Below are 121,896 nucleotides of genomic sequence, written 5' to 3' on the forward strand. Positions count from 1 at the left end.
CCAGAAGTTAGGAGTTATCTTGGCAACTAATTATGTTAAAATGAAATTTTCTAAATCCAATTTATAAACCACATGCTTTTTATTTAGATACAAAATAATTTATTGCAACTAAGCCTATGAAATTTTAGCTATTTTAGTATCAATGTCCCTTATTATTGATTCACCAAAGCCAGCGTTCTTCATGTCTTTAGATGTCCTTGCTTTCAACTTCACTGTCCATGATGCTTCAGAAAAATGTTTGATAAGTTATTTACAAATTATTATGTAAAAAAGGAGATTAATGAGGCCAAGTGGTGGCACAGTAATAGGGTGTTTTCCTTGCACACCGCTGACCTAGGAAAGACTGCAGTTCAATCCAGTGGCGTCTCATATGGTCCCCAAAGCCAGAAGTGATTTCTGAGTATAGTCAGGAATAACCCCTGAGCATCACCGGGTGTGGTCCTAAAACCAAATAAAAAAAGAGATTAATAAAAAATAAAAATAAGTAAATAATTACCTCATTAATTTGTTGGCAAATTCATTTTCCAGTTTGTATTTTCAAATACTAAGACTAGTTTGAATTGGCATCTTATATATATATATATATATCGGGCTCTTCATCCTCAGAAAGCTGGATGCACATTCTTCTCCAGTGCACATGGGTCTTTCTCCAAGAGAGACCTCATGCTGGTCCATAAATTGTATCTTTATGAAATAGAGGCTAGAAATTATACAAACTACCTTCTCAGATCATAATGCACTGAAATTAGAAGTGAATTACAAATAGACACAGAGGAAATACCACTTGGAATTAAACATCTCACTAATGAACAACCAGTGGATCGGAGACTAAATAAAAGAGGAAATTAAGGGGCCGGTGTGGTGGCGCTAGAGGTAAGGTGTCTGCTTTGCCAGCGCTAGCTTTGGACAGACCGCGGTTCAATCCACCGGCATCCATATGGTCCCCCAAGCCAGGAGCGACTTCTGAGCACTTAGCCAGGAGTAACCCCCGAGTGTCACCTGGTGTGGCCCAAAAACCAAAAAAAAAAAAAAAAAAAAAAAGAAATTAAGAGATTCTTGGAAACAAATGAGAATGAAGTCACAAATAATCAGAATTTGTAGGGCACAGAAAAGTGCTACTAAGTGGAAAATTTATAGCTTTGCAAGCAATTATGTAGAAAAAGAAGGGTCCTATATAATAATTTTATGGCACAGCTTATAAAATTGAAAAGTGATCAACAAAATAAATTAAATAATATGGGGCCAGAGAGATAGCATGGAGGTAAGGCGTTTGCCTTTCATGCAGAAGGTCATTGGTTCGAATTTTAGCATCCCATATGGTCCCCTGAGCCTGCCAGGAGCGATTTCTGAGCCTGGAGCTAGGAGTAACCTCTGAGCGCTGCTCCAAAATAGGCAGGTGGAAAGAAATAATAAAACTTAAAAAGGGAGGAGGAGCAGAGGGATGGACTGAGCAGATAGCTGGCTTCCAGTGCCTTGATCCTGGAGGCCAGCTCTTCCCAGGTATTGGGTTAGGGGACACCCCATGCCAGAGGAATTTTCCTAGCTTGGGGGTTGCTGGGAGGCTTGGCAGGCCTCCAGCCATTCCCCTATTTCCTCCCCTATTCCCAGTCTTCCCTGGTTGCCGGCCCAAGTGGACTCTATCGTGGGCTCAGGCTTTCCCCCTTTCTCTCCTGACACTATGGGGGGGACTCAAGGGGTGGATGGAGGGCCGATGCAGTACTGGTGTATGTTGGGACATTAAATCCTGACATTCACTGGTATTTTTTTTCTCATTGGTCTCCATTTCAAGAATCGTGCGGGGGCGTACCATATGTATTTAAAATAAAAATGGGAGGATGGAATCTCAGGTTGGGAAGAGACCAGTTCTGGTGGGGGTACCATATATTTTCAAAGTAAAAATGAGAGGATGGACTCTCAGGTTGGGAAGAGGCCAGTACTCTTTACCTACTTGTTTACTCTCAGTGGCCTCTTGGCCTCTTCCTTCTTTCATTCTGCAACTGTGGTTGCAACCATACTAGGTTTCTGATTAGTTCCTATAAACGGTGACAATTGAGTCCACTGTCTTAAGTTAGATTGTTTATTTTCCCTACTTTGTGAACTGTTCAATAAGGTATTTTGGTGAAAGAGTCCCTCTCTATCTTTCCTTCCCTTTGTTATTTGTTAAATAAGGAAATTTGTAGAAGTGTCCCTCCATTTAATGTTTATATAAGAACCAAGTCAATTGGATTGTTGGACTTGTTCTTGCATCCCCATAGGCACCAATCTCACCATGTGATACTGTTCTTCCTTTGCATAGGCACATTAAAATGGGAAATTATGTACAAACACGTTCTTATCATATAGAGATGGGAACACACAAATTTTCTTAAATGGTGACAATTTTGTCCACTGTCTAAGTTAGGTTGTTTATTTTCCCCACTGTAAACTGTTCAAAGAGGAATTTTGGTGAAAGAGTCCCTCAGTTTAATGCTTATGTTTGAACCAGGTCACGGGGATTGTTGGACTTGTTCTTGTGGTCCCCTTATGTGCTGATAATGCCAGGTGGCATTATTCCTTGTTTACATGGGCACATTAAAATGGAAAATACTATACATACAAATAAGTTCTTATCTAATAGAGATGGGAACACACAAATCTTGTGGTGCAATGGAACCTTACACCCTGAACATTGACATGATGACCTGGCACAGGCCTCAGAGGTTTGGGCATTATCCAGTCACCCCTGAACCAGGGAAGCCATCTATGAAACATCCAAAGTTGTCTATGTGACATCACCTAGAAGCAATTCTCTACCAGGGAAGACCCTACTACTGCTCTGATATCGATTTACTCAAAAGAGTTTTCCCTTAACACTGAGAAGATTTAAACAACAACAACAACGACCTGCATACTGAACAGGGCTTTCTGCATTGCCCTTTAATAGTGAGTTGAAATTAGACGCCGCTCCACACCATTCTGACTTCAATGTAGGATATACAGATTCCAGGACCTTCAATAAAGAAACATGATATCAACAACAGAGACTATGAAAAATATAACTGTATGGGTACTACAGACAATGACTGGGATTGGACAAACTAGTTTGCCTGGGGCCTAGAAATGGTCTTATGTCAGGAAACTTCAGGGGTAGGATCTCCTTGTACTTAGGCCAAAGTTTTTCCTTTCCATGACCCCCATACTTTGGTGGGCCCATGCAAATGATAAGTGCCACTCTAACATTGTTTTTACAGTGCTCCTTTGACTTTAAACCTTTAAAAAACCACTAGTAAAAATATCTGCAACTGCAAAAAAAATGGTTCACATTAGTGTTAATATATGCTTTTAGTTACACTAGCATTCTGGGAGATAAAGGAGGGAGATAAGGGATAGATGCTTGGGAACAGGGATAAAGGGAGGACAACACTGGTGGTGGAAAGGCCCCCATTTATTGTCACTGTGTACCTTAAATATCACTGTGTAAGATTTATAATTCACTTTGGCCACAATAAAAATAAAAAAGAACAGAAATTATTGAATTAGAAATCCATAATACAATCTAAAATCTGAAAGCAAGAGTTGGTTCTCTGAAAAAATTAAAAATTGATAAAACACTAGAATGACTCACAAATAAAGGGATTGAGAGAAATTTATTAAACCAAATTAGAAATGAAAATTGGAAGATTAATATAGATACTATAGAAATTGAAAAAATAATCAGAGATTACTTTGAGAAATACTCTGCCTCAAAACAAGAGAACCTGGAAGAAATGGAGAAATTTTTGTTCTCCTATAATCTCCCAACGTTAAGATGATCTAGTGTATCTGAATAGACCCCTTTCTGTTGAAGAAATTAAAGTGTTAATCAAAAGTATTCCCCAAAACAAAAGCCTAGGCCCATATGTATTCACTAATGAATTCTTTCAAATCTTTCAAGAGGACCTCCTGCCAATCTTTTTGAGGATGGGCCTGAGGGAATAAATGATGTTTTACACTTAAAAAAAAAATGATGAAATAGAAACACCCCCTCACTAGTTTTTACAAAGCTCACACCATCCAGATTCTAAAATCAGACAAAGATTTCACAAAACAAGAGAACTATGAACCAAAATCCTAGATGAACCAGAACCATGGATTCTAAGCAAAATCTTAGCAAACAGGATCCAACTTCTCATCAAGGTCATACACCATGACCAAGTAGGTTTAATTACAGGAATGCAAGGATGGTTTAACAAATGTAAATCAATCAATATAATACACAATATCAACAAAAAATAAACATTTTATGATCATATAAATAGATGCAGAGAAAGTATCTGATAAGGCCCAACACCCATTCATGATGAAAACTCTCAGAAAGATGGGAACCGAAGGAACTTTTCTCAATATAGCCATGGCAATTTCACCCAATTCAAATCCATGGAAAATATTATACACAGTGTAGAAAAACTGAAACCAATTTCTTTAAAATTTGGCACAAGTCATGGCTGCCCCCTTTTACCACTTGTATTCAACTTAGTACTTGAAATTCTGGCTTTAGCAATTAGGCAAGTAAAAGATATCAAGGGCATCCAGATAGGAAAGGAAGAAGTCAGGCTCTCACTGTTTGCAAATGACATACTATATTTTAAAAATCCCAAAACTCTACCAAAAAGTATAGCAAAGTTGCAGGCTACAAATTTAACACACAAAATTCAATGACCTTCTTATATACAAATAATGATAGATAAGAAATAGTTTAAAACCTAAAGATAACTAAATATGTGAAGTGTCTATATACAAAGAAATGAAAAAGGACACAAGGAAATGGAAACATATACACTGCTCTTGGGTTGAGCAGATTAACATCACTAAAATGACAATTCTACCCAAGCACTGTACAGATTAAATGCAGAACCTCTAAGGATATCCATAACATTCTTCAAAGAAATGGATCAAGCACTCCTGAAATTCATTTGGATAACCTCCCACAAATAGCTGAGGAAAAAGAAGATAGGAGACCTGTCTTTCCCCAACTTTAACTTGTTCTACAAATCAATAGTCATTAAAACAGCATGGAATTGGATTAAAGACAGGCCCTCTATAAAAAAAAGACAAAATAATGGAATAGACTTGAGTATTCAGTGAATGACCTCTAGACAGACAAACATTTAATCTGATAAAGGGGCATGAAATGCAAAATGGGGTAAGGAAAGCCTCTTCAACAAGGGGTGTTGGGACAGCTGGTCAGTCACATGAAAAATAGCAAACTCAGACCTCTATCTTTTTTTGGGTCCAGACCCAGCAGCACTCAGCGGTTACTCCTGGCTCTATGCTCAGAAATCGCTCTTGGCAGGTTCAGGGGACCATTTGGGATGTTGGGATTCGAACCACCGTCCTTCTGCATGCAAGGCAAATGTCTTGCCTCCATGCTCCTACCCCAGACCTCTATCTTAACCCCATGCACAAAGATCAAATCAAAATGGATTAAAGACCTTGATATTAGACTTGAAGCTATAAAGTATATTGAACATAAGCAAAACACTCCATGACAGTGAGACTAAAGGCAACTTTAAGGAGGAAACAGCACTGCCCAAACAAGTGGAAGTGAAGATAAACAAATGGGACTATATTAAGCTGAGAAGCTTCTGTACCTCAAAAGAAATAATGATGAGGATACAAAGGCCACTCACAGAATGGGAGAAAATAGTCACCCAATACCTATCAGATAAGTGGCTGGTATCTATGATATACAAGGTACTGACAGAACTGAATAAGAACAAAACATCTAACCCCATCAAAATGGAGAGAAGAAATGAACAGGCATTTCCTAAAAGAAGAAATATAGAGGGATAAAAGGCACATAAAAATGCTACCCATCACTAATCATTGAAAGATGAAAATTAAAACAACTATGATGTATCATCTCACAACACAGAGACTGGCACACATTACAACAAAACAATCAGTGCTGGTGTGGATGTGAGTAGAAAGGAACTCTCATTGTCTGCTGGTTAAATGCCAGCCTTTCCAGACAACAATATGGATATTCCTCAAAATACTGAAAATTGAGGGACCAGAGAGATAGCATGGAGGTCAGGCATTTGCTTTTCATGCGGAAGGACGGTGGTTTTAATCTCGGCAGTTTTAATCCCAGCATCCCATATGGCCCCCCCACCCCCGAGCCTGCCAGGACCGATTTCTGAGCACAGAGCTAGGAGAAACCCCTGAGCGCTGTCGGGTTGTTGCAAGTCAGCCCCTGAAGAAGTTGACTGATGGAGGGATGGAGGATGAGGTCTTTCCCCTCCAGCTCAGAGCAGGAGTCTGCCACCCTGTCCAGCCGACGGTTCTGAGGTGAAATGGCGGGTAAACAGCTCGCAGACAGTCAGGCTTGTGGAAATATTAGCTTTATTCGGTGGACAAGACTGAAGTCCAAAGACTCAGCATAAGTTCCAGCCAAAAGCCTCTCGCCTTCCACAGACCCTTGTTTTTATCCCCCAGAATCAGGTACCACCCAATGGTGGGATCAGATACCACCCAATGGTGGAAGCAGAATCAGGTACCACCCTAGGGTGGGGGCAGAATGCCAGGTCAGATCCTAGGGTAGGGCACAATCACCGATCAGGGTAGGGTCAGTAACATAATAATATTTACATACACAACATCGGGTGTGACCCAAAAACAAAAACAAAAACAAAAAAACCAAAACCCAACACAAAAACAAAAACTGGAAATTGAGCTCCCATATGATTTGGCAACATCACTCCTCAAGATATAGGAAAACAAAAAAAATTTAATACCCTCTTCACTCTTATATTCATTGCATCACTATTTATAGTAGGCTAAATATGGAGAAAAAAAACCCAGGTGCCTAAAAACAGATAAATGGCTAAAGAAACAGTGTACGCTTGCACAATGGAATACTTATGCAGCTGTTAAGAAAAATGAAGTAATAAAAGTTGCCTATATGTGGGTGGACATGGAAACTCATGATAGTGAAATGAGTTAGAGGGAGAGCGATAGACACAGAATAGTCTCACTCATCTGTGGTATTTAAGAAAAATAAAGTATGGAAAATAAAACAAAGTATATTTAACACAGTATATTTATTTAAGAAAAATAAAACACAGTATAACTCATCAGATAACAGCCTAATATCTAAGATAAAAAGGTACTGACAGAACTCAACAGTAAAAATTCATCTAGGCCGAAGTGGATGAGGTATTTGTCTTTCACATGGCCAACCTGGGCTCAATCCTCAGCATCCCATATGGTCCTCCCTATCCTGCTGTAACTTCTGAGTGCAGAGCCAGGAGTAATCCTTGAGCACTTCCTGGTGTGTCCCTCCCTCCCCCCCCCCAAAAAAATAGAAAAATTTATTTAGCATCATCAAAATTTGAGAGAAGAAATGAACAGATATTTTTACCCTCCTCAACAAAATGGACAAGGCTTAGAAATTAATCTTGTAGATAGATTCTTTACAGTTGGTGTACTCCACTTTAGGTTGGAGATGGAGACTATGTCTGGTGTACTTACTTTGGGTTTACATTCTTTTTGGGGGGCACACCCTGTGACACTCAGGGATTTCTCCTGGCTATGTGTTCAGAAATCGCTCCTAGCTTGGGGGACCATATGAGATGCCAGGGAATCGAACCATGGTCCATCCTAGGTTAGTGTGAGCAAGGCAGATGCCCTACCGTTTGCACCACTGCTCTGGCTCCCTGGATTTGCATTCTTTAGTTATGAGCTTGTTGAAGTTATAACATTGTATTTATTGAGAAGCACATCAGACATAAGTTTAGAGTCTGACTGGATGGTGCAAAACAGAGAACCTGTCAGAAACTAACTAGCTGGGACCCAGCTGGGCTTTCCTAACCTCCAGAATGACTGCCCCAGTTCTGATCATATGTGGTCACATCTCCCTTTGTTGAGTTTATTAAGTGCCAAGACTCTGTGATTCTTAAATTTCAGTATAAAATGAGTTCTTGGAATGAAAAACTTTATATGTTCAGCATGAAACTGGTGGATGACTGGTGATTGATTTTTAGCGTTGTTTCTCCCCACTCGCCAGGAGTGGAGGTTCACTGCTTTCCAGGACCCAAGTCTGTTTTCAGCTTAGCAAGTACTGACAGTTAAATTGGTGTTCTGTGAGTCCTTCGTATTTAGCTCTTTTACAACTGCGGTTGGAATTTTCTGCCCTGTTTTGGCTTTGGGGGCTTTCTGTTAATATATTTCTTTCAATCTCTGCTTTTCCCTTGCCCTGATACAAGGCATGTACTTCTTTGCTTGAGAATTATCTGTGGTTCTACCTTCTGTTGAGTTGAGTTCCCTTCAGAGAATGACTCCTTATTGAATTTTCTTTGTGAGAGCCCTCAAAAGGAGTTTTATTCTGTTAAATTTTATTGATTTTTTTGTGTCGATGTCGTAGGAGTTCTCACAGAACTGTTCTTTTACAGCTGTCTTGACCCCAACCCTTCCTGTATATTTTTAATGTGTATGAAAATCTATAAACATGCCCTAAACAAGAAAAAATAATTTAATGTAACTTTATTTATACATCACCTAATTTTAGCAAATGTTTTACTATGTTTTTGGAAGTTTATTAGCTAATACCAAATATTATTTCACTCTTAAATACTTTACTATTTATATGCATCATACTTTAACAAAATTATAATTTTTCTCTTACAAGTTTTATTATATATTGTATTGTAAATTTTTGGGGGGGGGTCACACCCGGTGGTGCTCAGGGGTTACTCCTGGCTGTCTGCTCAGAAATAGCTCCTGGCAGGCACGGGGACCATATGGGACACCGGGATTCGAACCAACCACCTTTGGTCCATGCTTGCAAGGCAAACGCCGCTGTGCTATCTCTCCGGGCCCATATTGTAAAATTTTTAAAAATAAAAATTTTGGGTATGGTGCAAGCAGTAGGGCATCTGCCTTTTACACGCTAACCTAAGACAGACTGCGGTTCTATCCCCGGTGTCCCATATAGTCCCCAAGCCAGGAGTGATTTTCTGAGCGCATAGCTAGAAGTATCACCGAGTATGGCCCAAAAACACCCCCTAAAATTTATTTTTGGATATGGGCTGGAGATTTACTTTTGTGTGTACGGTGCTTGCCTTGCCGGTGACCAGGTAGTACCGGGTTCAATTCCTGGCACCTTATATGTTCACCTAAGCCCCTCTAGGAGTGATTCCTGAGTGATCCAGAAGTGAATCCTGTTCAGTTTGGCCCTACCGCTCTCCCTATCAATAAAGTTAAGAGGATTTACTCATCAATATTGTCCTCAAGTTATATAATTTACTATAAAGCCTAGTCCAAAAGAAGAAATAGTGAGAAAAATGGAGATGAGCAAAAGTTCGATCATATCATTTAGGTACTGAATGTATTATTACTTTAATTCCATATAAAATGATAACAGTCACTAGAATTATTTTTAATAATTTTTGTGGTAGCTGCATGTCAGGTTGATCACATGAATAAATGTACAAAAGGAGTACAAACTGAAGATTTCAAGGTGGAAGAAGTGTTTGTACTATCACAGTTATATATATATATTGAAAATAAATCCAAAGATCCTGAACATCATAAATGGGTGAGTTTAGCAATATAATTGAATATAAAACTCTAGGATAGTGGCCAGCATGGTGACGCTAGAGGTAAGGTGCCTGTCTTGCCAGCTCTAGCTTAGGACCAACCGCAGTTTGATCCCCCAGCATCCCATATGGTCCCCCAAGCCAGGAGAGATTTCTGAGTGCATAGCCAAGAGTAACTCCTGAGCGTCACTGGGTGTGGCCCAAAAACAAAAAAAAAAAAAAAAAAAAAAAAAACCCAAAAGAACAAAAATCAAAAAACAAAAACAAAAAAAACAACCTCTAGGATAAAAGTTATTCTGTAAACATGGTATCAAACACTTTTAAGGTTCAGTAATGAAACTTGTACTCTATCTTGTCTCAGAAAGAACTAGCTTTTATTTTGATGAAATAACAGCTGCATGTTAGGTTGATTTTATGAATAAATGTACAAAAGGAGTAAAAACAACTGAAGACTTCAAGGTGGAAGTGTTTGTACTACCACAGACAGCTACATATATTGAAAATGAATCAAAAGATCCTGAACATTTTATTTTTTTCTTTTCTTTCTTTCTTTTTTTTTTTTTTTTGGTTTTTGGGCCACACCCATTTGATGCTCAGGGGTTACTCCTGACTATGCGCTCAGAAATCGCTCCTGGCTTGGGGGGAACATATGGGACGCCATGGGATCGAACCGCGGTCCATCCTTTACTAGCGCTTCCAAGGCAGACACCTTACCTCTAGCACCACCTCTCCGGCTCCAAGATATATGTCAGAAGTGGGATTCGAACCCATGCCTCCATACGGAGACCAGAATCCCCAGCGCTGGGGAAGCACTACTTGAGTCTGACGCCTTAGACCACTCAGCCATCCTGAAACCCAGAGTATTTGCTGGCAGTGGTGGGATTTGAACCCACGCCCCCAAAGAAAATGGAGCCTTAATCTAGCGCCTTAGACCGCTCTGAACATCTTAAATGGGTGAGTTTAGCAATAATATAATTGAAAATAAAACTCTAGGTTAAAAGTTATTCTGAAAACATGGTTTCAAACATTTTTAAGGTTCTGTAATGAAACTTGTACTCCATCTTGTCTCAGAACTAGCTTTTATTTTGAAGAAATAACATTTTTAGACTTCTTAAGTTCACATGACATCTTTCAGATGCTTCAAAGAAGTTGGTTATATCTATAAATATGAGGCAGAAGAGAGGAAAATTTATCCTGTTTATTATCTTTTATGTTTCTAGGTAGCTTTAAAATGTTTTGCTGTGTGTTTACTAACAAATTAAAGTAACTTAAATTTGAGTTTTAGAATTGAACTGTATTTTACATTTTTTTATTATTTACTTTTGGATCAGACCTGGCAGTGTTCCTGGCTCTATACTCATAACTTAATCATGGCAAGCTCAGGGGACCATATGAGATGCTGGGGAACAAACCCGGGGCTGGCAGCATGAAAGCAAATAAATGCCTTACCTTTGTGCTATCACTCCAGTCCCAGGACTCTACTTAACTTTTAAGATCTTAAATATGGGAGAATGTTATACTTTAACTAAATAAGTCCTAACCAAAATCATTTAGTGCTGTTTGGCTTATAGCAATCAACTTAGATTATAATTCTGATATGTTTGTGATCAATTTGTTTTTGTTTGTTTGTTTTTGTTTTTGTTTTTTTTTTTGTTTTTGTTTTTGGGCCACACCCGGCAGTGCTCAGGGGTCACTCCTGGCTGTCTGCTCAGAAATAGCTCCTGGCAGGCACGGGGGAACATATGGGACACCGGGATTCGAACCAACCACCTTTGGTCCTGGATCGGCTGCTTGCAAGGCAAACGCTGCTGTGCTATCTCTCCGGGCCCGTGATCAACTTGTTTTTAAGCGAACTTCCAATACTGGAAGACCTTTTCTCTGTGGAGTTTGCAACTTAAACTGTAAAATCTTTAGTATTTACAGTCAAACTGTAAATAAACAATGCACCAACAAAAAGACAAAAACATATATCCCACATAACATACCAGTGACCAATCCTATATAATATAATGCTAATCTTTATGTCTTTTCAATTTCCAAGAAACCCTGAGACTGTGATATAAGGAAAAAATATACTGGGGCCAGAGCGATAGCACAATGACAGGGCATTTACCTGGCACGAAGCCAACTTAGGACAGACCCAGGTTTGATTCCCGGCATCTCATATGTTCCCCTGAGCCCAGCAGGAGCAGTTCTGAGCACAGAGACAGAAGTAAGCCCTGAGTGCTGCCAGGTGTGTGTCCCCACCCCCACCCCAAAAAAAAAAGAGAAGCAAAGTAAAAAGATGTAAGGCTTTGTTTCCTGTCTGTGTTTTTTTTTTTTTTTCTTTCCCCATTGAGACAAGTTAGCCGTATCCAGCAGGTCTAATTAAGACTAGTAAATGCAGTGTGTAGTTGAGCCATTCTGTGTCCTGTAAAAGCTCAGGATACCATAGCATAAAGGAAGAAAAGGGGAATAACTGAGAGTAGTGTGAACAGCTCTCTATACCACTGGTCTACTACTGGTATGTATTTGACTTTTAGTAAGAAAATTATGCATTTTTAAAGGAATCCTAAATAAAAGGAATACTGGCTTTACTTCTATATTGATATGTTCTGTTTATTCTTTCAAACTTTAACATGAAAATTCCTGTGTGTTTTGAAGCATCATTCAAAGTATAGTGACTTGTAACTTTATTAGCTGAAAATTGTTAGTTTTCCTGAATGGGATAGATACTTAATGATATATAAACAGCTTCCCTCCTTTTTTCATGTGAACTTGCATTTGAAAAATAAAGAATCTTGTATGTGAAGAGAATCATTAACATGATGAAAAATATTTAAGCACAATGATGGAGTGAAAAGAAAATTTCATTAGAGATCTTGGACCTATAAAGCAGAACTTCTTGATGCAAGAAGATGGTAAGAAAGTTTGTTTAAACAAATAATGTATTAATAACCCCATATGTCATCTAGCTGAAGCATGAATTGGTTATGCAGAAAAAGGAAATTTGGGGGGCTGGAGAAATAGCACCTTGGTAGGGAATTGTCTTGCACACAGATGACCCAGGACATACCCAGGTTCAATTCCTCCTATCCCATATGGTCCCCTGAGCCTACCAGGAGCGATTTCTGAGCACAGAGCCAGGAGTATCTCCTGAATGCCACCAGGTTTAACCAAAGAGAAAAAAAAGAAAGAAAAGAATAGAAAAGACAATTTTGATTATGTTTAGTAACAATGAACTCTCAAGAGTCCCAAATATTTGAATTAAGTTAGTAAAGGAAAAAAATGAAGATTATTAATTGCTTTTCAGTGTTAGAGAAAATTCAGATAAAGTAAAATAAAAGAGATCCACATGTATGTTTCAAACCCATGGAAAATATTAAACACTGTGTAGAGAAACTGAAAACATTTCCTCTAAAATCTGGCACAAGTCATGGCTGCCCCCCTTTTACCACTTGTATTCAACTTAGTACTTGAAATTCTGGCCTTAGCAATTAGGCAAGTAAAAGATATCAAGGGCATCCAGATAGGAAAGGAAGAAATCAGACTCTCACTGTTAGCAAATGACATACTATATTTTAAAAGTCCTAAAACTCTACCAAAATGTATAGCAAAATTGCGGCTACAATTTTAACACACAAAATTCAATGACCTTCTTATATACAAATAATGATAGAGAAGAAATAGTTTAGAAATTAAAGATTACTAAATATGTGAAGGGTCTATAAAAAGAAATGAAAAAGGACACAAGGAAATGAAAACATATACACTGCTCTTGGATTGGGAGGATTAACATCACTAAAATGGCAATTATCCCCAAGCATTGTACAGATTAAATGCAGTACACCTCTAAGGATATACATGATATCTAAGGATATCCATGACATTCATCAAAGAAATGGATCAAGCACTCCTAAAATTCATTTGGATAAACTCCCACAAATAGCTTAGGAATAAGATGGGAGAATGTCTTTCCCCAACTTTAATTTGTTCTACAAATCAATAGTCATTAAAACAGCATGGAAGTTGATTAAAGGCAGACCATCTATAAATAAAGACAAAATAATAGAATAGACTTGAGTATTCAGTGAATGACCCCTAGACATTCAAATATTTAATCTGATAAAGAGGCATGAAATGCAAAATGGGGCAAAAAAGCCTCTTCAACAAGTGGTGTTGGGACAGCTGGTTGGTCACATGAAAAATACAAATTCAGACCTAGAAATCGCTCCTGGCAGGCTCAGGGGACCATATGGGATGTCAGGAATTGAAGGACCATCCTGCATGCAAGACAAAAGCCTTGCCTCCATGCTATCTCTCCGGCCCCCAGACCTCTATCTTAACCCATGCATAAAGATCAAATCAAAATGGATTAAAGACCTTGATATTAGACTTGAAGCTATAAAGTATATTGAAGAAAACATAGGCAAACACTCCATGACATGAGACTAAAGGCAACTTTAAGAAGGAAACAGCACTGCCCAAACAAGTGGAAGTGAAGATAAACAAATGGGACTATATTAAGCTGAGAAGCTTCTGTACCTCAAAGGAAATAGCAATGAGGATACAAAGGCCACTCACAGAATGGGAGAAACTAGTCACTCAATACCCATTAGATAAGTGGCTGATATCTAAGATATACAAGGTATTGACAGAACTGAATAAGAACAAAACATCTAACCCCATCAAAATGGGGAGAAGAAATGAACAGGCATTTCCTAAAAGAAGAAATATAGATGGATAAAAGGCACATACAAATGCTACACATCATTAATCACTGAAAGATGCGAATTAAAACAACTATGATGTATCATCTCACACCACAGAGACTGGCACATATTACAACAAAACAATCAGTGCTGGGCCGGAGAGATAGCATGGAGGTAAAGCGTTTGCCTTTCATGCAGGAGGTCATCGGTTCGAATCCCGGCGTCCCATATGGTCCCCCGTGCCTGCCAGGAGCAATTTCTGAGCCTGGAGCCAGGAATCACCCCTGAGCACTGCCGGGTGTGACCCAAAAACCAAAAAAAAAAAAAAAAAAAAAAAAAAAAAAAAAAAAAAAAAAAAAAACAATCAGTGCTGGTGTGGATGTGAGTAGAAAGGAACTCTCATTGTCTGCTGGTTAGAATGCCATCTAGTCCAGCCTTTCTAGACAACTATGGATATTCCTCACAAAACTGGAAATTGAGCTCCCATATGATTTGGCAATACCACTCCTCAAGATATAGGAAAACAAAAAAAATTTTAATACCCTCTTCCATCTTATATTCATTGTATCACTATTTACAGTAGCCTAAATATGGAATAAAAACAGGTGCCTGAAAGCAGATAAATGGCTAAAGAAACAGCATACAGGGCCGGAGAGATAGGATGGAGGTAAGGCGTTTGCCTTTCATGTAGGAGGTCATCGGTTCGAATCCCGGCGCCCCATATGGTCCCCCGTGCCTGCCAGGAGCAATTTCTGAGCCTGGAGCCAGGAATAACCCCTGAGGACTGCCAGGTGTGACCCAAAAATAACAAAAAAAAAAAAAAAAAAAAAAGAAAAAGAAACAGCATACACTTGCACAGTGGAATACTTATGCAGCTGTTAAGAAAAATGAAGTAATAAAAGTTGCCTATATATGGGTGGATATGGAAATTCATGATAGTGAAATGAGTCAGAGAGAGAGTGATAGACACAGAATCGTTTGACTCATCTGTGGTATTTAAGAAAAATAAAGTATGGAAAATAAAACTCAGTATATTTATTTAACACAATATATTTAAGAAAAATAAAACACAGTATAGCTCATCAGATAACGGGCTAATATCTAAAATATAAAGGTTCTGACAGAACTCAGCAGTAAACATTCATCTAGGCTGGAGTGATAACCCAATGGATGAGTTATTTGTCTTTCACATGGCCAACCTGGGCTAGATCCCCAGCATCCCATTGGTCCTCCCCTATCCTGCTGTAACTTCTGAGTGCAGAGCCAGGAGTAACTCTTGAGCACTTCCTGGCATTCCCTTCCCCCAAAAAATAAAAAGAAAAAAATTATCTAACCCCATCAAAAACCGAGAGAAGAAATTAACAGATATATTTACCCTCCTCAACAAAATGGACAAGGCATAGAAATTAATCTTGTAGATTCTTTACAGTTGGTGTTCTCCACTTTAGATTGGAGATGGAGATTATGTCTGGTGTACTTACTTTGGACTTACATTCTTTTTGGGTGGGGCACACCCGGTGACACTCAGGGGTTACTCCCGGCTATGCATTCAGAAATTGCTCCTGGCTTGGGGAACCATATGAGGTGCTGGGAAATCCAACCAAGGTCCATCCTAGGCTAGTGTGAGCAAGGCAGATGCCCTACTGTTTGCACCACTGCTCCCGCTCCTGGATTTGCATACTTTACTTACGATCTTGCTGAAGCTATAGGATTGTATTTATTGTGAAGCACGTCAGACATAAGTGTAGCGTCTGACTGGATGGTGCAAAACAGAGAACCTGTCAAAAACTAGCTAGGACCCAGCTGGACTTTCCTAACCTCCAGAATGACTGGGCTAGTTCTGATCAGATATGGCCAAATCTCTCTTTGTTGAGTTTACTAAGTGCCAAGACTCTATGATTCTTAAAAGTATAAAAGTATAAAAAGAGTTCTTGGAGTGAAAAAAATGTTTATATGTTCAGCATGAAAATGGAGGATGATTGGTAATTAATTTTTAGGGTTGATTCTCCCCACTTGCCAGGAGTGGAGGTTCACTGCTTTCCAGGACCCAAGTCTGTTTTCAGCTTGGGAAGTACTGACATTAAAATTGGTGTTCTGTGAGTCCTTTGTATTTAGCTCTTTTACAACTGTGGTTAGAATTTTCTGTCCTGTTTTGGCTTTGGGGGCTTTCTGTTAATATATTTCTTTCAATCTCTGCTTGTCCCTTGCCCTGATACAAGGCATGTACTTCTTTGCTTGAGAATTATTTGTGGTTCTACCTTCTGTTGAGTTGAGTTTCCCTCAGAGAATGACTATTGAATTTCACAGTGAGAGCCCTCAGAAGGAGTTTTCTTCTGTTAAATTTCATTCATTCTTTGTGTTAATGGCATAGGAGTTCTCACAGAACTGTTCTTTTACAGCTGTCTTGACCCCAACCCTTCCTGTATATTTTTAATGTTTAAGAAAATATATAAATATGCCCTAAATAAAAAAGAATAATTTAATGTAACTTTATTTATATATCACCTAATTTTAGCAGTCATATATTTTACTATGTTTTTATTTTTTGTTTTTTTTCTGAAGTTTATTAGCAAATCCCAGATTTTATTTCACTCTTAAATACTTTGCTATTTTATGCATCATAATTTAAAATTATGATTTTTCTCTTACAAATTTTATTATATATTATAATATAAAAATTTTAAACATAAAAATTTTGGGTATGGGGATGTTGGAGCGGTGGTGCAAGCAGTAGGGCTTCTACCCTGCACACGCTAACCTAGGATATACCGAGGTTCCATCCCCGGTGTCCCAAAAAGTCCCCAAGTCAGGAGTGATTTTCTGAGTGCATAGATATGTGTAACCCCTGAGTAGCACTGAGTGTGGCCCAAAAACCAAAAAAAAAAAAAATTTTTTTTTTGGATATGGCTCGAGATTTACTATTGTGTGTAGGATGCTTGCCTTGCAGGTGACCAGTAGTACCTGGGTTCAGTTCCTGGCACCTTATATGTTCACGTAAGCCCCTCCAGGAGTGATCCCTGAGTGATCCAAAAGTGAATCCTGTTCAGTTTGGTCCCACTGCTCTCCCTATCAATAAAGCTAAGAGGATTTACTCATCAATATTGTCCTCAAGTTATATAATTTACTATAAAGCCTAGGCCAGAACTAGAAATAGTGAGAAATATGGAGATGAGCAATTTTTTATCATATCATTTAGGTACTGAAAGGGAAACGAAATAAAATAATTTTTTCTCTGCACCTTCCTGAGGACTCCCCCTTAATGCCCTAGATCCCACCCTTCCTAAATCCTAAAAACCTTGTCCTTTAACAAAAGATACATTTTAACTGTTGAGCTGAGGACCCCACCCCTTCCTAAATTCCAAGGATCTGCCCTTGACATTTTAACAGTTGTAAACCTTATGACTTGTGGTTATCTAAATCTTGCAAAAATGTAACTGAGTAAATATCAAGCGTCAGAACTCCCTGAAATGAACCACCCTACTGTAAGCTATAGGGGAAGCCCCTGCATGCTTGTAAATAAATAAAACCCCTTGTTTTTGCATGGTCTCTGCCTCTGGAGTCATTAGAGGGGTGTATGTGGAATTCCTGACCTTATCATTTGGAGGTCCTCCCGAGATGTTTACTGCTCCGTTGGGAACCACGCTCCCTCGAACGCCAAAGGGCCAGATTTGGGGTGAGTAGAGGTGCCAAAATTTGGAATTTGGAACGGCCAGAGGGTACAGTGATTGTCTGAGCGGCCTTTGGGGTGTGTGAGCCTCCAAAGAAAGGGCCCTGGACAGCGGCTGATGGACTGTGGGAGAGTCGCAGGTCACAGCCCTGAGGGACGCCTCAGGTGGATTTTCGGGCCCTAAGGACTCCTGGAGATTGCCCATTTGTAGTCGAGGTGAGCGGCCCTGGGGAGCGTGAGCCTCCAGGGACAAGGTTGTTGCATTTGGTTATTTTGGTAGTGTCCTCTAGTACCCGGGAGGAAACACTGTCTGATTTGTCTGATATCTGTAGCTGTGTCTGTAGCATTGTTGGACTAGTCCATGCTGCCTTCTTTGGCTTTTGGCTCTGGGTGTGTGTGTCACCCCTAAGTGTTGATGCAATCTGGCTTGAATTCAATAGAAATTGCAAGGCAGGCGGAGGGTACAGATCGCAAAACTCGACTCTCCTTACTGGCCAGAAGGATGATTTCATCCTGGGGAGTTCAAATTTTGTAATCTATCGCCCCAGCCGAAAGGCAGAATCAAAACAAGTACCCAGCGAGCCAGTGTTCATGAGAAATTTATAAGACCTATTGATAAGAGGTCTCAGGAAATTGTGAAGCTTGTGATGTGAGGAATGCAGATCTCTCTGTGTGTGTTCTGTGTTGTTTATGTGTTTGTTTAAATTGTGTTCATATTGTGCTGTGCAAAAATTTGCTTTTTACTCGTTTTGCTTGTCAGTTTGTATTTTGTGTTAATTTGTAATCTTCAAATTGTGTGTTAGAATTGTATTATGCCTTTACTAAACTATGGTTGAGTATTGCCGCATTTTTTGAGTGTTTAATATTGCTAAAACTGCTAAGGTTAGATAGCTAAATTTCATAACAGCGGCCAGGTATCTAATGCAAATCTTAAGATCTAAAAGGTGAAAATGCTTTACATGTCCTTAGTAAACACAATAGGGGACAACTTAGTCCTGTCAGATGTAAGTAGTTTTAGCAATTTGTTTTCTAATTGGGAAAATAAAGGGAATAAATGTTTTAGGTACCTGAATAATCTGCAAACCTTTTAAAACTGGAGTAAAAATCAGTCCTATTCAATATCTCTAAAGTTTATATAACTTAAGTTGCTATAGTGGTTGAATTTTAAAAAGCAATAGTATCCTTAATTATACAATGCCTGTTTCTCGTTTGCTAAGGTTGCATCATTAATCTTATAAAGTCTAAGTACCTTGATAATTGGTATTTAAAAATGTAATATATTATGGGTACTGTCATAAAATTTGGTATTTGAATTTTTAACAATAAAAAGAAATCAACAGGGTTGTTTTGCAGTAAACTCTTGGATTTATGATTAGTAGTAAAGCAGAAAGAGTTTATGAGATATTTTAGAAACTGCTAAATGATATGCCTAAAATAGTTACAAAAAGGAAACAGAGTAATTAAAATTGTGTGGACAGATCATACTTTGGAAATTATTATTTCTCTTAATTGCAAATTAAAAAAAAGAGAGAGAAAACCCTTAAGAGAATTTGTATTGTTTTTTACTGGTTTAAGAATTCTGTTAATTTGGTATATAGGAATTTTAACATAAAACATTTATGAGCATAGGAAAGGATCAGAGCTTTTAAGAAGGATATGTGTTTATGCAAGAAAATAAAATATGGATTTAATGCTAAGAAAAAAGGAAATTTCTGGGAAAGAGTAGGCAGTTGGTTGCAAATGAAACTGAAAGAAATTTGTAGAGTGAGTTTGAATAATGTAAAGAAGGTGAAAATTGGACTAAGAAAAGGCAAGGTTAGAAACAAAAAAAAAAGGAAAGAAAAGTAGGTAAAATGCAGAAGGTTTAAGAATGTGTAAAAAGGATTGGGGTGTATACTAGGAAAGAAACTGCAATAATTAAATTGGATAATTATCATTATACAGTATATTTACATGCTATGGTGTATAGTGACTTGTAACTTTATTAACTGAAAAGTGTTAGTTTTGCTTAATGGGATAGATATTTATGATATAAAACAGCTTCCCTCCTTTTTTTCATGTGAACTTGCATATAAAAACTAAAGAATCTTGTATGTCAAGAGAATGATGACAAAGATATAAGCACGGTGATGGAGAGAAAAGACCATTTCATTAAAGATCTCAGACTTCTTGATGGTAAGAAAGTTTGTTTAAACAAATAATGAATTAGTAACCCCATATATCATGTAGCTGAAGTATAAATTGGTTATACAGAAAAAGAAAATTTGGAGGGCTGGAGCAATAGCACAGTGGAAGGGAATTGCCTTGCACGCGATGAACCAAGGACGGACCCGGGTTCAATCCTCATATTCCATATGTCCCCTGAGCCAATAGGAGTGATTTCTGAGCACAGAGCCAGGAGTATCTCCTGAATGCCACCAGGTTGTGGCCCCAAACCAAAAAGAAAAGAAAATAGAAAGAAAATTTTGATTATGTTTAGTAATAATGATCTCTCAAGAGTCCCCAATATTTGAATTAAGTTAGTAAAGAAGAAAAAATGAAGATTATTAATTGCTTTTACAGTGTTAGAGAAATTTTAGATAAAGTAAAATAAAAAGGGTCCACACGTATGTTCTATAGTGTTAGGAAGATATAAGTAAAAAATAACATTGCTTGGCTTGACTTTGAAACTAGTTTTCAGCCAACTCAACCTTTAAAAAAAAAAAACCTGTGGAATTGTGAGGTTTGGGGATATTTTTTTTTGATTTCTCATGTAGAATGAATGAATTATAAATATGTATAATAAATTATATTAATTTTGAAGATTAGAAGTTTAGAAATAAATTCATTCCCATCTAGATATAGGTAAAATGTGTCCTCTGACTCTGATATTCGAGGCCATTTTATTAGTTATTATGTTAGCTATCTAAAGGGAAATCAATTTTCCTTTTAAGGTAATGGAACATAAAACAATGACCTCACTATTATTTAAGTAATGTCTGTGTATTTTGTGTCTGTGTGTTGAAAAACAAACAAAATATTGATAGAAGATATATTTATATTACCATTAGTGAATGCTCAGTAGATAGGTGTTTTCACAATGTAATACTATAGAATATCAGACATTGCAAGTTAGTTGTGGCCTAGGTACAAAAATCAACTCATGGAAGATTGTCATATCATTTCATTTTTTTTGCTTATTTTTTCCTGTTAAAGTCTATGAGGAACCGTTGCTCGCTTTGCAGCACAGATACGAGAAATTGGAACTATACAGAGAGATTAGCAGCCCCTGTGCAAGGATGACATGAAAATTCGTAAAGTGTTTCATATAAAAAAAAAGTCTGTGAGAACATAGAAGTTTATATAAGTTATAGGTAAGATATCAGTGAGAGGGGCCGGAGAGATAGCATGGAGGTAAGGCGTTTGCCTTTCATGCAGAAGGTCATCAGTTCGAATCCCGGCATCCCATATGGTCCCCCGTGCCTGCCAGGAGCAATTTCTGAGCATGGAGCCAGGAGTAATCCCTGAGCACTGCCGGGTGTGACCCAAAAGCCACAAAAAAAAAAAAAAAGATATCAGTGAGAATATGTACAATTTGCTGAATTTATCAGACTTTTATTGTTATTACTTATTTTTGAATTTTAACAATATATAGTATTAATTTTATCATATAGATATTATTAAACCAAAGGTTTAATAAAAACTAAACAACTAATTGACTATGTTGTAAACATCATTCTCATATCTTAAATTATTTTTATATGCATTATTCCAAACCGAGGTTATTTTCTTGTAACATTCTAATATATTTTTCTGCTTAGGAAAGTTGACTATGAAACAACATATTTTTTTCATGTCTAACATGTCAGTATTACTTTTGGCAGTTAACATAGGACAAATGATAAATGCTAATGGTTTTTTTTTTGTTTGTTTGTTTTTGGTTTTTGGGTCACACCTGGCTGCGCTCACGGGTTTCTCCTGTCTCCATGCTCAGAAATTGTTCCTGGCAGACTCAGGGGACCATATGGGATGACAGGATTTGAACCAATGACCTTCTGCATGAAAGGCAAATGCCTTACCTTCATAATTTCTCTCTGGCCCCGCCACTTCTTTTATAACATTTTCTTTCCTCTAGATACTTCTTCAGTCTCATTTAATCAGGAAAGTTTTTTTAAGCTTTTAAAAAATATTTTGCCAGTTAACTTTTTTAAATAAAGAGCCATTTTAAAATAGAATTTTTTCGTAAGGAGTTTTGTGATATTTTCTCAGTTATATTCAGGTTAATGCATATGTAGTCAGTACTACATATGTGGGACCCAGGAGATAGCTCAGGGAATTAAACTGGAAATTTAATTTCCAGCACTAAATGGCTTCTTGGGTCCTAATCATAAGAAATACATTGCTGGGTTCCATTATTGAACTGTCCAATCCTCTGGGCCTCTGGTAATTACTTGAAAGGCCTGATTTTACACAGAAATTCATATGTGATGATATCCAATAGCTTAATTTGTTTTTAAGTCATGTCTTTGATACATCCATTAACTATTCTCTAAGCAGTGTGCAGCAGTACTTTTTTAAGATATAAAATAGTGAGCCTTTCTACCCCTATTTTACTTTATTTTATTTTATTTAAAGCATGTGGATTTTAAACATACCACATTTCAGCACCAATCCCACTACCAATGTCACCCTACTTTCACCAATGTTCCCAGAGTCCTTCCTATTCCACCATTCCCATTTTTTAAATGAACTTCAGTGTCCTATGTGTGGGCATATTCTTGAATCTTCTCTGATGTATACAAATGAAATATAAAAATATAATTATTGTATCATTGATTTCAAAATCAGATAAGATCTTTTGTGAGTTTTTCTAGTTAGAAATATTAAATGATGTTAACAATTTGATTTTATACAGAGTGTGAAAGAGAAAAGTCTGCTAAAAACCAAAAAGAAAAGAACTCTTTATTGGAAAGACAAGAAAAGGTAGTTTTGGAAACTGGAAGATGCCACATAGATATGACCTGCATTCAAAATACTGAAGAAGGGGGAAAAAAAAAGAAAAAGTGAAATGCTAATTCCTAAGCTAGATGAAATTGACCGAGAATGCCAAGATGCCCAGAATTTCAAATGTGCTCCTCTGTCAATGCTACCTGATAGGAAATCAAAATGCACACCCCAGAAAGCAGCCCCTCAAAATACATGTTTTCTGAATCTGAGAGAGTACTTAATAGGAGTCATATACAGAACAACAATCTTTTCACTGCAAAAGATGATAACACTGAAGGAAATATCAGAAGACTAATCTCTCCAAAAGAATTTTCGTTTGGTAGTTATGTGCCTTCATTTGCAAAAACATCAAGAAAGTCAAGTCCACTTAGCCAAATGAATATCGAAAACAACAATACAGGGGCTGGCGAGGTGGCACTAGAGGTAAGGTGTCTGCCTTGCAAGCGCTAGCCAAGGATCAGGACCTCGGTTTGATTTCCCAGCGTCCCATATGGTCCCCCCAAACCAGGGGCAATTTCTGAGTTCTTAGCCCGGAGTAAACCCTGAGCATCAAACGGGTGTGGTTCGAAAAACCAAAAAAAAAAAAAAAAAACAACAATACAAAGAAATTTAGTAAAGATGATATAGATCCAACTACAAGAAGAGAAAAGCTAACCTGATGAAACAACTATTTGGCACCAACAGTAACATCATTTCATCTCAAAATGGTAACCCACATACATCATCAAAGCAAAGGAAATGCTGACCAAGGGCATAAAAACAGCAAGGATAGAGATGATGACTTTTCACCAATGATGAAATAAAATTTAGTCCAACTAGGCGTAGACTAAAACATGCTAATTATACATCTTTACTCAAAGTAGCTAATTATATAGAAGATGAAAATGAAGTATTACTTAAATTATTCAAATATATTTTTCTAATTTTATATATTAAAATATTTAATACTGTATTATAAACATTTATATTTATAAACTTTGTTTCATTACTAAAATTCCTATAAATTGATTTAATAAATATTTTAAAAATATAAAAGATATCATATTTATTGTTTGCCAAGAGCAAAGGATGCTCTTTTGAATAAAAAAATAATAGGAATATATCTTATCACATTTATGCTTATTTAATATTCTTACTGATCTATAACAGCTATTGTGCTGATTGTTGAATGTAATTAAGGATGAGGGCTTTGTATAGGAAAGTGTAAGAGAGAACCATGCTGTTTAGGTACTCACTTCTGGTGGAGGTGATTTCTTACATGGTACAGTTCTTTTACAGTAATGATAACACTGGAATTTCTCCTGCTTTGGGGAGTAGCAAAAGTTAAATAAGAACATTCATTCACTCTTTCTTTCTTTCCTCTCTTTCTTTTTCTTTCTTTCTTCTTTCTTTCTTTCTTTCTTTTCTTTCTTTCTTTCTTTTTTCTTTCTTTCTTTTTCTTCTTTCTTTCTTTCTTTCTTCTCTTCTTCTTTTTTTCTTTCTTTCTTTCTCTTTCTTTCTTTCTTTCTTTCTTTCTTTATCTTCTTCTTTTCTTTCTTTCTTTCTTTCTTTCTTTCTTCTTTCTCTTTCTTTCTTCTTCTTTCTTTCTTCTTTCTCTTCTTTCTTTCTTCTTCTTCTCTCTCTTTCTTTCTCTCTCTCTTTTCTTTTTCTTTCTTTTTTTCGGCATCTCTGTATAGTTTTAATATCAAGGTGATGTTTGCTTCATAAAAACTATTTGCGAGTGTTCCTGATTCTTCTCTTTCATGAAAGAGCCTGAAAAGGATTGATAGTAGTTTCTCTTGAAAAGTTTGAAACAGCCTTTCTCTCCCTCTCTCCCTCTTCCTCCCTCTCCACCTCTCTTTCCTCCTTTCTCTCCCCTCTCATCTCTCTCTCCTCTTCCTCTCTCCCTCTCCTTTTCTCTCTCCCTCCTTCTCTTCTTCATCTCTCTCCCTCTCTTCATCTCTCACTCCTCTCCCTCTCCCTGTCTTCCTTTCTCCTTCCCTCCCTTTCTTTCTTACCTTCATCTCTCCCTCCCTTGTCCCTCCTTCTCTCTCCCCATCCTCTCTTTTTTCCTCCTCCTCCTCCTATTCATTTCCTCTTGCCCTTAAAAAAAAAAGTTTGAGGGCCCGGAGAGATAGCACAGCGGTGTTTGCCTTGCAAGCAGCCGATCCAGGACCAAAGGTGGTTGGTTCGAATCCCGGTGTCCCATATGGTCCCCCGTGCCTGCCAGGAGCTATTTCTGAGCAGACAGCCAGGAGTAACCCCTGAGCACCGCCAGGTGTGACCCAAAAACCAAAAAAAAAAAAAAAAAAGTTTGAAACAATTCATTTCAAAACTTTCAATTCCATCTGGGCCTGAGCTTTTGTTTTTGGGAAGACTTTTGATTACCATTTTAATTTCTTCAATAGTGATGGGTCTATCTATATATGTTAGATCATCCTGGTTTAACCTGGAACATTATTTATTTTGGGGCCACATGCAGTGGTGCTCAGGGGTTACTCCTGACTGTTCAGAAATAGCTCCTGGCAGGCACAGGGGACCATATGGGATGCCAGGATTCGAACCAACCACCTTAGGTCCTGGATTGGCTACTTGCAAGGCAAAAGCCGCTGTGCTATCTCTCCGGCCCCTTAACTTTCTTATATTTTGATAATAATAAATTATTAATTTTCAATTTGGGAACACCCTATGATGCTCTGAGATTTCTCTGGGTTCTGTATTTTGGGTTCTGTCTTTGGGCTGCTTCAGGCAGTTTCCAGGGGACCATTTGCTGCTGGGAACTAACTTCAGGCACCCTTTATGCAAAGTATGTGCACTGTCTCTCCAACCTCAGAGACAATATCTAATGTTTTAAATTGAGGTAACAGTTGACAATAGTATTGACATCATTATATGTATAGTGCTGTGACACAAATCCCTCCACCCATAGGCCAAGATCTCTTCACCTTGTCCACAGTTACTTCTCTCCCCTTAGCTTCCTCAGTTCCCACTTGTATGAATCATATCTCAGGATTGCTTTCTATTGGAGATTGCCTAATACTTTTCTTTATTTTACCATTCTGTATGTGAGCAAGGTAATTTTATATGTCTTTTACTTTCTGACTCACTTTGCTTAACATAACAATTCTATCCAAGTTGCAGCAAACTGCAAAATTTTCTTCTTTTTCATAGTTGAGTAGTATTCTATATTGTGTACATATGACTTACGATTTATAAAGAATATCAAGTCTCAGAAAATACAGATTAATTTCTCTAAAGACTAATGACTTAATTATCTCAGTTCTGTTTTCGTTTCAGGTGACTGCTTCATTTGAAGAGTTAATCTTGCCAGATTTCTAGGTAGTAGTCTCTGCCATATCACTTAATGTGATTACACTTTACAATGTTTGTAGCACAACAAAATCCATAATGACATGTTTCTCAGAACATGACATTGTGAAGGGAGTAAACCCCATCTTTAATACTAACTTCTGCCTCAGACTCATTTATCTTTCCTACTTTATAGATTTCAACATGCTAACTTGACATGTAATTTTTCCTTTGGTAAGCGACCTGCATTGATTTTGGGTCTCTAAGCTTATTGCACAGATATTTCTTTCCTAGTACTCTTCCATTTTATTTACTAATTATTGATTCTCAATTCCCTTTTTTCTATAATGGATTGTTCATGGATTACTAGACAATTTGTCCTAACTATAGGCTTTAATAATGAATTTTCATGTTGATCAGAAAGAAGAGGACCATAGGCAAGTCACCTTTAATGATATACCAGTCAATAATAAGCACATATGCACTGTCAGTAACTACTAAATAGGCTGTATTATAGAGCCTTACTGTACTATTAGCTTCTGAGGTGCAATTCTAACGCCACTCTTCTTTTCTCCAGGGTACTTATAAAGCACACATTTCTCAGCCAGGGCATTTTTTTTTTGTTGTTGTTGTTGCACAACACAGACATCTAGTTGAAGTAGCTTAAGAGATAAATACAGGATATGACATAGTCCTCAAGAACAGAAATGTTGAACAGGGATTTTGAAACACTTTTTAAAGAATCAGAGAGTCAATCTGTTAAGTTTTGTAGAACGTATTCTGTTTTGGTACTCTGTTATAGGTTGAAAAGTAATGTTACAATAAAGTTTCTTTAGAAAAGAGACTAGACCAAATTGGACATAACTTTTCAAGTTTAAAGACCCTTAAATTCAAGTATTGTCTGGAGTCATTAAAACTCATCTGGTAACAATCAGTATCAATGCTCTCTTCCTATTGTATGAAACTCTTCAGCTTCTCCAGGTTTCATATTAGAATGTGGCTTTGTAAAACAAAGAGTTTTTGAGCTTTCTTTTGTTGACAGCATTTGAAGTTCAAGCTCTCTGTTTCCAAACCCCAATTCAAATAATTTGAGTAAGATGTAGTCCAGCCTTGCTTGAGTCCCCACTAACCAACAGATGGCTAAGCAGGCTTTGGGGCACCACATCTACAACCTCCTGAATCAAAGAAATAGATTCCAGGGAAAAGTCAGGAGCTGGGACCTAAAGATTCTTGCAGCAATCCTTCAAACCTGTCTTTCCCAGCGTTGTTTCCTCTTATTGCCTTCAGATCCCTTCTGAAGCAAAAATGGCGTTCACTGTTCTCAAATTGCTTATTTTTTATCCTGTAGCCACTATCTGTTATCGCTGAAATCCTACTAATCTTTATTTTATTTAAAACAAATTTGAGGGGAGGTAACATGTTTACTGCTCAAGGGCTACTTGTTTACTACTCAGAGCTTGGGGGTCACTTTAGGTGGTAGTTTAGATGACCCATTGATGCTGGGCTTCAAACCTGATTCTCCTGCATGTAAAACATGTGTTCAGCCTTTTGAATTCAGTACAGTGATTCTTGTGTTGCTTTCTCTATGCTTTGTCTTTCCATTCTTTTCCTTCTTTCTTTGTTTCTTTCATTCTTTCTTTTTTCTTCTTCCTTTCTCTTCCCTTTTGGCAGACAATAGATGCTTTGCTGGAAGCAGAAATGATTCAACCTTACATCCACCCTGGCACTTCTCACAAAATGGCAAAATGGTCTCTAAACTCTGTTTATTGAGTTCAGAAATGATTTTACAGTTTTATTATCTCAAAATGAAGAAAATTTGAACTTTTATAAAGACTAGTGTGTATTCAGAAAATATGGTATCTTTTAAGAAAACCATTCTAAATTTTTGTTTGTTTGTTTTTTGTTTTGGGGCCACACTCGGCGTTGCTCAGAACTCCTGGCTGTCTGCTCAGAAATAGCTCCTGGCAGGCACAGGGGTCCATATGGGACACCGGGATTCGAACCAACTACCTTTGGTCTTGGATCAGCTGCTTGCAAGGCAAACGCTACTGTGCTATCTCTCCGGGCCCAAAAACCATTCTAAATTTTTACATTTACTTTCAATCAAATGAAAGTACTTTTGCAGAGATACCTTTTTTTTTTATTTTGGGGTCACACTTGGGCAGCCAGGGGCTACTCCTGGCTCTACGCTCTGAAGTCGCCCCCTTCAGGCCCGGGGGACCATATGGGATGCCAGGGGGATTCGAACCACCATCTTTCTGCATGCAAGACAAATGCCTTACCTCCATGCTAGAGATACATTTTTAAAAACGCTGAATAGTTAAGAAATATAAGGTCCACTTAGTGTTGTATTTCTTTACATCATGAATTAAAAAGAACTAGTCACTACAACAATAATAGAAAAGATTATAAAATCAAAATATTCAAGATGCTCCCAAAATGATGGAGTTTGTGGAAGAAATCTGCTAGAATCTTGAGACATTATCTAGTTCATTTTCCCCTATTTACTAACATTAGTAGAAGAGGACCAAACTTCCCTATTGTGAGTAAATACAATAGAGTGGGGAACTGGTTCATTTGCAAGAAGCCAAAAAAAAAAAAAACAAAAAACAAACAAAAAAACAAAAAAAAAAAAAAAAACTTGTGCTTTTGTCAACCAGAGCAGAAAACACTTGTTAAAGAACTATTCCTAAATTATGAGCAACCACATAAAACCTCTTTTTATTTCATAGGGCCCTCCTGGGATAAATTTGCTGGAGTATTCAGCAGGTCTGGAAAAGGCAGAATCCACTCAAATGTAAATATTAGGTGCACTAGGCTAAGTCATTGTGTAGTGCAAGAGGTGCAAGAGGTAGGGGTCCACATTCTTTTCTGTTGTTTGTTTTGGGGGTCACATCCCGGAGGCACTCAGGGGTTACTCCTGGCTCTGTATTCAGAAATCATTCCTGGAAGGCATGGGCGACCATATGGGATACTGGGATTCGAAACAGCTTCCATCCTGGAAGGGCTGCATGCAAAGCAAACGCCCTACGCTGTGCTCTCTCAAGCTAAGGGGTCCACATTTTTAAAATTGATAGCTTACTCCTTGAGCCAGGAATCGATCTTTTTCCTACTTAAGTCACAATCTCTGTTAAGAAAAAAAAAAATCGGTTGCGCTCTAAACTGGGTTTCAGATTTTCAGCATCTCAGGAAGTACAATACCCTCATCTCTAGAAAAACTGCTTTCTGTAGAGTCCAGAATATTGGCCCAGCAGTCCAAACCCAAGGCCCACCACCGCCTCTCCAAAGCCAGGTGGTCCCGCTTGCAGAACAGAGCGGTTCCTGTTACTGGGCAGTGATGACGGGTGTGCAAGGGGGTGAAACAGCAAACCGGTAAAGGGCAACACCTGGCATTTGGAAGCAGCATTTTGCCCTCTCCCTCCTCCTTCCCCGTCTACTTTCTGGCCCTCTCCCCTCTCCTTCCATCTCCTTCCTCTGGGCTCTTCACCCTTTACCTCTTTCTTCTCTCCAGCCCCATCTTCCCCCCACTCTCCTCTTCCGACCTCAACGCTTCTACCTATCCTGTCCCCTTCACCTCCGGCGCCTTCTTGGGTCTTTCCTCTCCTCCACCTCTGCTTCCTTCTTTCTGCCTCCCTGGGCCCCACCAGACCCAGACTGCGCCTCACGTAGACTCCACACCCCGCAGCCGCTGCCGCCGCCAGTCCCCGCCTGCCTCCCGCGGCTCTCCGAGGGCGGGATCCATCGAGCGGGATCCGGCGGGATCGGGTGGGATCCATCGGGCGGGCACTGCTCCCGGAGGAGAGCAAGCCGCTCGGTCCCCGCGTCTTCCCTCCCGCTGCCGCGGAGCGCGGTGCGCAGCGGGGCAGCTAGCGCAGTCTCCTGGAGCCTCCGCGATCGCGCCCGTCGGGAGTGGGCGTGGAGCCGCCCTGTGTCCGGCGGAGACCGCGATGGCCATCCGTGTGTTCCCCGCGTCCTCCTCGGGCTCCGTGGCGGTGAGCTCGGGGACTCCGAAGAGCGGAGGGCGGGGAGTTGCGGCACCGCACGCCGAGGACACCGGTGTGGGCGGTAGTGGGGACGCACCTAGGCCCGCACCGGCCTCTCGACTGCTTAGCCAGGGAAGTGGGGGACGTGGTGATGGCTGGCTGGAGCTACTTATTTCTCGGGGTGCGGTCGATGCCGTCTGGAGGCTCTTGGCCGAGGGCACTTGTTCCAGATCCACTTGGCAGCTTGCTCTGTACCTTATTGAAGGGAGATTCTTGGATTCTGGCGCGCACCCACCCTTGTCAGCCCCCAGAACCTAGAGTTACATTAAGGTGTGCCCTGTCTTGCCAGGATGTGTTTTTATTGTCTTTTTTTGTTGTTGTTGTTTCCGCTGTTTGGGCCCACCCGGGGACTCTCAGAGGTTACTCCTGGCTATACACTCAGAAATCGCTCCTACCTTGAGGGACCATCTGGGATGCTGGGGGATGGAACCTCGATCCCCAGTCAGGGTTTTCGCCTGCAAGACAAATGACTACGGCTTGTGCCACTGCTCCAACCCCTGTCATTATTTTTTAAGCTTAGGTTGCCTTACATATCTTACATATCTTACGTGTTTTCTATGAGCATATTTGGTTTCTCCCAGCCTTCAATAGTGGTCAATGTCATCTTGGGATGCTGTTTCATTTGGCCAAAGTTATTGACTTTTTTTTTTAAGGAAGCAGTTTTGTTTCCTTTTTAATAAAAGTAAAGTATACAAGGATGTCAGAATTCAAATAAATAAATAAATAAATAAGTACTCTATTTGCCAGACCACCAAGACATGTAGCAACAGTATGTTTTACACGATGATGAAAACTTGATTTCCTAGCTAAAGTGTTGAACTAGCAAAGCCTGTAATCAATCCACCAGAAAGTGCACTATAGATGACATCACATTTTATCCTGAAAGTTGCTTACCCATCAACTCATCCAAGTTAAATTGAGATGAAATATAGGTTGCGAATAAACCATTGATTTTTTTTATTTAAAAGAAATAAAAGTAGGACTTTGCAGAAATGACCCTTTTTTGCATTAGTATGGATGGGCACAAGGGGAGGAGCGGAACTGACTTATCAGTGTCTACAAGCATTCCTTTGTTCCCCAACTGCTGAAATTTGGTTTTTCTAGTTATTTCTGGTTGCTTAGTCATACTGCCTTTTATAGCTTTCTCCATGGAAGCTATACTTTGTGTTTGAAAACCCATAGTCTTTTATGAATAGATTTTCTTCACACACAGTCCTTTGTAAGGAGGTTACAAAGTGTTTTGGTAAGGAGGTTACAAAGTGTTTTGGTTTCAGCATCAGCTTACTTTCTCCAGTAAAAGCTCCCACAGCATTTTATTGATGCAGAAGGGCTGCTTCATAGTATTAAGAAGCCTTGGCTATGCCGGATAGGTCACAGCCAAACAATATACTACATGACACAATTTTGTCAATAGGTTATCTATAGGAAGACACTATTCATCCCTCTCTCATTTCCCCAATGCCCCAGAACTCTGCATCTCTATTTCCTTCATACCATTGCCAAATGTGTATTGCATGTGTGTCCTTTGTAATTTTCAAATTTAATGTTCTGTTCATGAAGCTAGAGTTTTCAGGGCTAAGTTTTACTGTGGGCTCTGACTAGTAGAATAAACTATGCTAAAGTCTGTCTCAATTTCTCTTGTGTAGAGAGTTAAGTCTTATGCTGAAAAACCCAAATCTTAAGTTGGGAAAATATAGCTAAGTCCATGTAACATTGCTTGTACTTTAAGATACATATTAGACTTGCAATGAATTTGTTCTTTTCCTTTGATCTGAGGTTCTCTTAAAGAATCCCTAAGATTCTTTAATATGAAGTCTTTGTTCTCACATTGGTTGTCTGAGCTGGGAAATATACTTAATTGAACTGTATGTGCAGCCCATAAACATTCATTGAAGGTTGGGAGATAGTGCAGCAGGCTGGAGGACAGGCTTTGCTTGTAGGAGGCACACAGTCCTTTAAGAGCTGCTGAGAACAGTCACTGAGTCTAAGCCAGGAGTCACTCAAGAATGGGTAGGTTTGACCCACCATTACTTTAATGTCTATTTAAAGACGTAGTATCATCAAGTCTCAGACAATTCTCAACCAGTGAATCAGCTGTAATATCAGTAAGCATGTTTTTTCTGTAATAAAGTGGTATAGATACTGTTGGCCAAGCTAAGTTTATGCTTATAGGTAAGAATCATAAAATTATTTAGGTGAATTGGTAGAATGAGCAGGCTAAAAGAGCCTAGAACATTAGAGCTGAGGAACTCCTAGTGTGCTTCCTGGAAAACCACCATTCTAAAAACCAACCAACAACAACAACAAATAAAAAAACCCAACTTTTTAGTTAAGTAAAACTATGCCTATCCTGAAGTAAAATTGTATCTCTTACTTAAGGACACTGTTGTTTTTCAAATTGGAGCTTTGCCTAAGGCCTTTGTCATTCCCAACTATAGGATGTTGCAAGATAATAACCCTTCATCCCTAATTTTATAGATTGCAACAGATTCCAAGAAGTCACATAATTAAAATGATAGAAACTGTCACCATATAATTAAATACTAATGCTAACTTCAGTTAGCATTAATAGTCTTTTCACTGTTAGTTTGCTATTTCTCCCGCTTATGGCATAGCAAAGACCTTTTCTTTACTTTCTTAATGATACTGTTTTCTATATTTTAGTTTTTTTCTTTTTTGGGCCACAGCTGGTGATGCTCAGGGGTACAGTCTCAATGACAGTACAAATATACTGTCAGTATAAAATAAGTAGATACCGCTTGTCTCAATGGGAAAAAAAAAACAGACAGGAAACAAAGCAGTACTTTTTTTTCTCTTTTCTTTTTTTGGGGGTGGGGGTGAGGGCACACCTGGTGGACTCAGGGGTTACTCCTGGCTCTATGCTCAGAAACTGCTCCTGGCAGGCTCAGGGGAACATATGAGATGATGCCAGGAACTGAATCTGGGTCTGTCCTAAGTTGGCTTTGTGCCAGGTAAATGCCCTGTCATTGTGCTATCGCTCTGCCCCCAGTACATTTTTTTCCCTTATATCACAGTCTCAGGGTTTCTTGGAAATTGAAAAGACATAAAGATTAGCATTATATTATATAGGCTTGGTCACTGGAATATTATGTGGAATATAATTTTTTGTCTCTTTGTTGCTGCATTGTTTTTTTTTATACAGTTTAACTGTAAACACTAAAGATTTTACAGGTTATAAGATTTTACAGGTTATAGAGAAAAGGTCTTCCAGTATTGGAAATTCACTTAAAAACAAGTTGATCACAGGGCCCGAAGAGATAGCACAGCGGCCTTTGCCTTGCAAGCAGCCGATCCAGGACCAAAGGTGGTTGGTTCGAATCCCGGTGTCCCATATGTTCCCCCGTGCCTTCCAGGAGCTATTTCTGAGCAGACAGCCAGGAGTAACCCCTGAGCACCACCGGGTGAGACCCCCCCCCAAAAAAAAACCAAAAAAAATACAAGTTGATCACAAACATATCAGAATTATAATCTAAGTTGATTGCTATAAGCTAAACAGCACTAAAATGATTTTGGTTGGAATTTATTTAGTTAAAGTATAACATTCTCCCATATTTATGATCTTAAAAGTTAAGTAGTGACTGAACTTCGCTGGATCTCAGATGCCTGCACCCTTCTGCCTCTCTACTCTGCTGTCCTGCATTTTCGGCCTGATTTCACCCTTGGTGCGGCTCATCAGCCAGCCTGCCTTCCTGTGAGCTTTCCGGGGAGTCTGCCTTCCCGTGAGCCTTCCGTGGAGGTGAGTCGACACGCCCAGAAAGGGAGGAGCCACTGAACTTCGCTGGATCTCAGATGCCAGCACACTTCTGCCTCTCTACTCTGCTGTCCTGCATTTTTGGCCTGATTTCATCCTGGGTGCGGCCCATCTACCAGCCTGCCTTCCTGTGAGCCTTCCGTGGAGGTGAGTCGACACGCCCAGAAAGGGAGAAGCCAGAGGAGCACGGTTGCTCCGCTCCCCTTCGTGACGGTGCACAGCATTTAGCCGATGAATACAATCACAACACGTAGAAAAACACGCAGTACTAGTGTGACAATGGGGAAACAACATGGGCCAGTGCCAGACATAGAGAATGAAGATGGCAACTCTGATGACTTGAACATGACCAACCACCTAGTCAGTCTCTCAGATAAGGAGTTTAGAGTTGCAATATGGAACATGTTCAAAGAACTCAAACAAAGTATAGAAGAGAAAACTAAAAAGAATCAGGAGAATATGAAGATAGAAATGAGAAAACTCCAAACAGAAATTTCAGATCAAATAACAGGTCTGAGAAACTCAGTAGATGAATTGAAGAAAAACATGTTTGAGATTTCCTACAGGTTAACAGCAGCTGAGGATAGAATCAGTACACTGGAAGATGAGATACATAACAATTACATACAGCAGAAGAAATTGGAAAAAAGCCTCAAAGCAAATGATCAAACAATGGAAAAATTACTCAAAGAATGGGAACAGATGAAAATAGAAGTCTATGATAAGCTCAACAGAAACAACTTAAGAATCATTGGAGTCCCAGAGACTCAGGAAGAAAATCTCCAGGAAGAATCAACAGTCAAGAACATCATTAAAGAGAAACTACCAGAGATAATGAATACATGTGATCAAATCCTGCATGCCCGAAGAGTGCCAACTAAAAGAGACCCCAGAAAAAACACCCCAAGACACATCCTAGTCACAATGACGAATCCCATAGATAGAGACAGAATTCTGAAAGCAGCAAGATCGAAAAGAGAAATTACATTCAAGGGAACATCCTTGAGATTTACTGCAGACCTGTCACCAGAAACACTCAAGGCCAGAAGGCAGTGGTGGGACATAGTGACAAAACTCAATGAAATAAATGCTTCGCCTAGAATATTGCACCCAGCAAAACTCACTTTCAGGTTTGAAGGAACAATACATAGTTTCACAGACAAACAACAGCTCAAAAACTTCACAGACTCAAAACCATTCTTAAAAGAAAAACTGAACGGCATACTTTAAGACAAGGCTTACCAACAGACACACCAAACTTTAATATAAAGATGGCACTAACTCCCAGGACAATTCTTTCTCTCAATGTCAATGGACTAAATGCACCAGTTAAGAGACACAGAGTGGCTAAATGGATCAAAAAAACTCAATCCAACCTTCTGCTGCCTACAAGAAACGCACCTGAATAGTCAGAACTAACATAGACTCAAAATAAAAGGCTGGAGGAAAATCATCCAAGCAAACAACACCCCAAAAAAAGCAGGAGTGGCCATATTAATATCAGATGACGCAAACTTTATACTTAGGAAAGTTGTAAGGGACAAAGATTGACAATTTTGTATTAATCAAGGGATATGTACAGCAGAGAAAGAATCACCCTCCCCTAAACATATATGCACAAATGAGGGGCCAGCAAAATATTTAATACAACTGTTGACAAATCTGAAAAATAATATCAATAACAACCACAATAATTGTGGGGAGACCTCAACCACGGCATTGTCCAACACTAGACAGGTCAACCAGACTGAAACCCAACAAGAATATACCTAGACCTGAGGAGAGAAATGGAAGTAAGAGGCCTAGTAGATATATACAGGACACTCCACCCCCAGAAGCCTGGATACACATTTTTCTCTAATGTACATGGGACATTCTCTAGGATAGACTACATGTTAGCACACAAAACATACCTCCATAATATCAAGAGGATAGAAATTTTGCAGGCTGCCTTTGCTGACCACAAAGCCCTGAAATTATATATAAACTACAAAGGGACACAGAAGAAAAATTTTAACACCTGGAAGTTAAATAGCCTCATACTGAATAATCAGTGGGTCCGAGATGAAATCAAAGGGGAAATCAAAACCTTCCTGAAAACAAATGACAATGGAGACACAAATTATCAGAACCTATGGGACACAGCAAAAGCAGTACTGAGAGGAAAATTTATAGCTTTGCAAGCACACATCAGGAAAGAAGAAGGGGCATACCTGAATAGCTTAATGACGCAGCTCATAGAATTAGAAAGTGCTCAACAAAAGGATCCAAAAATAGGGAGGCAGAAGGAAATAACAAAGCTGAGAGCAGAAATCAATGAAGTGGAAACCAGAAAAACCATCCAAAAGATCAACGAAAGCAGAAGTTGGTTCTTTGAAAAAATAAACAAGATTGATAGACCACTGGCAAAACTAACAAAGAAAGAAAGAGAGAGAAACTTGATAACTCGTATTAGGAATGAAAAAGGAGAGATCACTACTGATATGGTAGAGATTCAAAAGGTAATCAGAAACTACTTTGAGAAACTCTATGCCACTAAAAATGAAAACCTGGAAGAAATGGATAAATTTTTGGAATCTTATAATCTTCCACGATTGAATGAAGAGGATGTAGCATATCTAAACACACCCATTACTATTGAGGAAATTAAGAAAGTAATCAAATGTCTGCCCAAAAACAAAAGCCCAGGCCCAGGTGGATTTACTAATGAATTCTTTCAAACCTTTCAAGAGGAACTACTACCAATCCTGGCAAGACTCTTTCATGAAATTGAAAATACAGGAAAACTTCCAAATAGCTTTTATGAAGCCAACATTAATTACCTTGATACCTAAACCAGACAGAGATGCTACGAAAAAAGAAAATTACAGACCAATATCGCTGATGAATGCAGATGCAAAGATCTTCAACAAAATCCTGGCAAATAGGATTCAATGCCTCATTAAGAAGATCATCCACTACGATCAAGTAGGTTTCATTCCAGGAATGCAAGGTTGGTTTAACATCCGTAAATCTATCAACATAATACACAACATCAACAGCAAGAAAAATAAAAATCACATGATCATATCAATCGACGCAGAGAAAGCATTTGACAAGGTCCAACACCCATTCTTGATCAAAACTCTCAGCAAGATGGGAATGGAAGGAACCTTTCTCAATATAGTTAAGGCCATCTACCACAAGCCAGAGGCAAATATTGTCCTCAATGGAGAAAAACTGAAAGCCTTTCCTCTAAATTCTGGCACAAGACAAGGCTGTCCTCTCTCACCACTCCTATTCAACATAGCACTGGAAGTACTCGCTATAGCGATTAGGCAAGAAAAGGATATCAAGGGAGTCCAGATAGGAAAGGAAGAAGTCAAGCTCTCACTGTTTGCAGATGACATGATACTCTACTTAGAAAACCCCAAAGACTCTACCAAAAAGCTTCTAGAAACAATAGACTCATATAGCAAGGTGGCAGGCTACAAAATTAACACACAAAAATCAATGGCCTTTCTATACACCAATACTAATAAGGAAGAAATGGACATTAAGAAAACAACTCCATTCACTATAGTGTTACACAAACTCAAATATCTTGGAATCAACTGGACTAAAAATGTGAAGGACCTATAAAAGGAAAACTATAAAACTCTGCTCCAAGAAATAAGAGAGGACACGCGGAAATGGAAGCACATACCCTGCTCATGGATTGGCAGGATTAACATCATTAAAATGGCAATACTCCCCAAAGCACTGTACAGATTTAATGCGATCCCCCTAAAGATACCCATGACATTCTTCAAAGAAGTGGACCAGGCACTTTTGAAATTTATTTGGAACAATAAACACCCTCGAATAGCTAAAGCAATCATTGGGAAAAAGAATATGGGAGGAATTACTTTCCCCAACTTTAAACTTTACTACAAAGCAATAGTTATCAAAACAGCATGGTATTGGAATAAGGACAGGCCCTCAGATCAGTGGAATAAGCCTGAATACTCAGAGAATGTTCCCCAGACATACAATCACCTAATTTTTGATAAAGGAGCAAAAAATCCTAAATGGAACAAAGAAAGCCTCTTCAACAAGTGGTGTTGGCACAACTGGGTAGCCACTTGCAAAAAATTGAACTTAGACCCCCAGCTAACATCATGTACGAAGGTAAAATCCAAATGGATTAAAGACCTCGATATCAGCCCCAAAACCATAAGATATATAGAACAATACGTAGGTAAAACACTCCAGGACATTGAGGCTAAAGGCATCTTCAAGGAAGAAACTGCACTCTCCAAGCAAGTGAAAGCAGAAATTAACAGATGGGAATATATTAACCTGAGAAGCTTCTGCACCTCAAAGGAAATAGTGCCCAAGATACAAGAGCCACCCACTGAGTGGGAGAAACTATTCACCCAATACCCATCAGATAAGGGGCTAATCTCCAAAATATACAAGGCACTGACAGAACTTTACAAGAAAAAAACATCTAATCCCATCAAAAAATGGGGAGAAGAAATGAACAGACACTTTGACAAAGAAGAAATACAGATGGCCAAAAGACACATGAAAAAGTGCTCCACATCACTAATCATCAGGGAGATGCAAATCAAAACAACGATGAGATACCACCTCACACCACAGAGAATGGCACACATCACAAAGAATGAGAATAAACAGTGTTGGCGGGGATGTGGGGAGAAAGGAACTCTTATCCACTGCTGGTGGGAATGCCATCTAGTTCAACCTTTATGGAAAGCAATATGGAGATTCCTCCAAAAACTGGAAATCGAGCTCCCATACGATCCAGCTATACCACTCCTAGGAATATACCCTAGGAACACAAAAATACAATACAAAAACCCCTTCCTTACACCTATATTCATTGCAGCTCTATTTACCATAGCAAGACTCTGGAAACAACCAAGATGCCCTTCAACAGACGAATGGCTAAAGAAACTGTGGTACATATACACAATGGAATATTATGCAGCTGTCAGGAGAGATGAAGTCATGAAATTTTCCTATACATGGATGTACACGGAATCTATTATGCTGAGTGAAATAAGTCAGAGAGAGAGAGAGAAAAACGCAGAATGGTCTCACACATTTATGGGTTTTAAGAAAAATGAAAGACATTCTTGCAATAATAACTTTCAGACACAAAAGAGAAAAGAGCTGGAAGTTCCAGCTCACCTCAGGAAGCTCATCACAAAGAGTGATGTGTTTAGTTGGATAAATAACTACATTTTGAACTGTCCTAATAATGAGAATGTATGAGGGAAATTGAGAACCTGTTTAGAGTACAGGCGGGGGTCGGGTGGGGAGGAGGGAGACTTGGGACATTGGTGATGGGAATGTTGCACTGGTGATGGGTGGTGTTAAGAAAAAAAATATTGTTATTCAATAATGGAATACAATGTATATACAATATATTATTATATACAATACATTGCATTATAAAAAAAAAAACAAAAAAAAAAAAACAACACCACCTTCCACTCCCCATTATTTTTTTTTAATAAAAAAAAAAAAAAGTTAAGTAGTGTCCTAGGCCTGGAGTGATAGCACAAAGGTAAAGCATTTGCCTTACATGCTGCCAACCTCGGGTTTGTTCCCCAGCATCACATATGGTCCCCTGAGCTTGCCATGATTAAGTTATGACTACAGAGCCAGGAGCACTGCCAGGTATGATCCAAAAGTAAATAATAAAAAAATGTAAAATACAGTTCAATTCTAAAACTCAAATTTAAGTTACTTTAATTTGTTAGTAAACACACAGCAAAAAATTTTAAAACTACCTAGAAACATAAAAGATAATAAACAGGACAAATTTTTCCTCGCTTCTGCCTCATATTTATAGATATAACCAACTTCTTTGAAGCATCTGAAAGATGTCATGTGAACTTAAGAAGTCTAAAAGTCTTATTTCCTCAAAATAAAAGCTAGTTCTTTCTGAGATAAGATAGAGTACAAGTTTCATTACTGAACCTTAAAAATGTTTGATACCATGTTTTCAGAATAATGTCTTTGTTTGTTGTTTTTGTTTTTGGGCCACATTCGGCGGTGTTCAGGGGTTATAGAAATAGCTCCTGGCAGGCACGGAGGACCATATGGAACACCGGCATTCGAACCAATCACCTTAGGTCTGGGTCGGCTGCTTGCAAGGCAAACACCGCTTTGCTATCTCTCCGGCCCCCAGAATAACTTGTGTGTGTGTGTGGGGGGGGGGGGTTGGGCCACAGGGGTTACTCCTGGCTATCTGGAACCATATGAAACGCCGGGATTTAAACCAACCACCTTAGGTCCTGGGTCAGCTGCTTGCAAGGCAAACGCCACTGCTCTATCTCTCTGACCCCCAGAATAACTTTTAACCTAGAGTTTTATATTCAATTATATTGCTAAACTCACCTGTTTAAGATTCTGTGGTAGTTCTTCGTCCCTGAACTCTTCAGTTTGGATTCCTTTTGTATATACTTTCAGGTATTCAACTTGACATACAGCTATCATGAAAATGATTAAAAATTATTCTAATTATACTGACTGTTACCATTATATGGAATTAAAGTAATAATACATTCAGTACCTAAATGATATGGTAAAAGTTTTGCTCATCTCCATATTTCTCACTATTTCTAGTTCTGGCCTAGGCTTTATAGTAAATTATATAACTTGAGGACAATATTGATGAGTAAATCCTCTTAGCTTTATTGATAGGGAGAGCAGTGGGGCCAAACTGAACAGGATTCACTTTTGGATCACTCAGGGATCACTCCTGGAGGGGCTTAAGTGAACAAATAAGGTGCCAGGAATTGAACCCAGGTACTACCTGGTCACCCGCAAGGCAATCATCCTACACACAATAGTAAATTTCCAGCCCATATCCAAAAGAAATTGCTTTTTGGTTTTTGGGCCACACTCGGTGATACTCAGGGGCTACTCCTAGCTATGCGCTCAGAAAATCATTCTGGCTTGGGGACTATGTGGGACACCAGGGATCGAACCGAGGTTAGCATGTGCAAGGCAGATTCCCTACTGCTTGCAGTACTGCTCCAGCGCCCCTATACCCAAAACTTTTATGTTTAAAATTTTTTAAATACAATATATAATAAAACTTGTAAGAAAAAAAATAAATTTTGTTAAATTATGATGTATAAAATAGCAAAGAATTTATGAGTAAATAACATCTGGGTTTTGCTAATAAACTTCAGAAAAAAAAACCAAAGAATTAAAAAAACATAGTAAAACATATGACTACTAAAATTAGGTGATGTATAAATAAAGTTACATTAAATTATTCTTTCTTAACTAGGGCATGTTTATATATTTTCATAAACATTAAAAATATACAGGAAGGATTGGGGTCAAGACAGCTGTAAAAGAACAGTTCTGTGAGAAAACCTATGGCATCAACACAAAGAATAAAATTTAGCAGAAGAAAACTCCTTTTGAGGGCTCTCACAAAGAAAATTCAATAAGGAGTCATTCTCTGAAGGAAACTCAACTCAACAGAAGGTAGAACCACAGATAATTCTCGAGCAAAGAAGTGCATGCCTTGTATTGGGGAGGGACAAGGAGAGATTGCAAAGAAGTACATGCCTTGTATCAGGGGAAGGGACAAGCAGAGATTGAAAGAAATATATTAACAGCAAGCCCCCAAAGCCAAAACAGGGCAGAAAATTCCATCCGCCATTGAAAAAGAGCTAAATACAAAGAACTCACAGAACACCAATTTAAATGTCAGTACTTGCTAAGCTGAAAACAGACTTGGGTCCTGGAAAGCACAGCACAGTGAACCTCCACCCCTGGTGAGTGGGGAGAACCGACCCTAAAAATCAATCACCAGCCATCCACCAGTTTCATGCTGAACATATAAACAGTTTGTCATTCCAAGAACTCATTTTATACGGAAATGTAAGAATCACAGAGTCTAGACACTTAGTAAACTCAACAAAGGGAGATGTGGCCACATCTGATCAGAACTAGGGCAGTCATTCTGGAGGTTAGGAAAGCCCAGCTATGTCCCAGCTAGTTAGTTTCTGACAGGTTCTCTGTTTTGCACCATCCAGTCAGATGCTAAGCTTATGTCTGACTGCTTCACAATAAATACAATGTTATAGCTTCAACAAGCTCATAACTAAAGAATGCAAATCCAGGGAGCCAGAGCAGTGGCGCAAATGGTAGGGCATCTGCTTGGCTCACACTAACCTAAGATGGATCATGGTTGGATTCCCCGACAATCCATATGGTTCCCAAGCCAGGAACTATTTCTGAATGCATAGCCAAGAGTAACCCCTGAGTGTCACCGGGTGTGCCCCCCAAAAAAGAATGTAAGCCCATCTCCAACCTAAAGTGGAGTACACAAACTGTAAAGAATCTACAAAATTATTTTCAATACCTTGTCCATTTTTTGAAGAGGGTAGAAATATCTTAATTTTTTCTCCCAATTTTTGATGAGGTTAGATAAATTTTTCTTTTTCTTTTCTTTTTTTTGGGGGGGGGGGGAAGGGGCACACCAGGAAGTGCTCAAGGGTTACTCCTGCCTCTGCACTCAGAATCAGGGAGGACCATATGGGATGCTGGGATCGAACCCAGGTTGGACATGTGAAAGGCAAATACCTCATCCATTGTGTTATCACTCCAGCCTAGATGAATTTTTACTGTTGAGTTCTGTCAGTACCTTTTTATCTTAGATATTAGCCTGTTATCTGATGAGTTATACTGTGTTTTATTTTTCTTAAATATATGGTGTTAAATAAATATACTTTGTTTTATTTCCCATACTTTATTTTATTTTTCTTAAATACCACAGATGAGTGAGACTATTCTGTATCTATCGCTCTCCCTCTAACTCGTTTCACTATCATGAGTTTCCATGTCCACTCATTATAGGCAACTTTTATATCTTCATTTTTCTTAACAGCTGCATAAGTATGCCATTGTGCAAGTGTACACTGTTTCTTTAGCCATTTATCTGTTTTCAGGCACCTGTTTTTTTTTCATATTTAGGCTACTGAGAATAGTGATACAATGAATATAAGAGGGAAGAGGGTATTAAATTTTTTTTGTTTTCTTATATCTTGAGGAGTGGTATTAGGAAATCATATGGGAGCTCAATTTCCAGTTTTCTGAGGAATATCCATATTGTTGTCTAGAAAGGCTGGACTAGATGGCATTCTAACCAGCAGACAGTGAGAGTTCCTTTCTACTCACATCCACACCAGCACTGATTGTTTTGTTGTAATGTGTGCCAGTCTCTGTGGTGTGAGACGATACATCATAGTTGTTTAATTTGCATCTTTCAATGATTAATGATCTGTAGCATTTGTATGTGTCTTTTATCCCTCTATATTTCTTCTTTTAGGAAATGCCTGTTCATTTCTTCTCCCCATTTTGATGGGGTTAGATGTTTTGTTCTTATTAAGTTCTGTCAGTACCTTGTATATATTAGATACCAGCCACTTATCTGATGGGTATTGAGTGACTAGTTTCTCCCATTCTGTGAGTGGCCTTTGTATCCTCATCACTATTTCCTATGAGGTACAGAAGCTTCTCAGCATAATATAGTCCCATTTGTTTATCTCCAGTTCCACTTGTTTGGGCAGTGCTGTTTCGTCCTTAAAGTTGCCTTTAGTCTCACTGTCATGGAGTGTTTTGCCTATGTTTTCTTCAATATACATTATAGCTTCAAGTCTAATATCAAGGTCTTTAATCCATTTTGATTTGATCTTTGTGCATGGGATTAAGATAGAGGTCTGGGGATGGAGAGAGAGCATGGAGGCAAGGCATTTGCCTTGCATGCAGAAGGACGGTGGTTGAATCCTGTCTTCCTATATGGTCCCCTGAGCCTGCCAGGAGCGATTTCTGAGCGCAGAGCCAGGAGTAACCCCTGAGCACTGCCATATGTGACCCAAGAAAAAGATAGAGGTCTGAGTTTGATATTTTTCATATGACCGACCAGCTGTCCCAAAATCACTTGTTAAAGAGGCTTTCCTTGCCCCATTTTGCATTTCGTGCCCCTTTATCAGATTAAATGTTTGTCTGTCTAGAGGTCATTCACTGAATACACAGTCTATTCTTTTATCTTGTCTTTATTTATAGAGGGCCTTTATTTAATCCAATTCCATGCTGTTTTAATGACTATTGATTTGTAGCACAAGTTAATGTTGGGGAAAGACATGTCTCCCATCTTCTTTTTTCTAAGCTATTTGTGGGAGTTTATCCAAATGAATTTCAGGAGTGCTTGATTCATTTCTTTGAAGAATGTCATGGATATCCTTAGAGGTACTGCATTCAATCTGTACAATGCATGGGGAGAATTGCCATTTTTAGTGATGTTAATCCTCCCAATCCAAGAACAGTGTATATGTTTCCATTTCCTTGTGTCCTTTTTCATTTCTTTGTATATAGACACTTCACATATTTAGTTATCTTTAGCTTTAAACTTATTTCTTCTCTATCATTATTTGTATATAAGAAGGTCATTGAATTTTGTGTGTTAAATTTGTAGCCTGCAACTTTGCTATACTTTTTGGTAGAGTTTTGGGATTTTTAAAATATAGTATGTCATTTGCAAACAGTGAGAGCCTGACTTCTTCCTTTCCTATCTGGATGCCCTTGATATCTTTTACTTGCCTAATTGCTAAGGCCAGAATTTCAAGTACTAAGTTGAATACAAGTGGTAAAAGGGGGCAGCCATGACTTGTGCCAAATTTTAGATGAAATGGTTTCAGTTTTTCTACACTGTGTATAATATTTTCCATGGGTTTGAATTGGGTGAAATTGCCATGGCTATATTGAGGAAAATTCCTTCTATTCCCACCTTGTTGAAAATTTTCATCATTATTGAATCCATGTGGGCCTGGGCTTCTGTTTTGCGGAATAATTTTGATTAGCACTTTATTTTCTTCAACAGAAAGGGGTCTATTCACATACACTAGATCGTTTTGTTTAACCTTGGGAGATTATAGGAGACCAAAAATTCTCCATTTCTTCCAGGTTCTCTTGTTTTGGGGTAGAGAGTTTCTCAAAGTAATCTCTGATTACCCTTTCAATTTCTATAGTATCTATAGTAATCTTCCACTTTTCATTTCTAATTTGGTTTAATAAATTTCTCTCAATACCTTTATTTGTGAGTCTTGCTAGTGGTTTAACAATTTTTTTTTTTCAGAGAACCAATTCTTGCTTTCATTGACCTTTTAGATTGTATTGTGGATTTCTCACTGACTGCAATGGAAACATACCATAACACTATGTTTTAATGCCTTTATCTTACTATATTTTAAATAACCTCTCAGCTTTTCTGTCCACAGGTGCCCTTGGATACAAAGGGCGGACAAACTAAGATGGCAACTCGGGATACCACACGAGGTACCATACCTTGCTTGCACTACGAGATGGCCACGAGAAAACTCTTTAACATACACTTTATCTCTAGGTTATACCTTCTTTTAGGAATTGAAGCACGTGACCAGTCAGACCACCGAAGCAGTAACTGCTATGTACAGACTTAAACTACAGGCTCTATTCATCGAACACATTCAACCAAACCAGCATTCCCTTGCTATTCTCTCCTCTCTTCTCACTACTTTCTTTTTTTTTTTCTTTCATTTTTCTCTTTTTTATTCTTCTCTTTACTTTTGTCCCTTTCTCTTCTCCCTTTCTTTCTAAGGTATTTTCTCTTTTCTCTCCCTTCATACCCCTCCCATATACCTTCCCCTTTCTCCCCTCCGGAAATCCAACTATCCCTTCACCCCTCAATCCCATCTAGATCTCCCACCATATTAAAACTCTTCACCCTCAGTCCTTAATCTATTAGGCATCAAGATCGACCTCCTACCCAACGAACCAGTACCCAGCACCCAGGCGAGGGGACACCCAGTCAAACCCACACCTCGTCTCCTGCAAGAAAAGACAGCCAACTCCCCTGCGGACTCATGCTGCGAGGCCCACCCTACCAACTCCCCCTAACATGGACTGTTTCTTGAAACCGGACTTAGGTCCAAAAGTATCCCCAATGCAAGAACTCTTCCAAGACCTCCCTGCCGCAAATTTATACCAATCTGAAGAAGGTCAGGGGATGTGATAGAAAGATGCCTGGGAACCCACACACCACAAGAAAAACCCAAAAGACAATGGGAAAAACTGTACTTCCAACATAGGCATAAGACCTGTAATACACCACCTCTTTACCTGCTTTCCCCCAAATGTAAGGTAGTCTTTTGCACCACTTTGGTCCTTTAAAAACTTCGCTAACTCATTTTATTTCTTTTTTTTTAAATTAATTAATTTTTTTAAATGTCTGTCCTACATATACATCTGTGAGCACATACATTTTTATTCCCTTTTTTTTATCGTTTTTGGTTATGTGACCTGTTTCTGTTATCCCCTCTGTCCACCCTCAAATACACCGACAATATAATGTAGCACCATTTCTCCCTGCAAAGGCACACTAAATAAAGGGGAAATCTTACATATAAAAAAAAAGAGCTCTTATCTACTAGAGATAGGAACTCATAGTTGTTTACAATACAGGGATATCTCCTACCTTGAAAATATGTCATGTGGAATCAACTTAGACCTCAGGTGATTAGATACCATTCATCCAGCCTTGAATCCTGGATCCCAGACATAGAAATGGCACAGTTCTTCACAACAGATGCAGGAAACAAATTCCATCCGGGACAGCCTTAATACTGTGGGGTCAACAACAAGGGCCAGCTCTAACATGATATCCTGACAATGAGGCAAATGTGAACAACCTGACTTTAGAGCAGATTAGCCTACCTTACCAGCTAATGACAAGACAAAACCAGAAGACTTGGCACCCTTTGGTAGGTCCAAAAGCCAAGATCGCGATTTAGAGATGACTGGCTGCTAGAACCACGACCAGACTGTATACATCTTGGGACCAATAAAAAAGCCCTAGTTTAGGGTTTGAACTATGACCTGCACAATAATCATGATCCCCAGTCCCAAAGGTCTGGCAGAGACTATTGTAACAGAATGGGGCTTCTGGAAACACAAAGAAAGACACTATCCTAGGTGCCATCCTAGGTTCAATGCAAAGACCAAGATCACCAACCACAGAAGATGGATTAAAATGACACTGAGGGAACAGAACCTCTAGAACCACAAAGACTGACTTCATCATAAGTCCCACCTCAGGATCTGTGCAGATACTGAGACCTCTAAACACAGAGCTCTGATTGTATCACCCTGGACAGAGCAGAAGTCTTCCACACACCACAAAAACACCACCGGGAGAGTAATGATCCTGAGCAAAGTCTAGAGTTGATCCCATGACAGTATACTCCAAGGACGAAGAAACCCCATATTTCTTAGGCCAAGAGAATTCCTTTTCGAATGACCCCAATATTTACTGTGCCAGGGCAGGAGGGAAAAAACAAAAATACAAAAAGCACAAAACCTTGGTTATTTTTTATATATATATATATATTTTTTTTTACCTTCATTTATTATTATTTTTTTTATTTACCTATCTATTTTGGTCGATTTCTCTGTTTGGGTGTGATTATCGAAATTGTTGTCCCCAGTTATACTTATTTTTTTCTCTTCCTTTCTTTTCTTTTGTTATGTGATATGCCATGTTTCTTATTTCAAGACCATGGCGTATTTTTTTGTTTGTTTGTTTTTGTCTGTTTTTTTTTGTTTTGTTTTGTTTTGTTTTTTGTTTGTTTTTTGTAGTGCTTATCAATATAGCTGGAGTCCTCACTGGATATTTGACACTTCTTTTGGTACTGGTGGAGTGTTTCACCTTCTTTTTCTCCTTCATCTCCCAAATCGATGATGAGAGCCTCTAGAAGGATTCCGCCCATTTTCGGGGTATTAGACTCTTACCCCAGTTTATTACTTTTCTCTTTTTCAGGCAAAACCACGAAACTTGAACTAGCTAGTCCTGCCTCCAGTTAGAGGGGGAAATAAGGGAGGCATCAAGACCAAACAGGTGCAAGACTACTAAGTAGTAGGTTAGATACAGAGGGTACCACATATTCTAGCCGCCCTGGGGGTGAGGGAAGAGGAAATGGGAGGTAAGACAAAAACAGAGGTGTAGGGAGGACAATTTGGTGATGGGAATCCCCCGATTTTATGTAAATATGTACCTAAAATATTATTGTCAACAATATGTAAGCCACTATGATCAAAATAAAAATTATATTAAAAATGATAAAGTATAGAAACAAGGAAAAAAAAGATTGTATTGTGGATTTCTAATTCAATAATTTCTGTTTTAAGCTTTATTTCCTTCCACCTGCCTATTTTGGGGGGGAGGGGTGTCACACCCAGCTCAGGGATTATTCCTGGCTCCAGGCTCAGAAATCGCTTCAGCAGGCTCGGGGACCATATGGGATGCCGGGATTCGAACCAATGACCTTCTGCATGAAAGGCAAATGCCTTACCTCCATACTATCTCTCCAAACCTGTATTTTTTTAGTTTATTTTGTTGATCACTTTTCAATTTTATGAGCTGTGCCATAAATTATTATATAGGACCCTTCTTTTTTCTACATAAGTACTTGCAAAGCTATACATTTTCCTTTTAGTAGCACTTTTGCTGTGCCCTACAAATTCTGATTATGTGTGACTTCATTCTCATTTGTTTCCAAGAATCTCTTAATTTCCTCTTTTATTTAGTCTCTGATCCACTGGTTGTTCATTTGTGAGCTGTTTAATTTCCAAATGGTATTTCCTCTGTGGCTGTTTGTAATTCGCTTCTAATTTCAGTGCATTATGATCTAAAAGGTAGTTTGTATAATTTCTAGCCTCTTTATTTCATAAAGATATGATTTATGGGCCAGCATGAGGACTCTTTTGGAGAATGACCCATGTGCACTGGAGAAGTATGTACATCCAGCTTTCTGAGGATAGAGAGCCTGATGTGTGTGTGTATATGTGTGTGTGTGTGTGTGTGTGTGTGTGTATACACATTTATCCCTTAGATATTGTATATTTGTTAGGATTTAGCCCGCTTGACCTATCAAGTGGTGACTGGAATTGCTGTACTCTCCTACTAGTATTGTCTTGCTATTGATGTGTTTCTTTAAATTTATCAGCAATTATTTGAAATATTTTGCTGGTCCCTCATTGGATGCATATATGTTTAGGAGTGTGATTTCTTTCCGTTGTATATACCCCTTGATTATTAAGAAATGTCTTAATTTATTAATAATAAGTTAATAATAATATTATATAATTTATGTTATTATTTATTACTTATTAAATAATAATAACTTATGTTTAAAGTCTGTGCATCTGATAGATACTAGTCTTTTTAAGTGAGTTGTTTGGTTGAATAAAGTGTCCTCCAACCAGTGACTTTGTGTCTGTATTTGTTCTGACTGTTCAGATGTATTTCTTTAGGCAGAAAAAATGTTGGATTCAGCTTTTAGATCCATTTTAACAACTCTGTGTCTCTTAACTGGTGTATTTAGTTACTATATAACAATATACCTACACAGCAAATCAGCAGTCATAAAAGTAATATTCAAAAATCAGTTGCATTTCTATGTGCAAATAATATATTAGCATATAGATTGATTAATATATATTAATATAATAGCATATAGCATTAGCTATACATACTATTAGACTAAACTAATAAACCAATTATGTAGCATTAGTTATATATTAATTAACATGTAATTATTATATAATTATAAACCAACAACCTCATTTGAAACTATCCCAATGGAGCCAGTAATAAAGTGAATAAGGTGCCTGTCTTGCCTGAGGCACCCAATACAGTATTCTAAGACTGCCACAAGTGATCCCTGAGGATGCAGCCAATAGTAAGCCGTGAACACTACCAGGTAGAACCCAAAACTCCTCACTAAAAAGTTGTCTCTTCTACATCAAATACCTAGGAAACAACGTAACAGGATAGTGATACATAAAAATTTGTACAAAAGACTCAAAAGATTTGAAAACTACATGAAAACATATTGTAAGAATTAATATTGTCAAAAAGGACTATACTACCAAAAGCATTATACAGATTCAGTGCAATCCTCCATCAAAACACTGATATTTTCAAGGGCTGAGAACCAGCTCTATTAAAATTGATATGAAGCAAAAACTCCCCCAAATAGTCAAAACAATTATGAGAAACGAAAATGACGTTTGGAGTGGATCTGGAGAGATGACACAGCAGTAAGGCATTTGTCTTGCATGTGGCCAGCCCAGGACAGAAATAGGTTCAAGTCTCAGCATCCTATATGGTCCCCCAAGTCTGCCAGGACTGATTTCTGAGCGCAGAGTTAGGAGTAACCCCTTACATGGCTGGGTGTGGTCCCCCAAAAGACATCCAAAAATGTTTGGAACATTACAGTCCCTGTGTTTAAATTTAACTATAAAGTTATTATTTAGAAAACATCTATAATAATGCAGTCACTCAAGCCAATGAATTGAACTGAGAGCCTCAAAATAATTTATCAGAGATATGGCAGTTATTTCATGATGAAGGAACTTTGACATGGAATGGAGCAAGGAAGATCTAACAGCAATATTAAAAAATCTGGACAGATGTTTACAAAATTTAGAAACTGGATTTATATTCCATGCCATGCAAAAGCATTATCTCAAAATGACTTAAGGACCTGGATATTAGAATCTATAGAGTTGGGTTTTAAGAAAAATAAAAGACATTTTTGCAACAATCCTCAGAGACAAAGAGAGGGGGGCTGGAACTTCCAGCTCACTTCATGAAGCTCACCACAAAGAATTGTGAGTGCAGTTAGAGAAATAACTACACTGAGAACTATCATAACCATGTGAATGAATGAGGGAACTGGAAAGCCTGTCTAGAGGACAGGTGGGGGTGGGGTGGGGTGGAGGAAGATTTGGGACATTGGTGGTGGGAATATTGCACTGGTGAAGGGGGGTGTTCTCTACATGACTGAAACCTAGTCACATCATGTTTGTAATCAAGGTGTTTAAATAAACATATTATTAAAAATTAATAAATAAAAAGCACTTAATATTAAGAAATTTCTATTGGTGGGTGTGTTTGGGAATTGAAATCACTGGGTTATATGGAAGTCCCATTCTTATTTTTTATGAGAAATTGTCATACGGTTTTCAAAAGAGACTGAATCAGGGCCTGGAGAGATAGCACAACGGCATTTGCCTTGCAAGGAGGCGATCCAAGACCAAAGGTGGTTGGTTCAAATCCCAGTGTCCCATATGGTCCCCGGAGCCTGCCAGGAGCTATTTCTGAGCAGGCAGCCAGGAGTAACCCCTGAGCTCTGCCGGGTGGGCCCAAAAATCAAAAAAAAAAAAAAAAAAAAAAAAAAAGAAAAGAAAAAAGAGAGAGACTGAATCAGAGACAACATTCTACTATGACTGACGTTTTGTTTTAAACATCCTCACCAACACCAGTATCCTGAGATTCTGAAAAATGATAAACTAGAAAATAACAATACCTTGGAAACTAGGAAAATGTTTTCCATTTTTGACTATCAAGGGATGTACTAATTTCATCATTTTAATAAAAAATAAATAAGAAAAAAAAGAATCTAGAGTCTTAACATCTATAGAATCTATATTTGATAGTGAATCTATCAGTAGATATAGGAAAAACACAGGCAGAATTATTCAGGATATGGACTTTCTTCATTGATCTGATTACATTGGCAAAGAGGATGAAATTAAAATAAAAAAATCTACATCAAACTCAAAAAATTTTACATGGTACAAGGAATTTACGCTAACATAACAAAGTATCCTATTGAAAGGGAAAACTATTTGCACATTATACATCCAAAAGAGTTGGGGCTGGGTGATGGGTTCTTGCCTTGCATATAGCCCACCCAGGTCAATCTCCATATCCCATATTGATTTTCCTTCAAACCTGCCAGGAATGATCACTAAATGCAGAGCCAAGAGTAAACCCTGAGCATCACTGTATGTGCTCCCTCACCAAAAAAGGTATTTATAACATAAAAACCACTAACCAATAAAAAAAATGGGAGATGAGATGAAGAGACAATATGAACAAGAATCCATGTCACTTATTACCAGAGAAATGCAAACCAATTGATAGTGAGATATTTTCCCATACCAATGAAAATGTTATATTAAAAAAAAGACTCATAACTTGTGTTGGTGAGGATGTTTAAAACAAAACCTCAGTCATAGTTAGTAGAATGTTGTCTGATTCAGTCTCTTTTAAAAACAGTATGACAATTTCTCATAAAAAATAAGAATGGGACTTCCATATGACCCAGTGATTTCAATTCTCAGTATTTACTTGCCAAACACACCCACATTTTCACTTAGTCCAGGGGTAGCGAACACGCGACTCTCAAGCTGCATGCAGCTCCCGGCCAAAATGAATGCGGCTCTTTGCCTCTTATCATTATTTTGTATACTGTGGCTCTTTGCCAAGTTTGGATTTTGTTCTGCTGCTTCTGAGGAGGGACCTCTGAGGAGAGATCTCCAAGCGCGTAGTCCCGTCCCCAGGCTGCCTCATCCCATCTCCCATCCCTCAGAAACAACTGCATAGGCCAGCGAGCGGGGGACAATGTGTCACATGTTGGGTTATACATCTTGCTGTTAGTTCTTAGTGTGGAGGACACAGCACACCCTCACCATCACTGCAGGATTTTGACCCTCACTCAAAATGGCAAAATGCAATTTGTGTTTAATATATTATTGTGAAAATTATATGCTTTTCTGCGAGTTTTTGTTTGTTTTGGCAGGTCACTGCATGGTGTGGCTCTCTGACTCTCACAGTTTAAAATTTTGGCTCTTTGTGTCGAACTTGTTCGCCACCCCTGACTTAGTCTTACATAGAACAACTCATGATATGAAAACAACCTAAATGTAAGTGTATATAGTAGCTATGGCATAGAAGCAAATGAACACAGCTATGCGTAAATATACATTCGTGAAACTCACTGGCATTTGGATGGAACTGTAGGGTACCATGAAAAGAAAAATAAGACTTAGGAAGACAAATATTCATTCATTTGTAATATGCAAAGACAAAACAAGGGGAACAAATAGCATTGACTCATGACAAACGCTGGGCCTTGGATTTATAGTAAGGTGACAGAAGAGTGGTAGGATGTATTGGGCAGTTTGGTGGTGGTGTGGTACAGTATTTATGGACACCAAAACCATACATATGAGGCTGGTACAGCAGTAAGCATTTGTCAACCTGGGTTTGATTGGCACCACATATAGTTCTCTGAGTACCACCAAGAGTAATCCTTGAGTGCAGAGCCCAGGAATAGATCCTGATGTGGTCCCCAAACCAAACAACAAAGAAACCCATAAAAGTTAGAACTATTATAGCCATGTTACCTAAACTTAATTTTTTCAATTTTTAAATAAAACAAGAGGCTGAGAAATAGTGATTAGCCTAGCATTTGCTCAATCTTGGATCTATTCTGACAACTATAGGAACTGCCGGTGCAGTCTTGGAAGTCTCCAGCACTTCAAGGGTACTCCGAATATCCTCAGCACCACATCCCTGTACCTGAGCAGCACAGCAGCCCTATGCCTTTACACTAAATGGCCAATACAGTTGGCCAAGAATTGCAGGTGGAAGATCTCCCCAAATAAATAAATAAATAATGGCACATATATTCCAAAGGAAAGTTATCTACAATACAAGTTTAGAGATTTCAATTAAAAGGTTGAAAGGGGGGGGCGGAGCAGTGGCACAAGCCATAAGGCATTGGTATCATTATGGACCATGATCCAATTTCTGAGAAGGCATGCTCATAAAAAATAGTTACTAGTTGGGGCCAGAACAGTGGTGCAAGTCGCAAGTCATCTAACCTTGCCCAGGTAGCCTAGGACAAACCATGGTTCAATCCCCAGGCGTCCTATATGGTCTCCCAAGCCAGGAGTGTTTCCTCAGCACATAGACACTATAAGAAAATCAGGGAGCTGTAGTGGGGCTCGCCCAGCTACTCGGGAGGTTGAGGCCGGAGGATCGCTTGAGTCCAGGAGTTCTGGGCTGCAGTGTGCTATGTCGATCGGGTGTCCACACTAATTTCAGCATCAATATGGTGACACCGGGAGCGGGGGACCACCAGGTTGCCTAAGGTGGAGTGAACCGGCCCAGGTGGAAAATGGAGCAGGTCAAAGCTCCCGTGCTGATCAGTAGTGGGACAGCCACTGCACTCCAGCCTGGGCAACATAGCGAGACCCTATCTCTAAAAAGAGAAAAAGAAAAAAAAAAAAAGAAGAAGAATGAGGGGCCTAAGAGACAGCATGGAGGTAAGGTGTTTGCCTTTTACGCAGAAGGTCATTGGTTCGAATCCCTGCATCCCATATGGTCCCCCAGCCAGGAGCCTGCCAGGAGCAATTTTTGAGCATAGAGCCAGGAGTAACCCCTGAGCGCTGCCGGATCTGTCCAAAACCAAAACAAAACAAAACAAAAAAACCACACAAATTATTTTTTTTTCTTTTTACGCTGAAGCACTATGATTTACGGTACTTCTAATAATAGAGTTTCATCATTGCAATGTTCGGCATCACATGCCTCCGCAAGACCATTAATTTTTGTAAAACATTTCGTTTCCCCTAGTTTTTCTCCTAATTCAGAATTAATTTTATTAGTAACAAGTAGTAGACAATCATTTTCAATAATAGTTCTTACCATTTTTTCTTGATATGTATTCTCTTTTTTTCTTTATAGAAGAATTTGGTAGATGACTAAAATATGTATTTTTTATATCCGCCTCTCTCTCCTTTTCCTGAAAACAAATGTAATATAACTGCAAATTTAGAGTTTTAGTTAAAATAAACCCAACCATTCACCTTGTTAGTTGGAATTTTCCTTAGCATACTGAAATAGACCTGGTCCTGGATCTGCTTCTCTTTGTAACTTCCAAACTATAGAAATATTACCTTAAGATACTTAAATTAGGACAGAGCAATGATTCTTCTCTGAAAAATGCAACATTACTGGCAGCCAGAAAAAGCAAAAGAAAAAACAATGTAGAATTCATTTTCTACCAAGTCCTCTAATAGAGCTAACAAGAGTTAAATGGTCTTTAAGAAAAGGAATTTAAGTACTGTATTTTTCGGCATATCAAACGACATTTTTGTTTGTTTGTTTTCTTTTCTTTTGTTTTTTGGGTCACACCTGGCAGCGCTCAGGGGTTACTCCTGGCTCTATGCTCAGAAATAGCCCCTGGCAGGCTCAGAGGACAATATGGGATGCCGGGATTCGAACCACTATCCTTCTGCATGAAAGAAAAGGGTCTTACCTCCATCCTATCTCTCAGGACCCATAAAATGACTTTTGAAACGAAAAAAGTCAACCGAACATCAGGGTGTTGTCTTATACACCGAGCATATCCCGAAAAACTTTTCGATATGCCCCTAACGAAAATCGTCTGGATATTGCCACAAAATGAGTTTTCCAACTCGATCCTGCACCAATCACTGCAAGGCTCCTCGGACCTCCTCTCTAACTCGGCCAATCCAAGCAGGCTTTTGATGCATGCAAATTAGACCATGTTCTGTACCCGAATCTACAATGTAAAAAGCCTGCTCAGAATGGCCAGAGTCAGAGAGGAAGTCTAAAATTAGGGGGCCTAGGTCATAAGTCTCAAAAATAGGTGATGAATTGTCAATGAGTTAAAATGGCCACTTTTAGGGTTTTAGGTTGTTGGAGAAACAAAACAACAAAATGGAAACTCTTTGCAAATTCTAATGTCCAAACACTCAATTTTGCATAAAAATTTCAATCTATAACCCACCTTTAAGTATAATTAATATTCTCATTGATGGAAAATCAGTCAATAAGATAAGGCACAGTTTTGAATACAGAGGGGCATATTCAGGTCCCAGTACTCCGTGGTCACCTGAAAACTGCTAGAAGCTACCCTTGTGCATTGAGTTTGAAATTAACCCCTAAGCACCAGTGGATATGACCTCAAAACTATAAACGAAGGAAAATATACCTTTAACAAAATCACACGACCTGAATACTTCCTTTTAACTGTTTTGTGTACAGGAGTCAGTCCTGGATTATAGCCTCAGAAATCTCAAGATACCACAAACACTGCCAGGATCAATCCCAAATACCAAGCCTGAGCAACACTGGGAAGTTTTCCAAAATGCAGCACTAAAAAAGCTCAATTGTTTTTCAGAATTTTACAGTTTATTGTAGCTATGCCATTTCTACTAGTATATTCATCACTTCATTTTTAATACACTTTATGCCGAATCTATTAAGTCTTTTAAAAGTATCGTAGATACTATTTAAAACTGTATAAATTATGTATATAAAGTATCATAGATACTATGAGAATTTTATCAATTATGCTGTGTCAGCTTACAAATATAAATAGTTACTTTGAAATTATGTTTATTTAATAATATTAAAGGAAAATCAATGCAATTTATACCATAATGCATACCTTTAATTTTTGCTGTAACTTTTGTAACTGTTTTCCAAGTATTTTGCTTTGTTCTTGCGCTTCAGCTGTCTTTTTCCTCTCAGCAATCAGTTGTTGTTGAAAACTTGATGTGTTTAATTCAAGATGTTTTTCCAGTTCCTACAACGTGTGCAAAACACATGTAGAATTAAAAATGTAATTCAGTTAAACAGTGAACTTGGCATAAAAACGTTGTAGTGGACTAGAGAAGATGCACAATTCAAACTAGTCTTAGTATTTGAAAATACAAACTGGGAAAAGAATTCGCCAACAAATTAATGAGGTAGTTATTATGAATCTCTCTTTTATTTTAATTTGGTTTGTGGGCCACACACGGTGATGCTCAGGGGTTATTCCTGGCTATACGCAGAAATCACTCCTGTCTTGGGGGACCATATGGGACGCCAGGGAATTGAACCGCAGTCCTTCCTAGGTCAGATGTGTGCAAGGCAAACACCCTATCACTGTGCCACCACTTGGTCCCATTAATCTCCTTTTTACATAATAATTTGTAAATAATTTATCAAACATTTGTCTGAAACATCATGGACAGTGAAGTTGAAAGCAAGGACATGTAAAGACATGAAGAATGCTGGCTTTGGGGAATCAATGATAAGGGACAGTGAAGCTAAAATTGCATAGACTTAGTTGCAATAAATTATTTTGTATCTAAATAAAAAGCATGTGGTTTATAAATTGGATTTAGAAAATTTCATTTTAACATAATTAATTGCCAAGATAACTCCTAACTTCTGGATGATAAAAATAACTTTTATATATTAAGTGTATACTGTAAGTAATGTTTAAAATAAACTTATAAAGAATAAAAACAAAAAGGTTATCACCATTGTAGAGAAGGCAGTGTTAGTGTTGGAAAATGATTGGATAGAGGGTATTCCATATTAGGTGTGTAAAGAACAACAGATGAGCCTTGAGAATCCAATCCAGATAACCTTTCGTTGTAAACATCCTGATGAGAATTTCAGAAATCCAGTTTTAGCCAGCTACTGAGGCATGCTTGGTCTATAGAATCCTCACCTTATGTTATTTTTCTTCCTATTAAGCATAAAAACATACCAATTTATAGACCCCCAAGCTGAATAAATGATAGTGATATAAGGGATAAGCAAGAATTTACTCCATATATGCATAAATAACTGCAACACCACCACAATGATGGAACTCATGCCCAACTCCCATTAATTCATTCCTTTAAAAGTCTTGGGGAGAATGAGAGGAAAGGAGAGAGTAAGTGTGTGTGTGTGTGTGTGTGAGAGAGAGAGAGAGAGAGAGAGAGAGAGAGAGAGAGAGAGAGAGAGAGAGAGAGAGAGAGAGATGTCTACCATAGAGAACAGGAGAGAAAATGGAGACTTCAATGCTAGGAAATATGCACTAGTGAATTGGTGAAAAGATGGGTTTTAGACATTGTATGACTGAGAACCATGAAAAAAGTTGTGACTATGTATCCATATGATTCAATAAAAATGTTTATAAAATCATAAACAAAAAACCCTTGCCTCAATGTCCAGTATGTGGCTCTCCCTTGATATTTTCCATATCAACATCTAATTATCTAAAAAGTCTCTCTAGGAATGAGATGAGAAGAGTGCCCAGGAGATAGAGGGATGACAGCAGGCACAAGTGCAAGGTCAGTGCCCTGATCATCTTTCATCAGGGAGGCATTTTGTGCCAGGTCAGAGGGCCCACGATCATAGTGAGCCCTGAGTTAAACAAACTAACTGAGGTGAGAAGAGAGCACATGGGGTGGTAGGATGAACACAGGCATGGGTGCTAGAGAAATATGATCCAGGAGCCTGATCAACTTTTATCAGGGAGGTAACTTGTGCCAGGTCAGAATCCATGTGAAAAAGCTTAGCCACTCTGTTTCACACCATGGTTTGCTTTTGTTCTAGTCAATGAGCCCCAGCACACCACATAAAAAATCACCAAAGTGCAAATGTCACAATGGAAAAGTAATGTAGAATACTGCCACGCTTAGGGAATGAAGATGATAGCTCTTTTTTTTAAAGATGATAATTCTAAGATCCAGTGAATATCACTCACCAATATAGCCTCTATGATAAGGACTTTAGAGAATAAATTCTGATAATGTTCAAATAACTCAAAGAAACCATGGAATGGACAGTCAGTAAGACTCAAGAGGATATGAGACTATAAATGAGAAAATTTCAAACAGAAGATCTCAAGTAGAGTAAGAAGTGCTAATGGAAAAACATGAGCTGGAAAATGAGCTGCACAACACCTCCATAGAACAAAAGAAGTTTGAAAAGAGCCTTAAAATAAATGAATAAAATATGGAAAAAATACTTAAAATAAGTAAACAGACAATAGTGGAACTTGGGGAAAAATTTAACAGAATTTAACAAATTTTTCAGACCACAAAGCCATTTACAACAAGACCATAGCAAACATCATACGCAGTACTGAAAACCTAAAAGCCTCTCTTTTAAGATCCGGACAAGACAAGCTTGCCCCTTCTCGCTCTATTCAGTATATTACTGCCATATCAATTAGGTGTGAACAGGATATCAAGGAAATCCAGAGAAAAGGAAGATTCGAGCTCTCACTGTTTGCATGATGATGATACTAACGATCATTAGAGGACATGATACTATATTTTGAAAATCCTAAAGACTCTACCAAAATATAGTCAAGTGTCAGGCTACAAAATTAATATGCAGGACCCGGAGAGATAGCACAGCGGCCTTTGCCTTGCAAGCAGCTGATCCAGGACCAAAGGTGGTTGGTTCGAATCCCGGTGTCCCATATGGTCCCCCGTGCCTGCCAGGAGCTATTTCTGAGCAGACAGCCAGGAGTAACCCCTGAGCACCGCCGGGTGTGGCCCAAAAAAACAACAAAAAAAATTAATATGAAAAATATTGTCATTAAAATTAATATTAAAAATTAATATGCAACATCTATGTCTTTTCTATATACAAATAATGAGAGAGGAGAAAGAAATATTTTAAAAATCATTTAAAATTGTGTCTCAGAAAACCAAGTTCCTTGGGGTCAACTTAATTAGAAGATGAAAGACATATACAAAGAAACTGCAAAACATTGCTTCTGGAAAGAAAGAGAACACGAGAAAATGAAAACACATACGCTATTATTGGATTGAGAGAATTAACATCATTAAAATAGCCATAGTTTCCGGTGTTATACAGATTTAATGCAATTCCTGTAAGGATTTCCATGGCATATTTCAAAGTAGTATATTTCAAAAACTCTCTTGAAATTCATTAGAACAATAAATATCTATGAATAGATAAAGCAATCTTTGGGAAAAATAAGATGGGAGACATCACTTTCCCCAGCATCAAACTGTACTTAGAAAGCAATAGTCATGGAAACAACCTGGTACTAAAATAAAGACAGAACCTCAGGTCAGTGGAACAGACTCAAATATCCCAAAGTTGAATATCCCAACTTGAATAGCCAGGGAGTGACATGCAGGTATACATAAATCAATTAATCTTTCACAAAGATTAATTGATTATTAATTTATTCGTGAATAATTAATTCATAAATTAATTTCATAAAGGTAAAAAATACAAAGTAGAGCCACACATGATGGTAGGAAATCAGGTCCACTACATCCAAAAGGAGAACTCAGACCTTTATTAAATGCAGTGTACAAAGATGAAATCAAAATGAATTAAAGAGCTTCATACCATACCTGATACTATACAGTGCATAGACAAAGATGTAGGCAAAATACTCCATTACATTGACGCTAAAGGCATCTTCAAGGAAGAAACACTACTGCCTAAGCAAATGAGAGCAACATGCTACTACATTAAACTGGAAAGCTTCTCCACCTCACATCAACCCCATTCAAAAATAGGAAGAAATGGACAGACATTTTCACCAAGAAGAAATAAACAGGGTCAAAATGTTCAGGAAAAATGCTCCACATTACTAATCATCAGAAAAATGTAGATCAAAGCAAGAATGAGATAAAATCTCATGTAACAGAGATTAGCATAATCACAAAGAACAACCAGTGCTGGTGTGCATATGGAGAGAAAGGGACACTCAGTAGCTGCTAGTTAGAAATTTAGGCGGGTCCAGCCCTTTGGAAAACAATAGTGTTATTCCTCACATAACTAGAAATTGAGACTCCATAAAAGCCAGCAATACCACTGCTCGGGATATCCCCTAGGAACAGAGACACAGAGAGATAGAGAAGTAAACTATCTGCCCCAGAGGCAGGAAGGGGGCTAGGAGGGAAACTGGGGACATTGTGGGAAATGGGCATGGGCACTAATAAAGGTACATTGTACCTTGTATGACTGAAACTGGATCATGAACACCTTCGTAACCATCAAAGAAAGCATTTAATTAATAAAATGTTTCTCTACTATTATCTACACTAATTTGTCCTTGGTTTCTTTCTCTACTAAGAGCGTGATCCTTCAGGTGGAGGACATTTTCATCTCTTTCTCTAAGTCCCATAAATCAATGGAGATAGTGGGAGACAGGTGTGAATTTCCAGGGTGAGCAGATCAAATAAGTACACCTCTTTCGGAGGTCCCTGAGTGCCACCTTGTGGTATTAACAGGAAATGCTGCACGTTGAACAGGAAGTCATTCTCATCCTTTCCCGGAGATGAACAGAAACTCAACTAGTTTTTTATTCCCTTAGCTCTGTGGCCTTCACAGAGAATAACTGGGGTCGAAGCAAAGGCGCAGCAGCTGACCCTGGATGGACCACGGTTCTATCCCCCGGCGTCCCTTATTGTCCCCCAAGTCAGGAGTGATTTCTGAGTGCATTGTCAGGTGTGTGAATATCACCGGGTATGCCCCCCCAAAGAATTATAGTATTATTCTTATGATATACAAATTATATTCTCTACTATCATCTTCAACAATCACTTCACAATCACTACAATTAATCTGAAATGCTTTTAAGTCTTTCGCACTAAATAAATATCAGGATGTCTTTCAATGTTCTATATTCTAATACAATTTTTGTTATTGTTTTGGCTTTTGGGGCCCCAGCTAGAGATGCGCAGTAGGGTTATGACTTGCTCTGCACTCAGAAATTACTCCTGGCATGGTTCAGGTGACAATGTGGGAGAACAGATCAATCTGGGTGGGCCACACACAAGGTAAACACTTTGCTAACTGTACTCTCTGGTACTCTTTCTGGTATTCTAATATGATTTTTACCAGAATAGTATTATTTCTGGATATAATTTTTACTAAATTCTATTAACCAAAATAAAGACATTTCCAATTTTTCTATGTTGATATAATTTCACTCTTATTTTTTATTGCATCATGTGGTTAAGTAGTAAATAAAGTTTCTAAGTTAACAGATATTTGTACAATTTAAGATTTTGTAAAGCACTGCTGAATACTGTAATGATTTATATTGTCTTACTAAAGTTTAAACGTCTTTGCTGGATTCTTAAAATAACAGTATATGGAGGCTGGAGAGATAGCACAGCAGTAGGGTGTTTGTTTGCCTTACATGTGGCCATGAGATATCTGCCAGGAGTGATTCAATGAATGCCTACTTTTGTTTTCCTGTCATTCAGTGGCAATTCAATTTGCTATTCTTGTAAGTTTTATTGGAACAGGTAATATGAAATATATTTGTTATATGTTTGACAAGGGGAAAGGATAAAGGCTAGAAGAGAACCGGGGGACATTGATGAAAGGAGGAGACATTTGTGCTGGGATATTTGTGCTGGAGCAATGTTGAAATAGTGTATATCTAAAATAACTATCATGAACAGCTGTGTAAAGCATGTTGTCTTAAGAAAAATAATCACTGGGGCCAGAGCAATAGCTCAGTGATAGGGTGTTTCCCTTGCACATGGCTCACAAGGGACCAAACTTGGTTCAATCCCTGGCATTCCATATGGTCCCCCAAGCTGCCGGGAGTGATTTCTGAGCATAGAGCCAGGATATCACCTTAGCGCTGCCAGTGTGTCCCCCTCCACAAACACACACACATACACACACACACACACACACACACACACACACACACAAGAAAGAAAAAAATCACTATTGGAAGAGTACACTAGAAAATTTAAAATATTCCATGTTTCTGGAATGAAAGAATTCATGTCAAAGGGATCATTCAACTCAAGCATTATATAGATGCAATTCAATCTCTGTGAAAATGCTCATGAAATTCTTCAAGCACTTAGAACTAATGCTCCAAAATCTGTATGGAAGCATACATACACATTCCAAAATAGCCAAAGCAATTTGAGAAAAAAATAGCTTTTTTAAAGGTGGCAGCATTACAGTTCCTGGATTTATGTTATACTCTAAACTATAAAAAAGTATGTGGTATTAAAATAAAGGCAGGCACTATGAACACAGAGATAAACCCTTAGATATAGAAAAGTTATCTGATTATGCTAGACTCATGCATTGAAGTAAGGAAAAACCTCTTCAACAAAAGGTACTAGTAATATAAAAATGCACAAAAAAGGGAGAATCTTTTATGTATCTCAAAGATGGATTTGACCATGACTCATTATATACACCAAGGAAAACATACGCAGTACTCTCTAGGACATGGTCGTCAGTGGTTTCTTCACTCATTTTATTTCATTGGCAAAAAGAACATACTAGAAAATAAAACATGAGACTTTATCAAAACCAAATTTCTATAACAACAGAAACTTATGCTAAATAACATATTTCCTTGCTGAGCACAACTATGGCTCATGGTCCCAAGAAGCAACTGAAGTGTGTAACAGCTCCAAAGCATTTAGATGCTTGATAAACTGACCAGGAGTGTTTGCTCCTCATCTATCCACCGGCCCCCACAAACTGAGAAAATGTCTTCCACTCATCACTTTCCTAAGGAATAGGTTTAAGTATGCATTAAAACGGGTTGAGGTGAAGATCTGCATGCAGCGGTTCATTAAGATTGATGGCAAGTTCTGCAGTATTATAACCTACCCTCAGGTTTTACAGATGTCATTAAATATTGATAATACTGGGGAGAATTTCATAGATCTATGGCACCAAAGAACACTTTACTGTTCATCATATTACTCCTGAGGAGACTAAGTACAAGTTGTGCTGAGCGATAGCAGAGCAATAAGGTGTTTGCCTTGCACACTGCCAGTCTAGGGCAGATCTGGGTTTGATCCCTGGCATCCCATAAGATCGGTCCCTGAGCCAGGAGCTATTTCTGAATGCATAGCCAGGACTTAACCCTGAGCATCACAGGGTGTGACCCAAAACAAATAAGTAAGTAAAAAGACACATTAATTTGAGAAAATATTTGCATAATATCATGTTATATCATCAAATAAAAGGCTAATATTCATGATACAGAAAGCACTCAAAAAATGAGCAGAAACCCCTATCCAAAATGGAAAAGATGAATGATAAACTTTTCTGAAGAAGACATAAATCAGTAGGCACATGGAAGTGCTTATCGTCCTTATTATTAAAGAAATGCAAATTAGAACAAAAGAGATACGAGAGATAGTAAAGGCATTTGCCTTGATATGGCTGGTTCAGGTTCAATCCCCAGTATCCCATATAGTTCACCGAACACTGTCAGAGGTAATCCCTGACTGCAGAGCCAGAAGTAATCTTTGAACAGTGTGGCCCAACCTAGATTCTACCCCAGGGACCACAAGATCTCACCAGCACTGGCAGGTGTGACATTGCAGGTCCACCAGCACTGCTAGAGTGACTCTAGTATTGAACCACAGCCAGGTTAGCTATATATCACTAGGGTTCCCCAAGCACTGCATTAATAAGTTGCCTAATCAACAGTACAGAATTTATACTTGAGTTTTTTCTTAAGAGAGAACCCTCACAATGTGCATGTGATGGGCCAGAGAGATCGCATGGAGTTAAGGCATTTGCCTTGCATGCAGAAGGACAGTGGTTCAAATCCCAAGAGGTTCATGCGACAGGACTGTAGACAGACACACACAGGCAGCACTCACAATTTTTCACAGTCGGGCCCCACTGGGCAGGCGTAGTTTCATAGATTTTCCCAGCCTAACATTACAAACAGGGGACCTGGCTTCTGCAAAGTACTGCTTATAGCCGGTTTTCATGTTATGGAGCACTTCCTTGGTGTTCTCGCCCTAGAATGGGCCTCTGGAAGAGTGAGTTTTCTGGAGCCTCTTTTCGGCCCAGTGCCAAGAGGTTCACGCGACAGGATAGTAGACAGACACACACAGGCAGCACTCACAATTTTTCACAGTCGGGCCCCACTGGGCAGGCATAGTTTTGTCGAGTTTATTCTTTTTTTTTTTTTTTTTTTTTTTTTGGTTTTTGGGTCACACCCGGCGTTGCTCAGGGGTTACTCCTGGCTGTCTGCTCAGAAATAGCTCCTTGCAGGCACGGGGGGACCATATGGGACACCGGGATTCGAACCAATCACCTTTGGTCCTGGATCGGCTGCTTGCAAGGCAAACGCCGCTGAAAAAAACTGATTTTTTTTGTTTGTTTTTTTGGTTTTTGGGCCACACCCGGCAGTGCTCAGCGGCTACTCCTGGCTGTCTGCTCAGAAATAGCTCCTGGCAGGCACTGGGGACCATATGGGACACCGGGATTTGACCAACCACCTTTGGTCCTGGATCGGCTGCTTGCAAGGCAAACGCCGCTGTGCTATCTCTCCGGGCCCCTCGAGTTTATCTTAAGAGAGAACCCTCACTATGTGCAATGATGGGCCAGAGAGATCGCATGGAGATAAGGCATTTGCCTTGCATGCAGAAGGACAGTGGTTTGAATCCCGTCATCCCATATGGTCCCCTGAGCCTGCCAGGAGTGATTTCTGAGCATAGAGCCAGGAGTAACTCCTGAGTGCTGCTAGGTGTGAGCCCAAAACAATAACAAAAAACAAAAACAAAAAACCACAATGTGCAATGATATTGTGCCTTGTGTAATTAAAGTACAATTAATTGAGAAAGAAACTCTCATTCACTGCTGGTGGGAGTCCAGCCTTTATGGAAAACAATATAAAGATTTCTCAAAGAAACTGGAAATTGAGCTCCCATATGATCTAGCTATACCACTCCTAGGGATATACCCTCGCAACACAAAAATACAATAGAAAAGTGTCTTGCAAGCCTATATTCATTACAGCATTATTTACAATAGCCAGAATCTGGAAACAACCTAGATGTCGGACAACAGATGGGTGGCTAAAAAAACTGGTACATATACACAATGGAATACTATGCAGCTGTCAGGAAAAGTGAGGTCATGAAATCTTCCTATACATGGATGGACATAAAAACAATTATACTCAGTGAAATAAGGCAGAGGGAGAGAGATAGTCACAGAATAGTCTTACTCATTTGTAGGATTTAAGAAAAATAAAAGACATTAGTGCACTAATACCCAGAGACAATAGAGGTAAGAGCTGGGAGGACGAACCCACAGTATGAAGTTTACCACAAAGAGTGGTGAGTTCATTCAGAGATATAATTACACGGACAACTATCATGACAATGGTAGTGAGTGAGAGAAATAAAATGCCTGTCTCAAATACAGACACGTATGAAGAAGGAAGGATATAGTGGGAATATTGCATTGGTGAAGGAGGATGTTTTTATTACTGAAACCAACTACAATCATGTAGTTGTAATCATGGTACTTAAATAAAGATATTATTTTAAGAAATACTATAATTAATTAATTCGGGGGAGTGGAATTACATTGTCCTAAAAGAAACCTTGCAAAAATTGCAAAGAAATAAAGAATTGCTCATATGGCATTTCTTACACAATGGCTAATATATGTCACTTTTGTATATAAGTTAGTACAGTATCATTTTCAACCTTAGAAAAGAATTCAGATAATTTCTGCAAATGACAAAGATCCATGGAGTTAAACATGTACACTCACATATGGTCCTTGTATGTAGTATTTCTTTTATTTTATTCATAAATAATCTTAACTTACTCCTAATCTCTTCACACAAAAATACATTCAAAAGTTCATTTCCAAAGAACTACAATAAGAAGTCTTAAAAGAATACTCTACTAGTAAAAACTATGTAAAATGCACAATCAGAAGTTATAGAAATTTTACCTTGATTTTTTTCTCAGTTTTATGTAATTTTGACTCAGCTGAAACTAGTTTCTTTGCCAAATCATTTCGTTCCAGTAAATGCTTAGCTTCAGATATTTTTTTCAGCTTTTGAAAGGAATGTTTTGTCCTAAGTAATTCACTCTCTGTCTCTTTCAATCTTTTCTCAGTTGCAAGTTCTTTTTCTTGAGTTTTTCTTAAGCATTCTTTAAGTGCTGTAATCTCATTGTTATGACGAGCAATAAGTTGTGAGGCTTCATTTTCTGTATCTTCAAACTTATTCAGTGCTTTCTCATGCTTGTATTGAAACCTTTTCAAAACCTTATTTTCTTGGATCAGTTCATCTAACTTGACATAGAGTTCAGTTACATTATTCTGCCATTCATCGATTTTTAGCTGTCTTGCAGTAAGAATTCTTTTTGTAACACTATCTTTCTGAAGTGGTATCTTAGGGAGACTCTGGGAATTAAATCCCTCATGGAATCTCTTTCTGTTGGGTACATCGTTGGGTTTTGGTTTCCCAAGGGCTAAAAATAATAGTAATAACAAAATGAAAGTTGAACCTTGGTACTGGAACACCACATAACTATTGTTAATAGCACTGAAGATCTGAGTGCTTAAATAAAAAATGAAAACAATAAAACGTTATATACCAAAAATGGTATTATATATTGAACCTAACAAATAGACTGAAAATAAAATTTAAATATGTTGAGGGGCCAGCGAGATACTACAATGGGTAAGGAAGGATCTTGCTTTGCACATGGCCACCCTGGACTTGACTCCCAGTATCCTTTTTGGTTCCCAAGCACCAAAAGTATTGTCTGAGAGTATTACCAGTTTTGGCTCTCTAAACCAAAAGTATGTGTGTGTACTGAGTAGGTGTTATAAATATATGTACATGTATACATACATATTGAGAAGGGTTGGAGAGAGAGGACCGTGGTTAAGGCACTAGCTTTGCATGTACTCGAACTGAGAGTTCCATTCTTAGCATTTTATGCGATCCCTACAAGCCTGCCAAAAGTGATCCCTGAATGCAAAGCCAGGAGTAAACCTTGAGCATCCCTGAGCAAAGCCCATAATCCAAAAACAAATTTCCTTTTTAGTATTTAGATAAATTTCCAGTTTTGATTGGAGATCTTTATTTTTGGTTGATTGGGACTATACTCTGTGGTGCTCGGGGAACAATGTCAATGCCAGGGATCAAACCCAGAGCTTATTCAAAGTATAATCTCCAGATGACTGCACTATATGTTTTGCCTGTGATATGTTTCTATCAGAAATGGATTAGAAAAGAATAAGGTTGTTCTGGTCAAAAATTATGTTCCAATAGCCTATTGGGAATTATTTTCTTTGATATATAAAAACATCTATGGTGAAGGAAAGTATTTAACCAGGAGGGGATGTGGAGCTTATAAAAGATAAAGTGTTACAGATGAAACCCTATCAACTACAGTACTGTAAACCACAGTACAAATTTTATATTTAAATAAAAGTGCATTTTATTTATTTATTTTGGTATTGGGGTCACACTCGGTGATGCTCAGGGGTTACTCCTGGCTCTGTGATCAGAAATAGCTCCTGGCTTGGGGGACCATATGGGACACTGGGGAATAGCTGTATACAAAACAAATGCCCTACCACTGTGCTATCGCTCTGGCCCCCAAGAAGAGTGTATTTTAGAAGCATACTGGAGAGAGGCAAATGGGAATGAGGGCAGGCATTGATGGAGGCATTGATGATTACTGGTAATGGGATTGGTGTTGAAACACTGTATGCCTGAAACCAAATCATGAATAACTTTGTATTTTCAAAATGACTATATATAATATTTTAAATAGCAATTAGAAGGTCAAAAATTTAAATAAAATGTCAGTGCTTTTACTATTTTACACTATACATAAGATGGTAAGCCAAAATTCAAACATGAGTTCAGTAATGTTAACATGGTATCCAATAAACACTAGACAAAACATTGAACTATTCAAGTTTATATTTGAACTACTGTACTGGATCATCATTTGAAATGTAGGAATATATATTTTTCTCTAAATTAACTATAACTCTTTGTAAACTTATATGTATGGTTTACACTACATTTTTTACATCAATTCCAATTTTAAGTTGCAATGTTCATGAATTCAACTGTGTTTCTTTTCCACATTACAAGATAACTATGATATTGGTAGCTATTTACTATTATCATATCTCAGATATGATATATCTTAGAATGATGGAAACGTTATATACAAATTCATCTCTAATCAGAGATGTATATTAATTATTCTAAATGTATGATTTTTCTGTATAAAATTATTGAATAAACAAGTTCTCATACAAGCTAACTGAATCATTTAAGAATTAAAACCTATGTCTGAATAAATAAAATCTCCCACTTACATTTTGTTTCAATAATCAGAAGATTTCAAAAATTTATAATATTCTAAAATTTTAAATATTTAATATTAGAATATTAGTATTTCTTTTGTGGGAGGATTACACTTAGTGATGTGAAGGGGTTATTCCTAGATCTCATCTCAGGAATCACTCCTGGCAAGGTTTCAGAGGGGCATATTATATGCCGGTTATTGAACACAGGACACCACATGCAAGACCAGCATTCTGCCCACTGCACTATTACTCAATCCTATTCATATTAGTTAAAATTAGTTAAAATCGTGTTATGCATTCATAACTTCAAAAAGGCCACACTGAGATTTGATTTTTAAATGAGTAAGGGAAACAACTGACAAATAGTACAAATGGTAGGGTGTTTTGTTTACCTTACATGCAGCCAACCAGAGTTCAATTACTGGCATCCCATATCCCTGAGCCCCTCCAAGAGTGATTCCTGAGTGAAGAGCCAGGTGACCCCTAAGCACCACTAACTAGCTGAGATCCAGAAACTAAAGTAATCTAAATGAAAATGGGGAGGGAGAGGGCCCAGAGAGATAGCATAGCGGCCTTGCAAGCAGCCGATCCAGGACCTAAGGACCTAAGGTGGTTGGTTCGAATCCTGTTGTCCCATATGGTCCCCCGTGCCTGCCAAGAGCTATTTCTGAGCAGACAGCCAGGAGTAACGCCTGAGCACCGCCAGGTGTGCCCCCCCCCCAAAAAAAAATGGGGAGGGAGAACAAGAAAGAGAAGAGAGGAGAGGAAAGAGGAAGATAAGGGAGAGGAGAGGAGGAGAGAGGAGGCCAGAAGAGGAGAGTGAAGAGGAGAAGAGAAAGGAGAGAATTAGGGAGAAGAAAGAATAGGGCAGAGGAGGGAAGATAAGGAGAAAAATGGAGGGACGAAATAAGAAAGGAAGAGGAGGGCAGAAAGGAGGAGAGAGGAAAGGAGAAGAATGGAATGGAGAATAGAAGAGGAGGGGACAGGAAGGTTAAGAAGGGAATAAAGAGAAGAAAAAGAAGTGAAGGGAAAGGAGGAAACAGGAGAAAAGAAGCAAAGGGGGGGGGGTAGAAGGGAACCAAATTGTTGTATTCCTTTGAAATTTTGGGTTCCTGTAGAGTTTTTAAATAGCACTTTCAAAGTAAAAATTTATAAAGGCAAAGTTAATTATAACTTTGTTTAAATCTTTTCAGTGACTGATCTATTCCATTAAAGGAAGAGACAATATACTAGCACAGGATTTGAAGAGATTTGTGATAGGGGCCATTTTCCTTTCCACCTCACAATTTTACCACACTGCCTAAACAACTATTCTATGCTATTTCTATAACCATTTAGCAAATAACACAATGAGCTCACTTTCTTGGCTTATTATTTTATGGTGTATTTTTAGACTATACCTACCTTGTTATTCAGTACACTGGACTTTCGTGACCACGAAATTATTATGAAGAAGAAAGTTACTAAATATAATCTAGTCAAATATATATTAATTAGATGCCCATGTGCTATGTATAATATTTACATAATAAAAATAATTCTAATACTTTAATTTCCACACAGCAGTGCCATAGAAATAGCATAATAGTTACAAGTTACAAGTTCCATTTTTAGATTTAAGCTTCTGTAGGGGGGCCAGAGAGATAGCATGGAGGGAAGGCGTTTGCCTTTCATGCAGAAGGTCATTAGTTCAAATTCCAGCATCCCATATGGTCCCCCATGCCTGCCAGGAGCGATTTCTGAGCATGCAGCCAGGAGTAATCCCTGAGCACTGCCAGGTGTGACCCAAAAAAAAAAAGAAAAAAAAAACCAACTTCTTTAGGATGCATTTCTAGTAAGAGTAATTTGAGATTTATAAGAATGTTTTTAAACCACTTCATATCTGTAGCTACTTTTTAAAAATAGAAATAAAATTTAAATGCTTTCTGGTTTTTTTATGTAAACTACCTCAGAACCCCCAAGAAAACAAAATGAGAAGTCAGAGTTAGAGATTTTTCATTTGCATAGTAGACTTGAAATTAAAAAATATAACTTATGTACCATAGACATTTATACAGATTTATAAAAATGCATTCTATTCAAAATGTTATTCAACCCAATTTCAAGTACATAATATTCACAGTAATAATATTTGTATTCATACAACTTTTCCTTCAACATTGTAAGTTCATTGGACTCTTAAATGCTTACCTTGGGAATGAAGTACTTGATTACGTGTACTATATCTCTTAATACTTGCAGGTGAAAATGAATTAATCGGGGATGAATGAAGAGATGACTGTGACGTCGTAGATTCGAATTCAGATGAACAGAAAGAGTCAGAATATATATCTACTTTACAGTCTTGATCAGAATCTGAATTTCTTTCTCTTTCCCCCATGGTTATAAAAATAGTTTTTAGTCATATAAACTCAGATTATTTTATCCAGGAAAATTTAGGACATGCCTGAAGAATACTTATTATAGACTTCAGATCCTAGTAATAAAATTCTGTGCAATTTCTCTTTTTCTACATATGAGTAGTCCACAATTCACATTAGCACCAGAAGATACCTTTTTCCCCCTATAATTTAAAGGGGGAAAGGAAACTCATCATAAAGTTGCAAATTAGACAGTTAATTATGATAAAAAAAATACTGAAGGTATAGTAAAATTAACTTTAATATATAAGTAATTCATCTGTATTTTCATATATAAATAATCATTTATTATAGCTGGAGAAAAGATAGACTGCTGGGGCATAAAAAAGATAACATTATAATATATAACAAAAATTTTCTAAATTTTATGTTAATTGATTTCATAATAAATGATACGGACTCTTTTGAGTCTTGAGATTTATAAATGCTGTAGCGGCTTGGGGGCGCTAGAGGTAAGGTGTTTGTCTGCCTTACGAGCGCTAGCCTGGGCGGCGCGGGGGCGCTAGAGGTAAGGTGTCTGCCTTGCGAGCGCTAGCCTAGGACAAACCTCGGTTTGATCCCCCGGCGTCCAATATGGTCCACTAAGCCAGGAGTGACTTCTGAGCGCACAGCCAGAAGTAATCCCTGAGTGTCACTGGGTGTGGCCTAAAAACCAAAAAAATAAAAATAAATATAAAATAAAATGAAAAAATAAAATAAAACAGATTTATAAATGCTGGTTTCTAATAGGTGAATTATAATTAATCAACTGGCTTTCTCTTTCTTTTTGAGGGGGAAGCAGAAGAGATGATAAAGAACAAGCATATTGGGGCTGGAGAGCGATGACACAGCAGTAGGATGTTGGCCTTCCAAGCTGGGTGACTGAGGACGGACTGGAGTTAGATCCCCTGGCATCCCATACAGTTCACCAAGCTATGAGGGATTTCTGAGTGCATAGCCAGGAGTAACCCCTTAGCGCCACCAGGTGTGGCTCAAAAACCAAAAAAAAAACAGAACGAGCATATTTATAAGAATAAATAAAATACACAATTGTTTAAAATATGCAAAAATAATTTTAAAATGAATACACTAGAATAATAACAAACGTGACAAAAGATGATTACTAAACTCATGGCTAGATTCCTCAATAAAACCCATCCAAAGAAAACTAATGGTGAAAATGAAAATGAATTAAATTTATGACTTGAAACTAACTATAAATAGACCTGATAAAATAGACAACCAAAGTGATTAAAGATAAATCTCAATGAGCTGCAGTGTAAGCTTTTCATACAGCAGGGTTTAATTCCTCATCCAGGAGCAACTACAAAGATGAGCCAGGTATAACTACAAAGCACTTAGCAGGGCAGAGACTTTGAGCCCAACTAAGAGTAGTCCCAGTTTTCCTCTGGTAAATGGCACTGGTTGGTCAGGATGAGGCTTGTGGCTGACAGAATAAAGTTGTGTTAAGCTTTACTCTAATTGTGGAGTCTAATCCTTTGACTTCATACCCTAACATCTGGGGCTCATCTGGGATCAAAAGATGATGACAAGTCCAAAATGAAGCAAGGAAAACCTCTTCAACATGTGGTGTTGGCACAACTGGTTAGTCACTTGCAAAAAAGCGAACTCAGACTCCCATCTAACACCGTGAACAAAGGTCAAATCCAAATGGATTAAATACCTTGACATCAGGCCTGAAACCATAAATTAAATAGAACAACACGTAGGTAAAACACTCCATGATATTGAGACTAACTCAGGCATCTTCAAGGAGGAAACAGCACTCTCCAAAAAAGTGGAAGTAGAGACAAACAGATGGGAATATATTAAGCTGAGAAGCTTCTGTGCTTCAAAGGAAATAATTTCTACGATACAAAAGCCACCCACAGAATGGGAGAAACTGTTCATCCAATACCCATCAAATAAGGAGCTAATAAAGAAAATATACAAGGTACTAAAAGAACGCAACAAGAAAAAACATCTAACCCCATCAAAAGATGGGGAAAAAAATGAACAGACACTTCCTCAAAGAAGAGATACAAATGGCCAAACGACACATGAAAAAAATGCTCCATATCACTTAATTATCAGGGAGATGCAAATCAAGCAATGAAGTACCATGTTACACCACAGAGACATGCACAAATCACAAAGAACAAGAACAATCAGTGCTGGCAAGGATGTTGAGAGAAATAATCTCTTATTCACTGTGGTAGGAATGTCATCTAGTCCAGCCTTTATGAGAAACAATATGGAGAATCCTCAAAAAACTGGAAATTGAGCTCCCAGATGTTCCAGCTATACCATTCCTAGGGATATATGCTTGGAACACACAAAAAAATAAAAAAATAAAAAATAAATCCCTTCCTCACACCTATATTCATTGCAGCCAGACTCTGGAATCAAGATGTCCTTCAACAGATGTGGCTGAAGAAACTGTGGTACATATACACAATGGAATATTATGCAGCTGTCAGGAGAGATGAAGTCATGATATTTTCCTATATGTGGCTGTATATGGAATCTATTATGTTGAGTGGAATAAGTCAGAGGGAGAGAGCTAGACACAGAATAGTCTCACTCATCTATTTTTAAGAAATTAAAAACATTCTTGTAACAACTCCCAGAGACAATAGTAATGAGGGCAGAAGGACCAGCTCACAATATGAAGCTCACCACAAAAAGTAGTGAGTGTAGTTAGGGAAATAAATACACTAACAATTATCATGACTCTGTTAATGAATGAGAGAAGAAAAATGCCTGTCTCAAATACAGGTAAGGGTTGGGAAGGAGGGGAAGGCACTGGTGGTGGGAATGTTGCACTGATGAAGGAGGGGTGTTCTGTTTATGACAGAAACCCAACTACAATATTGTTTGCAATCATGGTGCTTAAATAAAGATTATACATATATATACACATATATTTATTACATACATATGTAAAAAGAAAAATCCAGGGAAAGCAAAGTATTATAGGAAATATTCAGTGAAAAAAAAAAGACAATGACTGGGCCGGAGTGATAGCACAGCGTTTTCCTTGCATGTGGCTGACCCAGGACAGACCTGGGTTCAATCCCAGGCATCCCATATGGTCCCCCAAGTCTGGAACGATTTTTGAGTGCAGAGCCAGGACTAACCCCTGAGTGACACTGGGTGTGCCCCCCCCCAAAAAAAAAGATGATGACTAAGTCGCCAACAAAACTGCCTAGGTCCCACAGACATCACCAGGACCCCCTTGAGGTAGGTGATTGCCTAAAGGGAATGGAACTCAGGGGAATAAGAAGGAGAAACTGTATACAATATTGCTTCTAGGATCAGAGGCTGTGCAGGGACACCCCACTCCTCCCACCAGGTAAGGCAGATATGATCACCATCACCACTGGAGGAACACCCATGTGGGTTCGAATTCAACTAAGTGTCTTGTGTGTCAGCACTCACTCAGAGGTGCACTAATTGCTGCTAGGAGTGATACATAGGTTAGAGTCTCACCCTGGGACCTTATGGGATTGCATCACACTGAAGGTCCTTGTCACTCCGTGTCTCTGTGTTGGGGGCAATACTGATGTGGATTTGAGTCCCACTGGGGTTCCACTCACTCTGTCTCTCTCTCTCTTTCTCTCTCTCTCTCTCTCTACTCTCTCTCTCTCTCTCTCTCTCTCTCTCTCTCTCTCTCTCTCTCTCTCTCTCTCTCTCTCTCTCTCTCTCTCTCTCTCTGTGTCCTTTGTTCTGTTTTCTCTCTGAACTACTGTCCTGTCTCGTCAGAATATGGAGAAAAATTCTAGGGAAAATGCCAACCCCGTCTTGTTATTAGTGGAATTTGGTTTTAGTTCAGCAACAATTATGTGTTGTGTTGTGTGCCTGTGATTCTTGCAAGGGTCTATCCTTGTATAGCTTGATTTGCAAGTCTGGTATTAATTGCTATCCTAGAGACAGGCCTTGAAGCAGCAGGGAAGGATTGTAAACTCCAGACAATTCTCAAATGGCTGTCAGAACTTAAATTTGTCCTGGAGAAAGTCTGGTCTTTTTGATCAATCTTAGCTTAGATGAGGTTTGGGGGTGAGGGTGGGGGGAAGCATCAGGGAAAGATCCATTGAGTTTATCTGCTTGTATATAGAGAGAGGGAGAAGGCGCAGTCAAGAAATCATGGAAGGAAGTTCCAAGGAGCAGGGTTCCAGGAGACAATCTAGTTGCTTTCCAATGGGGAGAACTGCCTTGAGAAAGGAAAAAACGGCCATTTTAAAAACAATCCAAGCAGGCTAGCATATGTGCTTTTGAAAACATTGTCAATTGATCCTATCATGACTAAGATTGGAACTTGCTCATTTTCTGAGCAGGGAAACTTTTCCTGGTCCCTTTCCCCCTTGTGAAATTATTGTCTGTAATCCCAGAAAAAAGTCCATGAGGGTGATCCAGTTGGGGTTTTGCATATCAAAGGAGAGAGATTGGGAAGAGGAAGGAAGATGTGGGAATGCCTTTGTTAACAGCTGGATGTCATCTGACACTAAGCAGTGGGTAGAATAAATATACTGTGGTTAGCTTTTTAAACAATATTGTTAATTGTATGAGTGCATGGTATTGTTCAAAGGTAATTAAGTTTCATGTCTATTTTTTCAACTTAATGTTGGTTTTAAGATAGCTTTAAGTGTGAAAAATCTCAATGGTTCATGTTAAACTTAGTAAATGTGATGATACTTGTGACTATCTAAATGTAGGAAATCTCTAGAACTGGTTTAAAACTCTTTAATAAGTACTATAAAAGACAATTTGGTCCTGCGAGGTACAAGAATGTAGCAATTTGGTTCCAAATTGATTTTGGGCAGTTTTAAGTTGAGCCTTGTACTGGGTTCTATGCTGCTAACCTGGGAAGCTGGAGTGCCTGGGGGAAGAGGAGGATAGTGTTTTATGCAACAAGATAATGAATGAATTTGATGTGCAGAAGGTTTGAGGAATGTGTATTAAGTAAAGAAACTGTAGTCAAACTAGATTATTGGTATGTCTCTAGAAATGATCTGATGTTTTTGTATAATGAATTCTACGGAAAAGAAGCTTAGATACTCTAAACTCATGTACAGTGTTCTTAGAAAATTGGACCTTTAGAAATTACAGGAAGTCAAGGTTTTCCAAATGGGATTTAAAATTATATGCATAATGCTTGTTCTGTGTATTTTGTAAATTGAGAAATATTACATTTTCTTCTTTCTTGGAACCTTCAGTATTTTTGATGCTTCGTGGCATTATGTTTATTGCATAAATAAACATGGCATTTTGATTTGCATAAATGCAGGCAGGAAGTTTTCCACTCTGTAATGGAGGATATTCCTCATGCAGACAGGAAATCTTATAAGTCATCTAGGGGGAGGACGGAGAGATAGCCCAGCAGTAGGATGCTTGCCTTGCACTCAACGGAACCAGGAGTTTGAATCCCAGCATCCCTCCCATATGGTCCCCAGGACTGCCAAGAGCGATTTCTGAGCACAGAGCCAGGAGTAACCCCTGAGTGCCACCGCCGCTGCCGGGTATGACCCCAAAACAAAACAAAACAAAACAAAACAAAGCAAACAAAAAGTCAGCTAAAGGGACCTCAGAGCTCTGTTTCAGGGAAACAGATTCAGAAGGGGTCGAGGTTAAGTGACAAGTAGGTACGGCATTGTTAAACCACCTGCTCTGTCCTTAACCAATCCTCAGAAATTCTCTGTCAATAATTCAGTGTCCCAAATAAAGAGTTCTCTAGTCTTTCTGAATTTATGCAAAGGAAAAGCCAGGTTTATTTAGCCATCTGGCAAGGTTCAATATGAAGGTGGCAAGAAAAATTAATTTTCTGTAGCTGATTGAATTAAATGCATTCTAGAAGTCTTAAAGCTCACTCCTCTAGGGTAACCCATATGAAAGTGTACTTACTGGTTGTAATAGACTGGTCATAGGAACTGAAAGCTGTACATGCGATCACTAGTCTGGCTAGAACTTTACCAGAGGAACTTAGACTGAATAGGACTGTAAGAAAAGTAATTTAGAGCTGTGTTTTAATTGCTGTTACTGAACCTAGTGTGAAGAAGTTGCCTCACCAGGCAACATCTTTAACACTAGGGAGCATATCCTAAAGAAGACAGGCAGCATGACCTCACACAGATGACCAAGATACCCAGGAAACAGGTATAATGCTAGATTGATTTGCTTTCTGTTGCGTAATTTCTGTGTCATCATCTCAGAGGGAAAATCTTCTACTGCATTGTCCTCCCAAAGATAGAGAGGACCATTTACTGCTCCTGGGCTTGATCTGTCTCAGTAATATTCCCATTTAATTGATCTGATCTTTTTCAGATGTTGAAACTGCAAAATCAAACGAATGTTAATTGCTTCATTAAGAACTAAGGTAGCATGAGATTTCACCCCTTCTTATAAGTAGGGTCTACAGTCCTTTGTCACCCCGAAGAAGTTACAGAAGATGGACAATCACCCATACTCCCCTTTAATGGCTTCGAAGGTGGTGAAATCTATAAGGAAGATTTGAAACAGAAAAGTCAGCAGGAAAGCCTCCAGAAGAATAAGGGCAAAAAGGGTTCCGGGAACTCAACTAGTTAAGGCCATTGATCTACCCTCAAGGTAGAGACGAGTGGAATGAAGAAAACAGATATTAAAATTTAAAAAGAATGGGAGGTGTAAGAAAAGAAGGAGCAAAGATTATGTCTTCCCTTGGTAATGTTAAGGTAAAAGAATAAGCACCAAGAGTGGGAGGCCTTTCCCTTGAACCAAGAGCGGGAATGGCAGTGACCCTCACAGCCCGTCTCTGTGGGCTACTGACTTCTATGTTGTTCTCTCCACCCAACAGCTGTTTAAGTTGCAGGATTGAAGAAGATGCAGGAACCTCCTTTCTCTTCATGTGGAGAGTCACCGTCTGAATGAGGAGTCCCTGCAGATCTAGCTGAATTATCTCCCAGGACCAGAACAGAACACAGATACCCTAGTGCTCCTGCTGATGGTGGTGACTGTGGGATGACCAACAAGAATGAACACCCTCTTACCCAGACTGTGGCTGGAGGGTTGTGGGTCAAACAGTTACCCAAGAATTCCTCCCCTAAACTTTGACTTATGTGATTTGTTTGGGTTTATCTCCCGCTACTGAGATATAAGTGTTAAAAAAGAAGTGGGTACCTGGAGGCGGAGAGATAGCATGGAGGTAGGCCATTTGCCTTGCATACAGAATGATGGTGGTTCGAATCCCAGCATCCCATATGGTCCCTGAGCCTGCCAGGAGCAATTTCTGAGTGCAGAGCCAGGAGTAGTTCCTAAGCACTGCTTGGTATGACCACCCCCCCCCCCCAAAAAAAAGAAAAAAAAGAAGTGGGTACCAATCCATGGGGGTTCAGGTCCTGAGATAGGGAAGTTGCCCACAGAGCATTGTCATTTTCTGCTTGTTCAAAATGGAGTCCCCTGCAATGTGGGGGAAATGTGGAGAAGAGGCAGACTTTCTCTGCAGGGTATAGGAATGTGTCAGAGAGGCCACCTGGCAGCACATTCTCAAATTACAAAGGGAGCCAGACACTGAAGCTAAGGCTGGAGGTCTAAGGCAAAGTATTGGGAGTGCTATGAACCAGAGATGCCTGGCCTAAATTTCAGTAGGGCCTTTTAGATATTATGCCCAGACTAGATTCTTAGTAGGGAAGCATCAGTTAAGGCAAATAAAAAGGAGGGAGCCAGCAGTTCAACACTGCCTTAAGGTGCCAGTGTAAGCCCCACCATCAAGTATGGAGTAGAAGAGGGACTAGCATCAGACATCAAGAGAAATTGCCAGCATATATCTAGATCACTCTCTGGACTCCTTAAAAGTGGCCCTGCGAAACAGGAGGAATTTGGACTTAAAGTTGTTGAAACAAGGTGAATGTGTATGGCTCAAGAAGAACAGATCAGGGGTCATCTAGGACAATGGTGAGCAATCTTTTTCTCAATTGAGCCAAATCTCGCCAAAACCACGATTGAAATTTATTTAGAGAGCCACATGTTTAAAACTGAAAATACACAGGATGGTACACTGTTTTTAGTTTCAATAAGTTTTTATTGAGAATATTCTGCATACAAGTATTCACACAGAAATCTGTGGGTTGCCAACCACTGAATTAGGGGATGCTGCAGCAGGTAGAGGCAAGTTTCTAGGAAAAGAAAGATTCTACCTCCCTGTATCACCCCAGGTAATCGCTTTGACTAGGCCCCTATTTATTTTTGTTATGCTTTAGTAGATCCTTATGAAATTAATTTCTTTACCCACTTTATTCAGGCATGCCTAGGTGAAGGTAAGATGCTGTGCTAAGGTCCCAGTATGTGCCCATAAGCAGGGATAGGAATGAGGAACCGCAAGAAGAGTCAAGGATTTGACTCAGCTTCATAAAAAGAGGAGGGATAGTTCTAAGTTCTGAACAAGGAAGGGTGCCATTTTGTGAAGCCCACATGTCAGACTTCTCTAGGGTTCTGAATAAGGAGGGATGCCATTCTGAAAGAATCACATGTTGTAAGCCATATGTTAGGCTTTCTTTAAAAAGTCTGTTTTTATTAACACCGCCCCAAGATGCCTGGCCCTATAGGTAGCCAATCTGGAAAGAATATTAGAGGGCAGTGGAAAGGTACCCTAGAAAACAGCTAATCAAAGATCATCAGAAGCTATAGATTCCCTATATCTTCTCCCTCTATAATCTCATTTGTGATTTGGGTGTGGTCATCTTCTCTAAGAGACAGTCCTGGTCAGTCAGTATGAAGCTTGTAGGGGACAGGATAAAGTTTTGTTAAGTTTAAAAAAAAAAGTTTTGTTAAGTTTAAAAAGAAAAGAGTAGCCCCATAAATTAAATTTGAAATACCATTTAAACATTTATCAAATCAGCAAAAATCTTTTTAGACAATACTCAGTGCTGACAAAATTGCTACCAAGAAAAATACATAGAGTTTTGGGAACAAGAGTTAGCAAGATATATTAAAACTTTGGTCATGCTTTTATATGTGATATAAACCCAATTCTACTCCTAATAACAAGAAAATGAATTTAGAATAAAAAAGTGTAGGTCACCCAGCAACACTCAGTGTTTAATTCTGGCTTTGAGCTCTGAGCTCACTCCTAGTTGGGCTATGGATGACCACTACTGAGTACCAAGGATAAAACTCCTGGTCGGCGATAAGCAAAGCAGGACCCTACCCACTATACTGCATATATATTTATAGAAGATATATGGTTTGGGGGCCACACCCAGCCGTGCTCAGGGATTATTCCTGACTCTGACCCAGGAAATATTCCTGGCATCGCTCAGGGGACCATATGGGATGCTGGAAATTGAACCTGAACTGGCCAGGTGTAAGGCTCTACTATTGCTCTGGCCCGTGTACTTTGTAGATACTAAGTAACTAAAATTTTTCCTTTGAAGGAGCATAAAGATCAACTCAGAATCTTGTCTATACCTCTGAGGAATTAATACTTAGCATTCTTAGTTCTTGAAATCAGCAATTCAAGATACAAGTTCTTCTTTTTTGGGGGGAGGGGTCACACCCAGCAGTGCTCCAGTCACTCCAGGCTCTGCTCTCAGAAATTGACCCTGGCAGGTTCAGGGGACTATATGGGATGCCGGGATTGGAACCACCATCCATCTGCATGCAAGGCATATTCCCTACCACTGTGCTTTCTCTTTGTCCCCTCAAAACACAAGTTCTAATACTTAAAAACCCATAAGTCAGGGGCCGGAGAGATAGCATGGAGGAAAGGCATTTGCCTTGCATGCAGAAGGTCGGTGGTTCAAATCCCAGCATCCCATATGATCCCCTGAGCCTGCCAGGAGTGATTTCTGAGCATAGAGCCAGGAGTAACCCCTGAGCACTGCTGGGTATGACCCAAAACCCAAAACCAAAACCAAACAAAAACCATAAGTCAAGGGTGAGGGATGTTTCTCAGTGGGAGAGCCCTTACTTTGGGTGGAGGGGTAAACCCAGAAGTACTCAAGGGTTACTCCTGACTCTACACACATAAATCACTCCAGAAGGTTCAAGGGATCATATGCGATTGCAGGAATCAAACCTGGGATCTCTGCCTTGTGCAAGGCAAATGCTCTATCTGCAGTGCCCCTGTTCCAGCCCAGGTCCTGGGTTTAATTTACAACACCACCAAAGAAATAAAGAATAAGTCTGAATCTTCCAGTCTACAATCTTGAAAGAAAATACATTTACCAAAACAAACAAACAAACAAGCAAACAAATTTGATGAATAAGAGCAATCATGTTTACTTCATCACTTATTAGCTGTGTAAGTCTGGAAATCTAATTTCTCAGTTTGAATTTAAATCTCATTATAACATAATCTATAAAATCAGAATGATAATAACTATTTTAGGAAACTGGAATATAATTCAACAATAATCACATACGCACACCCAGTAAATCCAAACAATTATACGTATACTCTTTTTTTTTTATTATTTGAACACCTTGATTACATACATGATTGTGTTTGGGTTTCAGTCATTTAAAGAACACCACCCATCACCAGTGCAACATTCTCATCACCAATGTCCCAAATCTCCCTCGTCCCCACCCAACCCCTGCCTGTACTCTAAACAGGTTCTCCATTTCCCTCATACATTTTCAATATTAGGACAGTTCAAAATGTAGTTATTTCTCTAACTAAACTCATAACTCGTTGTGGTGAGCTTCCTGAGGTGAGCTTGAATTTCCAGCTCTTTTCTCTTTTGTGTCTGAAATTTATTATTGCAAGAATGTCTTTCATTTTTCTTAAAATCCATAGATGAGTGAGACCATTCTGCATTTTTCTCTCTCTCTCTGACTTATTTCACTCAGCATAATAGATTTCGTGTACATCCATATATAGAAAATTTCATGACTTCATCTCTCCTGACAGCTGCATAATATTCCATTGTGTATATGTACCACAGTTTCTTAGGCCATTCATCTGTTGAAGGGCATCTGGGTAGTTTCCAGCTATGGTAAATAGTGCTGCAATGAATATAGGTGTAAGGAAGGGGTTTTTGTATTGTATTTTTGTGTTCCTAGGGTATATTCCTAGGAGTGGTATAGCTGGATCATATGGGAGCTCCATTTCCAGTTTTTGGAGGAATCTCCATATCGCTTTCCATAAAGGTTGAAATAGACGGCATTCCCACCAGCAGTGGATAACAGTTCCTTTCTCTCCACATCCCCACCAACACTGTTTATTCTCATTCTTTGTGATGTGTGCCATTCTCTGTGGTGTGAGGTGGTATCTCATTGTTGTTTTGATTTGCATCTCCCTGATGATTAGTGATGTGGAGCATTTCTTCAAGTGTCTTTTGGCCATTTGTATTTCTTCTTTGTCAAAGTGTCTGTTCATTTCTTATCCCCATTTTTTGATGGGATTAGATGTTTTTTTCTTGTAAAGTTCTGTCAGTGACTTGTATATTTTGGAGATTAGCCCCTTATCTGATGGGTATTGGGTAAACAGTTTCTCCCACTCAGTGGGTGGCTCTTGTATCCTGGGCACTTTTCCTTTGAGGTGCAGAAGCTTCTCAGCTTAATAGATTCCCATCTGTTAATCTCTGCTTTCAATTGCTTGGAGAGTGCAGTTTCCTCTTTGAATATGCCTGTAATGTCCTGGAGTGTTTTGCCTATGTGTTGTTCTATATATTTTATGGTTTTGGGTCTGATATCGAGGTCTTTAATCCATTTGGATTTTACCTTTGTACATGATGTTAGCTGGGGATCTAAGTTCAATTTTTTGCAAGTGGCTATGCAGTTGTGCCAACACCACTTGTTGAAGAGGCTTTCCCTGCTCCATTTAGGATTTCCTGCTCTTTTATCAAAAATTAGGTGATTGTATGTCTGGGGAACATTTTCTGAGTATTCAAGCCTATTCCACTGATCTGAGGGCCTGTCCTTATTCCAATACCATGCTGTTTTGATAACTATTGCTTTGTAGTACAGTTTAAAGTTGGGGAAAGTAATTCCTTCCATATTCTTTTTCCCAATGATTGCTTTAGCTATTCGAGGGTGTTTATTGTTCCAAACGAATTTCAAAAGTGTCTGATCCACTTCTTTGAAGAATGTCATGGGTATCTTTAGAGGGATAGCATTAAATCTGTATAATGCCTTGGGGAGTATTGCCATTTTGATGATGTTAATCCTGCCAATCCATGAGCAGGGTATGTGTTTCCATTTCCGTGTGTCCTCTCTTATTTCTTGCAGCAGAGTGTTGTAGTATTCTTTGTATTTCCTTCACATTTTCAGTCAAGTTGATTCCAAGATATTTGAGTTTGTGTGGCACTATTGTGAATGGGGTTGTTTTCTTAATGTCCATTTCTTCCTTATTACTATTGGTGTATAGAAAGGCCATTGATTTTTGTGTGTTAATTTTGTAGCCTGCCACCTTGCTATATGAGTCTATTGTTTCTAGAAGCTTTTTGGTAGAGTCTTTAGGTTTTCTAAGTAGAGTATCATGTCATCTGCAAACAGTGAGAGCTTAACTTCTTCCTTTCCTATCTGGATTCCCTTGATATCTTTTTCTTGCCTAATCGCTATAGCAAGTGCTTCCAGTGCTATGTTGAATAGGAGTGGTGAGAGAGGACAACCTTGTTTTGTGCCAGAATTTAGAGGGAAGGCTTTTAGTTTTTCTCCATTGAGGATAATATTTGCCACTGGCTTGTGGTAGATGGCCTTAACTATATTGAGAAAGGTTCCCTCCATTCCCATCTTGCTGAGAGTTTTGATCAAGAATGGGAGTTGGACCTTATCAAATGCTTTCTCTGCATCTATTAATATGGTCATGTGGTTTTTATTTTTCTTGTTATTGATATTGTGTATTATGTTGATAGATTTACGGATGTTAAACCATTCTTGCATTCCTGGGATGAAACCTACTTGATCATAGTGGATGATCTTCTTAATGAGGCATTGAATCCTATTTGCCAGGATTTTGTTGAGGATCTTTGCATCTGCATTCATCAGCGATATTGGTCTGTAATTATCTTTTTTTGTAGCATCTCTGTCTGGTTTAAGTATCAAGGTGATGTTGGCTTCATAAAAGCTATTTGGAAGTGTTTCCGTTTTTTCAATTTCATGAAAGAGTCTTGCCAGGATTGGTAGTAGTTCCTCTTAGAAAGTTTGAAAAAATTCATTAGTAAATCCATCTGGGCCTGGGCTTTTGTTTTTCGGCAGACATTTGATTACCGTTTTAATTTCATTAATGGTGATGGGGGTGTTTCGATATGCTACATCCTCTACCTTCGACTGTGGAAGATTATAAGAGTCCAAGAATTTATCCATTTCTTCCAGGTTCTCATTTTTAGTGGCATAGAGTTTCTCAAAGTAGTTTCTGATTACCCTTTGAATCTCTGTCATATCAGTAGTGATCTCTCCTTTTTCATTCCTAATACGAGTTATCAATTTTCTCTCTCTCTCTCTTTCTTTGTTAGGTTTGCCAGTGGTTTATCAATCTTGTTTATTTTTTCAAAGAACCAACTTTTGCTTTCGTTGTTCTTTCAGATTGTTTTTTGGGTTTCCACTTCGTTGATTTCTGCTCTCAGTTTTTTTTTATTTCCTTCTGTCTTCCTATTTTTGGGTCCTTTTGTTGAGCACTTTCTAGTTCTATTAGCTGTGTCATTAAGCTACTCTGGTAAGCTCCTTCTTCCTTCCTGATGTGTGCTTGCAAAGCTATAAATTTTCCTCTCAGTACTGCTTTTGCTGTGTCCCATAGTTCTGATAGTTTGTGTCTGTATTGTCATTTGTTTCCAGGAACCTTTTGATTTCCTCCTTGATTTTATCTCGGACCCACTGGTTATTGAGTATGAGGCTGTTTAACTTCCAGGTGTTAAAGTTTTTCTCTGAGTCCCTTTGGTATTCACAAATAATTTCAGAGCCTTGTGGTCAGCGAAGGTAGTCTGCAAAATTTCTATTCTCTTGATATTATGGAGGTATGTTTTATGTGCCAGCATGTAGTCTATCCTGGAGAATGTCCCATGTACATTGGAGAAGAATGTGTATCCAGGTTTCTGGGGATGGAGTGTCCTATATATATCCACTAGGCCTCTTTCTTCCATTTCTCTCCTCAGGTCTAGTATATTCTTGTTGGGTTTCAGTCTGGTTGACCTATCCAGTGTTGACAAAGCCGTGTTGAGGTCCCCCACAATTATTGTGTTTTTATTGATATTATTTTTCAGATTTCTCAACAGTTGTATTAAATATTTTGCTGGCTCCTCATTTGGTGCATATATGTTTAAAAGAGTTATTTCTTCCTGCTCTACATACCCCTTGATTCATATAAAATATCCATCTTTGTCCCTTACAACCTTCCTGAGTATAAAGTTTGCATTATCTGATATTAGTATGGCCACTCCAGCTTTTTTATGGGTGTTGTTTGCTTGGATAATTTTTCTCCAGCCTTTTATTTTGAGTCTATGTTTGTTCTGACTATTCAGGTGCATTTCTTGTAGGCAGCAGAAGGTTGGATTGAGTTTTTTGATCCATTTAGCCACTCTGTGTCTCTTAACTGGTGCATTTAGTCCATTGACGTTGAGAGAAAGAATTGTCCTGGGATTTAATGCCATCTTTATATCGAAATTTGGTGTGTCTTTTGGTTAGTCTTGTCTTAAATTAGGTCTTTCAGTTTTTCTTTTAAGACTGGTTTTGAGTCTGTAAAGTTTCTGAGCTGTTTTTTGTCTGTGAAACCATGTATTCTTCCGTCAAACTGAAAAGTGAGTTTTGCTGGGTACAGTATTCTAGGTGAAACATTCATTCCATTCAGTCTTGTCACAATATTCCACCACTGCTTTCTGGCATTGAGTGTTTCTGGTGACAGGTCTGCTGTAAATCTCAAGGATGCTTGCTTGAACGTAATTTCCCCTTTTGATCTTGCTGTTTTCAGAATTCTGTTTCTATCTGTGAGATTCGTCATTGTGACTAGGATGTGTCTTGGGCTGTTTTTTCTGGGGTCTCTTTTGGTTGGTACTCTTCGAGCATGCAGGATTTGATCACATATATTCTTTAGCTCTGGAAGTTTCTCTCTCTTTTTTTTTTTTTTTTTGTTTTTTTGTTTTTGGGCCACACCCGGTACGCTCAGGGGTTACTCCTGGCTATGCGCTCAGAAGTCACTCCTGGCTTGGGGGACCATATGGGACACCGGGGATTGAACCGCGGTCCATCCAAGGCTAGTGCAGGCAAGGCAGGCACCTTACCTCTAGCGCCACCGCCCGGCCCCCTGGAAGTTTCTCTTTAATGATGTTCTTGACCGTTGATTCTTCCTGGAAATTTTCTTCCTGGGTCTCTGGGACTCCAATGATTCTTAAATTGTTTCTGTTGAGCTTATCATAGACTTCTATTTTCATCTGTTCCCATTCTTTGACTAATTTTTCTATTGTCTGTTCATTTGCTTTAAGTTTTTTGTCCAATCTCTCCTGCTGTATGGAATTGTTATGTATCTCATCTTCCACAGCACCAAGTCTATTCTCAGCTTCTGATACCCTGTCCCAGAGCTTATCCATTTTGTCATTCACTTCGTTTACTGACTTTTTCAGGCCTGTTAGTTGACATGTTATTTCAGTTTGGAGTTTTGTGATTTCTGTCTTCATATTTTCTTGGTTCTTATTAGTGTTCTGTTCAATTCGATCCATGGTTTCTTTGAGTTCATTGAGCATCTTCCATATTGCTAGTCTAAAGTCCTTATGTGAGAAGTTGATTAGTTGGTTGGTCATTATCTGGTCATCAGAATTGTCCTCTTCATTCTCTATGTCTGATGCTGGCCTGCATTGTTTCCCCATTGTCACACTTGTATTGTGGGTTTTTCTACGTGTTGTGGTGGTATTCATTGGCTATATGATGCAGGCAGCACACTCCTCTGGCTCCGCCTTTTCTGAATGGGCCAACTTGCCTCTAAGGGTGGGGAATCTTCTGTGGATGAAGCCTCACACAGGATCAAATCTTAGGCCTGAGCACGTAGCAGAGAAGGCAGTCCGGAGAGAAATCCTTGCTTCTGTGATCCAGTGCAGTCCTTAGTGTGGTTTTTTCTTCTTGTTGCGATGGTGTTCTTTTCTTAGAAAGAGCGCACGGCCGTGTAGCAAAGCGGAGCTAAGTGCTCTGCTGGAGCCTCTTTTTGGCCCAAGAGTTTCACGCAACAGGATAGTAGACAGACACACACAGGCAACACTCAGAATTTTTCACAGGTGGGCCCCACTGGGCAGGTGTAGTTTTCACTTGCTCGCTGGGCAGCTTCAGAATGCAGTATTTTTGGGGTTCGTTTCCCAGGTCTCTGAGGAGAGCTTCAAGAATTCAGGAAAGACAGAGAAGCACAGGACAGGGCTTCCTTCAGGTCCTCAGTTTCCTCAGAAGAAGCACAGCTGGGTGGAGACTCTGCAGGTAGAGCAATCAGCACTCTGCCAGGCAACCCCCACATCCAGCCATTTCTTCCTCACTCACTCGCTCGCTGGGTAGCTTCAGAATGTAGTTTTTTTTGGGGTTCACTTCCCAGGGCTCTGAGGAGAGCTTCAAGAATTCAGGAAAGACAGAAAAGCACAGGACAGGGCTCCCTTCAGGTCCTCAGTTTCCTCAGAAGAAGCACAGCTGGGTGGAGACTCTGCAGGTAGAGCAATCAGTACTCTGCCTGGCAACCCCCACATCCAGCCATTTCTTACTCACTCACTCGCTCGCTGGGTAGCTTCAGAATGTAGTATTTTTGGGGTTCGCTTCCCAGGGCTCTGAGGAGAGCTTCAAGAATTCAGGAAAGACAGAGGAGCACAGGACAGGGCTCCCATCAGGTCCTCAGTTTCCTTCTATACGTATACTCTTATAAGATGTTCTATAAATTATGATTAATATTTCTCATCAAGAACTTTACATTTTAATATAATCCTATAAAACTTAATATGTGGTTTAGGAAGTATTGTTTCTTTTTATCCAAACATAGCAGAGGCAGTTCTCTATAAAATTTGATAAGAAAGGATAAGATTCCACAAAATCAAACTGTCATTCATCTCCTATGCATCTCAGCATGGACTGTCCCATACCACAATTATATTCAGATAGTTAAAATGAGTGGAGGGAGGTAATTCATGATCTCATTAACCAAGTCGTATTCCCTGTAAAAACTACTTTAGTGAAATACTTTTATGTCATACTATCTATTTCATTTGTTTGTTTGTTTGGGTCACACCCTGCAGTGCTCAGAGGTTACCCCTGGCTCCATGCTAGCAAAACTGCTCCTGGCAGGCTTAGGGGATCATATGGGATTCAAACCACTATCCTTCTGCAGGCAAGGCAAATGCCCTACCTCCATGCTATCTCTCAGGCCCCATCATACTATTTCTTAATTATCAATTTAAACTATAAAAATGAGTATTTAACTTATACCTCATTCAAAAGTGTTGCACCATGTAACTACATGTAGGTTAGGAAGCTTTTTTTCCCCTTATAATTCCTAATTGTTCTTTAAAATCATTTTTTCTTATTGCAGTAGCACTGGTTTAAAACCATGGTCTTTAACTACTAGTCCAAGGACCAGTGCCAGTCTGAAGTTATAGAAAGGTCCAGAACTCTGGATTCACCATCTTGCTTATAAATACCAGTCCTTGAACCTGCATGCAGGACACAATTTATACCTGCCACTACCTGCCAGTGGCTGAAGAACACTATTTTAAAATATTTTATAGGACTCAAATATTCAGCATGAAAATTTGGTATCTGTCTGTGCTATGTTATGATCACCATTAAAATCTAATTTCTTTCCCCCACCATACAATTGATTTCTTTTATCCATCTAACCCATTTCACCCTTTTCTCAACTGATAACCACTAAGATTTTTGCCTAAGAATATGCTTTTATCTTAGTTGTTTCTTGGTTAATTTCATTATGTGTTACACAACTAATGTGTATACCACAACAAAGGGTGCAACTCTTAGCAAACATAGATGCAAGCATGTTTATACAAATAAAGGAGTGCAAGTTGATGAGCCCTATGAACATGTATGTCATCAACCACAAACTTAAGTCATCACAACACTGCAAAGAAGAGAAGGAAAAAAGAAAGAGTTGTAAACCAAAAATAAATGTGACTGCATAAAAAAAGTGTAATGTATAGGAAGAAAACCATTGTTGAAACAAAAAGGCAATTTAATGAATGGAGAAGACATTTGCAATGAACATATTCAAGGGATGAAAATCTAAGAGAGAGACGTCATACAACTCAACAAAAGTACAAACAATGGGACAGTGTTGTGTATGTAAATATTTTGGGGGATTACTATGTTGCTCACCCTAAACTGATTAGGTGATTGTGCCCTACCCTAGGGTGTGACCTGGCATTCTGCCCCCACCCTAGGGTAGGACCTGATTCTGCTTCCACCATTGGTTGGTATCTGATCCCACCATTGGGTGGTACCTGACTCTGGATTATAAAAACAAGGGTCTGTGGAAGTCCCGGGCTTTTTGCTGGCTGGAACTGAATCTGAGTCTTTGGACTTCAGTTTTGTCCATCCGAATAAAGCAAATATTTCCACGAGCCTGATTGTCTGCGAGCTGTTTACCCGCCGTTTCACCTCAGAACCGTGGGCTAGACAGGGTGGCAGACACGTGCTCCGAGCTGGAAGAAAAGGGCCTCATTCTCCATCCCTCCATCAGTCAACCTCTTCAGGGGCTGTCCTGCTACATAATGACGCCCGGACAGGGACCTGAACCCTGGACCCTCAGAACTGTAAGTGAAATATTTCATTGGAAATTTCCTATGCTGACCATCAAATGGTTTCTGTGGTTAGTCATGTGGATTTTACCACCCTTAGTCTTACGCATTGGTGCTCTAGTATACAAGTGGATCATTCCATTTTGTTTAAAACTAATTGGTTTTGATCTAAGGACAATCACTGCAGTTGGATGGTTGTGGTCTATATTTCAAATGAAAAGTGTAGTGTCTCTAGCCATCATAGTTTGTGGAATTTCTGTGTTGACTAACGTTATTATTATGAGCATAGTTATTTGCTGTTATTTCTATTTAGGAAATAGAAAGTGTAGAAATGGTGAGGCTAAAACCAGTATAGATAATAAGGAAATTTATCTGACGAAAACTCAGACCAAGGTGCAGGCTGACGAATCCAGCCCCACCATCAACAATATAGAAATTTTTGCTGGAAGAAAAACAACTCAGAATGTTAAGCCTGATTCTAGTGAATTGCTTGACAGTAGTGACTCAGATAATGATCTACCTCCAGTGCTAACTCCACGAAGTATGCCTCCTTCTAGTCACAAAATTGAATCGCAGAGCAGAGCAGATTCAAAAAATGAACCACATGCTTGGTCTCAGAGCTCTATTCAGAGTAATTTTGCTAATCAGGCCTTATCCCCTATAGACGGGGTAAATGTTTCTAACTATGTACCCTATCAGATGGAAGAATTAGATCGGTTTAAAAGATCATGTAAAGAAAATGGGCCAAAATCGCCATACAGTGTGGAGTTATTAAGACTTTGGAGTCATAACTCATCTTGGACTTTGTATGATTTTAAAAGAATCGCTGAAATATGCCTGTCGTCTAAACAGCGAACTGAATGGGAAATGTACTATTCAGAAGGCGTAAAAGCTAAATTATATAGTCCGGATGGTATGAAAAAGCAAGTGGCAGGTGTTACTCTATCGTATGAATTATTAATGGCAGAAAATCAATTTGCAAATATTCAGACACAAGCAGCTTTACCTAAGAAAATCTTAAATTTAATCAGGGAGATTGCATTGTCAGCATGGGAAAAAATTGATTCTAACAGCATTGGTAGAGGAAACTTTTTAAAAATCACCCAAGGCCCTTATGAGTCATTTGCAGAGTTTGTAGGTAAGATTAAAGATGCTCTGAAGTTACAAGTCGAAGATGAGGAGATAAGAAACTTCCTAGTAAAATCTGTGGCCTATCATAATGCAAATTCAGCCTGTAGATTAGTATTGAATACATTAAATGAAAAGTCAGATCTGAATGATTACCTTTATGCCTGCCGGAATGTCTATGTGGAACCCCAACCCCCACCCCACTCAGACTCAGTACAAACCTTCCCAGTTACCAAGGGAACAATGTCTTACTCCCCTCGGGGACAGAACACTTTCCGGAAACCAGGTCTTTGCCCAAAATGCAAAAGGGGTCGCCACTGGGCGAAAGATTGCAGATCCAGAAACCTCATTAATAATAACCTAAGTAGAGGTTTCAACACAGTCCCCAGGAGGCAAATCGCCTGCTACCATTGTGGAAAACAGGGACATATCAAAAGAAATTGTCGTCTCCTTATAAATTCAGCTCCCCAAGAACACACATACAAGATGCAGGGAAACGCCCACAGGGCCTCCCCCCAGGCCCTTCCAAATCAGGGGCAAAGTTCACAGACAATAATCCTTCCAAGCCCAGCCCAAGAAAATTCATCACGATAAGGGAATTAATCCACTCTACTTCAGGGAGTGCCGGATTAGACATATTATGCCCAGAGGACATTACAATTTACCCAGGAGCATGCCCTTACATGTTAGAAACTGGCATTGTAGGCCCGCCACCCCCAGATACCATGGGTTTGATTCTTGGCAGAAGTTCCCTCAACATAAAGGGTATATCAGTAATCACTGGTGTCATTGACTCAGATTCCATGGGAGAAATCATTGTAGTTATTACTGTACCAGTTACATGGACCTTTAAAAAAGGAGAAGCGATTGCCCAGATAGTAATAGTGCCTTATGTCAAATTTGGGACTTCAGATAAGACTAGAATTGGAGGTTTTGGAAGCACAGATCTGGGTGCTGCTCAAAACCCAATCGTGGCTCTGGTTACTAAATGTAAAGATGAACACCCAATGATCAAACTTCACTTGGAAGGCAAACCCTTTGATGGAATGATAGATACGGGTGCTCAGGTTACCGTAATTTCTGATAAAGAATGGCCAGAAAATTGGCCTCTTCAGGAAATCCCGTATTCCCTAGAAGGAATAGGAGGCCTGAGTTCCTGTCTGTTGAGTACGAGGACTATACTATTTTACGGCCCAGAAAATCAAAAAGCAATAATCAGACCTCACGTGGGCCCATTTTCACCATCCCTGTGGGGCCGTGACCTACACAAACAGTGGAAAGCAGAATTCCACATCCCATTAGCTCCAGAAGAGCCCGAACCTTCTTTTGATTTAAAAACCAAAAAATTTTAGTGGGGGCCACTGCCGTAAAAACACCAGCACCAATAAAAATAAAATGGAAATCTGATGAACCAATTTGGACAGGTCAGTGGCCCCTTAAAACTGATAAATTAAAGGTGCTGACAGAATTAGTGGAGGAACAGCTAAGTTTAGGACATATTGAACCATCTTTTTCTCAATGGAATTCACCTATATTCACTATAAAAAAGAAATCCGGTAAATGGAGACTTTTGATGGATCTTAGAGCTATAAATTTATCCATGATACCTATGGGCAAATTGCAGACTGGTTTACCATCACCTGTAGTTATTCCAAAGGAATGGCCACTAATTATAATTGATCTGAAAGACTGCTTCTAACATATTCCTATCCACCCAGATGATAAAAAACGTTTTGCATTCTCAGTTCCTTCTCTCAATAATACCCATCCCTGCAGACGTTTCCAATGGACTGTTCTCCCCCAAGGCATGCTGAATTCCCCAACCATGTGTCAGTTTTTTGTAGATAAGGTTTTGAGCCCTGCTCGTGAAAAATTTCCTCAAGCCATGATATTTCATTATACAGATGATATCTTGCTCACAATGAACAACGAAACAGATTTACAGGAATTATACTCTTATGTTACTGACTGTTTACAAACATCAGGACTGAAAATAGCTTTAGAAAAAATACAGATAATGCCACCGTATCAATAATTGGGTTTTATTTTGGACCGGACGTCTATACGTCCACAAAAATTTTCTATCAAAAAAGAAAACCTCAGAACGCTTAATGATTTTCAGAGACTTTTAGGTGACGTAAATTGGCTCCGCCCTGCACTAGGAATCCCAAATGCAGAGTTATCTAATCTGTTTAAAACGTTGGAGGGTGATCCTGCTTTAGATAGCCCGAGAAATTTAACAACAGCTGCAAAAAATGAATTGGACATCTTCTTGAGCAGATTACAAAAATCGTTTCTCTCAAGATTCATCCCAGGAGAAAAGGTATTACTGTTAATCTTCCCTACTATAGAAACCCCCACAGGGGCCTTGATGCAACAGTCAGGACCTTTGGAATGGGTGTATTTACATAACAAACAACCTCGCTCAGTTGTCCCCTACTTGCAACTGATTTCAGAGATTATTATCAAGGCAAGACTCAGATCTATATCTTTACTAGGTTTTGACCCAGATATAATAGTTTTGCCAGTACCAAAAAAGGAAATTGAGTCAATATTGCCAATTAATGAATCTCTACAAAGGGCCCTCTCAGATTTCACAGGAGAAATATCCTCCCATTATCCAGCAGGAAAAATTTGGGACTTTTTAAAGAAAACTCAGTTTGTTATTTCTTCAATTGTTCGGGATTCCCCTATCCCCAATGCCAAGGTTTTTTACATTGATGGATCCCAAAATGGAAAAGGAGGAATAACTGAGACAACATTAATATGACCATAGATACCAAATATAAATCTGCACAGAAAGTTGAATTAGCAACGTTAATTTACCTATTAGAAAATGTATCTGAAGCCATGAATATAGTTTCTGATTCTTTGTATGTGGTAAATTTATGTCATGTGATAGCCACTGCATCCCTTAATGCTAATAACCCGATCATACAGGACTTACTTAAACAATTACAGCAGCTTCTTCAAAAACGAACTGAGCCCATCTTCATCACACATATTAGAGCCCACTCAGGTCTTCCAGGACCTATGGCTCAAGGAAATAAAACTGCTGACTTGCTAGCAATGCCTATATTTAAATCACCTGTAGAGGAACATTCAGCCCTACACACAAATGCTCGCCGTTTACATGTGAATTACCAAATTCCATGGAGGCAAGCTAGAGAAATCGTAGAAAACTGCAACGTATGTGCACCGTTAACAAAAAAGACTCACATAGCAGGAGCAAACCCAAGAGGCTTACAGTCTAACGAACTTTGGCAAATGGATATAACTCAAACAGATTTATTTCCAAGGAAACCTTATCTTCATGTTGTGGTGGACACTTATTCTCGGTTTATGTGGGCAATTCCCATGTCTTCTCAAAAATCTAAGGCTGCTTGTAGTTTTCTTTTACAATGTTTCTCTGTGATGGGTATTCCATATTCTATAAAAACTGATAATGGGCCAGCCTATGTTAGCAAAACTTTTGAATTTTTTTGTAAGGAATGGCAGATAAGACATCTCAGAGGAATTCCTTACAATTGTAGGGGACAGGCCATTGTAGAAAGGACTCACAGAACCTTAAAAACTCAATTGCAAAAAAATAGAAAAAGAGGTTTACCACCAACGGATTTGCTATCTTTGACTCTTATCACACTAAATTACTTTAACTTACCCCAAGGGGAAAGCTACACTGCAGCGGAAAGACATTTTAAAGAAGATATTCAGAGACAAGAAACAACCCATAAACCTATTTGGATCAAGGAGGATGAAAAATGGATAGCTGGCTATCTTCTCCTAAGAGGAAGGGGTTATGCCTATGTTTCTATAAATGATGACCCTCCCAAGAAATTTTGGGTTCCATTACGTCTTGTTAGAAATCGGGCTAGCACAAATGATCAGGTTCAGACTACAAGCTCCCCTTCAGAGAAAAAACAGAATACTTCAGACACTAACAGCAGTAATATTACTAAGGTCTCTGGGGCAGGGAACGATTTAGCTGTCACACACCATACAATGAGTGAGACTGATGGTAGTGATAAACCCTTACACTCCGAGATGCAAAAGGAAAGACAGGAACCTGTCTTAACTGGGCTCCAAAATATAGGAAACTCTTGCTACATGAACTCAATATTGCAATGCTTGTATAATATTTCAGACTTAACTCAGTATTTTTATAAAGATCATTATAAAAAGGATATTAACAAGAAAAATCCGATGGGGCATGAAGGTAAATTAGCCGAAGAATTTGGTCGGCTCATCAAAACCATGGGAAATGGATTTCATAGATATATTAACCCTGAAAGCTTCAAAGTAACAATTGGTTTACTTAATGACCAGTTTGCTGGACACAATCAGCAGGATCCTCACGAACTACTGATGTTCCTAATAGAGGGATTACATCAGGACTTGCTTACTGTATATCTAATGACAGACAAAACTACACATCTCATGGGAAATGAAAATTATGAACAATTTAGTCCAGAACACCAAAAGGCTCATAAATCTATTATTTATGATCTCTTTCAAGGACAATTCAAATCTATACTCCAGTGTCTCACTTGCCACCAAAAGTCTGAGGTTTATGAGACATTTGTTCATTTGTCTTTGGCTGTTACATCTACAGATAAATGTACATTACAGGAATGCCTCTCTGAATTTTTTAAAGAAGAAGAATTAAGAAATGACAACAAAGTTCTGTGCAACAGTTGCAAAAATAGAAGGGATTTTTCAAAGAAAACGTATTTATGGAAACTGCCACCAGTACTTATAATACACTTGAAACGTTTTGCTTTTGATGGCAAACAAATAAAAAAATTGCATACTTATGTAGATTTTCCTTTAGAAGACCTCAATTTAGAGGAATTCACTTCAGAGAATAAAAGCAAGATTAAGAAATACAACTTATCATCGGTGTCAAACCATTATGGTAAAGTTCACTATGGACACTGTACTTCATACTGTAAAATTGCTGCAAAACAACACTGGATAAATTTTGATGACAAGAAGATCAAAAAAGTCCCTAATACATTGGTGAAATCCACAGCAGCATACATCCTGTTTTATACTTCTTAGAGATCTACAATGAACACCAGATAATCATTTTACTTCCTTATCAGTTGCTATTAATGCTCTAGGATTCTTTCCACAGGCATGATCAATGAATATAGATTGAAAATCATGAATCCCCAATGTGTTTCCTTGTAGGATGGATTTATGTCTTAATTTCATTATTGCTCTAGGTCTCAGTTAATCATGAAATTTTACAAATTAATTTAGTCAAAAAAAAACAACAAATTAATTTAGTCAAGGTACACCTGAAAGAGAAATTTCTCATCATATTAATGTAGTTTTTCTTTCTAGGTATACTCATTTAACGACTTTCACTCTTTTTATTTTAACATCATTGCTTTATTTCCCTCAATTTAGGTTTTAAGACGCTTACATAATGATAATTTTAGGTGGACTTTCTTCACAGTGCTTCTTGCCTATGATTGATTATCATAAAGTTACTGTTATACAATAACTTTGTATATATACTGATATACACGTATAGTAGAGTTGTCCATGTTTGTATTATGCATGAAATTCTCTTTCAGATCTGCTAGGCAAAACCATAAAAAAAAAATTTTTTTTGTGAATTTGAAATGATTTATCTAAACAATTGCCGGCTATTACATTTTAAGGAGCTTTTAGTTGATTCAGCTGAATTCTCTTTTCTTTTGCTCTATTTTGGATCCTTTCCAACAAATATTTTTTTAGTATGAGTGAGTGTTATGGCCATATTTTTTGTGAAGTCTGTGTATGTATGTCGTGTTTAGTGTCTGTCTGTTCTGCATATTTTGTATATAGTTTCCTTTTTCCTAACTTTATCTTCCCCAAATTAGTCTTCCTTATCCTTCCTTCTCTCTTCCTAGTCCTTAACATTTTAATTTTCAGGATTTCACATGTGCAACCCATCTCCTTCACCCACAACTACAAGCTTCCTGATCTCGGCGGGAAGAAGAAATCCATGACTGTTGGAGTTTTACACCATATATGCTGCAAACTTGTTGGAAATGAAGCCACCTGGGATTTGTGTCACAATGTAACACCAGAGAAAAGATCCATGGACAAGACCCACAGTCTCTGGATCCCAGTTAAACTGTGCTATCTGAATTTCTGGTTTTCCATCCACATACAAAATGCTATTGTTGACCGTTTCTACAATGGCTACCCCAAGATTGCACCGATCCCAAAGGAAATACAGAAGCCCAACCAACTTATGATGTAATGATGTAACGCTTGGGGATGCCCCAACACATGGATGACTGTACTGGCCTTCCTTCTTTATTCAGCTTGATGTTATCTCCTGTACAAGGCTTCAACCCGCTTTTCCAGACCCATCAAGTGTCTTCTGCCGGTCTTTTTGGAGTTCCAGACCCCTCATATTTACAGATTGGTATTGAACTCTGTAGAAATTACATCTGTTGTTTTTCCTATAACTGTAATCCTTTGAAGTTATGTTTGGTACTACACTTCTTTTGACTATCGTAATTAATGTTTTTCTATTTTAGTTTTTAATATTAGGAATCGATGTTGTATTACATTAAGGTTTTGCTTTCTTGACTTTAGGTTTGTGAGTTAGATATTATTGTCTATAATTTCCCAAATGATATTTTTGTCTGTTCTCAGGGTTTTTTGCGTGGGCACATCATAGGCAAAATACTAGGTTTATAGAAGGTTCCATCCATTTTGGATGGGCCCTCAAGTTGTTTATTTACACAGGGAGGGTCTCTGCCTTAAACATTTTGTTTTGGTTTGTGACTTAAGCTCCCATCTATAAATAGTCGACATCAATTTCAGACATCTTATGGACTTCAGACAGGATTAAGAACTTGGACTAAGTTCAGATACCTATTGATCATCATTGCAGTGGCTCCCCAGTGTGCAGAGGGTGTATGAGCCTCTTCTTCTGAAATAAAGGCCTAGTTCAATGCCCTCAAAGATGGGCTTTCTGGTCTACCTGAACTTGAATGAAAATGGAGCTGGAGAGATAGCATGGAGGTGAGGCGTTGGCCTTTCATGCAGAAGGTCATTGGTTCAAATGCTGGTATCTGCCAGGAGCGATTTCTGAACGTGGAGTCAGGAGTAACTCCTGAGCACTGCCAGGTGTGACCCAAAAACAATGACCACCACCACCAAAAACAACAACAACAAATAAAGAAAAGGTGCTTCTTCTTGCCTGCTACACAACCTTTCAGGTGTCTCTTGGAAAGATCTATGTACGTCTTAGATTTATCTTCTCAGGAGCTTGTAGTTGATTCCTTGATACATGTTTCTGGTTTTAGACACCCTGTGCTTAGGTTAGAAGTTTTTCTTTACATTTTCCTGTGATGCACTTATGCAAACAGCCGCTCTTTTATTATTGACTAATTTTTCTTTTAATAATTGTAGACAATATTGTTTGTTTACTAAAAACAAAAGGGGGAATTGTTGTGTATGTAAATATTTTGGGGGATTACTATGTTGCTCACCCTAAACTGATTAGGTGATTGTGCCCTACCCTAGGGTGTGACCTGGCATTCTGCCCCCACCCTAGGGTAGGACCTGATTCTGCTTCCACCATTGGTTGGTATCTGATCCCACCATTGGGTGGTACCTGACTCTGGATTATAAAAACAAGGGTCTGTGGAAGTCCCGGGCTTTTTGCTGGCTGGAACTGAATCTGAGTCTTTGGACTTCAGTTTTGTCCATCCGAATAAAGCAAATATTTCCACGAGCCTGATTGTCTGCGAGCTGTTTACCCGCCGTTTCACCTCAGAACCGTGGGCTAGACAGGGTGGCAGACACGTGCTCCGAGCTGGAAGAAAAGGGCCTCATTCTCCATCCCTCCATCAGTCAACCTCTTCAGGGGCTGTCCTGCTACAGGACAGAGCAATAACGCAGTGGTGGGACATTTTCTTCTATGCATCTGATCCAGGACAGATGATGGTTTGATCCCCCCATGCGTCCCATTAGGTCCCCCAAGCCAGGAGAAATCTCTGAGCACATAGCCAGGAGTAACCACTGAGACTCATCAGGTGTGGCCCAAAAACCAAAAACCAAACCAAACCAAATCAAAACAAGACAAAACAAAAAAACAAAAGCAAAAACAAAAACACCAAAAATACAATCAAATGGGAAGAGGATCCGAATAACCACTTTTCCAAAAAGACACAGATGTCCAATAGACACAAAAAAGACAGGAAAAAACAACACAAAACTACAAGATAATCTTAATAGCTTTGAGTGGTTTCTATAAAAAAGACAAGAAACAAAATGAAAGTGGAGGAGAGGAACATTTTGCTAATGCAAGCTAACAGTTTCAATGCAAAGAAAAAAATCCTTGCTACCAGTTTCTTATTCATTCTTCTACAGCCTGAAATTCATTTGATTCTTTTTACTAAAGACATTATCAGGGCTGGAGCGATAGCACAGAGGTAGGGCATTTTTTCCTTGCATGTAATCAACCCAATATGGACCCGGGTTCAATCCCCAGCATTCCATATGCTCCTCTGAGCCTGGCAGGAGCTTTTTCTGAGCTCAGAACCAGGAATAACCCTGACATCCACCAGGTTATTACTACACTAGTAATACACAACCATTTAAAAATTGTGGTCTTGTACATTTACATAATAGCAATGTATTCAGCTAATTTTCACAAGTTGTTGTTGTTGTTGTTGTTTTTTGGGTCACACCCAGCAACGCTCAGGGTTTTTTTTCCTGGTTCTCTGCTCAGAAATCATGTGGAATGACGGGATTCGAACCAACGACCTTCTGCATGAAAGGCAAACGCCTTACCTCCATGCTATCTCTCCAGCCCCTATTCTTTTTTTTTTTTAATCTGTCTCTCCAGTAGCTTTTAAGATTTTCTCTCCTTTTAGAATGAAATATCACAAAAAGCATTCCCTTTTCCATATACCAACTTACAGGAAGGCACAGATCCACGGAACTGACCGGCAACACCTAAACTTGCTATCCCACTGTCAAAGGAACAAGTAGTAGTGGTGGTGGTAGTAGTGGAATAAAGACACCACTGGCTTTCTTTTTCTTTTCTTTCCGTTTAGTTTAGTCTAGCTTTGTTTTGGGGGCACACCCGATGGCGCTCGGGGTTACTCCTGGCTCTACACTCAGAGATCGCTCCCGGCAGGCTGGGGGGACCAGATGGGAGACAGTCCAGGGTCCCAGACCCAGGCCCCGACTCCGCCAGCTCGCTGCACGCGTGGCACCGCAGGAGTGCCGCCAGTCGCCCACAGAAACGACGCGGGGTCCAGGTGTCCTCTGGCTGCCCGCTCACCTAGCTCGCAGCGAGCGCCTGGGCAAGTGCGGCTGTCAGAGGGAGTCGGTAGCTTCGCGGAAACGGTCGAAGCGTCGAGTCTAGAGGAGCGCGAGTGAAACACCACCTCGCTGCTCTCAACGGCGACTTTCGGCGCCAAGGCAACGGGGCGGGGTCCCAGAGTGCACTGCGGGAGGCCTCCGCCAATGGGTGCCCGTTTCCTAGATCTCTTTGGGGTTTATAGACAGAGGCCCTTTCTATTGGCCCCCGTGGAGCAGGAGGGCGGGACGAGGAAGAAGGGCTGCCATTGGTCTATCTGCACAGTATGTAAATTGCGGGGCGTGTTTGTGAGTGATAGTGCCTTCGAACCTTGAACTCGGAGCCCGCTGGTTCTTGGAGCCGCGATTCAACGGGGTTGAGAGGGGAGCGAGGGCTTCGTGAAGTGACGCGAAGCGGAGACTAGAAGCTCACCAGTGTCTCATTTCCTATACAAATCGTTTGCCTTAAATGAAAATAAATGATAAATTGCCATGTTCTGTTTTAACCCTGACATTGCCTTCTGGGGAATACGGATCTCAGTATTTCCTCAGTCAAGACAGCTTTAAAAGGTTTTGCTTCAGTGAAGTTTTCGGGTTTAGGTGAACTGGCATTCGGAACATTTGCACTTGACTTTCACAAGGGAAAGTCTTGGGGCCTCTATTTAAAATATTGCAGTGAATGGTTGTTAACCTTGATAAGAGAGGCTTTGGTGAACTGGGATAGATAGAAGCTGGCATTAGAAGTCATGATCTGGCTTAGGGAAGCTTATGTTCACGGGACACCCTGAGAACCTAGAGGCAAAGCAAGACCTGTACTATTGAAGTCTGAGCTGTGTGTAGTTCAAAAGCTGCTTGGTCTTGGTACAAAGATGAGGAACCTAACCATCTAGGTTCACATTAGAAACAAACAGTAAGATTTAAGACTCCATTGTCCTGCTTGGCATCACTGAACTGTTTCTTCTCATCAATGGCAATGTAGCCACATGGCCTACTTTTAATTAATCCCGTCTTGTCTCTGATTGTCATGTCAACACTTTTGGACAAAAATCTGAAGGCAACCTGACTCAGCCATTTCCTACTAAAAAAGAAATAGGAAAATTGTAATTGTTACAAAAGACTATACAGTATAACTTTCTGTCTTAAGGGAATGTACTCAAGAACCACTCAGAAAGTTTCAAAACAGCTGAACTAAACTCAGACTGATTCTATGCCTGACCCTTAATTTTTTTTCTCCAGTCCCTGATACTGTACTGATGGACCAGGAATTTTGGAGTGCCTCTTAATTGTGGCCTAAATCATTATTTCTATGATTGTGTAAGTGTTTTCTCAATTATGTTATAACGTGACTATTTCTTCACACAACCAACTTTTTGATTTTAGTGTTATCACAATGTTTTGGTCAAATGAAATAATATATAAAACAGGTAGCAGATTTCAGAGAAAAGAAATTCATATGTGCCTTAGTCCAATCTTTAGACTTATTTATTGTTGCAACTCAGCCCCTGAAGAGGTTGACTGATGGAAGGATGGAGGATGAGGCCTTTCTCCTCCAGCTTGGACCACGCATCTGTTACCCTGTTCAGCCGGCGGTTCTGAGGAGAATGCGGCGGAAAGAAAGCCAATAGGCAGTCAAGCTTCCGAAGAAAACAGCTCATTATTCCGTGAAGAGGCCGAAGCCAAAAGGCCTAAGAATAAGCCTCAGGAAAAAAAGCCCCCCACCTTCCACAGACCCTTGCTTTTATGCCCAGAATCAGGTACCACCTAAGGGTGGGATCAGGTACCACCCAATGGTGGGAGCAGGATCAGGTACCACCCTGGGTGGGAGCAGAATATCAGGTCACACCCTAGGGTAGGGTCAGTAACTTAATAATCCCATTAAAATGTTTACATACACAACAATATATCACTGGGAATAGAAAAGCCAGTTAGACTCAAATGATGTGATATTTGGGTAATGAAAAAATATAATAGTTGGATGAATTAAGATTTCTTGGGGCCAGAGAGATAGCATGGAGGTAAGGCATTTGCCTTGCAAACAGAAGGATGGTGGTTCGAATACCAGCATCCTATATGGTCTCCCCAAGCCTGGGATTTATCATGAATTAAATCTCAGAAATATATGTACATTTAGTAATTAATAATGGAAAATGATAATTAGTGCATATTAAAGTATAAATAAAAATTAGAATCAGTGCTGTTTTGTGTAGCAACATACACTTGAAAAACTATTCAATGTTCATAATTTTGTCTTTTGGTAATTCAATCAGTAGTAGAATTTTAAAAAGTTATTCTACTTGTTTTCACATATATCTTAGCTTGATATAAATGACTAATCTTTGGTTGAACTTCTCTGTCTCATCTCATTCTTTTGCTCTCTTGTTCTCTATCTTTTGCTCTACCTCACTTTCTCACTTTTCTCTGATTCTCTTTCTCCATCTATCTTTTCTTCCCTTCATAAATACTTGCTCCTCTTTTCTTATCTGGACTTCTTTATAATAGTAGAGTAGTAATAGTATAATTATTATACTATTTTTATTTCTCCTATGAGTGAAAAAAATAGCTATACAATCTTTGAAAGTCTGGACTTAGACCCTAGCACAGAAATTTCAGATTTTTTTTGTCCCCCAATTCACAAAGACAAAGGGCCTGGATTGAGGTGTATAAGGGGTGCATTTACTGTAACTTCTTTTTCTACCTACTCTTTCAGTGTAAAGAACACAGCCTGTGGTAAGCATTGGAGGCCTTATCTTTTTTCTTTTTTTTATGTATATATGTGTATATATATGTATATATGTATATATATATATATAAAACCCTTCACCAGTGCAACATTCCTATCACCAGTATCCCAAGTGTCCTTCCTCCCCACCCCACACCAGCCTGTACTCTAGACAGGCTTTCAATCAGATTTTTGATTATTGATTATTGATTTTATTACATTTAAAAATAAAAAATAAATCACAAGTTCAGCACAGTATCAAGTAGTGGGGAAACAGGTTTTCTTTGGTGAAATAAGTGGCTTTTGATTAAAGAGATGACAGTAATTGTTATTGGTTTGTACTAGATGCAGAACATTAGTTACTCTCTGTCTTCAGGCTCCATAAATATATCACTTCTATATGCAAACTAGAACCAAATTCAAAGATTCTCAACACTTTAATCAATTTTGACATCTATTATCTTTGGATTTGAATCATACAAATATTTAGAACTGTGTAGGTGCATTCCTACAAAGAAAAACTATAGATCAAAAATGCAGGTGCTCTATACCTTCAGGTTCAATATTCAATAGTAATAGACACTTTCCACTATGTAATATTGATAATTTTTGAATGGTTCAATTACATACTAAATATTTATAATATATACTGTTATTGATGATGATGAAGATGTGTGATGTTGATGCAGGTACAGAAGAAAATTTTTAAACATAATGATTATGTCTGTGGCCTTCCATCCCAAACTTATATAATTCTGTATGTAAATATTTAGTGTTTCACACTACAAATAATCTTTGTAAAATATCTTTGATTTAAGAATACAACTATAACATGCTACAACATTGGTGAAGTTTAAAAATATCTTAAGTAAAAGAAACTGGTTGCCAAAAATATCATATTTATTATTATAATTATATAAAATATTCAAAATAAACAAATTTATGGAGACAAAAGTCAGGTTATTGACTTCTAGGAGAAAGGCCACTTAGTATCAGGCGTGATTCCCTTATGGTGATGATGGTTGTAGAATTAGAAAATGTTCTATGTGGGCCCAGAGAGATAGCACAGTGGCGTTTGCCTTGCAAGCAGCCGATCCAGGACCAAAGGTGATTGGTTCGAATCCCGGTGTCCCACATGGTCCCCCGTGCCTGCCAGGAGCTATTTCTGAGCAGACAGCCAGGAGTAACCCCTGAGCACCGTTGGGTGTGACCCAAAAACCAAAAAAAAAAAAAAAAAAAAAAGAAAAAAAAAGAAAAAAAGAAAATGTTCGATGAAACTATGCTGGATGCACAATAAAGTGAACACTTTAAAATGGTTTAAATGCACTAAATATGTCTCTCCATTTTAAATAAACTATATTTCTAAAAATTATTTGTTTTTGTAGCAGCTAGAATTAAATTTGTTTTTTTATAATTTCTTTATTTAAATGCCATGATTACAAACATAATTGCAATTGGGTTTCAGTCACCAGTCACCTTCACCATGCAACCTTCCCATCACCAATGTCCCCTTCTCTTCCCTCCCAACTTACTCACCTGTATTTGAGCCAGGCTTTCAACATCCCTCTCTCACTGACATTGTTATGATAGTTCTCAGTGTAGTTATTTCTCTAACTACACTCACCACTCTTTGTAGTGAGCTTCATATCTTGAGCCGGTCCTTCTGGCCCTCATCTCTGAGAATTATTTCAATGTCTTTAATTTTTCTTAAAATCCATAGAATAGTGAGACTATTCTATGTCTCTCTCTCCTGCTGATTAATTTCACTCATAATAGATTCCATGTACATCCATAAATAGGAAAATGTCATGACTTCATCTCTCCTGATGGCTCCATAATATTAATACCTTTGTGTATATGTACCACAGTTTCTTTAGCCATTCATCTGTTGAAGGACATCTTGGTTGCTTCCAGAGTCTGGCTATTGTAAATAGTGCTGCAATGAATATAGGAGTGAGGAAGGGATTTTTGTATTGGATTTTTGTGTTTTGGGGGTATATCTCTAGGAGTGGTATAGCTGGGTCGAATGGACACTCAATTTCCAGTTTTTTTGAGGAATATCCATATTGTTTTCCATAGGGCTGGACTAGATGGCATTCCCATCAGCAGTGAATAAGAGTTCTTTTCTTCCCACATCGCTGCCAGCACTGATTGTTGTTGTTTTTTGTGATGTGTGCTAGTTCCAATGAGATGGTACCTCATTGTTGTTTTGATTGGCATCTTCCTGATGATTAGTGATATGGAGCATTTTTTTCATGTGTATATTGGCCATTTGTATTCCTTCTTTGATAAACTATTCATTTTTCTTCTCCCCATTTTTTGATGGGGTTATTTGTTATTTTCTTGTTACATTCTGTCAGTATCTTGTATATCTTAGATATTAGCTCCTTATCTGATGGGTATTGGGTGAATATCTTCTCTCATTCTGTGGGTGGCTTTTGTATCTTAGGCATTATTTCAGGGGTCTCAAACTCAATTTACCTGGGGACCACAGGAGGCAAAGTCGGGTGATCCTTGAGTGCAAAATCAGTAGTAAGCCTTGAACATTGGGGGGTGTGACCCAAACAACTAAAACAAAACAAAACAAAACAAAACAAAAAGATTCCTCTATGGCAGGGCCACAAAATGTTGTACGGAGGGCCGCAAACAGCCCACGGGCCGCAAGTTTGAGACCCCTGCATTATTTCCTTTGAGGTGCAGAAGCTTCTCAGCTTAAAATAGTCACATTTGTGTATCTCTGTTTTGACTTGTTTGGAGAGTGCTGTTACTTCCTTGAAGAAGCCTTTAGTTTCAGTGTTCTGAAACTACGTGATGTTTATATACCTTATTGTTTCAGGTCTGATATAGTATCATGTCATCTGCAAACAGTGAGAGCTTGACTTCTTCCTTTTTCATCTGGATGCCTTGATATCTTTTTCTTGCCTAATCGCTATGACAAGAATTTCCAGCACTATGTTGAGTAGTAGTGGTGAGAAAGGGCAGCCTTGTCTTGTACCAGATTTTAGAGGAAAGGCTTTTAGTTTATCTCCATTGAGAATAATATTTGCCATTGGCTTGTGGTAGATTGCCTCTACTATATTGAGGAAAGTTCCTTCTATCCCTATCTTGATGAGAGTTTATTTTATCAAGAATGAGTGTTGGATCTTATCAAATGCTTTCTCTGCATCTATTGATATGATCATATGATTTTTTTAAACTTTTTTGTTGATATGGTGTATTATGTTGATTGATTTACGTATGTTAAACCATCTTGCATTCCTGGTATGAAACCAACTTGGTTGTGGTGAATGACTTTCTTGAGGCATTAGATACTATTTGCCAAAATTTTGTTGAGGATCTTTGCATCTGTGTTCATCAAGGATATTGGTCTGTAGTTTTCTTTTTTTTTTTTTTTCCAACATCTGTCTGGTTTTGGTATCAAGATGATGTAAAAACTGTTTGGGAATGTTCTTGATTCTTCAATTTCATGAAAGAGTCTGAAAAGGATTGGTAGAATTTCCTCTTGAAAGTTCTTTTCAAGTTCCTCTTGAAAGGTTTGAAAGAATTTGTTAGTGAATCCTAAAGCCTGCGCTTTTGTTTTTGGGAAGACTCTTGATGACAATTTTAATTTCCTCAATAATGATGTGTCTGTTTAGATATGCAAGATTATCTGGTTTAACTATGGAAGATTATAAAAGTCCAAGAATTTACCCATTTCCTCCAGGTTTTCATGTTTCATGGCATAGTGTTTCTCAAAGTACTCTTTGATTACCCTTTAAATCTCTGCAGTGTCTGTGGTGATCTCCATCTTTTCATTCCTAATCCAGTGTATTAGATTTCTCTCTCTCCATTTCTTTGTGAAGTTTGCTAGTGGTTTATCAACCTTGTTTTTTTTTTCAAAGAACCAACTTTTGCTTTCGTTGATCTTTCGAATTGTTTTTTGGATTTTCATCTCATTGATTTCTCCTCTAAGCTTTGTTATTTCCTTCTGCCTACATCTTTTTGGTTCCTTTTCTGGACATTTTCTAATTCTAAAAGCTGTGTCATTAGCTTTTTATATAGGCCCCTTCTTTCTTTCTGATGGTGCTTGCACGACTATAAATTTTCCTCTTAGTACTGCTTTTGTTGTGTCCCATTCTTACAATTTGTGTCTTCATTGTCATTTGTTTCCAAAAATGTTTTGATTTCCTTTTTGATTTCATCTCTTACCTACTAGTTGTTCAGTAGTAAACTGTTTAGTTTTCAGGTGTTAAAGTTTTTCTTCTGAGGCCAGAGAGATAGCATGGAGGTAGGGCGTTTGTCTTGCATGCAGAAGGATGGTGGTTTAAATCCAGGCATCTGATATGGTCCCCCAAGCCTGCAGGGGGTGATTTCTGAGCATAGAACCAGTAGTAGCCCTTGAGCGCTGCCGGGTGTGACCCAAAAACAAAAACAAAAAAAAAAAAAGTTTTTCTTCTATGTTTCTTTTAGAATTAAATTCTTTATATTCTTGTAAAATTTATCAAGCATAGATTGAATCAGATGAGATTGCTTAAATTTTCCATTTGTCACCTATATAAATGGCTGGTATGTATTTACATATCAGTGTGAAACTCTATTCCTTATACTTCGAATGTATTCTAAAGATGCCACCTAATTTTTTAATGGCAGAACTGTTTTCAATTGGAAGCTTACTGCAGGAGTGATGGGGTGGATGAGGGGACACTGTTTGCATGGAAACACTGGGACAATTATAGCTAGAAATGGACACTGGTGGAGAGTATGGTGCTGGAAGTTTTATATATGAAGCCATACTAATAACAGTTTTTTGTTTTTTGGTTTTGTTTTGTTTTTGTTTGTTTGTTTTTTGGATTTTGGGTCACACCCGGCAGTGCTGGGGGGGGGGTTCTCCTGGCTCTATGCTCAGAAATAGCTCCTGGCAGGCGCAGGGGACCATATGGGATGCCGGGACTCGAACCAATGACCTTCTGCATGAAAGGCAAATGCCTTACCTCCATGCTATCTCACCGGCCTCACTAATAACAGTTTTCAATTCACAGTGCTTAATATAAAATTTTAAACATCAGATATATGATTCAATTTAATAGTTTCTTAAGTTTATATAGATTTAGAGGGCATATGAACAAGTTTGAAGATATCAAAAAGAGGATAGAACCTGCTAAGATGGGAGAAAAGTTAACTCTTTAATTGAAATAATTTTTCAGGGGTGAATAAGAAAAAGAAGCAATATAGAAAACTCAGGTTCCTGAGTGAGGCTGCATAGGCTCAAATGTTTTATTGCTATTGACCTTTAGGCAACCCATTAACTTCTGTGTCTTTCTAAACTAGAAGATTATGCTACTAATATTTACCTTCAAAATTGTGGTGTTTTGAAGATTTAAGACCTAGTGAATATAAAGAGCTTAAAACTAACTAAACATATGTTATACAACTCATTGCCATAGCAGTACATAATAAAAACCACAGAATATCAGTGACATATGAGTACTTATTCTTAGTATTTCATCTGTGGGATAGTTAGGCTGATAAGCCTTCAGGTAAGGTAGTCTCTCCTGAGATGAAGAATTAAGCAAATTATATTCTGCTCAAGATAAAAAAAAAACTGGTGCTAAAGACATTAATTTTCTTACTTGAAGTAGTTTAAGATTATTTTACTTCCTTTAATCTTATGTATCTCTAAATTCTTGCATCTTAACTAAAATTTAAATAGGTAATATTTTATTATTTATTAAAATTGTGACTCTGCAGGCTAATGCAATAGCACGGTGAGTAGGGCATTTGCTTTGCACGACCAATTTGTCTTTGATCCCCTGCATCCCATATGGTTCCCAGAGCTTGCCAGAAATAATGCCTAAGCACTGCCAGGTATGACCAAAACTCAAAACAAATAACTTTGTGAATCAATTTTATGTTTTAATTAAAATTTTTCTTTTCCTAGGGCCTGAGAGATAGCATGGAGGTGAGTCGTTTGTCTTGCATGCAGAAGGTTGGTGGTTCAAATCCCAGCATCCCATATGGTCGCCCGAGCCTGCCAGGAGCGATTTCTGAGTGTAGAGCCAGGAATAACCCCTGAGCGCTGCTGGGTGTGACCCAAAAACCAAAAACCAAAAAGAAAAAAAATCTTTTTCTTTTCTTTAAAACAGGTTTCTTTCTTTTTGCACCAAACAAGCTACATAAATCATGTATGACTAGAATAAAGGGAAATAAAAATATTTTTTCTTAGAGTCTGATTTTTTTTAGAATATAGTTTTTGGTCCCTTTGATCTTATAAGACTGTCTTTTATACTGCCAGAAAAATTTTGTAGAATTACTTGAAGATCAATGATTTGGAAAGAAATGATTTGGAAAGAATAATTATATGTGCCAGCTAAGAGGTTTATTCTGCCACATAACAAGAGGTAAAAGATTCAAGGAGAATTTATGTATCCTTCAATATTTTGACCTCTAAGCTTTAAAAAGCCCAAAATTTTACTTTTGCCTTATTCTGTTTCCTAGTGAATAAGCAAAGGAATATCATTTAATAAAGGAAATAGGACATGTTGATATATTGCATCTTTTTTAATAACTCACATATATAAAATTAATAGACCAAATGACTTCTACGGTGTGCAAGGTTTGCTGTGGAAAAAAAATCAGGCAGTTGCCACATCCACCAAAAGACATCAGATATAAACATCTACTATAAGTCATGAGAATGGACTGCAAGGGAATAATAGGATGTCACCCCTACCAAAAGTGATAATAAAGACTATTACAGAAATCTGTCAGACGAGCTTGAGGGGTGATGGGAATTTTTTAAGCTGATTAAGAATGCCTCCTCACATACCTCTTTCAATGCTTTTTTGGTCTCCAAATGTAAGCTATATAATCCTATTGTGGACTGCACTGCAAAGACTATCAGACCTCACCCATGAACTCACCCTCCTCAAATAAAAATTCCAATTGGTCAATCTATCTCTGCCTCTGATTTTTCAATTCAGCCAACTTTCAGTCACCTTTCACCTTGCTCTCAAATTGTCCATTTAACTTGGAAGGTTCTGGTAAGTTAGAGAAAATTAATAGTTCATTCCATCTAATATCAATTGTGTGAAAAAATATCATAGATACTGGAGCAGGCTGAAGTAACATACTGAAAACAAAGTTTGTTTTCCTTTCAATTTTCATTTAGAAACTAAGATGCTCCTTATCCTTCATAAACTTAGTTCTGCAGAGCTACTTGCAGGACTTATTACCACTGATATTTTTTGATTCTTACAGTCTTAATATTTCATACATGAGACAGATCATTCTCCATTTGTCTCTCTCCCTCTGGCTGATTTAACTCAGTATATTCTCAAGTTCAAAGTTATATAATTATGTAGCAATGAATTATGTAATTTCACCTTTTCTTATAGCTAAACAGCATTCTATCTTGTATACACTACAGCTTATATCTGTTCTTTTTTGAGCTCCTAGTTTTTATTCAAATCTTGGTTAATGCAATGAACACAAGTGTAAATAATCTTTTAATTTATTTGTTAAGAGGAAATGCATTACAAGTTAACAGTTTATCATAATATATTTGTATCCAGATAAGTGAAAGCAAAGTTATAGAAAAAAGGGAAAAAATAAGTATTGTAAATATTTTCCTAATGTTTGCATAGCATTTCATTATGTAGATGTACTAGAGTTTTTTAGACACTCATTTGTTTTTAGGCACTTGGGTTGTTTTCAGATTCTGGCTATTGTAAATAGTGCTGCTATGAACATTAAAATGCAGAGAGATTTTCTGCATGGTGTTTGGGATTCTTAGGGTATATTCTAGGAGTGGAATTGGTGGATCACATGGAAACTCAATTTCAAGTAGTTTGCAGAATATCCATATTGTTTTCCAAAGAGGTGGGACCAGTTAACATTCCCACCAACAATGAATGAGAGTAATTGTTATTTAGATTTGTATTTTCCTGATGATTAATGATGAGGAGCATTTTTACATGCATTTTGACCATCTAATTATTTTTTGAGGAAAGGTCTTTATTTTTCTCCCCATATTTTGGATGGGTTATATTACTTTTATTTGCAAAACTCTACCAGTGCCTTAAATATCTTAGATATTAATGACTATCAGATGAATTTTGGGTGAATAGTTTCTCTCATTCCATTGGTATTTTTTGCATCCTATCACTGTTTACTTTGAAGAGCAGATATATCTTATATTAATTTAGTCCCATTTGGTTATCTTTCCCTCCATTTGCTTGCTCAGTGATATTTATTACTTGAAGATGACTTTAACTTCAATGAATGGAGACTTCCCCTACATTTTTCTCTATGTACCTTAAGTTTTTTGTCTGATAGCAAGGTCTGTAATCCATTATGATTTCACTTTTATGTGCAGAAAAGAGAGGTCTGAGTTCACTTTTTTTGCAAGTAGTTGACCAATTTTCTCAACACCACTTGTTGAAGGGGCCTTCCTAGCTTCACTTTGTATTTCTTGCCCCTTTGACAAAGATTAATTGATCTTATACCTGGGTTTTAGTCTCAAAATACTCAAGTTCATTCCATTATCTAGGAATCTTTTTTCCAATACCATGTTGTTAAATGTCATTAAAATGACAAGTGCTGGGACCGGAGAGATAGCATGGAAGTAAGGCGTTTTTGCCTTGCATGCGATTTCTGAGTATAGAGCCAGGAGTAACCTCTGAGCATTGTAGGTGTGACCCAAAAAAAAAAAAAAAAGACAACTGCTTTATAATACATTTAAATATGGGGAAAGTGATGTCACCCACCTACTTTTTCTCAAGTATTGCTTTAGAATTCACGAGCATTTATTTTCCCAAATAATTTTTTTTAATTTTTATTTTGATCATATTGGCTTACATATCTTTCACAGTAGTATTATAGGTACATATTAACATTGAATCAGGGGAATACCCATCAACAAATTTGTCCTCTCCCCATCCCCATTCCTTTCCTGCAACCTATATTCCCCACCATCATCCCCCAGGCTGCTAGAATAGGTGGTCCCCTTTTTGTCTAGCTTACTGTTAGTGATCATATGTCCAAATAAATTTTAAGAATGTTTGATCCGGGGCCGGGCGGTGGCGCTGGAGGTAAGGTGCCTGCCTTGCCTGCGCTAGCCTAGGACGGACCGCGGTTCGATCCCCCGGTGTCCCATATGGTCCCCCAAGAAGCCAGGAGCAACTTCTGAGCGCATAGCCAGGAGTAACCCCTGAGCGGCACAGGGTGTGGCCCAAAAACCAAAAAAAAAAAAAAAAAAAAAAAAAAAAAAAAGAATGTTTGATCCACTTCATTGAAAAATATCATGGGTATCCTTAGAAGAATTGTGTTAAATCTGTACAATGCTTTGGGAGGTATCATATTTATTCGAGTAAAACGCACACTCGTGTATAATGCACACCCCTAATTTTCGATTAAAAATCGGTATAAAATTTTGTTTCACACCGAGCATTGTAATCAACAACAAAAAAAAAAAACGTTGTTGAACACGTGCAGCCATGATAAAAATCATTTATTGACCATGTAAACTGGTATAAACACAATACCAAAATAAAATTACCTGTAACAATATTTATTTAAAATGCTTCCAAGTCAGATTTATCATCAGGTATACTAAAGAGTTGTTCCCATTCTTCTCGAGTTAATTTTTCACCAGTGTCCAGTTGACAGGAACATCTGTTTCTCCAGTTTCTTCACTTTCTTCTGAGTCTGAATTCCACAGCAGGTCGTCTTCTGTGCCTGTCTTCAAAAAACTCTTGATGATCATTTATTTTATTATGTCTTCCCATGATGTTTGAACCCAGGATGTCACGAGAGATAGGCCAGGTTTCTTGAGGTGTTTTTTTCTTCGCCCTTGTGTACAGTGGGCGGCTGTAGCCCGGAAAAGGCGCAGTGTGAACTCACAATTCGCCTGCGCCCTCATTAGTCCGGCCGCCACTGCCACCCCACCCCAGCCCTCGTTTATAATGCACACCCAAACTTTGATTTCTTTTTTCAGTAGAAAATTCTGCGTGTTATACTCGAATAAATACGGTATTGCCATTTTAATGATGTTAATCTTCCCAACCCGTGAGTAGGTTATGTTTTCATTTTCTTGTGTCCTCTTTTTATTTATTAAAGCAGTATTTTATCATTGCTATTTTGGGTTTTTGTTTGTTTGTTTTGTATAGGTCCTGCACCTCTTTTGTTAATTTGACTCCAAGATATTTGATTTTCTAAGGCATTTTTTTGTGAATAGGATTGTTTTCTTAATATCTCTTTCAATATTTGTATATAAAAATTCCCTACTGATGTACTGCTGCTATGAATGTCTTTCTTCAAGTCTATTACCAATTGTTGTATTTTTGGCCCCTCACTGGGTGCATTTTTGTGTAGGAATGTGTTTTCATCCGTTGATTATTAGAAAATACCTGTCTCTGTCTTTTATAACATTTTCAAGCCAATATCTATGTCATCTGATACTGGTATGTCTACCCCAGCCTTTTAAGGATAATTTTTTGCTTGAAATATTGCCCTTCAACCTTCTACTTTGAATCTGTGTTTTCTCTGAATATTCAAATGTGTTTATACAGGCAGCAAAAGTTGGATTCCATTTTAATGATCCATTTTTCCATTTAATTGCATTTAGTCCATTTAGTCCATTGATGATGAGGGAGAAGACTGTCATGGGATCTTGTGTAATCATTTTGGTTGGGAGGGGGTTACACATGGCAGCACTCAGGTGTTATGCCTGGCTTTATGCTCAGAAATTGTTCCTGGCAGGTGCAGGGGTCCACATGGGATGCCAGGATTCAAACTACTGTCTGTCCTGGATTGGCTGTGTGAAAGGCAAATGTTCTGTCACTGTGCTATCTATCTGGCCCTTTGTGTAATCTTTTTTTTTTCTTTGTGTAATCTTATTGTAGAAATTTGATGTGTTTGTAGAGACTACTTTGCCTTAAAGTAAGCCCTCCAGTTCTTTTAGTGTTGGCTTTGAGTTTGTAAATTTGTTTATCCATGAAGCTGTGTATCCTTCCTTCAAAGCTAATTGAAAGTCCAGCATGGCAAGGCTTTCATTTCATTGACTTTTTTTTTTCATTATATCCACCAATTCCTTCAGTCCTGGAGAATGGGGTTGCTTGTGATAAATCTACTTTGAATCTTAAGGATACTTCTTTGTATGTAATTTCCCTTGTTAATCTTTCTGCTCTCAAAAATTTTATGTCTATCTGTGGTTTTCATCATTGTGACTAGGATGTGTCTTAGTGTTTGTTATTTGGATCTCTTTGGGCATCCAGGATGTGGTGCATGAAATCTTTGATGTCTTTGACTGCTGCTTCCTTTTAAGGATTTTGTTCATACCCTGGGACCAGTGATTCTTATGTTGTTCATGTTGAATTTGTTCCAAACTCAATCTGTTACTCATTTTGAGAATTTTTTCCCATTTTCTGTTAATTTATTTTAAGGCTATTTTTCATTTTCTTCTGTTATATTGAGGTATTATGCAGCTCATCTTCTAGCTCTCTAAATCTTTTCTTAACCACTGTTATTCTGCTGCTGAGTCTGTCCAGTGAGTTTTCATTTCACCTACCAAGTTTTCCATACTGTTATTTCTGGTTGAAGTTTTCTCATTTCTACTATCACATCCTCTTGAATCTTATTTATTGTTTGTCCTATTTTTTTCATTGTTTCTTTGAGTTCTTTAAACATCTTCCACATTTTCTCTTTAAAGTCCTTACCAGAGGGGCCGAAGAGATAGCATGGAGGGAAGGCATTTGCCTTTCATGCAGAAGGTCATTGGTTCAAATCCCAACTAGCCAAGGAAAGACCACGGTTCTATCCCCCAGCGTCCCATATGGTCCCCCCAAGCCAGGGGCAATTTCTGAGCGCTTAGCCAGGAGTAACCCCTGAGCATCAAATGGGTGTGGTCCAAAAAACCAAAATAAAAAATATATATATGCCATATATTTTTTAAATTTTTTATTTTTAATTATGAGAACAATGATGCAAAGAGGACAAGGTAAAGTTACAGTGAAAGAACAATCGCCCATAATCAGAGTTCTCAGAAGAAATCCCCTTGCTGACACCTAAATATTGAACTTACAGTCAAAAAAACATTAAGAAAAATAAGGCAGAACCCATGTACAATTACTTTGTCCACAAGTCCCCAGATTGTAGTACATTATAACATTTCTTGGCAGTACACAAAGCAACCTAAAGCCATGAGATTTATGTGACTCCTTAACTTTGAATATATGCCATATATTTTTATATCTCCTAATTTTGCTTAAAATAATTTCTATTTGTTAAACTAACACTATTTTATATTTTTGGGTTTTTCTGATGAAAATCATTTCTTTATTTACATACTATGATTACAAACATGCTCTAATTGGGTTTCAGCTGTAAAATGCACCCCCCAGTGCAACTTTCCCACTACCAATGTCTCCCATTTCCCTCCTTCTCCATCACCTGCCTGTCTTCAAGACAGGCATTGTATTTCTCTCTCTCTCTCTCTCTCTCTCTCTCTCTCTCTCTCTCTCTCTCTCTCTCTCTCTCTCTCTCTCTCTTTCTCTCTCTCTCTCATTGTCATGGAAGTTGTTAGTGTAGTTATTTCTCTAACTGCACTTACCACTCTGTGTCAAGCTTCATACATTGGACTGGTCCTTCCAGACCTCATCTCTATTGTTTCTGTGTATTATTATTAAGTATAATAATTTTTATTTTTCTTTAATTCCACAGGTGAGGGGCCGGAGATTTAGCACAGCGGTGTTTGCCTTGCAAGCAGCTGATCCAGGACCTAAGGTGGTTGGTTCGAATCCCAGCGTCCCCATATGGTCCCCCGTGCCCGCCAGGAGCTATTCCTGAGCAGATAGTCAGGAGTAACCCCTGAGCACCACTGGGTGTGGCCCAAAAACCAAAAAAAAAAAAAAAAAAATTCACAGGTGAGTGAAACTATTCTGTGTTTATTGCTCCCTGTTGACTTATTTCACTCAACATAATAGTCTCCATATCCATCCATGTATAGGCAAATAATCACTAAAACAGTGCGATACTGGAATAAAGACAGATCCTCAGATCAATGGAATAGACTTGAGTATTCAGAGAATGACCCCAGTCATTCAATCAATTAATCTTTGACAAAGGAGCAAGCAACGCAAAATAGAGCAAGGAAAGCCACTTCAACAAGTGATCCTGGGACAGCTGGTCAGCCACATGCAAAAAAAAAAAAAGTGAACTCAGACCTCTAACACCATGTACAAAGGTATCAAAGTAGATTAAAGATCAGGATATTATACCCAAAACTATAAGTATATAGAAGAAAACGTAGGCAAAACATTCCATGACATTGAGACTAAAGTCATCTTCAAGGACGAAACACCATTATTCAAGCAAGTGGAAGCAGAGATAAATAAATGGGACTACATTAAACTGAGAAGTTTCTGCACCTCAAAAGAAACACTGACTAGGAAACAACGGCAGCCCAGGGAATGGGAGAAGCTATTCACCCAAAACCCATCAGATAAGGGGCTAATCTCCAAGATATACAAAGTACTAATAGAACTTAACAAGAAAAAACATATAAATCTGGGGCCAGTGAGGTGGCGCTAGAGGTAAGGTGTCTGCCTTGCAAGTGCTAGCCAAGGAAGGACAGTGGTTCCATCCCCCCAGCGTCCCATATGGTCCCCCCAAGCCAGGGGCAATTTCTGAGTGCTTAGCCAGGAGTAACCCCTGAGCATCAAATGGGTGTGGGCTTAAAAAAACAAAAACAAAAACAAAACAAAAACAAAGAAAAAAATGGACATTGAACTCCCATATGATCCAGCAATACCACTCCTAGGGTTTTGCCCTAGAACACAAAAACACAATACAATAATGCCCTCTGAACTCCTATGTTCATAGCAGTGCTATTTACAATAGCCAAAAAACTGGAAATAATCCTGATGTCTGACAGCAGATGAGTAGCTAAAGAAACTGTGGTACATCTACACAATGGAATACTCTGCAGCTGTTAGGAAAAAATGAAGTCATGAAAGTTGCCTAGTAGGCTCTTTGGCTAATATCTGTGAGAATACTTAAACTACAAAATTACCAACAGACAGTTCACATTATAGCTGAACTTTTATTGAATACAAAACCCAAAGGGGGAAATGAACCCTTTGAGTGGAGAGAAATTCTTCTCACCTTAAACTGGCATAGGAGAGGGTGGAAATAGGAAGTAAGGTTAGTTACAGAATTTAAACTTTACTTCAGAGGTGGAAGGATTTGGAAATGATTTTTTGTCTTGATGGGCAACAGGCTTCATTCCCTGACAGACTCTGTGTGTGGTTCCGTTGTGACTTCTTGACTATTGGGAAAGCTTGTATGACCAAATTCATTCAGTCATTTTGGCCACATATCTAAGTCATTCCTCTCCAAGCTGTTCTGAGATGAAAGAAAATACAGAGACGCATGCCCTGTTCCTCAGAGGGCAACAATGGGGCAGCAAACAATGAAAAGTCTTTTCATTCTTACCTGCTATTCACTTGAGAAATCATGATGAAAATAGTTCTGAGATCTTTAAGATCTTAACCAGTGCTGAAAAACATTTAATGAGCAATTATAGTCCAAATAGACTGTAAACTATTGTAGTCTTTTTGTGTTCCTTTTGGTACTAAGAGATATCTTTTTCAATATTTGTGTACTCTAGTTGACCAAAAACCTCTTGAACTAAAATCTGAGCCTAAACCAAGAAAAACATCTACTAAAGTAAGAAGTACTTAAAAAAAAAAACATTGGCTCTTATTTATTTATTTATTTTTGAAATAACACATAATTATAATTCCATATCCAAAAGTTAGCCAAGGAAGATTCAGGCTGAGTGCACTGACTTGAAAGCTATTACTGATGCCTTTTACTTTCTGTAAAAGCTTACAGGTCAGTTTATGCTTTATCCAGACTGTACTTTCTGTGGGCTCAAAGGAAGACAGTATATTTTGCTCTGAGAAACCTCATGGTAAGGGAGGACTTGAGAGATGCTTGCTTAGTATATGACACACCTGACTTAAGCTACTGAGAAGCTGGCCTTGGCATCAGTGTCACTGGCTCTTCAGCTGGTCTCAGCTGCCAGGAGGACCTCTGGATTCACAGACTGGTCTTAGAGGCCTAGATGATGATGCAACAGTGACGGATAGCAGGTAACTAATTCGAGTAAAGTTTTTATGATCCTTTCTTCTACCATAACAGGTGCTATTCTGATTCCTTTACAAATAACACATCACCCCAACAGAGGAAGGCAAATACATATTCTGCAGATGAGAAAGATCTAGTAGAGGATTACTAAGAAACTTCTCCCAAAAGCTTTTCTCTACTCTTCCCTTCATCATATCATCTGTACTGTGTATTGTTTGAAACTGTGTGTATTGGAGTGTGATGAGGTGATTCTGAAGCAGAACTTGATGTCGGATACAGACTGTCCTTTTCCAGTGTTCCCAGTTTTGCAGTCCCTTAGGCTCATATTTCTACATGTGGTATTTCACTTTTTCAGTTCTCTCCTTCACCAAGTATACCACTGTCTCCCTCCCTATGACCAAAGCACATCTCCCCTATAAGGGGAAATTAAGCAGCCTACTAATTTTCATGGAGACTCTACTGAAAATAGTGGGTCCCTTTTCCCTTGAAAGTCATGTGACCATGGGCTTCGCCTTTATGGTAGACAGTGCCGGGCTGATAGTGCCTTTTCTGACTACTGTTGCCTTGTGCTTTGCTCCTCCGTTAGAAAGAACCTGGAACAAAGGTTAACAAAGTTGCTAAAGGGAAGAGGAGGAAAAGCAAGAAGCTGGAAAGAAAGATTCTGCACCATCTGAGAATGGTGAAACTAAAGATGAAGCGGTACTTTCCATAAATGCCCATCACTGATCAGATCAATGTATTTTAAGAAATTCCTCCATCCTTCAGCCGCTGATAATGTGTGTTTGCTTTTTTCTTGACTATAATGATATTCCAGATCCATCTCTCTCACTCATTTGTTAATGTCGCAGCCTCCAGATATACCCCACCCAGCACTCTGTCAGGAAAGGGACAGATTGAAACAGTGAGAGTTAAAGGAATAGTAGAAAATTCTACTTTGCTGTGACTAGATTTAGGTATAGTAGTGTGATGCTTTTATTTTAAACAATGGAAGCTGGCAAATCTCTATGGAGGTTTGCAAAGCAGAAAGCAGTAAATGCAACAAAGTTTCCAATATATCCCAGCCTTGTTTGACACCTGAAGACAAAATATGTTTTGCAGCAAAAATGCTTAAAAACATGTTCTAGCTCTTTCCTTCCTGGGAGCCGAGCTGGGAGGTCCTGTCAGCATGGCGTTTGGCAGCCCTCTGCCATGCCAAAGGCTGCTTTAACAAGGCCTGGGAAGGGGGTGTGGGACATGGGTCACAATAGGTTCTGGCATTAGCACTTATCAGGGAAGTTTCCCTATTAAACCTGTCCATTGCGTAACATTATAAGAAATATATGGATATCATTGTGTTTCATCTGCTAGTCATTATCTGAACATTATCCATGCGCTCCTTTTATTCCTTAACTCTCACTCCCATCTCTTGCTACCCCACATTTAACCATTTTCTGTACTAATGACTTTTGTTTTGGCCAAGGTGGATTACATATCTTTCACAGTAATTTTTGGGTGGAGTCTGAAGCTTCATCAGGCAACGTGTCACGGCAAGGTTTCATGCTGTAGGCTTTTTGGCCAAGATAAAGTGAAGACGCAGCCTCGGTCCCCCCCCCCCCCCACACACACACACAGCTTTCTCTCTCCTTCCTCCCCGTCCAAGGGTTATTCCTGGACACCTGCTCAGGGTCCCAGCAAGTGGGTTCCAGTGAGGTGCAATTTAAAAGAGACCCCAGGTTCCTTGTTCATACAAGGGGCTGGGAGGGGACTGTTGAACTCTCAACTTCCAGCAATTAGGAAGCAAAAGCCTCTCGGGGAGCCGGAAGCTTCAGCAGGCAACAAGTGGAGGACATGGCTCCATGCTCTCTTCGTTTGTCCAATCACAGACCAAAGTGGTGTCTCGGAAACACCCCCTCCCTCTTGACTATTTCTAAAACATAAAAGAGTCATGTATATCTCCTTTGTATATCTCAGATGTATTCCCTTAACATCTATAACTCTTTTCGAACATCCTCATATAGTGACAATTTTGCCCACTGGATTTGTTATTTGTTTGATTTCCCCATTTGAGATCTGTTTTATAAGCAATACTGGTAGAAGAGTATCTCTGTATAGATTTCATGTTTGTACCAAGTTACCGGGAATGTTGGACTTTATTTGTCAGCCCCCAAATGCACCAACAATATCTTGTGGCATTGCTTCTCTTTTGCATAGGCACATTAAAATGGGAAAATAATACATATGCAAAAAAGTTCTTATCTAATAGAGATAGGGACACAAATTTGGTAATGTAATAAGGCCTTTTACCCTGAACATTGGCATAATGATTTGGCTCAGGCCTCAGAAGAATGGGCATCGCCCATACACATCTGAACAATGGATACCATCTATGGAAACAACCACAATTGTCTTTAACATTACCAGGATCCAAGACTCTACCAGGGAAGACCTACCACTGCTTTGGCAGTGACTTACTCCAAAGAGTGCTCCCAACACCCAGACGACTCAGCAACAGTCTGCATGCAGGGCAGATCGCTCTGCATTTAATGGTATGCTGAAACTAGAGGATGCTCCACATCAGCCTAACATCGATGAAAGAAATGCACAAAATCCAAAGTCTTTAAATATAAGAATCTGATACCAACAACAGCTAAAGTGTGAAAAAGTTTCACCAGGACCTTGAGAATGACTGGAGTTGGATGGACTGGTTTGCCTGGAACCCAGAGTCTGTCTTGTGCCAATAAACTGAGGTGAGGCCTTTTTAGTAATTAGGTCAAGGATTTTTTTCCATTTTCCCCATTTTTCTGGACCTATGCAAACAACAGCGATTGCCACTATCACACCTTTACTTTTTTTTACTTTTATCCTTTAAGGAAAAAAATACAACTTACTAAACTTAAAAACAAATAACTGTAGTAGAATGCCTGTCTCGAATACAGGCAGGGGATGGGAAGGGAGAAGGGGGTAATGTTACACTGGTGAAGGGGGGTGTTCTGGTTATGACCGTAACCCAAATATGATCATGTTACTTAAATAAAAAATATATTAAAATAATTAAAATCCGAGACACACACACACACACACACACACACATACACAAAACATGTTCTAAAGAGTGTGTTAGTGGAATGGACTTTTTTTGGCCTAAAATAAAATAAAAGTATTAATAGTAATTGTCTCCACACACACACTTTCATTTTTACAGGCACAGAAAACTGAGTACATAGATAACAAGGAGGATGAATTGCCATGAAAAAATGTGGGTTTGATTTTGTGTATCTCTTAGGACTTTTTTTTTTTTTGGTTTTATAGGCCACACCTGTTTAATGCTCAGGGGTTACTCCTGGCTAAGGCCACACCCGTTTAATGCTCAAGGGTTACTCCTGGCTAAGCGCTCAGAAATTGCCCCTGGCTTGGGGGGACCATATGGGATGCCGGGGGTATCCAACCGCGGACACTAAACCGCGGACGCTATCTTTCCTTGGCTAGTGCTTGCAAGGCAGACACCTTACCTCTAGCGCCACCTCACTGGCCCCCTCTTAGGACAACTTTTAGAAGCTATTTTTACCAAGTATTTTGTAAATGATATTTTTAGGACTCTACTAGTTGGTGTTAAATATATGTAAGAATAGACATATCTCACAGTCATGCATTTTGTGTTCCTACTATCTTTAGCTAAATATCAATTTCT

General features: G+C 38.7%; 2 protein-coding genes and 2 non-coding genes across 4 annotated transcripts; 2 read left to right on the forward strand and 2 right to left on the reverse strand.

The window, feature by feature from the left end:
• Nucleotides 1-10,303: 10,303 nt before the first annotated feature.
• On the reverse strand, nt 10,304-10,410 carry TRNAL-CAA (transfer RNA leucine (anticodon CAA)). Its single transcript has 2 exons — nt 10,373-10,410; nt 10,304-10,349 (listed from the first exon to the last, which is right to left on the reverse strand). It is a non-coding gene; the product is annotated as a tRNA-Leu (tRNA).
• A 10,714-nt stretch (nt 10,411-21,124) lies between these two features.
• Nucleotides 21,125-21,228, forward strand: LOC126007612 (U6 spliceosomal RNA). The gene has a single exon (XR_007495139.1). It is a non-coding gene; the product is annotated as a U6 spliceosomal RNA (small nuclear RNA).
• An 18,517-nt stretch (nt 21,229-39,745) lies between these two features.
• On the reverse strand, nt 39,746-78,135 carry LOC126007087 (lebercilin-like). Its single transcript, XM_049772591.1, has 7 exons — nt 77,979-78,135; nt 77,157-77,249; nt 66,466-66,989; nt 56,390-56,527; nt 54,619-54,715; nt 40,398-40,489; nt 39,746-39,787 (listed from the first exon to the last, which is right to left on the reverse strand). The coding sequence occupies exons 1-7, from the start codon at nt 78,133-78,135 to the stop codon at nt 39,746-39,748; spliced, it is 1,143 nt and encodes a 380-aa protein (XP_049628548.1).
• Nucleotides 78,136-100,552: 22,417 nt separating this feature from the next.
• On the forward strand, nt 100,553-121,458 carry HMGN3 (high mobility group nucleosomal binding domain 3). The gene is given in 7 exon segments (XM_049772592.1): nt 100,553-100,693; nt 112,943-113,003; nt 117,748-117,806; nt 118,816-118,855; nt 118,858-118,928; nt 119,044-119,130; nt 121,411-121,458. Coding segments are annotated over 7 exon segments (507 nt in total).
• The last annotated feature ends 438 nt before the right edge of the window (nt 121,459-121,896 follow it).

Source organism: Suncus etruscus, chromosome 4 (genome assembly GCF_024139225.1).
Source record: "Suncus etruscus isolate mSunEtr1 chromosome 4, mSunEtr1.pri.cur, whole genome shotgun sequence".
NCBI classification, from domain to species: domain Eukaryota; kingdom Metazoa; phylum Chordata; class Mammalia; order Eulipotyphla; family Soricidae; genus Suncus; species Suncus etruscus.

Excerpts from the sequence above, each read along its gene's own strand:
- LOC126007087 (XM_049772591.1), bottom strand. The coding sequence starts at position 78,135 with ATGAAGAGAAAGGAGGTTCCTGCATCTTCTTCAATCCTGCAACTTAAA. Across the intron at positions 40,490-54,618 it reads ATACATATCAAGAAAAAATG|CTGTATGTCAAGTTGAATAC; the intron begins GTAAGAACTATT and ends TTTTCATGATAG. Across the intron at positions 39,788-40,397 it reads TACCACAGAATCTTAAACAG|GTAGTTTTAAAATTTTTTGC; the intron begins GTGAGTTTAGCA and ends TTATGTTTCTAG.